The sequence below is a fragment of the Ruditapes philippinarum genome, unplaced genomic scaffold (assembly GCF_026571515.1).
Source record: "Ruditapes philippinarum isolate M1 unplaced genomic scaffold, ASM2657151v2 ctg5780_1_1_1_1, whole genome shotgun sequence".
Classification (NCBI taxonomy): domain Eukaryota; kingdom Metazoa; phylum Mollusca; class Bivalvia; order Venerida; family Veneridae; genus Ruditapes; species Ruditapes philippinarum.
In genome coordinates, this window is record NW_026858349.1 from 42,614 (window position 1) to 171,412 (window position 128,799).

The 128,799-nt window shown below is 33.6% G+C and overlaps 6 protein-coding genes across 11 annotated transcripts; 1 reads left to right on the forward strand and 5 right to left on the reverse strand.

The window, feature by feature from the left end:
• Window positions 1–9,689: 9,689 nt before the first annotated feature.
• LOC132752920 (uncharacterized) lies at window positions 9,690–16,491 on the reverse strand. Of its 3 annotated transcripts, XM_060743330.1 has the most exons (7): window positions 16,346–16,475; window positions 15,959–16,234; window positions 13,855–14,343; window positions 13,113–13,235; window positions 12,625–12,896; window positions 11,800–11,878; window positions 9,692–10,265 (listed from the first exon to the last, which is right to left on the reverse strand). In XM_060743330.1, the coding sequence occupies exons 3-7, from the start codon at window positions 14,270–14,272 to the stop codon at window positions 10,171–10,173; spliced, it is 987 nt and encodes a 328-aa protein (XP_060599313.1). In that variant the 5' UTR covers window positions 14,273–14,343; window positions 15,959–16,234; window positions 16,346–16,475; the 3' UTR covers window positions 9,692–10,170. The 3 variants fall into 3 exon arrangements, with proteins under 3 accessions (XP_060599312.1, XP_060599311.1, XP_060599313.1); XM_060743329.1 differs by lacking the exon at window positions 15,959–16,234 and having other exon boundaries at window positions 9,690–10,262; window positions 16,346–16,491; XM_060743328.1 differs by lacking the exon at window positions 15,959–16,234 and having other exon boundaries at window positions 9,691–10,265; window positions 16,346–16,490.
• A 3,553-nt stretch (window positions 16,492–20,044) lies between these two features.
• On the reverse strand, window positions 20,045–22,483 carry LOC132752925 (uncharacterized). Its single transcript, XM_060743336.1, has 3 exons — window positions 22,232–22,483; window positions 21,131–21,366; window positions 20,045–20,784 (listed from the first exon to the last, which is right to left on the reverse strand). Exons 1-3 carry the CDS (start codon window positions 22,290–22,292, stop codon window positions 20,740–20,742), a joined length of 342 nt encoding a protein of 113 aa, XP_060599319.1. The 5' UTR covers window positions 22,293–22,483; the 3' UTR covers window positions 20,045–20,739.
• Window positions 22,484–24,706: 2,223 nt separating this feature from the next.
• LOC132752926 (uncharacterized) lies at window positions 24,707–29,564 on the reverse strand. Of its 2 annotated transcripts, none has more exons than XM_060743337.1 (2): window positions 29,424–29,564; window positions 24,707–28,211 (listed from the first exon to the last, which is right to left on the reverse strand). In XM_060743337.1, the coding sequence occupies exon 2, from the start codon at window positions 28,196–28,198 to the stop codon at window positions 25,988–25,990; it is 2,211 nt and encodes a 736-aa protein (XP_060599320.1). In that variant the 5' UTR covers window positions 28,199–28,211; window positions 29,424–29,564; the 3' UTR covers window positions 24,707–25,987. The 2 variants fall into 2 exon arrangements, with proteins under 2 accessions (XP_060599320.1, XP_060599321.1); XM_060743338.1 differs by having other exon boundaries at window positions 29,436–29,534.
• A 30,522-nt stretch (window positions 29,565–60,086) lies between these two features.
• On the forward strand, window positions 60,087–66,633 carry LOC132752927 (uncharacterized). The gene is made up of 7 exons (XM_060743339.1): window positions 60,087–60,216; window positions 61,832–62,011; window positions 63,878–64,002; window positions 64,510–64,595; window positions 65,192–65,329; window positions 66,196–66,309; window positions 66,527–66,633. The coding sequence occupies exons 2-7, from the start codon at window positions 61,865–61,867 to the stop codon at window positions 66,631–66,633; spliced, it is 717 nt and encodes a 238-aa protein (XP_060599322.1). The 5' UTR covers window positions 60,087–60,216; window positions 61,832–61,864.
• Window positions 66,634–68,452: 1,819 nt separating this feature from the next.
• On the reverse strand, window positions 68,453–96,017 carry LOC132752921 (protein eyes shut homolog). Of its 3 annotated transcripts, XM_060743332.1 has the most exons (12): window positions 95,887–96,017; window positions 94,140–94,188; window positions 93,450–93,499; window positions 92,919–93,032; window positions 91,519–91,635; window positions 87,147–87,296; window positions 81,720–81,830; window positions 75,133–75,267; window positions 74,416–74,567; window positions 71,534–71,723; window positions 69,490–69,507; window positions 68,453–68,551 (listed from the first exon to the last, which is right to left on the reverse strand). In XM_060743332.1, the coding sequence occupies exons 1-12, from the start codon at window positions 95,909–95,911 to the stop codon at window positions 68,547–68,549; spliced, it is 1,116 nt and encodes a 371-aa protein (XP_060599315.1). In that variant the 5' UTR covers window positions 95,912–96,017; the 3' UTR covers window positions 68,453–68,546. The 3 variants fall into 3 exon arrangements, with proteins under 3 accessions (XP_060599315.1, XP_060599316.1, XP_060599314.1); XM_060743331.1 differs by lacking the exon at window positions 68,453–68,551 and having other exon boundaries at window positions 68,560–69,507; XM_060743333.1 differs by lacking the exons at window positions 68,453–68,551; window positions 87,147–87,296 and having other exon boundaries at window positions 68,559–69,507.
• Window positions 96,018–99,154: 3,137 nt separating this feature from the next.
• Window positions 99,155–110,684, reverse strand: LOC132752923 (sushi, nidogen and EGF-like domain-containing protein 1). Its single transcript, XM_060743334.1, has 11 exons — window positions 110,564–110,684; window positions 108,236–108,349; window positions 107,394–107,513; window positions 106,717–106,833; window positions 106,044–106,223; window positions 105,349–105,453; window positions 103,670–103,786; window positions 102,361–102,522; window positions 101,399–101,597; window positions 100,674–100,697; window positions 99,155–99,247 (listed from the first exon to the last, which is right to left on the reverse strand). The coding sequence occupies exons 3-8, from the start codon at window positions 107,440–107,442 to the stop codon at window positions 102,416–102,418; spliced, it is 675 nt and encodes a 224-aa protein (XP_060599317.1). The 5' UTR covers window positions 107,443–107,513; window positions 108,236–108,349; window positions 110,564–110,684; the 3' UTR covers window positions 99,155–99,247; window positions 100,674–100,697; window positions 101,399–101,597; window positions 102,361–102,415.
• Window positions 110,685–128,799: the final 18,115 nt, after the last annotated feature.

Below are 128,799 nucleotides of genomic sequence, written 5' to 3' on the forward strand. Positions count from 1 at the left end.
AGGGTCTTTCAAATAGTATTTGAAAGACCCTGTTTTAACTTTTACAGTTTCACGGTGCATATCCATATCGGTACCCTCTTTGCGAAATCTGCTGAAACGGTACCCTCTCTGAACATGCACAGGTTATTCTCTGCTCAAAACAAACCAGCGATGGATACCAATCCAGTAAAATTTCATTGTAATAAGGAAAGGAGGTATGTCACGTAGAAAAGATGTATACCACGGAACACTAGGATGTTTTATTTATGCGCTGATTTGTCATGTGCCCGATTTTCTGTACTGTAACTTCACAATAAGCTACAAAAAATCGACATGTCTTGCTTCGCCCATCACCTCGACATATTTTTCGGGCTGAAATGAACCTGTGGCTTGATTATATATGCATCATACATATTTAATATGTTCATTTACACATCATCTTCGGACAAATGGCAGTATAATGTCAAAAATAAATGTAAAATTCATAAAAACCCTACTTTCGGTTTTGCAGCGGCACGGGCTACCTCTCTTCATTTGAATTTTTATATCACAGATACCCTCTCATTATTTAACACATAGGTACCCTCAAAGCACGACATATGCCTTTATTTGCGTTAATCGTTAAGTGTGTATGTAGTAATACTTTTTACTTTTATGTAAATATTACATACTAAACGATTAACGCAAAAAAGCATATGTCGTGCTTTGAGGGTACCTATGTGTTAAATAATGAGAGGGTACCTGTGATATAAAAATTCAAATGAAGAGAGGTAGCCCGTGCCGCTGCAAAACCGAAAGTAGGGTGTTTTTATGAACTTTACATTTATTTTTGACAATATACTGCCATTTGTCCGAAGATGATATGTATATGAACATATTAAATATGTATGATGCATATATAATCAAGCCACAGGTTCATTTCAGCCCGAAAAATATGTCGAGGTGATGGGCGAAGCAAGACATGTCGATTTTTTGTAGCTTATTGTGAAGTTACAGTACATGAAAATCGGGCACATGACAAATCAGCGCATAAATAAAACATCCTAGTGTTCCGTGGTATACATCTTTTCTATGTGACATACATCCTTTCCTTATTACAATGAAATTTTACTGGATTGGTATCCATCGCTGGTTTGTTTTGAGCAGAGAATAACCTGTGCATGTTCAGAGAGGGTACCGTTTCAGCAGATTTCGCAAAGAGGGTACCGATATGGATATGCACCGTGAGTTTATTCTAATATAATATAAAACTGGTTAGTATTGATAACACCGGAAGGTTTATAGTGATCAGTAATAATGTTTCATGATAAAGGAACGGGGTGAATGTTGAAATTAGCGGTTGACAAAAAAATAGGTCTTGAATAAATAGATATCTTTTTATTGCATCTTTTATCAAGGTTTACTCCAAGCGAGATAACTTAATCATTATAGCTTCAGAAATTATGTTTCTTTCTAAATTCGTTGTAAGCGTGTAGTTTCATCAATATTTTCTCAAACCTCTACGCAGATTTATTTCTTTTTCTATTTCTTTTAGTATTTCCTTTTTTTTCATATAACAAATCTGTTCTGTTCTATTCTGTTCTGTTTAGATATAAAGGAAAGAAGGTAAAGAAGGAATAAGAACGTGTTCTTAATATACATAATGAAAATCTGTCCATATTTGTGATAAGACATCAATAGCGTTAGTCACGCTTTAATATAATTGTTACTGTTACCCTATATGCATTATGATACAACATAGAATAAGTTTGTACTGATAGCTTCATTTCACCTTATGCAATACACGTGGAATACCTTTAACACGTTGCTGAATGCTATGTATCTACGAAACGTTTACATATCTTGACGTAAAATATTTTTTTCAAACATAAGATGGCCCGACAGGTGTTCCGTACTTCCGTCTAGGCAAATCCCGAAATATACAATTATTGTCCGTAAAGAAATCATTGCATAACACGGAAGGGTTATAAGACAATCTTGATTTGGAGTTTGAATTCAGTTTGGGGTTGGGATGTTGGGGTGGGTACCTTTGCTTTGCCAAGATCAACATAATCCCGATCTAGTTTTAAGTGCAAACGCACCGCGTAAATCACATTCCATTATTCTTTCCGAGATTTAGCATCTTTTCGTGTGGGTATACACATATCCATCAATTATGTAGAATACTTAGCTCTGGCGAGTTAATTTAAAAAAAAATACGGAATAAGGATTCTACTTTGGCTTTAATTATTTTGTAATTTAAACATTTATATGTCAATAAATATCATAACAACAGGTATATTATAATAAAAGAAAATAATGTTTTGATACAGGTAATGAAAATAGCATATCGGATTTATGCACAGCTGGGCTAATCTGTAGTGAAGTTTTTATTTATTGGTTATTATTAAATATATATTTATTTTTATATTTTCTAGGGATTTTATTTATTGTAAGTAGAAGTACATATCCGCGGTATGCTACATAGATAAGTTAAAAAAACAAACAAGGGACATTATTTTGATCATTTGGGACATCATTTTGATAATTTAGAAATAAGTATTTGCTATAACTAAAAATGCAAAACTTTAAAGGCTAAAATGCTTCTAACGGTTTTACAGAGTGTTGGAAAATTTCATGAACAAAATATGTTACCAAATCTTTTCTGTATTTTTTTAATTTATATATGAAATTGAAGGCTTAATATTATACAAATTATATGTTTATATCATATTGTTTTTAGAAAGACAGAAACTAATGCCCTTATAACAATGATATTAACTCTTTAAATGTGAATCATTATTTACATGCTTAAAGTGAACATTGACACAAATTGTACTTTTAAAATGAGTTTGCGGTTTTCAAATATTAGGAATTCAAATAACCGTTTTTTTTTCAATACAAGTGGTCAAGTTTTTTTTTTTTTTTTTTTTTTTTTTTTTTTTTTTTTTTATGGATTCATTTATGCATTGCGGTTGAGGGAGGGTAGATTGTACCGAGCGTTCTTTGCAGATTGTCTTTAGTATAAGTAATGTAGGTGTGTGGGTGGATCCATCGTACATGTACAATAGCTGCACGGAAATTGGAGAATACACATCTAATGATTATGATTTAGAATTTGATTTGAATTCGATATATTGTTTCTTGTAAAATTAAGATTTCAACAAAATGACAAAGTAATTCAATCATTTCAAATGTGAACTTAATCGACACTTCAGATTTAAACGATGTTTGATATTTCGCTATAAAAGCATTGCTGGCAGATTCGCACCTTGTTCGTAATTTTTGGTGCGGTATTGTCTCCAAATTACCATAACAACGCCCGTTTAGACTTCTGTAGACGTTTCACTGTGAGGCAGGTGCCCGCGACAGGTGAATTGTGACCCCAGCGCGCGCGATTTGACCTCTTCAGCAGGTGCGCTTTTTAAAAATAGAGAGTTATTTAGAAATGTTGTTATACATAACATAATTACAAATACAAATGTACTTGCATCGTTACGGCTAATCATAGAAGTCTGAGAAAATATTAATAAAGGCACTTTAGAGATTTTAAAATTTTGTCATCGTATCGTCTGCTTTTAATCAGTTCACCTGCTCTATTTTTTTCATCAACAGCGTTTTCAACTTGCAGACGACTTCTGCCTTTAGGATGTATGATGACATGTTAACCACAAAGATTATTTTATATGATAATTTAAGATTCTTTTAATTGAAATTTGATTTTTTTTCTACCCATCCATATCATTATTATTACTTTTGATCTAAAATTATCTTTTAAAAGATATTTTTACGACCTCTTATGACTTGAAATTAATTTTATAGTGCATGTTTTTATATCGTTTAAATATTCCATTACGAAACATCTTTAAAGCGTCTAGCTTATAAATAATGATTTAATCGTGTGTTGATAAAAAGTGTTTACACTATTCAAGTCAAGATAAAAACACTATCTTTCAATAGAATAATAAATTTGTATTTAATTATAGTTAAACTAAGTTGTAATAATAAGTACTATTCAAATTTTGAAAACACCATCTTTGAAATTAAACTCAGACTGTATTATTGATAGTACGACCTTTTTGAGCCAGGATTGAATAATAATTTTCATAGATAAAACGTTTAATTCTTCGAAAACAAGCATTCTTTTATTATGTTCTTGAACAAAAAAGTTGGGGGATAACTGTGCAGGATGACCAATAAAGGCATTCGTTTTCGTTCTGGTTGTATTTTAGATCCAAACAATCATAAATATAAAATGAGATTACGAGTATAGAAACACAATAAAAATCTCTCAATACTCTTGTGGATGTTTCTAGCGATAATCACGGGCCTGATTCCATTATTACACAGCCAGGCAAAGCTGCAAAGGCCGTCAGTGCTCTTTACTGGTTGCATACCCCAATCTTTATCGCTCTAGTATATTACTGCCAACAAAAAACCTGTGGGGACATTTCAACTTCGTGAATTCTCATTTTCATCTTCTTAAATTCATAACTTTATTCACGTTTTTAACTTACAGAATTCACGATTTCAAGGTTTCAACTTCATGAATTCACAATTAGAACTTCAAGATTTCAGCCTCAGGAATTCACGATTTCAACTTTATGACTCAAACTTCATCAATTCATGTGTTGAACTTCAGAAAGTTGAAATCGTGAATTCACGAAGCTGAAATCGTGTAGCTCAAAAGGTGAATTCATAAAGTTGAATTCGTGAAGTTGAAATCGTGAATTCTTAAACTTGTGAATTCTATTGTCAGTGCTTATTCTTTGCTGTTGTCTGATCTATGAAATACCCGAGATCAAAGTTTGGGTTAAAATATCTTTTTAATCTCGGACCAAGATATCTTTAATGGAGCTTTACGTCGCACTCGGGGTCTAAAATACAAGAAACTGACGTCCATTTAAACTTAGCTCTCTATCTGTTGAGCTTCATTGTTTTCTTTCTTTCTTTATTTTCTTCTTTTTTTTTAAATTAGAACATAAATACGGTGTCTTGTTTGGGTCAATTAAAATGTCGCCAGTTGATAAGCGGGATTTTGACTTAATTCTCGCGAGGAAAAGTTATCCACATTTAGATAGTGGAATCACAGTTCATGTGAAAATCAAAAGAAGAAACAAACTCTATTAGATTCTTGCCACTAATTTACAAGGAACATAAAGATTAATCCTCGCAAAGGTCACGAAAAGGGGATGAATGTTAAACATGCGACAATTTATATGTTCGGCCAAATTTTGCTAGTTTCATCGCGAGAATTCAGTAAAAATCCTGCGTTATATATTCTGACATAAACAGGACACCGTACATTTAATTGCTCCAAAAAATGTAAGAAAGGTAACCTAATAAGACAAATTATATAATGATTAAGAAATATCTCCCTTGCAATAACTCTACACTTAAAGTTTCAGTTAAAGTTACATTCCGGGTAATAGAATAACGTTTAGAATATGGACGGGCAAATTTTTTATAGCATAACGGCTGCGTAATTTGAGCTGCCAAAGTCATGAATCAATGAGCAACAAGGGACCTCCATGGCTGGATGGTTAAGATCAATTGTAGATCATCACTGTGGGTTCAAATCCCGATAGGGAGTTTAGGTAATTGCATGTATGGAAGCTATTTAGCTGACTTCCTGAAGATCTGTGGTCCTTCTCGGGTACCCGCTTGTGACTGAAACAACCCACGTACGGGCATACAACGTCTTTCTCATCAAGTTTAGTTGGCAATATGACATTATCCAAATGATAATAACTTTATAACGAAGGGATATAATGTCTACAGGTCTACAATTATATAAATATGAAGAGTTATCTGCCTTGTACCACATCATGATTCTGACGGCCCGAAATGCATCCACTTTCTTGCACATTACAGCTCATTTCACAATAAAAAGCCAGTGTTGGGAGGAATAGAACTTGACTGTATTCGGTGTAAAATAAAGTATAAGAAAAACAACAACAACAGAAAACAACAAAAAGGATGATTTTTGTTTCAATAAAAAATAGTATATAAATGTATTGATAAAATATATAACAAGTAGACTAAATGCTACAAAACAGTAATCACCCCACTAAAACCGAAATCGGCAATGTATTCGGTTTGAAGTAAAAAAAAAATTATACTGTTGCGAAAGTTTTAACAGGTAAATAGTTATGCTGTTCTACTCTTGAGGGTAAACAACATTTTTGTTCTCCAGTGAATAATATTAAAAATCTTCAATAAGCAATCATTAAAGAACACACCAAAATGTAGCATTCAAGCCCATCGTAATTCATCACATTAAATAATTAAATAAAATAAGCGGCTGTATTTCCTCCATCAATAGAACAAGGTATCACGTACAACGATTCTATTTCATTCGTTTGTCACTTCTTTAAGAAAGAAAAAAAACACGCTGGTTTCACAGTTGTCCAAATCGGTTAATTGAGCAACCATTTTGAAGTAAAGTCGAATACCTCTAGTCCTGCCTTGAGATCATAAGAATTTTTTTTGAGTTATTATTTGCCAGTGTTTATTCTGTGCTGTTGTTTGACCTAAGACCTTAGATCAAAGTTTGAGTTGAAAATATCCTTTTAATCTCGGACCCAGAGATCTTAATTCGAGCCATTCTCCACACTCGGAGTCGCAAACACGTGAACCCGAGCTCCATTCAGATGTAGCTCTCTATCTGTTGAGCTTCGTGGTTATTTATTTTGTATATCAGGTGTGTAACGGTGTCTTGTTTGGGCCAGTTAAAGTGTTGCCAGTTGATATGTGAGATATTTAACGTTTAATTAGTGGCATGCTTAACTTTAATCCTTGTGAAAGTCAAAAGAAAAAGAAGGAAAACTCTAGCAAGTCTTTTCAAGATCGGCGCAAGAATTAACCCTAGTTGTTAATAGTAATTTTGATTATTGCCATTAATTTACAAGGAACATAAAGAATTCTCACGAGGGTTACAAAAAGGGGATGAATGTTAAACATGCGACTCATTAAACGTTCGGCCAAATTTCGCTAGTTTCATCGTGAGAATTTAGTAAAAATCTTGCGATTCATATAAAGTGACCAAACAGGACACCGTACATTTAATTGCCCCAAATAATGTAAGAAAGGTAACCCAGATAGATAAATTATTATAATGATTTAGAATTATCTCCCTTGCAATAACTCGACACTCGAAGTTTCAGTTTACATGATATAATTTATGTTAAGGATATGAACGGGAATTTTTTTTATAGTATAAAGGCTGTGTTCTTTGAGCGGCCAAAGTCATGATTCAATGAGCATCAAGGGCCCTTAATGGCTAAGTGGTTAAGATCAATTATTGTATTTTATTGCGGGGGGGGGGGGGTGTCAAATCCCGATAGGGAGTTTGGTTAATTGCATGCGCTATTAAGCTGACTTCCTGAAATTCTGTGGTCCTTCCCGGGTACCTGCTTGTGACTGAAACAACCCATGTACGGGCATTCAACGTCTTTCTCATCAAGTTTAGTTGGCAATATGACGTTATCCAAGTGATAATAACTTTATTACGAAGGGATATAATGCCTATAGTAACAATTATATGAATATGAAGAGTTATCAGCCTTGTAACACATCATGATTCTGACGCCTCAAAATGCATCCACTTTCTTGCAAAATACAGCTCATTTCACAATAAAAAGCCAGTGTTGGGAGGAATAGAACTTGACTGTATTCGGTGTAAAAAAAGTACAAGAAAACAACAACAAACAACAACAACAAAAATGATGATTATTTTACTATAGAAAATAGTGCATACATATATAAAATGTAATATATATTAATAAACAAAATAACAAGTAGACTAAATGCTACAAAACAGTTTTTGTTTGTTTGTTTGTTTCATTTTACGCCTTTTTCCAACAGTATTTCAGTCATATAGGCGGGTAGTTTCCTAACCATCGTTCCTGGAGAGTAACACCAGTACTAGACTACCTTCCTCCGCGCTAAACTACCAAAGCATCTCCCGGGGATCGAACCCACGCCAGAGAGGTAACTGGATTAGAAGTCATCGACTTTAACCCCTCGACCACGGAGGCGGCTTACAAAACAGTAATCATCCCAGTAATCATCCCACTAAAACTGTAATCGGCAATGCATTCGGTTTCGCGGATATATCAAAAGTAAAAATAAAAATATACTATTGCGAAAGATTTTACAGGTAATTAGCTATGTTGTTCTTCTCTTGAGGGTAAACAACATTTTTATTCTCCAGTGAATAATATTAAAAATCTTCAATAAGCACTCATTAAAGAACACACCAAAATGTAGCATTCAAGCCCATCGTAATGCATCACATTAAATAATTAAATAAAATAAGCGGCTGTATTTACTTCATCACTAGGACAATGTATCACGTGTAACCAGATTTCATTTCTTGAATTTGTATGATTCAAATGTTTGTCACTTCTTTTAGAAAGAAAAAATAACGCTGGATTCACAGTTGTCCAAATCGGTTCGCAACCATTTTGAGGTAAAGTCGAATACCTCTAGTATTGCCTTGAGATTATAAGATTTTTTTCTGAGTTATTATTTGCCATTGTTTATTCTGTGCTGTTGTCTGACTTATAAAATACCCGTGTTGAAAATATCCTTTTAATCTCGGACTCAGAGATCTTAATTGGAGTCATACTCCACACTCGGGGTCGCAAACACGTGAACCCGAGGTCCATTCAGACGTAGCTCTTTATCTGTTGAGCTTCATGGTTATTTATTTTGTAAATCAGGTGTGTAACGGTGTCTTGTTTGGGCCAGTTAAAGTGTTGTCAGTTGATATGTGAGATATTTAACGTTTAATTAGTGGAATGTTTAACTTTAATCCTTGTGATAGTCAAAAGAAAAAGAAGAAAAACTCTAGCAAGTCTTTTTAAGATCGGCGCAAGAATTAACCCTAGTTGTTAATAGTAATTTAGATTCTTGCCATTAATTTACAAGGAACATAAAGATTAATCCTCACGAGGGTTACAAAAAGGGGATGAATGTTAAACATGCGACTCATAAAACGTTCGGCCAAATTTCGCTAGTTACATCGTGAGAATTTAGTAAAAATCCTGCGATTCATATATATACATATACCAAACAGGACACCGTACATTTAATTGCCCCAAATAATGTAAGAAAGGTAACCTTATAACATAAAATATTATAGTGATTTAGAATTATCTACCTTGCAATAACTCGAGTTTACATGATATAATTTATGTTAAGAATATGAACGGGAATTTTTTTTTGTATAAAGGCTGTGTTCTTTGAGCGGCCAAAGTCATGAATCAATGAGCATCAAGGGCCCTTAATGGCTAAGTGGTTAAGATCAATTATTGTATTTTATTGCGGGGGGGGGTGTCAAATCCCGATAGGGAGTTTGGTTAATTACATGTATGGAAGCTATTAAGCTGACTTCCGGAAGATAAGTGGTCCTTGTCGGGTACCTGCTTGTGACTGAAACAACCCACGTACGGGCATTCAGCATCTTTTTCATCAAGTATAGTTGGCAATATGACGTTATCAAAGTGATAATAACTTTATTACGAAGGGATATAATGCCTTAAGTAACAATTATATAAAAATGAAGAGTTTTCTGCCCGAAATGCATTCACTTACTTGCACAATATAGTTTACATCTTAATAAAAATTCTGTGTTGGCGGGAATGGAACTTGAGTGTATTAGTTGTAAGATTAAAAAGTACAATGAAAACAACAAAAACAAAAAGCATGATTTTTGTTTAATAGAAAATAGTATATAAATGTAAAAGTAAAAGAAATAACAAGTAAACTAAATGCTACAAAACAGTAATCATCCAATCGGCAAGGTATTCGGTTTCGGAGATATTACATAAGTAAAACTATACAAAAATATACTATTGCGAACGTTCTTACACGTAAATAGTTATGCTGTTCTTCTCTTGTGGGTAAGCAATATTTTTGTTCTGCAGTGAATAATATTAAAAATCTGCAATAAGCAATCATTAAAGAATACACCAAAATGTAGCATCCAAGCCCATCGTAATTCATCAAATTAAATAACTGAATAAAATAAGCGGCTGTATTTACTCCATCACTAGGACAATGTGTCACGTGTAACCAGATTTCATTTCTTGCATTTGTATGATTAAATTGTTTGTCACTTCTTTTAGAAAGAAAAAAACGCTGGTTTCAAAGTTGTCCAAATCCGGAGTTTGACGGAAATTCCCGAAAACCTACGATGATTGGTAGTTAAACAGTTGTCTCCTCTATGCCGCATCCTGACTCAGTATGGCGAATATTGACATACCGCCCAGAGTGTCCTTGGCAACCACTTGCACAAGCTTCTGAAAATTACAACATTTTTATAGATACTGAAATATGTTGTTGGACACTTTGTTTAAAGTTAACTTTACCAAATTGTCGGAAGGCGAGGCAGACGGACAGGTTAATTCTAGCATACTAAGCTTACAACATTTTTGTGCTGAAGATGGAAAAGACAATATTCTAGAAATCATCAGGTTTACCAGCAAATATCATAATTTGTAAAAAGGTACACCTATTAGAACAAGATATGTTTGTAAAACATGTATGCCCCCTATGGGCAGCCAATTAGTCATGTGATCAGGTTATTATGACTTCTCACCCAGTGAACAAAAAATTAATAAGGGTTATCTACTGATCATGACTAGTAACAAGGTAATAATTGTTGTGACCCCATAGGTTATGTGTAGCAATTTAAGTTATTACAAATCTTACCAAATATAATATGCATACATTTTATGAATCATGTAGGCCTCATTAATGTCAGCCAAGTTGTTATATTACATAAGACCTTCAAATGTGTATACCAAAAGCATTTTAGTTTAATATAAAAATATCAACCAAGGCAACTTGACTTGTTGAGTTATTGGTCAGAAACCATCTTAAACCAACCAAGTTTGAAGTTTCAAGGCATAAGCGTTCTTTAGTTATTGATCGGAAACCGTTTTACCTACAAAGTCAAAGGGACCTTGACCTTTGCCTCCAAAATCAATAGGGGTCATCTACTCTGGTAATGACCAATCACTATACCAAGTTTGAAGTTCCAAGGCCTAAGCCTTCTTTAGTTATTGATCGGAAACGGATTTTACCTACAAGGTCAATGTGACCTTGACCTTTGACACATTGACCTAAAATCAATAGGGGTCATCTACTGGTCATGACCAATCACTATACCAAGTTTGAAGTTCCTAGGCCTAAGCGTTCTTTAGTTATTGATCGGAAATCGTTTTTACCTACAAGGTATATGTGACCTTGGCCTTTGATCTCTTGACCGAAAATCAATAGGGGTCATCTACTGGTCATGACCAATCACCATACCAAGTTTGAAGTTCCTAGGCCAAAGGGTTCTTTAGTTATTGATCGGAAACCGTTTTTACCTACAAGGTCAATGTGACCTTTGACCCCTTGACCCCAAAATCAATAGGGGTCATCTTCTGGTCATGACCAATCACCATTCCAAGTTTGAAGTTCCTAGGCCTAAGGGTTCTTTAGTTATCACTCGGAAAGCATTTGGTCTACTGACCGGCGGACCGACAAATGCAAAGCAATATACACCCTCTTCTTTGAAGTGGGGGCATTATTCATGTTATTAATTAACATTTAAAATAACATACTGCCAAATTATTGTTTTTCGTTGGGCACTTATTTTTGTGGTTTTAACTCAATCAACTTATCGAAGATTTGACAAAAATCATTTAGCCTGCTAAAGATATTTTTACATTACATTTCTTTGCAAAAAAGACAATCCACGAATTAAAAAAAACCCACATAAACTGTCCTTTGTGACAAAACCACGAAATTTAATACCTACGAATTAGTAAATTGACATTATCTTACCTTCGTCATGAAGATTTGAAGGGGACTGGGAAGGAGGTAGTAGCGGTTCATGGTTGTCTACGGGTCCTTGTGATATATTCTAGAAAAACAAATTAAAACTCGTTTTAAAACTCATAAATGAGCCGCGTCATGACAAAATCAACGTAATGCGTTTGCGACCAGCATGGATCCAGACCAGCCTGCGCATCCGCGCAGTCTGATCAGGATTCATGCTGTTTGCTTACCAACACTATAACAAGTAGAGGATCTGATAGCGAACAGCATGGATCCTGATCAGACTGCGCCGATGCGCAGGCTGGTCTGGATTCATGCTGGTCGCAAATGCACTATGTTGCTTTGGTCATGACGCGGCTCAAATGTTTTTCATACTATTACTTAAACCTTTATGGGAGATAGAGAAATAAGACACAGTGTTTCCAGTAGCACCATATAATAGCTTCATAGGGGTCTTCACTGACAAATATAACAATACGTATTTTGGTTTTTTTGGACCCTATTATAATGAGTGGATTAAACTAGTCCAGACAGAAACCCAAATCCCAAATCGTATTTCACAGCGCTCACTGTTATCTTCTCACTTATATTGTGAACCAATTTTTACAGTAAAATATCATCTTACAAAATTATTAATTTTCTTTACAATCATTTGCCAACAAAAAGAAATAACAAGCCATTTACACTGCTGTAGTTATTGTTTGTATTGATACAAACAATCAATAAATAAAAGGTATTTGTTTATTTCTTATATGTTATTATTTGATTCATTGACAAAACATCTACACTTTATAATAAACCCTTCCTGAACAAAAGCGCACGGTATCTTACCTGGTCCCCTTCTTCAAGTACTGCAATAGAGTCAGGCACGCGTTGATGCATACCTCCGATTTCTATAGATTCTCTTCCGAAACATGCAACTTTTCGGCGATAGCATGCATACGCTGACAATATAATCCCAATGACAACAGCTATCACCACCAGAGACACGATTGCTGAATCAATGAATGTATTCTTATTGTCCGTTATGTATGTTACAGGGTAACTATCATCAGTGCTTGGTCCGTGTTTTATTTCCTGTACCTTCGGTGGAAGTCGCATATCTGAGGACAAAATGGCGAGAGTTAGTTCTCGGACGATCAAATAAACTAACTATAATCGAATGAGAGTAATACAATAACGCTATGCGCGAATACAGATTTGATAGTTTTCTCTCCTAATCTCAAACTATGTGAATGGAATATTTTGCTAAGGTATGAAGGGGTTACATGTCTGGCGACAACAATTTTTATATAAAATGAAAAAAGCTTAATAATTACATGGGCAAGAAGGACAGTCTGCTTCTCGAACTCGTTTTTCGGAACATACATCAAGGCAATTAACGCACGTAGAATACTGGTAGTTATCTTTATGTTTGTCAACATCACACAAAAAGTAGGAATCTGAAAATAAAGACATTGATATAAGCATGACATCAAAAAGGTAACAGGAATACATTGTGGCATAGTAAGTGTATAAGAACGACAACAGGAAAAATGTCAATCCGTAAACTTCCGGTGACACAATTTCTGAGAGTTATAGTTACATTTTATACATTCTCATCATATAATTGCATATAAGGAGCCATAAAACACATATAAATTCCCTTCTAGTTTATTTACCCGCTCTCAGTTGGAATTAAAAGTGATTTAGCGTCTGCCACAAGTATAGAACCAGGTCAGCCTGCAATTTCAAACCACACTATTTTAGGCTATCACCCTCGATATCCTTACAATTTAAATATTCTCTTTACAACCTGCAAAAACTGTTAAGAAACCTTTTACGCTCCATATTCCTACAATTAAGATAGTCCTCTAACATGTTCTGCAAACATTATTAGGAAACCTTTTATGCACACAGAACCCCCAGATACTAGACTATATAGTTTCTATTCGCTGATAAAACTTCATACTATTGTCTGATAAACTTCATATGTCCTCTATGTTATCCCCAAGATTGATAATGGTTTCTTTAAGGAACTTCGGGAAGTCAACAATTTCATTCTTACTATCAATATCTTACCTTTACATGTCTGCTGTTGTATCTCCTTTACAACTTCTACAATGTCCTCTCCATCAGGTTTAACTAAATAAACGTGACTTGCGCTTGATGCGATGTCTATTGCACTTGATGGTATAGATGTTCCAACAACTATAACAAACGTTTTTTTCTTTAAAATAATATCTGGTATATCAATTACTGTCGTATCCGTTGTGAAAATGAAGATTATCTCTGCTTTCGTTGGATAATAGGGTACAGGGAAAGCGTCAACAATAGCTGCTTTCACTGCTGAAGCGGTAATCTTGCTACTTTGACTAGGTGACACATTCAATACACCATCTAAGTTGTCAACTTTGGTGTATTTGTCATCGACTAGGTAAATACTTGAAACACTGTGGTCAGGTAGAGAAGATGTTATCAGGTTAGCCAATGATACCATTAGCTGTCTGCCCTCCTCTTTGACATTCTTGGTCGAGTCCAGAAGAACCAAACCATATACAGCTTTGCATTCTACAATAAAGCAATCAAATCTTAAAAGAAAATAATGACACAACTTAATATATGGTCACTTGGTTTGTACTAAACCATGTTTTCATGTGACATTCCGTTTTTCAACTGATGCGGTTTTGATGTCTTTAAACAAACATTTGATTGAACCTGCGACAAGATAAGCACTCAATATGTAACATTCCTTAAGGTTTGGTGCTGATAGTTTTTTTTAGATTACGTGTTTTCTGGGGTTTTTTTTCGTTTTTTTTTTTGCTGTTGTTGTTTTTGTTGTTTGTTTATTATTACTGCTGGTTTTTTTTTTGGGGGGGGGGGGGGGGGGAGGGGGGGTTGTTTTGTTATTTGTTTGTTTGTTTTTATATCTTTTTTAAACTCCATTTTGTTGTTTTAATTTGATTTTTTTTCATGGCAAATCTTAAAATCAATAATCGGAATTTATCCAACTACTCTTCGATTCACGTGAGTAAATTGTATTTGTATTATGATTAAGCAATGATTAAGCAGTTTACATACTGTATAATCTTAAATATATATACATTGTGTATCCGAATTTTAAATATTCATTGTCTTAGATATACTCGTTTGTCAAGGGTACGACAAATGATTCTAAAAATAAACTTAAATGATTCTAATAATAAACTTCTAAAAATAAACGGTGTCTAAAAAAATAAAATGAGTAAAAATAAACTACACGTATCGGAGGTCATTTGATATATTAAATCTGTCAGTTATAGTAAATGTTTTATGTATTAATAAGAAAGACAAAACAAAGACGATAAATTGTTTTGAAAATATTGAAAATCTGTTAAAGTAGAAATTAACAATATAATAAATTATGTGTTGACATACTTAAGGTGATTCCGCTTTGTCAGCCATGTTTGTTTTCACTTAGTGGGCCCAAAGTGAAAGTAGGCCAAAATTCATATAACATTAAAGCTCACAATGTAAAATTATGAACCATTTGAAAGTACACTTCCAGGTCTATGTTTTAATGACTATTATAAACAAAAATTAAAATGACAACAATAAGAATATTTACCTTGAATGTGCTTCATTTCTGAAGACCAAGTACAATCTATTGCAAAGTTTTATGCACATTTCATGAATGGCAAAATCCAGTTTAAAGTCTGTTTTAGTGCAGACAAATGCTACTTTTTGCAGCAATTACAAAAAAACTTTCAAAACTTAATTCCAAATAAATGTCCTTCTAAGCACATGTCCTCCATTATTGTTTGTAAAAAAGTAGTGCAAGAAGTCAATCACCATTTATAGCCTTATGAACTAAAATTAAAATGAAAACACGTTCAAACTTTAAAATTTAACCTTTCTATTGTGTAACAGTGAAGTGTGTACACAAGAAATTGATAAAAGATGTTTATTGCTCTGGTACTACTTTTTTACACATGGCATGGAGGCCATGTTTTTTTCAAGGTCAGGTCAAAGTTTTTTCACTTTGGGCCCACTTAGTGAAGACAAACATGGCTGACAAAGCGAAATCACCTTAATTATGGATCTCTGTTTACAAATCTTATATCTGATTATGGATATGTAAAAAAAAAGAAATTTCTAATGATAATTCATAAATAATGAAAATGGTTATAATAAGGATAATAATGACCTTTGACTTGACTTTTTGAGTTCGAATCCCCCCAAAGACACTTTTTATTCCGCAATGAGATTAACTTTTACACATTTCAGGTCTGGAATTCACATCCCTTACATCGATTGGTTAAACAAATCACACAATATACGTTTGTTTCACTGAATAATTCCAATCAGATGCTACAAAAATTCTTTTGTTTATTTGTAATTTCATTTGATTAAATTCCATATTAAGACATAACTGGACAACTCATCATAATGGATTCTTGGACCCTTTTCTCTTAGTCTACACCTGCAAAAAAGCAAATATTTTATTATTAGATAAGTTCAGTGTTAAATTTACAATAAATTTTCATTAACAAAAAACATTTAAGTAATATTTCAAATAGTTTATTAATCTTACCAGAGAGAGTTTTCTGGCCTATAACAGGTCGCGGAAACTGCAAAAACAATAGAACAAGGCCCGCAGCTTCCAGGGTCGACATCTTGCCAATCTATACCAATACACTTTTCAATACGCGTATTTTTATAACATTTTATGTAACGGGTTTACACGTACGCGTGTACAAGTTAAATCATACAAGTTACATTGATTCTATTTTAAGATATCGTTTATAGTTCACACTTCATACCCGTATGTTTTCGTATCTTTTTAGATAAAGAAATTAGCACGGCTCAAGATTCGTGCTCAGTTTTATAGTTCTTTTAAGAGAGAGAAAAAAACAAACAAACAAACAAAAAACAAATAATAACAATAATCGAGAAGTATCATCCGTGCGTTAACAGTAAAAAAAACTGTTGCTTAATATTTGTCAGGACCAAGTATTTGCATTTCTAAAAATGCTGCGTGCGTTCGTGAGCGCGTGCGTATGTGTGTTGGTGCGTGTTGGTTTGTGTGTACGTGCGTATGTGTGTTTTGAGCCTTTTTTAGTTTCTTTTCGTGAAAGACACTCCTAGTGATCATTCTTTTAAGAGAAATATTCCGAATATTGTTAACTCCTCAGGAGCCTACACTCTATAGTGTTTCACGCTGCGGACATGAAGATAGTATTTGAGGTTTTACGCACGCATAAAATGACTGCGAAGGAATGGTCGGCTGTGTACTTTGATAACCTTACGAATGTGTCTGTTTAGATCTGCGCAGTTGAGGGGAAAACGTTACGAAAATTCCATTACGTTTTATATACTCATGCTCGTTTTCTACTGTGACAGATCTGATACGCTTAAGTCAGTGCCAAACCTAGGAAAGCAAACCAATAATTGAACCACGTGTCTTATTAATACATAGACAGTGCTGACACGTAATAAATAAACTCATTCTCAGTGATTTCTTTGTTTCTTGCTTTATTACGGTCACTTGATTGTCATTCAATATCGTTTTGTAGTCTGTTTTGACGAACAAATAATTAGTATAGGTTAGTGTTTAATAATACGTATTAACAAAAATAATTGGTCAAGCCTATTATAGGCGACCTATTATTTTTCTTAATGCGTATTATTAAACATTAACCTATTTAATGATCAACACTATTTTTTTTTCAACCAAAAATAAGGCATTTCTCTAAATCACCGATAGCTCCGCCCTTTCACTCTACAAGACGTCTACACCTTGTCATGTTTTTAAAATGTCACATTTAAATAAGCTAAATAAATTGCCCTTTCAGCCATATAATCAGGCACATGTTTTACTTAAATGTCACAGAATTTATACCGTTATCTACAATAAGACTATCATGTTTCTATAAAATATCTGGAAAAAACAGGGAGGAAAGCGATGCAATTAGGTAAAAACAATGGAGTTGATTTATTTTAAAAGGGTGTACACATTTCATTTACTCCATTGTTTTTACCTAATTGCATCGTTTTCCTTCCCCCATATATTTTATAGAAACAGGATAGTCTATCTGTAGATAAAGGTATAAATTCTGTGACATTTCAGTAAAAAATGTGCCTGATTATATGTTGAAAGGGCCATTTATTTATCTAAATGTGAAATGTTAGAAACTTGACAAAGTGTAGAAATCTTGTAGAGCGAAAGGGCGGAGCTATCGGTGAGAAATGCCTTGTTTTTGGTTGAAAAAATAGTGTTGATCATTAAATAGGTTAATGTTTTATAATACATATTAACAAAAATAATTGGTCACCTGCCTGCGGGAGGCTTGTCCAATTATTTTTGTTAATACATGTACGTATTATTAAACACTAACCTATACTTAGCTTCAAGTTATTCACTAACATTTAAAATCCCTATTGATTTGCTGATTTGAAAAAACAGTTCATTTTTTCTGTGTGTCAATTTAGGTTTACAGATGGAGGGGTCCATTTTCAATGAGTTTTTCAGCCAAAAATGTAATCATTGTATTCTTAATATCAAGGATTGTTAATGTAGTTCATTCCTATCAAGTGAAAAAAAATTGTTTTGGTTACTTTTTCTAGAAAATATAAAGTTTAAAACAATCAGCAATTTATAACAGACATTTTTCTTAGAGTTTAACGGATATAAAAAAGTTACTATGTAATAATTTGTCTCTGCATGCCCCACATGTATTATCTATGTAATAAATCAATTGATTGTATCCTCACATTTAGAAACGCCTGACCTCGCCTAATTTTTTTTAGGTTGGCATTGCTTTGCTAACCTAGATATTTTACAATTCAGAGTGCAAACCACACCTCTAACTCCTCCCTAATATAATGCATTATTGAAATTTGTTAGACTGGTTAGACGACAGATTATGTAAATTTTATTTAGTAAGTACACATTAACCAAAATTAGACTTAGCAAAAATTTGAAAAATACTACAATGTGATTTGACAAAAAATAATGTTGATCATTAAATTCATATTGCATCGATTTGTTGCTCAATTACCAGCCAGGGGATATTGGAGTACCAATAATTTTGGTATTTAGATGATGCACACCTTGTCAGTAACGTTGTAACTATATTACTTTAGTCTTCAACTTCTCTATTAGATCTTCACCAATAACTAAAATATCCGTAAGTTTTTACTGAAACTTAAAGTGTAATCAATGTTTTAACTTCCTGTTCCCTTCAGATATTCCTTAACGCGTATTACATTTACTCTACACTCCTTTAAACGAACTGGAATGTAAACATTGACCTTCATAGATAATAATCTTGAGTTATTTTAAACGGATAGACAGTCAAAACATTAGGTGTTTGTAAACATGCATGATGAGAAATATATACATGTTGTAGTGGGATTCCTAAAGTCGGAGTGCACATGATATTTTAATCATGTTCTCGATGACTAATATCAGTTTGACCGTAGTCGGTATGAGTAGATAAACCATAAAGCGGAAAGTGCCGCAATGTTACGACTGGCGAATGAAGCGTCAAGCTCAAACCAACACGTGACAAAACGAACGTTTTTTGTGTTTTCTTTCTTTAGTTTTTGTGTCATAAAAACACAAGAGCCGATTTTATCGGGTGATACTCTCCGAAAAGGTTTGACACAGAAAAGTGTAAAAATGAACAAAGGACAATAACCCCAAAATTAGGCAAGGCGGAGTTGTGGTTCTTTTGTCCTGCACATCTACCCAATGAGATCTATCTACCTACAAAGTGTCGTGTTCATATCTATTATACTGTCAGAATTATGTCCTGAACAATGTTCAGAGTGTTAAAATGAACAAAGGGCAATAACTCCAAAATTAAGCAGACAGAGTTACGATTCTTTTGCACTGCACGTTTACCCAATGAGATATATCTTCGTTGATATCTCTCATAGTTTAAAAGTTAATATATGTCCTGGACTAAGTTCAAAGTATAAAAATGAACAATGGGCAATAACTTCAAAATTAGGCAAGGCTGAGTTATGGTTCTTGTGCACTGCGCATCATCCAAATAAGATCTATCTACCTACAAAGTTTCATGCTGATACCTCTTGTTGTTTCAGAGTTATGTCCCGGACAAGAAAAGTGAACGGACGGACGGACGGACAAAGGGTCGACTATATGCTCACCCTACGGGGAGCATAAATATACACAGCTTTGCAAACAATTAGGCAATATACAAGGCATGTAAAGAGTTAAAAGATTATCTGGTAGGGGATGAAAGAAATGAGAAAATAAAAAAAAAACTTTTATTCTTGTTTATTTTATTAAGTCTATATATCACAACTTCGTTTAAACAAGCAAAAACATTCTCCTATCATTCAATTCTAAGACATTTAAACAGCCTTTCTAAATATTGACTATTCCAATAAACTTGAAACTCGTAAAATGATAAATTGATATAAATTTATGATGTGTTAACATATCTTTATCTTTCGTTAATCAATATGTTTTACTTCGCCAAACACATGTGAACACTTTTAACTGTTAAGTTCCTCTTCAGCTGGTGCTTTGTGGTGAAGGGGTGGGTGGGTCTGGACGAAAGACGACTTCATGTTAAGTGCGTGTAGCTTTGTCCATATATCGATAGTACTATGGTCATTTTGAGGCATTTAATATCTTACCGTCCATAATAAACGGGGGCCATCACTGTGAAAAATATGTCAAAAATAAGCAGACGCATTTTCAACTGACATCTTGTAAGCACATACTTTAAATATCATGGTTTCGTTGTCAGAATTGTATTTTTATTACACACAATAAGTAAAGTTGTGATAATTCGATGTTGTTTTAAACATTATATTGTGTAATGTAATGTAATACATTTTTGTATTGTGCTGTGATCAACTGCTGATCATTAGGTAATGTCGCATTTCGATTCCCCAAACCCCGAATCCCTGCACCGTCCACTCTTGATACGTATCCCATCACGTTTGGATCTAAACTGTGTCGCTCCCACCTTCAACTTCAACTTGATTTGTAATCTATAAAAGAGGACAAAATTATCACATTTTATAACCTAAGATTGTAAAGGTCAATGTCATTATTTCTAAATCTATCTAAGGACATAATCTATATCTAACGCCACCGAAATCGCCAGTCGGTAGATGAAAATTGTTGCACATAATGAAGAAGAATTGTTATTTCATTTATTAAGCCGCTTTTTAATATTTTGTTCTTTCATTGGATGGGTCACAGTATAAACCAACTGAGTACTATTTTGAAAAAGGTTCGAAACATTTGGTGTAAATATGATATTAATAAAAATATATGCGTAATGTTTCATAAAACCATATAGTAAAATTTAAATAGCTTAATTGTATAACTTACGAAAATTTCTTTTAACTCAAAATCTTGATCATCTTTGACAGCGGGGTCGTCCTTAGTGTAACATGCAATGTTTTTCCTCCCGAGTTTGAAATATACAAGTAACATTGCCAACAAGACAAAGCAAATTGTACAAATCACAGCAGCCGCAATGATATTTTTGGTGTGGGAATAGTCTTTCAGTATTGCTCCGTGGTCTTCTGTTTCGGGATAATCTTCAGAATAAGTATGGTTTGAATCTGAAAGAAAAACAAAACAAAAATAAATTGAATAAACAGTATATTTTCGATTCACCAGACAAAGGTGATTTTTGAATTCATTATCGAGCAATATTTGTTATTGTGTCAGTTTCGCATTAAATAAGAAAATATATTTCAATTCTTTTATTTGCTCTTATATTTATAATTTGGATCATTATCTTTATTATTGTACAATAGTATCCTATTTTATAACCTATATATGATCTTTTATTTTAACCTGGCTTTCCCAACTGTTAAAAATAGAAAATCGGAATTTCCAGCCAGTAATCATATATTAATGGATCTTATGTTTACTTTTACTATACGTTTACTATAAAATGATCTTGATTAAATACATATACGTACTGCATATGTAACAAAAATTTTAGACCTTTTCAATAAATTAGTCAGTTCAATATTTTATGTCCTCTCTTGCAGAACATTCATGTCTAATTCACGTTAAAAGGCCTAACCCATTGTCAAGGGGCTACTGAAATAAATCCATCGGAATTTTTTCCCCTATCTATACCCAATCACAAGTTCACCCAATGCGCTGTACTTTTTAATCAAAGTAGCCGTGTTCTTTTTCAGACTCGAACCCGGGTGACTTCGACTCAAAAGCTATTTGCCTATTACTGAACTAATAATCAATATTCTATGCTATATGGGGATGATTTTATGTGTCTGGTGAAATTTATTTAAAAATAGAGAGTGTCAAATTCACATATAATATTGGTCGGTTTACTTTCGAAACAAAAATTCATTCAGAACAGCTAAAACAACTATATTAAAAGGTCGACTTAAATATAAAAAATAAAAACATTTATTCTTTAAAAGAAATAAATGAAGTTAAATTAAATCTTACCTGCTTGCGAAAGTGTCAGTTTCGCCATGAAAAGCATAAGAATAATTGTCCAATTATTCATTATGATAAAATGTCTATATAAGTTTTATGTAATTTAAAATCCTTTCATTAATTATCTGTTCGATAAGGCAACTCTTTAATTAATGTGAATTCAACGAGTGATCTTCGCCTTTATAAGGCCATGCATTGTATTACGTGTTAACGATAATATTCCCAATTTAATATCATGTTGCATAAACTTTTTTTTACATCAGACTACCAAAAAAATAAAAAGGCGCAATAAATAGATCTATTAATAATGTATTAAAACCTTTTAGAAAGGGATTTCGATATAAATATCTAAATGAATGTACGTGACATTCATATCGTATAATAAAAAGGCGCAATAAATAGGTCTATTAATAATGTATTAAAAACCTTTTAAAAAGGGATTACGATATAGATATCTAAATGCACGTGACATTCATATTGTACTGACAACCTACAGTATCTTGTACACCAAAACAAATCATTTATGGTATATGTTAATGAATGCTAATTTGATTGATTGTTGATAGTTTGATTTTTGTTTACAGATTCTTTTTTATTGTTTGATTGATATATTGATTGATATGCCTATTAATATATTGATTGATTGATTGATTGATTGATTAGACGTGTTTAACAGATTCTACTAGGTAATAAAAAGCTATTTTTCATCAATTAATGACCATACAGATACTGGCTTGATTTATTTATTTATTCAATTAACTGATTGATTGGTCTTTTGAATGATTGATTTGTCGACTGATCGATCTTGGTTGATTGATTGATTCATTCATTGATTAGACGTCGTCTTAAACAGATTCGAACAGGTAATAAATAGCCATTATCTTGTCATCCGATACTAATTATAAATAACTGATAGCGCGATGACTTTGGGTAAGATACTCTGAATGAATGCCCACTCCTTAACTTTTTTCTTTCATAAACATTTTTTGTGCCGTATAAACCATTGTTTATAATGGGGAAGGGATTACGGAATAATCCATGTTTACATAAAAGGGCTAGGTAAGACGACGTTTATTATAAATAGATCAACGCTATTTCGAAAAAATATGATTTCACTATACAGATATATTATATTTCAATATGACTTGTTGACATTGTATATTTCAGGTGAATGGGTGAATTTTATTTAACTAAATTGATTAATTCATTCATTAAGTTCTATATAATTGGAAAGTCGTAATCTTAAAAGTGATTTTAAGTGATTTTATACTGAACGAGCTAGTGCAGTGAGATAAATGTTATTTTTTTATTTATTTGTATAAGTATACCTGTACTTTTTAATGAATCTGAATTTATATGTTATGTTAATCATTAAGTTATAATTATTTCTGTCCGTACTACAATGGCAACTGTTCGGCCCTTTCCGTCACTCTTCACATACAGTACGCGGTAAGTTAATGGTTAAATTTATTCTATCATATCGTGAAAAAGATTATCTAAATCAAGTAAATTATTAATTTTAAAAGTAAACAGTACATTAATTCTTATTACTGTGTTTATAGAAACCAATTTAATATTTTCGTTAATTCCTTCCAATGCAAAGCATATTTTTCTTTGGTTCAATTGTTAGTATTGACACTGAAAAGTACATGTTACTTGAAAATAATTATGCATATGATTATGTACTATGTACAGATATGTTCTGTTCTGTTCTAATTGACGCGGTTCATAATCATATGACAATTATCAAAAGGAAGACAACTGTGTTTGAATTATTATGCATCTTACCGTACTAGTTTCTCTCCCTTTCCTCTGCCACGTAAAGAGGTACAATTAGGATCAGTATTCATAGTTATCAATGTTATATTTTACAGTATTGTGTAGAAATGTAGTGCTAATGGTATAGACTTTTTCACCAATTCAATTCACTCCAGTGTTAGAAAGTACCGAGAAAAAATGATCGGCGATTCTTAACTTTTTCATTCATAACCGTGTGAGGAGACGAATAAGCCGTCTTAAAGTACATTTTGGCAGGTAACGCCATGTCCGGCATATACCGCAATATGGTATTTAGTTTGGTGCCCCAACATTTTTTTAGCCTCACTCGCCGAAATATATATGAGCTATAGCTACCCGGTATTTGCACGTGTACTTATTTAGTTTATATCAGAAATAAATGATGAATATTGAAATTATATTTTAATGTTTCATTTTATTTAGGTGTAAACAGAATACAACAGACAATTTTACTTTATTGTTCCAATATATAAGTTTATTGTTGATATTTCAATTAAAACTGTAAAGATAAACTGTTTTGTGTTACATGTATTCCCTTTTCCTAATCTATTACATTTAGTACTGTAATGTACTGCACTGCACGGTACTGTACTGCTCTCCACTGCACAGCAAGTACTGCACTGTACTGTACTGTAATGTACTGTACTTACTTTAATGTAATGTATTGCAATGTAAAGTTAAGTCAAGTAAAGTAAAGTTAGTATTTTATTATCTGACCATATACATATCTGTTACAATACTGATACAAATTTACGTAAACATGCACCCGGCTTAATTGGCCTAAATGTCACAAAAATATAGTTACAAAACACAAAGTGATATTGTGTGTTTTGTTTTTCATATTCCTATTTTGTTTCTATTCTGAATTGTACGAGACCAATTTCCTGCTTTTATTAGAAATAATACCAAGCAAACTGGACAGATGAACAGTTTAGTTATTGTTACTCTTGGTTTATTTTTGTTTCAGTTAGATTTAGTTGACAATTTCAGATCATCACAGTATTTTTGTTCGGGGTAATAAAACAAATAACACATGGGTACGCCTCGGATAACAGTATTTCCTCGGGATGATATTTTTACTGTTACCCACAAACCCATGTGTTATTTATATATTGTTCTTTAAAATGTTAACACGGTTACTAAAATAGGCTAATTTGACTCTTATTTACGAGTCACTCAACGTTTTTTCTGAATAATAACAACAAACTTGGCGTGGCATCACGTCATATTCTCGCATCATTCGGGGGATTTCCAGAAAATCTATTTTAAGAATATACCTTGAAAATCTATTTTTAGGGAAAAAAAAACAGTAACTATACTCTGATATTAACCTGTTATTTTTTACAAAAAGTCGCTTGTTAGCCAATCAGGGAAAGGCATTTCAAAGCTATTAATAGATTTTATAAATCGCGATATATTATATTGCCAGATAAAATAGTGCGGTATCAAATATCGCGATATATTGCACACCACTAGTAGCAGTCCTTTCGTGGAAGGCCATTAGAATGTGAAGTAAAATATAATCAGCTAAGCACCAGCATACACATCTTGCCAAATCTTTAATAAATAAATTATAAAAACACACCCAACAAAACGTATAACCTCTCTAATATTTAAGCTGTATATACCTCAAGATGAGCAAAATACCTCAAGATAATTAAACTTGAGAAATTATGCTAAAATTTAAGAAAACTATAAAGATTCAAGATTAAAGTATTATTTACATGCTGTTAGTGATTAATGAATGATTTTGCAGTATAAATCACCACATTTCTATTGCGTGACTAGCGAAGTAAGGGTTAATTTTACATGTTTTGACCTCTTTTTTGGTAAATAACGAGGATTGTTAGTGCCGTTTGCAATGCGTAAATTACTATCTTTGTATATTTCACAATGTTTTTTGCTTTTAAAAATTTTCATGTAATGAGCCGAATCTGGAGGCATGTTGCTTTAATGCCCGCTGGTACCTCACAACAAGTAACAACATCTCCCGTCGGTCGTATCCGGTTGAGAAACTTTAATCTTTCCGGACTTGCGTAGTGCACGGTATACCAATTTCGAAAGGTGCCATTTCGCTGCATTGTTGACGTCAACTAGACGTAAAGATGCGTCATAACATATCAATGCCAAGTTTTGATTGTCCTTAAATTCCCAACACTGACCTAAAAGGTTGAAAGCTGTTTCTTTATGATACAAAGGAGAATTCTGTTGTAAAAGAGACGCTAACTTGAATATGGCATCATACTGCCGATCTTCATCACCCAAGCGTTTATATACTAAAAACTGCATGAAGTAAAGAGAAGGTTGTGCGTCTATTTCGGCCATGTCCATCCATTCATGCATTCCCACTTTTTTCCGCTTAGCGTCTTCTGTAGTTGATCGAAACATTTCGTATCGGAGCGCCAAAGGGCAGCATTTATACTCCTGACGTAAAAATGTCACACAGTTTGAAATGCACGTGTACACCGTGTTATCGTCTGCGGAGTTATTCACGACATTCACAAACTTCTTGCCCGGATGTTCAATACAGTCACAATTGCCGCAAACCGGCACAACATAGTTTCCAAATTTCTTTTCAATCGTTTTTAAAATAGTCCGTGTCTTTTTGATGTCACCTTTAACGTAATACAACGTGGCAAGTTTAAGTTTGCTGGATGCTACGTCGATGCAGAATACTTTATCCATAAGCGTTAAAAGAAAGTTCACAAATGAATAAACACCCCGTGGGGTCTTTCTTCCACTACTTGCAACCAAGAGCGAAGCAATAAACGGTCTTAGATAGGCCATGATCAGTTTAGCTGATACCTTCTCGTCGGGAATTCCGTGCACAAAGTAGTCGTTTGCTTTTTTCACATAGTTGCTTAGAGTACGAATAAAATCCTGCACGGAGTGCTCAAGTTTGATTGTGTAAGACAGAATAGAAAAAATATCCCCATAAAGTGAAACATGTTTGTCATAAATAAGTTTTCCAATGATGCATTTCTCTGTTTCCATGGATACATTCGAAATACACGTGCTAAGCAACAGCAGAAAGTTGAGTGTATTTGTTAATACTGTAAGAAGCGTTCCAAGAGAATCACTTTTCATAGATAATAAATATTTTGCATGATCATTGATAAGGTTAGTGATACATTGTAACAAATTCAATCGCACACTCAGAGTTATCTTTCCTGCAAATAAGTTAACATCCGGATTGAAAATATGAGGACAGTGGCCTGATTTTAGAAACATTTGAAGCGTCTTTAAGCACATATACAGACACGATAGAAGATTCTCCCGTACCCAAAATCCGTTTGGTAATCTCTCTATTGTAAACAAAACTGTAATCTTGCAATGAAAACTTGTAAACTTGTCTCCAGCAATCGGTTTAAGTATTTCATTTTTTATGAGTTTCAGCAGAACATAGCATTTAATTTGTATATTGTTCATGTTAAACAACAACACTCTTTCCGATTTCGAAAACGATATTCGCCATTCCACATGCTCGTTTTCGCTTTTTTGATGGCCGACAGAAACGATGAAACACTCGCTGCTTAAGACATCCGATACTGCTTTACGTGACAACCAGTGGTCAGCTCGAGGACGGTCCAACCAGAGAGAAGATTTAATGGGCCATGTTTTGCATGGAAATCCGTTTACGATATCTTTATTAGGAAACGGACTCCCTGATGGACCATGTTTTTTATATTCTGAAAATCCTAGATATTCAAAAGCGGATTTTTCAACATTCAGTGAGAACTTATTTTCAAGGATCAATCTCTTCTCTTCATCAAAAATACATTCATCATGCGGGTACGTGTCCGATTCTGTGGAAAAGTCAATCTGGTGTAAGCGACAATGACCAGGGGGCGTTAAATCATTTTGAATCAAAAACATATTCTCTTTCTCCATATCCTTAAGGTTATGATCAGTTATCATGTTAAAACTTTGCTGGCAATCTAAAGTGTCTAAATCCGAGTCCATCCCAATCGTTGTCGTTCCTTCAGTTTGACTGCCAAAGTGATATGTCCTAATGTTTAATCCACTAAGCTGGTAAAATATTGACCTCATTGTTTCTCGTTTAAGGTATGCGTCCCGCCTGGTCGACACGAGGTAGTCACTCACTCCTATTGTATCCATAACAACCGACAGACGGTCAGACATCGATTTGTAAAAGACGGGGACTTGAACTTTATCCATGGTTATTACAAAACTGGAATGTAAAAATTATAAGATTATTCAAACACTTGTTTTCTTTTTTCAACGTATGTCAAATGAAAATATTTATCTCTTTATATACACCCCTATAAACGTTTGTAAATCAAAAGGAATGGAAGTTTGAAGTAAATAAAAGGAAGTGATATAACAACTTTCAACCCGTATTGTTAATGGAATGGTAATTGGTAAACGGTGTTGTAGAAAATAAAGTGTCTTATTTTGTTTTCATTAATATTTTTCTGTGTTGCTTTTTCGCATACTTAAAAATAATCTTTTCTTTTTCCTAAAGTTACGGTCGCCGACTTCAATTTTTATTTACGTCGCACCAAGACAGTATGTTTGCGTTTTTTGTTGTTGTTTTTGTTGTTTTTTATTATTATTATCATTATTATTATTATTTGTTGTTGTTTCTTTGCCGCGTAAAAAATGATATACGAAATATCGTAAGCGAAAAAGAAGGATAAATTCTGTGACGTATGTTCGCACGTATTTTTGCCATCCTTTCGGATTTTCGACCCAAAACATGTAAACATGCGGAAAACACAAACAATTTTACTGTTAATCCCTTCATTTTTCGTATTTTGTGGCGGAATAAAAGCGAATAAACGGCATGGCATAAAGCGAAAATACGACATGGCGTTTATCAGCCTCCATACAAATGTAAACCACTCGGAGGACATACACAAAGTAGGTATTATTTTTAGATATGTCCGCTGTCCGTAGTTTAACCTTTTAACCTTATCAACGAACAACAATACAGTCGCAGTGTGCCATTTCTAATATGTGATTTTAGGGTCATCACGACACACAAAACTCGATACAACGAAAACACAATTTACGATAGTAGTAAGCCATCGTACTTGGTTTCGTTATTTCGGCTTTTTACCATCGTACTTTCGACTTTTCAATGCATCAAGCACATTGTAGATACGTCAATGAGAGTCGAACGCAGATTGTTTCAATTCTTATTTATTATTTCAAAGCTCGTTCTTTATTTCAATTTTTGCTCATTTGTATTTAAAATTGCACGTTCACGTACGGATCCGTCGATGTTGTGAAGTCTGGTTAATTTAAGGATCCCCGAAAAAGATCACTTAATATAAAAGAAAATCCTATCTTCCTATATCATAACATACACTATTAAAATGCATATATCTACACTATTAAAAATGCATTTAACTAAGTCACTGAAATGAAATTTGCAAACCTGTATGCGTACCAAAGTTACAACATAATCATCCTAATCGCATAATTCTGTTTAACACATGTAATGGCAATAATGACTAGATGCTAAAAATAACTTTGTTCACCTTTCTTTACTATCACCACAGCTATTTCATGTTATGTGTAAACTCAGTGCAGACAGCGTGACGTTATTTGTTTTTGTTCGACCCCGAGGGTCCGTGCGTGTATGTTGAAATATATCATCTGAATTATAAGGTTATTACAAATACATCATGTTATAATAGACAATTTGGATAACACTGTTAAAAAGTGTCATTAAACTCCTGATCGACAGCGGTTACGTTTGAATCAAATGATTTATTATAATAATTGATAAATTATGGTTTGTTTCCCATCCCGCTACCTTTCCTCTCAATCAACGTTACCAAAATATTTTTATTGCCTTACTTTTATATATAGAAACGGAGCCTATTAATGAAAAATTCCAGCTTGGTGTTTGGTATAGCGAATTTTAAAAGCAACCTGAGATGAATTATGAAAGGAATAATTATTATGTACCTTAAACATGAAATGATTCCTACGCATTTAGAATTTCTTTTGCTTGATAGTCATGTAACCCAGATATAAATAGTATGTTCAATAAGAAAAATAGTTTTCTTATTTACGACAAAACTGTCATAAGTATCGGAGGAAAAACTGCCATGAGTATCGGGGGAAAAAAGTCGATTTTCAAATTTTGCAAAAAAAAAATAAAATCGGACAAATACTTTACAGTAGGGGAGAAATAGGCCCAATTTAAGTTATTGATTATGTTATCTGGTCTCACGGTATTTAAATAATTACGTAAAACTGATCAGGGCAAGTTGACCTGCAAACTGAATATATTCTCGACAAACTGAGGATTTATACACATTTGAAATAATTATTACGAATGTTGCAGTATTTTCCCATTATATTATCAGGTCAACCTTTTTCTAAGTTTTTAACGTTAGTCTTTTTCCAGAAAAAACGACGTTTATAAAAAAGAGAAATGACGCAACGCCTCACAATCTATAAGCTACAAGGAACGTGACGTTAAAGCAGAAATAAAAACCTAGTCAAATAAAAACAGAATGATTCAGTTAAAACAATAATTCATGTGTATAACAATATACAAAACAATATACATAGAACATGGATCTACATACGTGATACAAAATTACTCATTTTAGTTAACTACATGCTACATTGTTACAGCCCTATCCCTAGCAATATGTCCAGGAGATTTTCGCGTGACTTGGTCGTTTTTCTGGACCATCGATTTGTATTTTATTTATATAATATGTATAAATTTTCGTACATATTCTCGATTATACTGTAAAGATACAATTTGTCCGATTTCGTTGCGGATTCGATTTTGTACAGTTTTGGAGGGTCTTCTTTGCACATTATGATTTTCAAAGCCCTACCCCAAGCAATATGTCCAGGAGATTTCCGCGTGGCATGGTCGTTTTTCTGGAACTGCGAGTTATTCTTTAACTATATGAAATATATAAATTTTCAAATAAGCCATATTCTCGAGCATACTGTAAAGAAACCATTTGTCCGATGTCGTTGCCGATACGATTTTGTTCAATTTTTGAGTGACTTCTTTGCATTTAAAGATAGTTACAGCCCTAACCCAGGCAATATGTCTAGGAGATTTCGCGTGGCATGGTCGTTTTTCTGGAGCTACGAGTCGTTTTACATCTAAATTAAATGTAAAAAAAAATAGAAAAAAAGCCATATGCTCGAGCATACTACAAAGACATCATTTGTCGTTCCCGTTGCGTATTCAATTTTGTACAATTTTGGAGGGTATACTTTGCATATTGGGATTGTTGTTGATGTCCAGGAGATTTCCGCGTGGCATGTTCGTTTTTCTGGAACTGCGAGTTATTCTGACTATATGAAATATACAAATTTTCGAAAAAAGAACCATATCCTCGAACATACTGCAAAGACACCATTCGTCCGATTTCGTTGCCGATTTGATTTTGTACAATTTTGGAGGGACTTCTTTGCATGTAATGATAGTTTAAGCCCTAACCCAATCAAAATGTATAGGCGTTTTCTCGTGGCACGATCTTCTTTCCACAATATGAAGCCAAAACCCCAAACCCAAGAAATATGTCCAGGTGATTTCCGCATGGCAAGGTCATTTTTGGGACCGGAAATTTGTTCTTTTTTATATAAATTTTCAAAAATTCACAAATTTCCAGAGCCAACCGTTTAAACACCATTTGTCTAATTCCAATGTAGATTCAATTTTGTACAAGTTTGGAGGGTGTTCTTCCTACAATATAAAGCCCATAGCCCTAACCCAAGGAATATGTCCTAGAGATTTTCGCATGGCATGGCCGTTTTTTGCTCCGGCGATTAAAAAAACTCATTATATAAATTGTATAAAAACCACCATTTTTTCTGAGTCAACCCTTAAAACACCATTGGTCTGATTCCAATGCAGATTCGATTTTGTACAAGTTTTGAGGCTGTTCTATGCTTAATATGAAGCCAAAAGCCCTAACCCAAGAAATGTGTCCTAGAGATTTACGCATTGCATGGCCGTTTTTGGTTCCGGCGATTTGTCTTTTCACTATATAAATTGTACAAAAACACCATTTTCCCGAGTCAACTGTTTATACACCATTGGTTTGATTCCAATATAAATTCGATTTTGTAGAACTTTGGAGGGTCTTCTGTGCATAATATGAAGACAAATGCCCTAACCCAAGAAATGTGTCCGCATGTCATGGCCGTTTCTTGTTCCGGCGATTTGTTCTTTCTTTATATAAATTGTATAAAAAGCACCAATTTCCTGAGCCAACTATTTATACACCATTGGTTTGATTCCAATGCAGATCTTTGGAGGACGTTCTTCCCACAATATAAAGCCAAAAACCCTAACCCAAGGAATTTGTCCTAGAGATTTCCGCATGGCATGGCCGTTTTTTGTTTCAGCGATCTGTTCTTTCTCTATATAAATTGTATTGAAATAACCCTTTCCTGACCCAACCGTTGAAACAATATTGGTTTGATTCCAATGCGGATTCGATTTTGTACAATTTGGGAGGGTAATCTTCCCACAATATAAAGCCCAAAGCTTTAACCCAAGGAATATGTCATACAGATTTCCGCATGGCATGGTCGTTTTTGTTCCGGCGATTAAAAAAACTTTCACTATATAAATTGTATAAAAACCAACATTTTCCTGAGTCAACCCTTAAAACACTTTTTGTCTGATTCCAATGGAGATTCGATTTTGTACATCTTTGGAGGGTCTTCTGTGCATAATATGAAGCCAAAAGCCGTAACCCAAAAAATGTGTCCTAGAGATTTCCGCATGACATGGCCGTTTCTTGTTCCGGCGATTTGTTCTTTCTCTTTATAAATTGTACAAAAAACACAATTTTACCGAGCCAACTGTTTCTACACCATTGGTTTGATTCCAATGCAGATTCGATTTTGTACAATTTTGGAGGGTCTTCCGTGCATAATATGACGCCAAAAGCCCTACCCCAATACATATGTCCTAGAGATTTCCTCATGTAATGGCCGTTTTTTGGTTCCGGCGATTAAAAAGCTTTCACTATGTAAACTGTATAAAAACCATCATTTTCCTGAGCCAAACCTTAAAACAGCATTGTTCTTATTCCATTGCAGATTCGATTTCGTACATGTTTGGAGTCTGTTCTGTGCATAATATGAAGCCAAAAGCCCTAACCCAAGAAATGTGTCCTAGAGATTTCCGCATGGCATGGCCGTTTTTGTTTCCGGCGATTTGTTCTTTCTCTATATTAATTGTAAAAAAAGCATCATTTTCCAGAGCCAACCGTTTAAACACCATTGGTCTGATTTCAATGCAGATTCGATTTTGTACAAGGCTGGAGGGTATTCTTCCAATAATATAAAGCCAAAGGCCCTTACCCAAGAAATGTCTCCTAGAGATTTCCGCGTGGCATGGTCGTTTTTGGACCGTCGATTTTCTTTCTTTTCTCCCTATAACCGTAACTCGATTGAAAGAGCAACATCTTAGAGACAAGATCTTTCTGAACCTGAGATTTACATTTTTTCCATACTTTATAAAACTGACAGTAAGTGTCGTGCGACAAATAAACGAACTTTACAGAACATGCTAATAAGAATTAAAGGAATTTAGGTCATGCACATTTAGTTATTATGAAAAGAACGCTACATACTTAAAGAAAAAACAAAACAAAAAAAAACAATTGTTATTATCAAGTGGATTCTATCAGTTTAGATGATATTCTTCACAGCAATATAAGGCCAAACAGACATCCGCATGAGATGTAAAAAAGTAATATCCAGAGGTCCAAATAAAATTGTCGCTTTTTAAAACGGCGATATGTTCTTTCTGTATTGTCGAAAAAATACACCATTTTCTTGAGCCAACCGTTTAAAAACCCTTAGACCGATAACAATGCGGACTCGATTTTGTACAAGTTTGGAGCGTTTTCTTTCCACAATATGAAGCCAAAAGCCAAAACTCAAGAAATATGTTCGGATCGGAAATTCGTTCTTTTTTATTATAATATAAAAAACACCATATTCACGACCCAACCGTTTAATCACCATTTGTCTAATTCCAATGTGGATTCAATTTTGTACAAGTTTGGAGGGTGTTCTTCCAACAATATAAATCCCAAATCCCTAACCCAATGAATATGTCCTAGAGATTTCCGTATGACATGGCCGTTTTTTGTTCCGGCGATCTGTTCTTTCTCTATATAAATTGTATAGAAATAACCATTTGCCCGAGCACACCGTTTGAACACCATTGGTTTTATTCCAATGCGAATTCGAGTGTCTTCTTTGCACAATATGAAGCCAGAAGCTCTTACCTAAGAAATATGTCAATGTATACTCGTGCATTTTCCATTTAGTACCATTTAGACTGTGTTCCATGAGGCTATAACTGTCGGTGTTATTTTCATAAGGACTCAAAGAAAGGAGTATCGTCGTTGTTTGTGTGAGCTTGACTGTGTTCCCTGAGGCTATAAATGCCGATGTTATTGCCATAAGAACACCTAAAAAGGCCTATCATCGTGGGTTTTGTCAGTTTAATGTGTTCTCTTGGGCTATAACTGCCGGTGTTATTTCCATAAGGACCCAAAAAGGTAAATTATTTGGTTTTTTATCTTGCCTGTGTTCCCTGAGGCTATAACTGTCAGTGTTATTGCCATGTGGATCCCAAAAAGGCATATAATTGTTGGTTGTGTCAGCTTGACTGTGTTCCCTGAAGATATTACTGCAGGGGTTATTTTCATTAGGACCCCCGTAAAGGCCGTGGTGTGTGTGTTAGCTTGCCTGTGTTCCCTGAGGCTTTATTTGCTGGTGTTATTGCCATAAGGATCCCTAAAAAGCATATCATCGTGGTTTGTGTTAGTTTGACTATGTTACCTGAGGCTATAACTGCCAATGTTATTTCCATAAGGAGACACCATTTTCCTGAGCCAACCGTTGAAACCATTTTTTTCTGATTTTAATGCAATTTCAATTTTGTACATGTTTGGAGGGTTTTCTGTGCACAGTATAAAGCCCATAGTCCTTACACCAGAAACATGTTCAGAGATTTCCGTTCCGCGTGGCATGGTCGTTTTTGGTTTTTGTGATTTATTCTCTCTATATAAATTGTATAATAAATACTATGTTCCTGAGCCAACGGTTTAGACACCATTGGTCTGATTCCAATGCGAATTCGATTTTTTACAAGTTTGGAGGGTCCTCTTTACACAATATAAAGCCCGAAGCCTTTACTTAAGAAATATGAAGCCAAAGTCCTAACCCAAAAATTGACCAGGATATTTCGCATGTCATGGTCGTTTTCTGACCTGACGATTTTTTCTTTCTGTAAAAATTTTCAAAAAAGTACCACTTTGAATGTGCTCCCTGAGGCTATAATAGTTGGTTTTATTACCACAAGAACCTCCAAAAAGTAAGTTTCGTGTGACAAATAAATTCAAACAAAACAAACAAAAAAAATGTTATGATTCAGTAGTTGTAATAGTTTAGAGGATATTCTTCACAGCAATGTAAGCGGCAAGAAAAATGTTACAAGTGGCCCACAGAATATGGTTGCCTTTTGGGTCCATGATTATTTGTTTGACAAATGATTGTTAAAATATTAAATTCCTAAGAATTCCGTAAAAACGATCACTTTTCTAGACAGAACCTTTTTTAAACCGTTCGTCCGATTTCGTTGCGGGATCGATTTGGTACAATTTTTTAAGGGTTTCTTTGCAGATTTTGATTGTCAAAACCCTAGTGTAAAGTGTATAAATTTTCGTTCATAGCTCCATATTCTCGATATAAAATGTATAAATATTCGAAAAAAGCACTGTATTCTTGAGCATACTGCAAAGACACCATTTGTCCGATTTCGCTGCAGATTCGATTTTGTAGAACTTTGGCGAGTCGTCTTTGCACATTATGATTGTCAAAGGCTTATCCGAAGCAATATGTCCAGAAAATTTCCATGTGGCATGTTTGTTTCGTTTGTCTGGACCTGCGAGTGTATAAATTTTTGAAAACAAACCATCATTTTCAAGAGAATCTTTTGACTGACTCCAAGTTTTAGCTCCAGCACTATGTCCTTGATATTTCCGCGTGTCATTGTTGTTATTCATAACTATTGAGGATGATCTTTGCACATAATGATTGTTAAAGCCCTAGCCCAAGCTTTTCGTCTAGGAAATTTCCGTATGGCATGGTCGGTTTTGTTAACGACTCTTTGTCCTTTCTTTATGTAAAGTGTATAAAATTTCGTACAAAGCTCCATATTCTCCATTATACTGTAAAACACCATTTATCCGATTTCGTTGCGAATTCCATTTTGTACAACTTTGAGGAGATTTCCGCGTGGCATGGTCGTTTTTCTGGAACTGCGAGTTGTTCTTTGTCTATATAAAATGTATAAATTTTCGAAAAAAGCTCCACAATTTGGAGCATACTGCAAGAACACTGTGTCCGATTTCGCTTCGTATTCAATTTTGTACAACTTTAGGGATTCTTCTTTGCATATTATGATTGTTAAACCCCTATCCCTACCGATATGTCCAGGAGATTTCCGCGTGGCATTGTCGTTTTTCTGGACCATCGATTTGTATTTTATTTATATAAAGCGTTTAAACTTTCGTGAAATGCACCATATTGTCGTGCAAAAAAACAACAGATAAAAGTTATTAAGTAGTATGTGGCAAAAATGCGCTTTAAGGACGTTCTTATACAGTTTCACGCCATTCTCAGTTAGTCATTGTATAATGAACGCTTCGTACTTAAAAAAAACAAATGTTATGATCCAGTAGATTGTATTAGACTTTTGCAGCTTACTCCGATGCGGACAGCGGACGATGGACTACTGATTATTTTCAGGGGTTTTCTCAAAATAATAAAACTGTATATAATTTAAAGTTAAAGGGTGAGTAAATGATAATAAACCATCCAGTTTCAAATTCATGTTAATAGTTCAAACCAATTTCAAACAAGTCCGGCACATATCATTACAGTGGTACTTAACAATTTTCTTGAATGTCTCCACACCGAGCTTATAGCACGGTAAGACTTGAGATTGGAAATTGCATGTTCCACAGTCACCCTGTATAATCTTACATACCTATTATATACCGTGTATATTAAAAAACGAATTTTACAAACACAGAACAAGTGAATTAGTGAAAATGATTAATGTTCATTAAAATGGAAATTATGTTTCGGCTATAGAAATAATAAAACTCCTGACAAATAGATGCGATAAAATATCCTAATATACAGTTTTATAAGAAATACAATATTAGACAATAAAATAGTGACTGCTGTAAAAATTTTAAATCAATGAATATGTTTTAATTTTATTGTCTAATATTGTATTCTTATAAAACTGTATATTAGGATATTTTATCGCATCTATTTGTCAGGAGTTTTATTTCGTTAAAATACATTTCCCTTTGTAGCGATTGACCAACAACCCGGACCTGCTCGAGACCCGTAACCGTTGCTGCCGTTCCAAGACTGGCAACCGTGGCTGCCGCTCCAAGACCGACAGCCATCGCTGCCGTACCAGACCGGTAACCGTGCCTCCCTCTCAAAGACCGGCAACCGTGACTGCCTCTCCAAGACCGGTAACCGTGGCTGCCTCTCCAAGACCGGCAACCGTGGCTGCCGCTCCAAAACCGGCAACTGTGGCTGCCGCTCCAAGACCGACAACCATCGCTGCCATATCAGACCGGTAACCGTGCCTCCCTCTCCAAGACCGGCAACCGTGACTGCCGCTCCAAGACCGGCAATCGTGGATCAACATACCATAGAGAACAACAAGGGCAGGGGTAGAAAAAGGCCACCAGCAGCACTGATCAGAGAAAACCAGCTGGCATACAACAAGTTCATCACAAAGAAAGTTCGGAGTCAGCTCGGATGATGAATGAAACAAATAAAAAATATATAAGTGCACCATGTCAAGTACATTATGAAAATAAAATGTCATATAAATAATAACGTGTTTTTGTCTTTATCACCAGAAATTTTGTAATTCCCGATACGCTCAGGTATAGATGGGGAAATTAAATGTTCTGAATTTTGACTCTTCTCAGTTTACAGCCATTTTGAGAAATTCCCCGCAACATTTGTTCGTTATCAGATGTCCACTGTCCGCGTCAGAGTAAGCTGCAAAAGTCTATTATTAGTTTTGCGGAAATTCTTCACAGCAATAAAAGTGTCAATCTCTTAGGCAAGAAAAATGTTTGCAAGAGGCCTGCTTTATATACACATGATTATTTGTTGAAGTATTTTAAATTTTTAAATCCTAAGAAATTCCGTAAAAAGAATTTTCTAGAGAGAATCTTTAAACAACCTTGTGTCCGATTTCATTGCAGATTCAAACTTTGGAGGGTCTTCTTAGCACATTATGATCGTCAAATCCCTAACCCAAGCTACACGTCCAGTAGATCTCCGCATGGCATGGTCGTTTTTGAAAACGGCAATTTGTTCTTTCTCTATACATGTATAAAGTTTATAAATTTTCGTAAAAAGCACCATATTCTCGAGCATAGTGTAAAGATTGTCGAAAACTTCCCAAAGTATTATGTCCAGGAGATTCCGCGTGTCATCGTCGTTTTTCTGAACCTGCAAGTTGTTTTTTATCGATATAAAGTGTAATAATTTTCGATAAAGCACCATATTCACGAGCATACTGTAAAAACACCATTTGACTGATTCCGTTCAAATTGATTTTTCTACAAGTTTGGAAGTTCTTCTTAACACAACATAAAGCTCTAGCCCCAGCACTATGTCCGTGAGGTTTCCGCTTGCTATGCTTGTTATTGGTTTCGGCTATTTGGTCTTTATCTATATGAAGTATATTAACTCTGCGAAATGCAGCATATTATCGTGTAAACAACTCTGTTAAATGTATTTAAGTGGTTTTCGACGAAAGAGCAAAAAGAACTCCTTTCCTGGTGTCACGCCATTCACAGTTTCCCATTGTATAATTAACGCTACGTTGTTAGTAAAAAAGTAATATAATCCAGTAGATTGTATTAGTTTAGGGATTTTCTTCATTGCAATATAAGTGTTAAAGCTCTAAGGCAAGGAAATGTAAGCAAGAGGCCCGCATGCAATATTCGCTTTGTTGACCGGAGATTATTTGTTTAAGTGCCAAAAGCCTCCCAAAATCTGTTGTCCGATTTCGTTGCACATTCGATTTTGTACAACTTTAGAGGGTCTTCTTTGCAACAGCCCTAACCCAAGCTATACGTTCAGGAGATTTCCGCATGGTATGATCGTTTTTGTTAATGGCTATTTGTTCTTTCTCTATGTGAAGTTTATAAAATTTCGGAAAAAGCACCATATTCTCGACCATACTTTAAACACACCATTTGTACGATTTCGCTGCGGATTCGATTTTGTACATTTTTGGAGTGTCTTCATGCACATTATGATTGTCAAAGCCCTAACCCGAGCTATACGTCATGGAGATTTTTGCGTGGATTTGTTTATGATCAAGTAGATTGTATTAGTTTAGAGGACACGATATGAGTGTCAAAGCCCTTAGGCAAGGGTAATGTTAACAGGAGTCCCGCGTAATATTGTCGCTTTTTGGACCGATGATTATTTTTAAGTATATAAAACCAAAGAAATTCCGTAAAAAAGACCACTTTTCTAGTGAGAACCTTTAATAAACTTTTGTCCGATTTCGTTGCAGATTCGATATGGTACAGCTTTGTAGAATCTTCTTTGAACATAATGATCGCCAAAGTCCTCACCCCTCACCGCACAATCTCCGTTAAAGCGCCGTGGTAACCACAGCGTATATTCGACGTTCTTTCTGCGCTTTCAGTGCGCTCCTGTTGCGTTTTAGCAAACTCCTCACAGTGAGTACCTCCCTTAGCAAATGATGATGAAAGTCTGATGACGTAACGTGGAAATTCAAATGTAAATATCGACCGTAGCATTGAAAATCTAACGTCATAATTCTCTTGTTTAATTTTCAACTTTTCGTACCTACGTTCTTATATACCAAAACATATCAAAGTATACAAAATAATGAAAAATAGATCCAAAAGCTAAAACGAATAAATACCAAAATATTGATAAAAAAGTTTGTTGTGGCAGAGATCAATGTACTGATAAGGGTAGATCACTGCGTAGGAGATTGACGTTGTAGGAGATGCTCCTGAGTTTCTACCGCGTGGCCAACATGAATGTTTTATAAAATGATAAATATTTTAATATTCTTCACTCATAGTTCATTTATTATCTGTAAGCTAATACGTCATAATAATCACTCACGTCTGGTCATGCAAACTGAGCGTGTTGTATTTTTTATTTAAGTGTAACTTAGACCGTCGGAACTCATGCAAGGACATGTCCGCAACAGAATCAGACAAATGGTGTTGTAACAGTTTGCTCCAGAATAAGGACATTATTACTAAAATTCATACATATTTTATATAGAAAACGCAAATTGCCGATTAAAAATAACGTCCAAGCCACGCGGGGCTCTCGAGAATATTTGCCTTGTGTTAGAGCTTTTTCATTTATGGTGCTGCAACAGATCCCTGCTAATGCAACATATTCAGACAAATCTTGTTATAAAGATTTGTTTCAGAAATGGTTTATTTTACAAAAATATATACATAATATACATGTATGTATAAGAATAACGAAATGTCAGGAAAACAGCCATGTCAAGAAAACACCCATGTTAAGCTAGTCTGCCATTTACGTTGGATTAGAGCTTCGATTAGAGCTTCGTGCTTTACATTGCTGTCCGTTTAGAAGAGCTAATCGGAAACAGAATCAGACAGATTGTATTTTAACGGTTTGCTCTAGATATATATGTACGTATATGTATATGTTTCAAGAAACATTATAAACAGTATACTCGTATACAGAAGAACAAATCGCCAATTTATAAAACCACTATTGATAGTGGCCTCTCGTAACATTTCTCTTTGGCTAAAGCTTTAAGCCTTATCTTGCTGTATAAACGTCTAAACTTATGTTAGGCTTATCTGCAACCGAATTCAACAAATGTTGTTATAACAGTTTGCTCCAGAATTGTTTATGAAACTTCATAAACATTATATACTGATAAACAAATCGCTGATCCGAAAAAAAGTCATTTCTACGAGGTCATTTTCCTAGGGTTAGAGCTTTTAGCCTTATATTGCTATAAAAGAACAACCCTTAAACTGACACAAGTGCTTATTCACAACGGAATCAGCAGATTGTGTTTTAACGGTGGGAAGTAAGGAATGTTTTGTTTCTTTTTTAATGAAATTTATACACTGTATATACAGATAAACAAATCGTCGATCCAAAAACCGCCCTTGCCACGCGGACAACTAGAGATCATTTGCCTTTGGTTAGAGCTTGGTACCATAAATGCCTTTAAAAAAACAACCTGAAGACGGCAAATGTGCATTGTATAAAAAAATTGTGTTTAAATGGTTTTGCACGAGAAAATTGTATTTTGTTTGTGTCACGAAAACTTCTATGCTTCATTTACTATAACAAACGGGCCTATTATGGTCTATTTCCTTTCGTTAGAGCTTTCTGTTGTTAAGAAAATTCTCAAACTAAAACAGTGGCTATAGAAAAATGGTGGGTTTCTTCACGAAAATTCATAACCTTAAGAATTGAAAAACGTCGATCCAAAAGACCACCATTCCATGCATGTCTCTCGGGGCTATTGCCATTGGGTTTTAGCTTTGTGCTTAAATATCTGATTAGAAAACTCTCCAAACTCTCAAGAGCGCTAATCCGCAACCTAATCAGACAGATGTTGGTTTTACGAATGGCACCATACAATAGTGTGCCTTTTTACATTATTTTTCATTATTAAAAGCGATGACTACATAGAATAGAAAGAATCGAGCCAGGTTTCTGCATGTTACTTTTATTACCAATAAAACTGACAATAATTGTAAAACAAGAAAAATGGTAGAAAAAAAGGTACGTATTGACAGTAATTGTAAGCCATGAAAAATGGTATGCATTGACATAATGGTGGAACAGAAAATAATGGTTTTATTGACAAATATTTTAAAACAGAAAAATAATTGTTCGTATTGACAATAAATGTATAACAGGGGAAAATGGTATGTATTAACAATAATATTAAAACAGCATATAATGATTTATATTGAAAACTATTGTAAAACAAAAAAAAATAATGGTATTCATGGACAATAAAAAGTGTGGTATGTATTGACAATAATGGATTAATTGAAAAAAATAATGACATGTATTGCTAATAATTGTGAAGCAGAAAATAATGGGATGTATTGAAAAATACTGTAAAATAGAAAAATAATATTACGTTTTGACAATTATTTAGAAACTTGCCAACATGGTCCGATTGCTAATTATTGTTTAACAGAAAAATAACGGTATATATTGACGACAATTGTTAAATAAAAATAATGGCATGTATTGGCAATAACTGTAAAGCAAAAACAATAGTATGTATTGACAATAATTGTTAAACATAAAATATTGGTATGTATTGATAAAAATGGTGAAACAAAAATAATGGTATGTTTTGATAGTGTTACTCAATTATCAAAATTTCCACATGTAGTTAAATATATTATAACACAGCATTGTTTCTAATATATGTTTATTTTTTATTCCAGAAATAAAGTTTTGATGTTAAAATGTTTTAAGTAAAATCTCAAGACGAAGTGATAAAGTTTATTTAAAGCAAGTTAATTTCCAGCAAAATCTTATTCAAAGTTTTAAAGAGATGATTTAAACAAAAATATACTGTACTGTACTGTACTGTACTGTACTGTACTGTACTGTACTCTGTACTGTACTGTACTGTACTGTACTGTACTGTACTGTACTGTACTGTACTGTACTGTACTATACTATACTATACTATACTATACTATACTATACTATACTTTACTATACTCCTCTCATAAAAAGCATTACTCTCGGGTTTTACACTATCTCTAGTCGAAAGTTTTAGGCTGACCTTTAAAAGTAAATAAAGGCTACCGACAAATGTAATTAATCAGTCTGTCAAAACTAATAAAGTAATTAAACTATAGATTTTGGTACTCTACGATTTACCCACATTCTAAGGGTAACTGAAATTCTAGGTTCTTAGTAATAAATTACATACTGGCCAATTTATGATCTTGTCATGTATCTATTGAAAGTGATTAAGCTTTATATATTTAGACCAGAACAATTCTTTACAAAATACACCCATAAGTATGTTTCATTGAATAAATGAAAAAGATCTTCTTTTTTCTTTACAATGATTATCTCAACTATATTGCAAAAAATCATAACAATAAAAATTATGAAGCAGAAAAAAGTAAATGCTACATTCATTGTTAAGGAGAAAAATCTGTTATGTATTGACAATATTTTAATAACTGGAAATAATCGTATGTAATTTAAAAAAAAAATGTAAGTCAGAGGTATAGCCAAAACAAAAATAGAAAAATAGTCGTATGTATTGACAATATTTGTAAAAAAGAAAATAATCATGGCATGTTTTGACTTTAATTGTCAAACAAAAATAATTAAATGTATTGACAATATTTTTAAACCCATAATAAATGAATGTAACGATAATAATAGAAAAAAAAACAATCGTAAATTCAGGCAAAATGTACTTCACATCAACAGAATTGAATGAATGACGTTATTTATCGTTATATAAATATTCTAAATGCTATTTGGACATTCATTTCTTTACAAAGGGGCGACATTAGCTGAGCGTCTTCGGACTCTTCATACGAGATAACTTCCCAGCTATCTCACGGAACGTCTGTGGTTCTACTCAGGTACCTGTTTGTGTTTCAAGTAATGTACAGAGAGGCACCTGGTGACTTCCCCCACAGTCGCCATATGGCTGTCGGACGTCAAATCAAATGATTTTTTTACCTTACATTTTAATGTATGACCAATTCAGTTCTTGGGAATATATTGTTCATGTATATTAAAACTCATCTCTAAGTTAGGATGACAACGTATTTCTATTATTTGAATAAAATGATCAAACTAAATTGAGGAACACAAAAAAAGACAATACTGTATGTTTATTGTGTTCGAATGTGATACTTGTTTTAGAAAGTTTGTTAAATAATACAAAAACAAATACTTAAAAAGAATCTACGAATGCATAAGTCCTTTCTGGGACTATATTTACAATGTACAAATTAAATAAGATACATAAAAAACCTCAAAATTAAATGATCAAAACGGTGCTATGGTACTGGCAGTTATGTTGTTATATATAGTTTTTATAATATACCGGTAAATACAATCATGTTTATATAACATACCGGTAATTAAAAACACGTTTATATATCATAACGGTATATACAACCAAGTTTATATTATTTTACCGGTATTTACAATCAAGTTTATATATTGTACCGGTATTTACAACCAAGTTTATATTATTATACCGGTCTTTACAATGCAATTTTATATGAATACTGGTATACACAACCATGTTTATATAATATACGCGGTATAAACAACCAAGTTATATATCATACAGATATTTAACAATCAAGTTTTATATATAATACGGTATATACAACCCATGTTTATATATTATACCGGTATTTACAATCAATTTTTATATATTATACTGGTATATACAACGATGTTTATATATTATACCGGTATTTGCGATCAATTTTATATAATTATACCGGTATATACAACCAAGTTTAATAATTCACTTGACAGAAACTGTGTCTCACTGTTCAAGTTCTATTTTCCTTTTGTTTGTCAACAATTTGTCTACTTTTAATATTTCACTTGTGATGAATCACACACATACAATCCAATAAATTGTTTTTGTTATTATTCACATTTCTTGCAGCTACAAAGCAGTTGCTTTAAGTCTTGCTGAAATCTTTGGATGCCAATGAGTAGAGTAAAAAACTAAAAGCGTTATTTTTAAGTAGAGAAGAAATGTCGATACATCGACCAAGATTAAATTACTTTTAACTTCCAACTTATTTCTGTCAAAAACATGAAGTAACATATATGGGACTACACAAACACAGTGGAAGATTCCTGTTACTATACTTAAGCGCGTGAATTTTGTAAAGTGCCTTCTGCTACTGCTTACAACAGGTGCTTTCCTTTTACAAAGACTTACGATAGTTATAACATTGCATATTGTTATAAACGAAAGTGGAAGTACACATAGGACATACACAGCTGAAATATGTCTAAGTGTATTTTCATTGAAAGACAAGAAGCCGATACATTCTAAAGTTGCTTCAGACAGGTTAACTCCAGTCAGTAAAATGAAAAGTGAAATAAAGGCAAATTTTGCTCTTCTGCCAGCCCCTTTTGTATTGAATTTTAATGGAAAACAAATACTCAACGTTCTTTCAGCACAAATACAAACAATGATCCAGGCTGAGAGCTGAGGTGCAAAATTGTAAAATGTCTCTGATAATATGCACTCAAATCGCGTGATTGTGCGTAACCCATTGTTTATCCATGGAAAAAAGACAAAATTTTCACTTAATTTATATAGCATACAAAAACTGTCAGATGCTGATAAAAATATAAAGTACATTGAACATGCTAGCTTTCTTGTATTTTGTCCTTTGATCCAAACAGTAAGAGAGATTAAATTTCCTAAAAGTCCTACAGCAAACACACATACTTGAATACAGAACGACACTTTAATCACGTTTTCGTGAAATAAAATATCATCATCCGAGTATCTTTGAAAATGATAATAATCAGTGAGGTTTGAAATGTTCATTTTACAAATTTTTAGTACAAAACTGTTAAAAGAATTGAATATAGGTTCCGATGTTTAAAAATTTCTATATATGAAGTCTGAATATCAGATATTTTATCTAGCCTTTATATTAAATAAAAAAAATATTCACTTACTAAAGAGTCAAAAATATCATTAAATACTTTAAACGGTTAAGCATGATACCATGGCAAGATATTTCATCTAAAAGCTATAAATTTTCAACATTGTATTGTGTGTAAATTTTTGCTCAATTACAAATAAAAAATATCAGTATACTTTTTTTCATTTGTCGTACATATTATTAGATCTTATTAAAAACAATTCGGAAATGGAACGGAAATATTGTTTTATAAATAAATGCAGGTCTTTAAAGACTGAAGAAAAAAATGATATGATTTGAAGTACAAATAGATATCATGCTATTTATTCGTCTAGATTGGTCTGTTAAAGTAAGAAAATAGGTAAAATGATAAGATTTAAATCATTTGGTATGAAAATTTTTTGTCATAACAATTTTTTGTTTCACATTATAACTCGTTGTCTCTCTAATCAAATCAATATAATTACGATGAAATGTTGGTAAGTTGAGACTTCAAACTTACTGTTAGTTGTTTCTTTTGTCAAACAACACACTTTTTTGGTTTAAATATCTTTTGCCAGACTGCACACGTCTTGTTTTCAGTTTCTTCTGCCAGACTTCACACGTTTTGTTTTAAGTTTATTTTGCCTGACTACACACTTTTTTGTTTTTAGTTCTTTTCTCAGACTGCTAACGTCTTGTTTTTATTTCTTTTGTCAGACTGCACATGTCTTGTTTTCAGTTTCTTTTGCCACACTACACACGTCTTGTTTTCAGTTTCTTTTGCCAGGCTTCATACTTTTTGCTTTTAGTTCTTTTGCCAGACTGCACACGTCTTGTGGTCAGTTTGTGGTCATACTTCATTCGTCTTGTTTTCACCTTCTTTTGTCAGATTGTTTTTATTTCTTTTGTCAGACTGCACATGTCTTGTTTTCAGTTTCTTTTGCCACACTACACACGTCTTGTTTTCAGTTTCTTTTGCAAGACTACACACGTCTTGTTTTTAGTTTCTTTTGCCAGACTGCACACGTCTTGTGTTCAGTTTGTGGTCATACTTCATTCGTCTTGTTTTCACCTTCTTTTGTCAGATTGTGCACGTCTTGTTATAAGTTTGTTTACCAAACTGCACACGTCTTGTTTTCAGTTTATTTTGTCAGTCTATACACGTCTTGTTGTCCCGACCACTTACATTTTTTTTTGCCGGACTACACGCTTCTTATCAATTAGTGTTTCTGCCTTAATGCATCAATCCTTGTTTAACTGATTGCATGAGTATAAAATTATTTATTGCTAAAAGAAATTTTAACCAGCTAAATTTCCAAGAATTATATGCATTTCAGACAATGCTTCTTGGTTGATGCAATGAGATAGTAGATATTACATAAGTTATATATAAAAACAACTGCTTATACTGTAGGTACATAAACTTCACGCTAGTAAGACCATGTAAAATTGTCCACAGGTTTCTCAACGTTGATAGAATAGATTTTCTAAATTGATAATTCACTACTTCAGCGTGTTGTATGTTGTATGTTTTTTCCCAATTTTGAAATTGAGTCTGGTCTTATAAAATTTAATTTGGAATCCAATAACTGTATAACTTATTTTATATTAATTTACTTTTATTCTTTGAATTTTTTGATAAATATTATAATAAATCCTCACGAAAAGACAAAATATTTTTATTTTTCACAATTCCCAAGCACATTTGAGGAGAACTGTCAGGTTCTTCTGACAACAGCTAAACATTTATATATACTTTGATAATAATTATGTAACAATATGTGAGCAGCCTGCTAACATTTAAAACTGGCACCCATTTATTAAATATTTATATTTGGTATTTCCGGTCTTAAAGACACATTATGAACCATCAGAAATTAATAACATTTCCTCTTCTAAAGGAAGGGCAAACATGTGTTTTATAACATTTTGATAATGAATTTAGAGCATAATAGACGATTATCACTTGAAGAAATTAGCAATGAATGTGAAGTAACATGTCATAAAACTAGTCATATGTAAACAAAAAGGTATATTGACTTCCATACAAAATAATCAAAATCCACTGTGAAAAGTTCCTTAATGCAAAAGAAGCAAAGGATGGTTCAGGTATATGGCAAGACAAGTAACCTTTTTTGAAACTGTAACAGTACACACAATAAAAATCATATACGTATATACCTTTTGCATACTGGCTCTTTAATTTCGTATAATTGTACGTTATTACACGTAATTTCGCTGAAAGTACTAATTGATATTACTATTGATATTTGTGACGATAGTAAAAACGGATGATGAGAGAATCATTTAGGTTTTACTTTAATCCCGTCTGTTTCATTTGTACATTTTAATAATTACAACATCCTAGTAGTCTAATAAAATATTTCACATTAAAAAACAATAAAATATATTCCACTTATAAACTGAGAAACATGTGCACGTCATGCACCAATTTAGAACTATTTATATATTTTCTTAAAATGACCATATATGAGGCTTAATGCTGTTTATATGAGAGGTACATATTAATATATAACCATAAGTTCATATGCATTGATTAATATCATTGTATCAATTTGTTTGTTTTATTGTATTGTAAAGTAATTATGGAAAATTGTTTTAAACAGATAATCCTCATTTGATTGATGTGATATGTTTTTTGAGACGATTCACTTATGTTATTTGTTTTTGGTGACTTATATGCCCATTGGATTGTGCTAGTTGTTTTCTATTTAATATAATTTCATTGTTTATATACACTGTATATATTATGTTTACTGTCATATGTCACAATAATAAACGAATTACTTACTCCTTTATACATAGAACCATGTCGTGAAATAACTTAAGACAATGTCACAAATTAGCTTACGACAAAGTCTTTTGTATTGCAGTGATAAATATCCTTCAAAACATATCCTGCGGACACCAATGATTTAACAAACAATCAATGGTTAAAATGGGACATAACTCTATCAATAATAATTTAATTTCAGCAAAAAATGGAACTTGAATTGTATTTTAATATAACATACAAAAATAGCAAATATAAACTCAATTAATGAAATTCATCAAAAGTTATCATTCGGAAACTAATAGCTCCATAGAAAACTCCAGTTAAAAGGGGGCATAACTCTCAGTATAAGTTGGATGATTATTGCAAAAAATTTGACTTGTCCAGTGTTTTGGTATGACATATTAAAATGTCATATATAAACACAATCATTTATAGCCTTCAAAAGTTATGCCGCGGAAACCAATAATTTCAAAGAAAATAGCTTAATCGGGGAATAACTCTAAAAAAAGTAATCAGTTGAGTGCAGCTAAATATCAAATACAATCTGTGTTTTGATACAATATACTTACATGTTAAATTTAACACAATCATTGTGCTCATTCAAATGTAATGATGTGGAAACTATTGTCTACGGACAGGCAGATGAACGGACAACGCCATACCATAATACGCCTTCTTCGGGCGTACAATAACTGTGTTTCTGCAATGCTGATACTGCCATCCTGCCAGCCACGTCCCAATTGTTTTTCTCCAAAATAAACTGTCAAACTGTTGCTTATTCCAGCTGTGGCTTTCCGCAATGACAACCGCATTTTTCAGATTTATGCTAATTTTCGTTAAAACTTTAAACATGTATTTAAAGGTAAAATATTTTCGAAGAGCTAAGGAAATAATTTACGCAAATAACCAAATAAAAGTCGAAATATTTATTTGATAAAAACAACACTTTACTGCGTTGGTCACGCAGTATAACAATATGGTGATAAATTCTGCAAAATCAGTCATTCATTGAATGTAACATGTTAATTATTGGTTAAATTGTATTCTTAAAATTTTAAAGTACATTTTTCTAAAGGTTGATATTATTGAATTCGTTTATTATCTAGAGGCATCCAGCTTAAAACACAACAATATGAAATGATCTCTAAAAACATCAAATAAAGCATCAAAATTATCAAATGGTATGAAAATTCTAGCTGATGTATCAAAGGAGTGTTACAAAATGAACACATCCGCTTACTAACGTCGTAATTAGTTGTTTGTTATGTTTGCAAACATTTAACCTTGGCATACTAACATATTGTTTTCGTTTGTTTTATTTCTAGAAGTGGTTGGGAGAGGTTTTGGATGTCTTGGGAATAGAATAATAACACTATTACGTTAATTTCTTGAATATTTTATTAATCGGAAATATAATGATCAAAATAATTTTCCCCTTCAAATACCAACACTTTTAGAATAATTGCGTTCATAGAATGTTAATAGGTATACCACAATTTTATGTAAATATTCTATGACATTTGCATTTTATCCTTTGCATGCTGGGAAAATTGTCGCCTGCTAAAATGTCGTGAACGTCATTTATAAATATCCAATAACAACAACAAGCAAATAAAGTGAGAGATCTCTTAGTGGAGGAAAAGGGTCGCTTCTCCGATCGGTGACTTGATTTTTCTCAATTTAAAGTATATAATTGTTCGTAAAAGAAAACCTTTTTTGCTGACTATCGTTAAACCACCATCTCTCTGATTCCGTTGCGAATAAACTAATAAAAAAGCAAAGAAATAATATTAAAAATTACATGCACTTGAATCGATCTTTATCATTTATTTATGTTAATTTCATATGCCATGTTGAATCGACGCCGTTTGACAGTTTTCAGGAGAGAGAATGAGGTTCCCTGCATAAACGCGCATTTCAATAAACGAGCGGGGTAACAGTTCAGTTAATAGATCAGTTGCTTGAAAACATGGCGAGAGAGGGTGATCAATTTAATATTGGTAAGTGTGTATTTTGCACGGTTTTCCAATGTTTTATATATGTACAAAGGTATATATATTTATGTAAGTGAGTAATCTGTAAACTAGTCATTTTACAAAACAACTTCGAACAAGTTAAATCTTAACTTCAAAGTATGTGTTGTCAGTTATTTTTTTTATCTAAAGAAAAAAAAAGAAGTAAAAGAGAACAATTATCATCTTTAAAAAAGAATACAAATTTTTGAACATTCTTTTAGACTCGTTTTTCTTTATTGAATTAATCGATGGAAACTGTTTTAATATGATGTATTTGACGTCAATGTTCATTGCATTTTCCTTAGATACAAAATCTTTAATTTTTTTTACAGAAGTGTTTTTCGGTATTTTACTTTTAAAATATATATTGTTAGTAACTTCTTTGCGATAGATATTCACAATTTAATCAATAATTTAAAATTTGACATTAATAACACACATGTTTCTACATTCAGCGATCTATCATTGACAAACTGACACAGGCTTCTCAGAGAAATTTAATTAAAAGACAAGGACGAATTGTTTTGATCTACGTGTTCTTTCCTGTGCGGGACATTTCACGTCTGCGTGCCTTTTAAAATTTTCAAATTATTAAAGTAGAATATTGAGGCAAGAAAGGTATGCCTTTATTATTTGTGTGGCCAAAATTTTTATATAAAAATATGTATGATTTATGATAATAAACACGCACGTCTGGCCATGCTAACTGAGTGTGTTGAAGTTTTATTTAAAAGTAACATAGACCATTTGAACTCATGCAATGACTTGTCCGCAACAGAATCAGACAAATGGTGTTGTAACAGTTGGCTCCAGAAAATGGTAATTATTATTATAAAATTCATACATATTATATACCAAAAAAATTGCCGATTAAAAATAACTGTCAAGCCATGCTGGCCTCTCGAGAATATTTTCCTTGGATAAGAGCTTTGTCCTTAATAGTGTTGCAACGGAGAAAATCCAAGCTAATGCGAGGGTTCTTGTCGCAAGAAAACCGGTGATTATAGCCTCAGCAAACACAATAAAGCTGACACTACCCTCGCTCATAGGTCTTTTAAAGGGTTCTTTTCGCAATTATGCTGCGATTAAAGCCTTAGCGAATACAGTAAACTTGACATAATTCTCGGTAATAGGTCTTTTATAGGGTTCTTGTCTCAATAAACAACAGTTAACCTGACACTACCTACGGTGATAGGCCTTTTAGAGGAATCTTGTTGCAATGCGGGGATAGCCTCAACGAACATAGAAAAGCTGACATAATTCACGGTGATATGCCGTTTTAAACGGTTCTTGTCGCAATAAAACCGACGGTGATAGCCTCAGCGAACAAAGTTAATACAATTCGCGATGATATGCCTTTAAGAGGGTTTTTGTTGCTATGAAACCGCTTGTGATAGGCTTAGCAAACACAGTAAGCTGACACAATTCACAGTCATAGGCCTTTTAAAGGGTTTGTGTTGCAAGAAAAATCGACGGAGATATCCTCAGCAGCGAACACAGTAAAACTGACACAATTCACGGTGATAGGCCTTTTAGATGCTTCTTGTCGCAATGAAACCGGCGGTTATAGCATCAGCAAACACAGTTAACAGACACAGCCGACGATGATAGACATTTTAGAGGGTTCTACGGGCGTGAAAGCCTCGGCGAACACAGTTAAGTTGACACAACCCATGATTATAGGCCATTTATAGCGTTCCTTTTGCAATAAATCCTGCTGTGAAAGCCTCAGTGAACACACAGTACAGCTGACAAATCCACGGTTATATGCCTTTAAGAATGTAATTTTTGCAATAGAACGGGCAGTAATAGCGTCAGCGAAAACAGTTAAGCTGACATAACCCCCGGTTATATGCCATCTAGAGGGTTCTTGTCACAATAAAACGGGCGGTGATAGCCTAAGCGAACACAGTAAAGCTTATACAACCCACAGTTATATCCCTTTAAGAGGGTTCTTGTTGCAATAATACGGGCGGTGAAAGCCTCAGTGTACACAGTAAAGCTGACACAACCCACAGTCACATGCCATTAAGAGTGTTCTTGTCGCAATAAACAGGACGGTGAAAGCCTCATCAAACACAGTAAAGCAGACACAACCCAAGGCGATATGCCTTAAAGACGGTTCTTCTCGCAATAAAGCCTTCCGTGAATGCCTCAGACAACACAGAAAAGCTAAGTTAACCAAAAGTGATAGGCCTTTCAAAGGGTTTTTGTCGCAATAAAATCGGCGGTGATATTCTTCGCGAACACAGTAAAGCTGACACAACCCACGGTGAGATGCATTTTAGAGGGTTCTTATCGCAATAAAATCGGAAGTGGTACCCTCAGCGAACACAGTAAAGCTGACACAACCCACGGTGAGAGGCATTTTAGAGGGTCCTTGTCGCAATAAAATCGGGAGTGGTACCCTCAGCGAACACAGTAAAGCTGACACAACCCACGGTTAGAGGCATTTTAGAGGGTTCTTGTCGAAATAAAACCGGCTGTGAAAGCCACAGCAAACACAGTAAAGCTGACACAATTGTCGGTGAAAGGACTTAAAGAAGGTTTTTATCGAAATAATAAAAGGTATTTATAGCCTCAGAGAACACAGTAAAACTGACATAATCAACGGTGATAGGGTTTTTTGATGGTTAATGTAGCAATAAAGCCGCTGCTTTAGCCTCAGCGAGCATGATTGATATGACATAACCCACGGTGATATCCCTTTTTGAGAGTTCTAGTGGCAAAAACGCCGGCGGTGATAGTCTCAATGAACACAGTAAAGATGACACATCCCACTGTGGTAGCTATTTTATCGCAATAAAACTGGCGTTGATGGCATCAGCGAACACAGTAAAGCTGACATAAATTCGGGGTGATATGCCCTTAAGAGGGTACTTGTCGCAATTAAATCACGGTCATAGGCCTTTAAGACGGTACTCGTCGCAATAAAGCTGGCAGTGAAAGCCTCAGCAGACACAGTAAAAGTGTCATTACCTACGGTGATTGCCCTTTTAGAGGGTTCTTGTCGCAATAAAACCGTGGCCTCGGCGAACAAAGTATAACTGAGATTGCCACGGTCATACGTCTTTTAGAGGGTATTTGTCGCAATGCAAATTGGCGGTGATAGCCTCAGCGAACACAGTAAGGCTGACACAACCCATGGTGTGATAAGTCTTCTAGAGTGTCCTTGTCACAGTAAAACCGGCGGTGATAGCCTCGGCGAGTAAAGCAAATCTGACCCCACCCGCGTTTTTTAAGAGGGCTCATGCCGCAATAAATCCGGCAATGATAGCCTCAGCAAACAGATTAAACCTGACACAACCCACGGCCATTTAGAGGTTTCCTATCGCAATAAAAATGCGACGAAAGCCTCAGCCAACACAGTAAAGCTGACACAACACAAGAAGATATGCCTTTAAGAGCTCTCTTGTCGCAATTAAACCGACGATGATAGGATTCATCGAACACAGTAAATCTGACATAGCCCACTGTTTTAAGTCTTTAAGAGGGTTCTTGTCGCAAATAAAACGGGCGGGGATAGCCAAAGCAAATACAGTAAAACTAACACAATAGACGGTGATTGGTGTTTGGAGGGTTCTTGTTGCAAATAAATGCGATGAAGGCCTCAGCAAACACAGTAAAGCTTACACAACCCACGGTGATAGGCCATTTAGAGGGTTCTTGATACAATGCAACCGACGGTGATATCCTCAAAAAATATATAAGAGCTGTCACAACCAACGGTGATAGGCCTTTCGGAGGGTTCTTGTCGAAATAAAACATGCAGTGAAAGCCTTAGCAAAGACAGTAAGGCTTACACAACCCACAGTGATATGCCATCTTAAGGGTTCTTGTCGCAAAAAAAACTGGCGGTGATAGCAACAGCGCGATCACAGTAACGCTGACAAAATCTACGGAGATAGGTCTTTGAGGGCGTTCATTTCACAATAAAACCGGCTGTGAAGTCCTCAGCAAAAACAAAAAGCTGATCAATCCTCAGTGAGTTTTAGAGAGTTCTTGTTGCAAAAAAAACAGGCGGTAAAAGCTTCAGCGAACACAGTTAAACTGAAACAACCCACGGTGAATGCCATTTAGAGGGTTCTTGTCGCAATACAACCGGCGGTGATAGCTTAGCGAACAAATTAGAGCTGACACAACCCATGGTGAAAGGCCTTTAATAGGGTAATTGTCGCAATTAAACAGGCGGTGAAATTCTTAGCAAACACAGTAAAGCTTTCCTACCCACGGTGATAGGCCATCCTGGGGATTCTTTTTGCAATAAAACGGTTGGTGATAGCCTCAGCAAACAAAGTAAAGCTGACACAATCCACATTAATTCTCCTTTATGATGGTTCTTGTCACAATTAAGTCGGAGTTGATAGCGTCAGCGAACACAGTAAAGCTGACACAATCCACGGTCAATCCTTTTAGAGGGTTCTTGTTGCAATAAACCCGACTAAGATAGTCTCAGCGAACATAGTAAAGCTGACAGATTTACTGAGATAGGCCTTTTAGAGGGTTCTTGTCGCAGTAAAATCGGCGATGAAAGCCTTAGCGATCACAGTAAAGCTGACACAACCAACGGTAACCAAACACATTAAAGGTGATATTCCCACCGTGATATGCCGTTTACAGGGTTATAGGTGCAATAAAAACGCCAGTGATTGCCTCATCGTACAGAGAAAAGGTGACGCAACCCACGGTGATGGGCCGTTTAGAGAGTTCTTGTCGTAATTACCGTCGGTTATAACCTCAGCAAACACAGTAAAGCTGACACAACATAAGGTTACAAGCGAATCGTATACACCATCTCAGTAGGGGCGGAGCGTTGCATTGTTTATTCGATATTATTGAATAATACACGTCACGCGTATACTTTACTTCATTTGCATACACTAAAACGGTTTGGAAAATAGAGTTTTTTACACATTTATTTGTTGTGTTTTGATTGTTGACACTTGTGACATTACGAGGCGGCGTTCTCTAAAAACACAATTACTTGACAGGTAAAATGGTCGTTTAATGAAAAGATTTATCTCAATTAGCTGACTAATTAGCGGTCGCTGGTCGCCTTGAGCAAAAGTCGCTTAATACATTAAATATATAGAGAGAAAATGATCGGGGGAATTTAATGTGGTCGTTTAAGACAAAAGTCGCTTAATACACGTGGTCGCATTGGCAAGTTGTACAATCTTGACACACCTGATATTTTCATGTCCAGTCCTGAGACCCATGCAATTGCAATTACATGTTTTAGTCTTGAGACTCCTTTAGTCTTGAGACTCCTTTAGTCTTGCGACTCCTGCAATTACATGTTTTAGTCTTGAGCCTCCTGCAATTACATGTTTTAGTCTTGAGACTCCTGCAATTACATGTTTTAGTCTTGAGACTCATGCAATTACATGTTTTTGTCTTGAGACTCCTGCAATATCATGTAAAGTCTTGAGACTCCTGCAATTACATGTTTTAGTATTGAGACTCCTGCAATATCATGTAAAGTCTTGCGACTCCTGCAATTACATGTTTTAGTATTGAGACTCCTGCAAAATCATGTAAAGTCTTGCGACTCCTGCAATTACATGTTTTAGTCTTGAGACTCCTGCAATTACATGTTTTAGTCTTGAGACTCCTGCAATATTATGTAAAGTCTTGAGACTCCTGCAATTACATGTTTTAGTCTTGAGACTCCTGCAATATCATGTAAAGTCTTGAGACTCCTGCAATTACATGTTTTAGTCTTGAGACTCCTGCAATATCATGTAAAGTCTTGAGACTCCTGCAATATCATGTAAAGTCTTGTGACTCATGCAATTACATGTTCCTGTCTTGAGACTCCTGCAATTACATGTAAAGTCTTGAGACTCCTGCAATTACATGTAAAGTCTTGAGACTCCTGCACTTACATTTACCTGTCTTGAGACTCTTGCAATAAAATGTAAAGTATTGAAACTCCTGCAATTACATGTAAAGTCTTGCGACTCCTGCAATTGCTTGTACAGCAGGTACATTGACCAGTCTTGAGACTCATGTGTGCATATACTTGCAGGAGTCTCAAGACTGTACATGTAACTGCAGGTTCTCAAGAGTAACTAGCATATGAACATTGTATGTCGATACTAGGTTTGATTTTTATTAACATTTACCATAAGAACAACTTTTGCATACCATTTATAGGGTTTGTTTAATCCGGTTAAAATACAGACATTTTCCAAACCAAAAATAAATCCCAAATATATAAGCTTGAAATATCATATCAAAATACTTCAAATCTAGAATGCGCATATGGAACACATTAACGAGCATAACTGAACTTTCAAAGGAAACAAAAATAAAGGCATTGATCTATAATAAAAAGATAAATGAAACAACAATTATGATATTGTGTTCACTTTTCTGAAAACAATCCCAATTTTGGCATCACACCGCGTATGTTTTCCAAATTAAACCGGACCTGGGCCTGTTTCCAAAAATTAACTGAAAAATGAATTCGGTTATATAACTTACTGGGTCATCTAAGTCATCTTCACCTGAATGATTATGAATTCACACGCCATTGCATCTTATAATTAAGGCTAGTTTTGGGGCCCTTTTTATAAGTTTTTATAAGGCTGTATTACTTATAGAACAAAAATGAATCCTTTTCTTTTTTAGTCGAAATTCCCTGAAAAGTCAATCATATTGATATATCTATAATAAAATTGTTTTTATCTTTGACCAGGAATACTAGTTCAGGATATGATAAGTCAAGGGTAAAACAGAGTTCTGTTGTTTAGCAAACCAGTCTAACAATCAGATGACCATCATATTTAGCCTAACATTTTGCTCCCTTTCACCTTTGTTGTTGTTGATGATTTACGTCACACTAGTTTCCAGTTTTATTGGTAGAGAAATACTTCAGTATAACCACCGACATTCAAAAAGCAAGCTGGATAGCTTCCTCACATTAAAGATATAAAGTCCCTGTCGAAATTCAAGTCTACAGTGGTGATGGGCAAGTGGTTTGATGTCAGCGACCTTAACCACAGGACAATGGGCGTCCCGCTGCACTGATTTTCGACTAATTTGTATAGCGTTTTAAGGGGCTAACTTACATTTATACTTTTAATCCAATGACTATAAAACAATGGACATTGAAACTTACGAAAGTTCTGAGTATAACAGAGATATATTTCTTATGTATAAAATATTTGCTCGAAAATCCCGCTACACTGTGATTTAGATTGGTCCCCGGTCGTTTTTCGCACCGAGAAAAGCCAACCTAAATCACGCATTGACCGAGCTGTGCAGAGAGAGTAAAGGGAATAACGTTGCTAAATGTCAATCGCTATCCCTCATCCTACCTTGATAGTTTCGCCGAAGAAACAATCGGCTTGTGCACGATTCTGAAGTACGACCTTTGTAAATGCAATCATGTTTTGTATTTTGATTCACCTTGCGATTATTTTGTTCGACAGGTCGAAACTACTAGATTACGCTGTCTAGGGGGAAGAGAACTCCAGATTTACCTAGCAAAGGAATAATGCCAGTACATGTAAACACAAGTACATATTATGCCACGATATAATACTAACACGGTCAATCACTCTTATTTCTTTGAAAATATGCATTGCTAAAATGCACGCACCTTGCTGCCAATATAAACACATACTACTAAGGGAGGTAACTCTATAGTTATTAGATGAATATGTCTAGTATGATTTATTTCAAAATAAAACGACTTTTTACAATTGAATAGTACTGTGTTATTGTTTGTCAGTGGTGAAAACACGAGAAAGGTGACTTTTTCGTCCTCTCTCCCCTTCTACTTCTAGCACAACACATTGTATAGGCTATATCCCATTTTAATCCAACACGATCCCCCATTGTGAAAGAACAGCTGGGAATTTGACATGCGGATGACATCTTCACCCGGAAGGGAACGGTGAGATAGAGCTTAGAAAAGTTAGCTCCGTTATCCAATTTCAAAGTTCCAGTTCGTTTCCAGCTGAGACCGTTTTTTTCAAGCATATGTAACTAACTTCGAGCTAATTTTGAACTTGGAGCCAACTCTCAGAGCAAGATCGTTGTTCAAATCTTGATGAAAAAATAAACTGAGATCGACGGTTTCAGATCTTAAAGCTAAACTGTCGGAGTTCTCAAAGCCCTGTCTATTCACAACTGTTATTATTATAATAATAATAATAAGTATTATTATTCCTTGATACATGGATACATGTGTACCCCCAAAACCATCAGTGGTGGGACAGGAATAAAACGGAATATATAAACACCAATATCTTATGCGTGTCTTTTATTATTAAATAGACTGAAATACTTTCTAACCTAGAATACCTCCATAAAAACATTCAATGTTTAAAGTATTGGTTTAATTGTGAACGTGACTTTTATCTTATACAATTAAAGCATAAACGTAGTTTGCCGGCAAAAAATTAAAATGTTTATTGCAATTTATTGATTGCATTTACAATAACAACAACTGTTGCAGTTTTAAATATATCTGTAATGTATAATATTTTCTTATCATGATTTGAAAGCAATTATTTATATGGCAGTAAAATACGCATCAGTCATTTTGACCTCCCCTTATGCCGTGTTCTAATCGCATCTTCTCGACCATTTCCGTCAAACATCGGATAAGAATCTCAAACACAATATTAACAATAGCCGAGGTGTTCCAATTGGCCGTGTTCAAAATTACTTAATGTCATTACTGTATTTGACAAGGAGTGGTAAATGCTACGGGTACTTTGAGCTATGACCTGACTTTTGGCAACTTACCACAGCAAGCCAAATTGACCATTCCCTTTTACACAGATTAACAATATCATTCAAAAATATACAATAACATGACCAAACTATTCTACACGTTATACAGTCAATAAACACTATGTATCTTAACTTAACTTAACTTAACTTATCTTACCTTGTCTTATCTTACCTTAGTACCTTATCTTTTCTTATCTTTTCTTACCTTACCTTTTCTTACTTATCTTATCTTTCTTATCATAACTTACTTTTTATTTTCTTATCTTACCTTTTCTTATCTTATATTTTCTTACCTTACCTTGTCTTAATTATCTTATATTATCTTTTCTTATCATATCTTATCTGTTATTTTATTTTCGTTTCTTTTCTTATTTTATTTCTTCTTACCCTGCCTTTTCTTACTTACCTTATATAACTTATTTTTCATTTTCTTAAATTTTCTTTTCTTATCTTATCTTATCTTTCATTTTATTTTCCTATCCTATCTTATCTTGTCTTATCTTATGCAACTTGTTACACTCTCGTTTATTTAGTTTTGATTTACAAATTTCACATTCACTTGACTTGCAATTTCCCTACCATACGTTACATTATCTTGCCATGACATGTCTGTACTTAGATATACATATGAACCATTTTCAAGCCATTTGTAACATCTTTTGTTATTTTGTTATAATGAATCGTCTGCTATATCACAAAAAATATAATTTCAATAACAAGACATTTATCAAAGGTGTCATTATAAAGCGAGTTTTGCATTGGCAACATTTGGTGTTGTTTGTCACTTTGCAATTATATACAACGATTTAAATAATTGCTTTTAGATTCATCACTCCATTCTTTCACAGCGTTTGCACGGATAAAACATTTAAGGTAAGACAATTAATACTTAATTATTGTATCATTTTCTTTTTTAACAAACGTAAAATCAAATTCATTTTCAATCATACAACACGTGCTATGTTTCAAATATTTTTATGATTAGTTGGTTTAAATTAATTAATGCATAACCTGAAATTATTTTGCTGATAGAATTTTAATCTATCTGGGGTGAAAACTTCTGACAAAAAAAGACTGAACTATTCTCTGTTTCGATAATAAACTGTGTAATGTTTCCAATAGATATGCTGTGTAATGTGATTTATAATTGTAACTGCAAACTGATGAGTAAGTGCACAGACACTTGGGGTTTGGAGCTCAAAACGCCTTTAAAATCCAAATAAAATGCATATTTGTCAATCCCAGGACATGTACTGATCATATATATAAAAAAACTTAATATAAGCCGTTTTGAAAAAAAATCATATTTCAACAACTATAATAATACACAAGATAAAAATGTTCGCCGGAAAAAATCCGCACCCCTACCGTCATAATCACCATGTATTTTATTCCATTTCCAATATTTTCACATAATCCTTTGGTCCATCGGCACAGAAGATATAATTCTTCACGATGATGGTCAATTTTAAACTTCAACGGTAATATAAACAACGCAACAGCCGAAATAAACATCAATATTATCGCCGTTTTTTTCCAACTACAAAATCTTTCGATAAATTCAATGGACCAGACGGCTATGAACGAAGCTATCCGATTATGTGGTTCCCAAACTTAAAAGCGCTGCGCATTTTGCACACGGCAAAGCTGGGGCCACATAATCGGATAGCTGCGTTCATAGCCGTCTGGTCCATTGAATTTATCGAAAGGTTTTGTAGTTGGAAAAAAACGGCGATAATATTGATGTTTATTTCGGCTGTTGCGTTGTTTATATTACCGTTGAAGTTTAAAATTGACCATCATCGTGAAGAATTATATCTTCTGTGTCGATGGACCAAAGGATTATGTGAAAATATTGGAAATGGAATAAAATACATGGTGATTATGACGGTAGGGGTGCGGATTTTTTCCGGCGAACATTTTTATCTTGTGTATTATTATAGTTGTTGAAATATGATTTTTTTTCAAAACGGCTTATATTAAGTTTTTTTGATATATATGATCAGTACATGTCCTGGGATTGACAAATATGCATTTTATTTGGATTTTAAAGGCGTTTTGAGCTCCAAAGCCCAAGTGTCTGTGAGTAAGTGTACGTTGAAATTATAGCTACCATAGTAATTTTGCGTGCACAATAATCATTTTGCGTGGACAATAAATCATTATGCGTGCAGTATATTCATTTGTGTGCTATAGCCATTTTGCGTGCACTATAATCATTTTGTGTGCACTACAATCATTTTGTGCCCGCTATAATCATTATATTAATTTGATTATTATGTATACGCACTATAATCAGTTTGTGTGCAAAAAATCACTTTGTGTGTACCAGGGGTCCAATGCCTCAAGTTCTGGCTAAAAATATTTTTATTGCTTTTGACTGATAAATCTAAAAATAATTACTATAATATAATAAATTAACCAAATTTATAACAAAATAAGATCAGGCCAAATTGTAAGATTACATTAAATCATTTTATATGTACAGAACGATAATTCTCTTCATAGAAGACGAAGAAAAATGAAGTACGTTTCGTTGATTTTGATGTGTCTAGCCGTTGGAGCCAGCGCTAATCTGAAAAGTAAAAGTAAATGTGGAAAAACAAATGGCCACCCCTGTCCTTTCATAAGCGGATCTGACCTTGTCACACTTGCAGATTTCCAACAGGTAAGCTCTGTAATTTATGTTAAAATAATGTCTATGATTACCTCTGTGCACTGGTGCCTGCGTGTACGTGCATTTGCGTGCATGTGTGCGTATATGCTTATAAGTTAGTTATAAACATGAGTTTATGTATACATGTATAGCATGACTATAAGATTTGTTGAAATTTCATGAGCAGATGTCATAAGTCAGAAATTAGAATACACAAAATACGTATTTAAATTATCAAGTACATTCGTACTGAACGTATGTTACGGATGGATTCTAGTCTAAGGTACGAATGTTACTAATTGGATCTGGTCAAAGAAGCACATGTATTACGGGTGGGTCTGGTAGGACAACACGGATGTTACGGATGGAGTTTTGTCATACTGCACAGGTGTACCGATGAAACTTGGTCACGCTGCACTAATGTTTCAGATTGAGTCTAGTTAGACTGCACAGATGTTACGGATAGAGTCTTGTCATTCTTGTCATACTGCACGGATGTTACGGATGGAGTCTTGTCATACTGCACGGATGTTACGGATGGAGTCTTGTCATACTGCACGGATGTTACGGATGGAGTCTTGTCATAATGCACGGATGTTACGGATGGAGTCTTGTCATACTGCACGGATGTTACGGATGGAGTCTTGTCATAATGCACGGATGTTACGGATGGAATCTTGTCATACTCCACGGATGTTACGGATGGAATCTTGTCATACTCCACGGATGTTACGGATGGAGTTTTGTCATAATGCACGGATGTTACGGATGGAATCTTGTCATACTGCACGGATGTTACGGATGGAGTCTTGTCATACTTCACGGATGTTACGGATGGAGTCTTGTCATACTGCACGGATGTTACGGATGGAGTCTTGTCATATTGCACGGATGTTACGAATGGAATCTTGTCATACTGCACGGATGTTACGGCTGGAGTCTTGTCATAATGCACGGATGTTACGGATGGAGTCTTGTCATACTGCACGGATGTTACGGATGGAGTCTTGTCATAATGCACGAATGTTACGGATGGAATCTTGTCATACTCCACGGATGTTACGGATGGAATCTTGTCATACTCCACGGATGTTACGGATGGAGTCTTGTCATAATGCACGGATGTTACGGATGGAATCTTGTCATACTGCACGGATGTTACGGATGGAGTCTTGTCATACTGCACGGATGTTACGGATGGAGTCTTGTCATACTGCACGGATGTTACGGATGGAATATTTGTCATACTGCACGGATGTTTACGGATGGAGTCTTGTCATACTTCACGGATGTTACGGATGGAGTCTTGTCATACTGCACGGATGTTACGGATGGAGTCTTGTCATACTGCACGGATGTTACGGATGGAATATTGTCATACTGCACGGATGTTACGGATGGAGTCTTGTCATACTCCACGGATGTTACGGATGGAGTCTTGTCATACTGCACGGATGTTACGGATGGAATCTTGTCATATTGCACGGATGTTACGGATGGAGTCTTGCCATACTCAACGGATGTTACGGATGGAGTCTTGTCATACTGCACGGATGTTACGGATGGAATCTTGTCATACTCCACGAATGTTACGGATGGAGTTTGACAGTCAGCACGGATGTTTCAGATTTGGTCTAATCAGACAGTACGGGTTTACGGATGGAGTTTTGTCATACTGCGCGGATGTTACAGATGAAGTCTGATCATACTACACGGATGTTGCGTACTGATTCAGGTCAGGTTTAGGTGATTTGATACTAAATGACCATAATCCTATTCTCAATCAGTAATTACATGTAACAGTATAATATGACTTTTATCTCATTGATAATTTTCACTATCGTCATTAGAAAGTTAATTACTTTTGTATATCAACAGTACGTGGTTGGTGAACACTGGATAGGTATTTATTCCTCGTCATTCAATGCAGGTCAGACGTTTTGCAGGAAGGGAAATCAAAGGTGGAATGACTCTACAACCGGACTGGCTGAGCTGTATTGTTAGTAAGTTACGTAATACAGTGACTATATGTATTCCATATTATTTTGAGAACGTTCGTCCGTAACGCATTTATCCGGGCATTGATAATGCTAAAATTATATAAATATATGTTAACTTTTAATTTTTTCAGAATCTTTTTTTTTTTTTTTTTTGCTAGTTGTTATTTTGCGTCATAGGACATTTAGATAGTTTCCATTAATTCTATTTTTTTTTAAAAAAGGCAGAAAAGGAAACGCTATTTGTTAGATAAATTTGCTTAACATACATATGAGCCGCGTCACGACAAAATCAACAATATGTGTTTGCGACCAGCAAACATCCAGACCAGCCTGCGCATCCAGGATCCATGCTGCTCGCTTACAGACACTAGAACAAGTAAAGAAACTGATAGCGAACAGCATGAATCCTGATCAGACTGCGCGGATGCGCAGGCTGGTCTGGATCCATGATGGTCGCAAACCCATTATGTTGGTTTTGTCGTGACGTGGCTCATATATACATGTACACAGCTCATTCGAGGCTCAGGAATGCTGGAATCTTTCGTTTGTCACAACAAAAAGTGAGGATGACTGTGGGAGAGTGACAGAAAAGGGAGGTAATTCAATTTATTATTCATAATGCACATTTACCGATATTCTTTCGAACAAAAGAACCACCAGTGCTGTTTATCTCTTAAATTATCTCTAATTTATTTTATTGGGGGCATCATTTATCAAATCTTCAGCTCCGTTTTCAATATAAACTAGACTAGCTTAAAATTCAGGACTGTCTTGAATTGATAGTTACCATAGATACATATTTAAATATCAAAAAACATAATACACAACAATCACGACAAAATCTAGTCAGATTCGACGAATATGCGAGGTAGACCGCCTAAAACATGCAAGTATTGTTTAATATCGTGACAAAAATTAACACAATATGTTAGCGAATATCTTGGCTATTATTCATAATATTTAACATAATTATCAGTGATAGTTATTCTGGTTCCCTGTCCTATTATGGTTATAGAAGTACCCAGGGGACCAGTCTAATCCGAAGTTTGACGAAAGAGCCGAGAAGATTCGATTGTCACAGATAGTTCGTTTTGTCGCAATTACGGGCATACTTTTTTTATTGCAACACGTGTGCATTATCGATGTAAATTTTTTCTAAGTAAGTTGAAGGTAAACAATGATTATTTTTCAGATGCCGATGATGATATCAAATTTTACAGCCAAGATTTGTCCGAATACTTTTGGCAAGACGTATGCTACTCGAGGCTTGCAAACGGAGAGTGCTCTTTCCGCTTTCTAGGACTGTTAGTTAAGGCTTGGAGAGGAGATGGTAGGTCGTGTGTATTTGAGTTTATTTATCCTAGTAATATAAACCGGCCCCTTTACTACTTACACTCGGTTGTCCATACGGGCGAGTCCTCCGGGAGAGTACGTGTTAGTCATTTTAGGATTTGGAGGATAGTGCAAGATATACATATATATACAGAAAGATACCCCAATTCCAGAAGCTTCTCCTGGTTCTTTAGCGTGCAAAATGTTTAAGCACTCATGCACATGACCTTGATATGAAGTCTTATCCGAAAGACATTTTTGTATTTCTAGTCGGCCGGGCCGATAATCGAACCCACAATGTCAAGATTACAAGTTTTACGCTCTAACCGATAGAGCAATGCGGACTGGCTTGTGATTGTATCCTAAATATATAGTAGCTCACGTGTCTTCCCGGCATTCTTTGCCCTCCCATAAAGTCTCCTGTCTCAATTTTCACTTACAAGGTCACGGGCCTACATGGCATTCTTGGTGCTTGAATTGCATAAATAAGGTCACGTGTCTTCCCGACATTCTTTGCACTTCCTGAAAGTCTCTTATCTGACTTCTTATATTTTACGTCACATATCTTCATGACATTATTTGTGCTTCCATGCATACCTTTTCTTATATAACAGTGATTTAATCTAAATTTCACACGCCAGGTTACGTGCCTTCCCGACATTCGTTGCGCTTTTTTATACATTAAGGTATCTCATTTAATTTTTCATACATCATGTCAAATGCCTTATCGACATTCTTTGCACTGGTTCTATATATATGTGAAACGTTCTTCCAAATACGATTGTTCTGTGATTGATAGTTGCATTTATATCTACATGAATTACATGCATATAATTTGCATAATTCCATTTTCGTTTTCTCTAGGTGACCTTGACCTACAAGGGTTACCTTGGGAACTAATAACAGCTGACCTGTGGAACAACTTTGGGTTGCGGTTTTCCGGACCGATCGTTAAGTTTTCTTGGAAAGATGGACCAGGTAAATGATTCTGATTTCAAAAGTTTACAAGATTAATAAAGTATAGAAACCTCTGATCTAAAGTACAACATATAAGCTTTTCCATAGATCATTCTAATTTAGTTTCAATTTGCTGTTTAATTTGTTGCTACTTCCATTTGTACCAAAGTTTTAATTGATTTTTTTTTCAAATCACAAACTTGGGCGGTGTAACAATGTCTTTATTTTTGTCTTGCAGATTGCGGTTTCACTGGCATTAATTTCCCTTTGAAAAAACCAGATATGGGCCCTATACATGGCCCAAAAATAACCATCAAAGAAGGAACGCCTTTTTTAAAAAATTAAAATTTTAACTGAAGAAGAAACAAAAATTTTAAAAACCATTAAAGGGATATCAAAAAGTATAGTCTAAATCTGTAGTTTTTTATTTAAAAAACTAGGGCAGAAAGTGTTTTTACTTTTTCTTTACATTTTTTGCTGAAAAAACAAAGGGATGGCCCCACGAAAAAACTATTCCCGGACATGAAAAATTTTTTTTTTTTTAAAAAAAAACAATAAGGGTTTCCTTAAAAATAAATTTTTCCCGTGATAAATTTAAATTTTAAAAAATGGGTCACCCGTAATGTAAAGGACAAATTTTTCATGCGGTCAAAAGCTTGATTCCGGGTTCCCTTTTAAAACGGCCGGGAAATGACGTAAAAATTTTTTTCGCTAGTCGGGATTTTACGAGGAAAAATTTTGTTGGAAAATTTCCCTTTTCAAAAATTTTCCCAAGGGGAAGAAAAATTTCTTTGAAAGTACCAAACAAAACAACATAAGGGTACAATTTTCCGTTTCCAAATTTTTTCATTTTACAAAAAATGACCCTTTCGTTCGTTTTGGGGTCCCTTCGTCCTTTATCCCCGTCTGTCAGTAGTTTAAAATTCAATGGGTTCCCATTTAAAAAAACTCTTTAAAACCCTTTTTGTCATTGGGAAATGACGTAAAAGAATAATTTTAAGGGGATTCCCCCTTTAATGCCAAGGTTGGGAGTCCTGCAATCTTTTAATCCGCTAAATTAATTTTGAACCCCTTTTTGGGATAAACATTAAAAAAATTGCCCGAAAAAGTTATCTTTTTGGGTACGCAGGGGAAAAAATTTATGATGGGAGTCAAAGTAAGCCCCTCTTGTGGGCTATTGACCCAATGAGCTAAAAGGCCCGGGCATAAAATTTTTACTTGGGATTTAAGGAAAAAGCATTGGCAAATGCAAGTTTCATAAGTTTACAACCCGGGTAATTTTAAGTAAAAATTTAAAGAAATTTCTTAAAATTTTTAATCAGGGAAAATTCGTTGGCACTTAAAAGTCATTGTGGATACGATCCCCTTTTCCCCTAAAAAAAGGGGAAAGGGGCTTGGTCATGTCATGTTTTAGGGTTACCCCAAAAAATTAAAAAAATCCCAGTTGTAGATGTCAAAGGGCGCAATTCAAGGGGGGAGTTTTTTAACAACGTTAAATCTTTAAACAATTAAAGAGGGGGGGAGGTTCTTGGGGTTTTATTAATTTAAAAACACTTCCCTTTTTTTTTGGAACAAAAAAATTATGGGAACGCATATAAAAAAAAACCCTTTTTTTTCCGGCCCCGGGGTTGGGGGTTTTGAAAAGTTTTTAAAAATTGTTCTACGTATTACTTTCCTTGGTAAAATTTGGGCGTCTTTTACGGTGGTCTTGTCATTGTTACCGAGCAAATTTTGTTTAAGATATATAAGTAATTATCACAAAAGATTTCTTATATTTTTCATGCTTTGTCCTGTCCTTAAGTGGTTATTATTCTATTTGTAAGGGAAGTAACTGTTTAATGATTTTAAAACCAAATAAATTAAAAAACTCGGGCGGTAAGTTCCCTTAACATCCCCTTACGAATTTTACTGATTCTGGACCCATTGATTGTTCAACGTTAAATTTATTTGGATCAGAGTCGTCATTAAAATTTTTACTATCGAAAGCTATTTGAACATTGGATTATTTCATGTCCGGAAGCTCGACAAACATTTTACGGAGATTCGGCGATTTTTTTAAAAATTAGAACAACTTTACTTTTCCTTCTTTTTTCTAAGGTTTTAAGGTGGAATGCTATCGAATGGCTTTGTTACCGTCATTTTGACTTTAAAAACTTAAGCAGACTAGTTTTATATGTTTATTTTCCAAGCAATTAGTTTTACCACTAGACGTAAAATGTCAGCTTCGAACGTAATTCCAACTCAAAAAGTAATTCATCTCATCCTGAAATAAAATGACATAAGATTTTTAACTTATTTTAAAAAGAGAAAACTCTAGTGACAGATTAAATGTGTCACGAGGGAAAAATACCGATATGTATAATGTCTTATTTGCTCATATATCTTATGCTATCCCCTGTATACTGTACTTCTGTCAATAATTTATTTGTTATATTCAATGTGTGCAAGCAGGGGATATATAACGACACAATAAATAAGACATATGAACACAAGTCGGTATATAACCCTTTTAAAAAATGTAAAAAAACAACAATATAAAAATATCTTTTTATATGTCTCTAAGCACATCTCATTAATTAAGGAATGAAATCGTTTTTGCAACATTATATGTTTCAATCTTACCAATGACTGTTTTTATACTTTTTCAATTTAAAAACACGAAACTTGGCAATAGTCGGCCTTGCCCGATGGCTTCAAACCACTTGCTCCTCACCACTGAAGGTTCGTATCCCGTCAGGGAAACTAGATAATTTCATATGTGGAGGATATTCTGGATAGCTAACGGAACGTCAGTGGTTCTACTTTGGTTCCCACTCGTGCCTGAAATAATATGAGGTCCTCCAAACAACCATAACGGTGCCGGTGTAACGTCAATCCCAACCCAAAAAAAGTCGAAACAAGGCTAGTGAAGTTTAAGGTCTCTACTTTGACGTACTTAGTGATTAGACTATGTTTCTTTTAAATGACACCAGATCTGGAGGTTAAACAACTTTTTCCTGAGTGAGTTCTCGTAAAATTCATTGGTCCACATAGATTTTATGCTGGTTTCTAAGCAATCAAACACTTGAGATATGAGTTCGAGTTTTGGAAAATCTGTATTACTTCGGGCCCAGTACTGGTTAGTTCCAGGAATTGGACTCGAGAAGAGTTGAAATAATTTTCTATCTTAATCTACAAAAACATGTACGATACGATACTTACCTACAATCCCTTGGAACCCTAAAATAATTAAAATCATTCCTTATTTAAATTAAGGTAAATTAAATGACATTTTTTCTTAAAAGTTCAAAATTATATTATACATGACCTTATTGCAAGCTGACGTACAGGTAACTGTATATATTACACATGTATAAGATTTGCGAAAATATAAATCATATCAATTTTTCAAAACCATGTAGTTATTTTATTATTATTATTATTATTATTATTATTATTATTATTATTTTTAATAATATATTTTGTTGTTGATTATTGCCTTGTTTTAAGTTCGTTCTTCTGGGTATATGTTAGTGTTCATCCGTGCTGTTCTGCAGAAATTAGAAACTTCAATGGGGGCGACAGGAGAATGTTTCTAATTTCTGTAGAACAGCTACAGATGAATAATAACATACTTTGTGTCAAGCTTTATTTGGTTTCAGAATATTCACTTTATTACGTCAAGACTATTTTATGAACGCGGTTCTATGTAATAGAAAGAGCACCGAAACACGAGGTTATCTGATTTGTACGAGGGGGCCGGTAGCCCCGAGTATTAATCAGATTACGAGTGTTTTTGGTGTTCTTTCTCTTTTGTATCATAGTCAAACATAAAAACACGTTCCCTGTTGTCACACAATATGAAACCCCGGCAAAATGAACAATGAACGAACATCAATTGAATATGATATTTCTGTCGCTTTCCCCTTTCCTCTATTTCTTAACGCCAGCAAAAAATGAGCCAATCAATGGGCATGCTTTGGAGTGCGGGTAACTAATACCCGCACTCCAGTTAACGCACGGTGCATGTATATGTATACGATTTAACCCTGACACATTTTCAACAGAAAGGTCTCCGAACTATGATACAAGAATAACTAGGCGACTTTGAATTAAATTTGATATAGTAGACTTAAATTTTTCTATGAAAACTAACAAACATAATTTTTAAGAAATACAGCGTTTTCATTGGATGATAAATAAAGCTGGACACTAAATAGATATACTATGTCGAAGATGTAACTATTATCTTCTCCATAACTACAGGGCTGGGAATCAACCCAGGCAAGCAACATATACCGAACGAAGCGGAAAATAGTGTAGCGTGTTAATACATATATCTGGTTTTCAATCATTTCCAACAAAAAAAGTTATAAACAAAAACATACATTTTTCGTTCCAAGATGGCGGCGTTTGTTTACATTTTGTAGGATACGACGCAGTTTTGATTCCCAGCCCTGAACTAGGTCACAATACAGTGTTTCAAAGATAATATACATGTATATATAACGGCTATTATAACTTGCATACGGATGCAATAATTATGATAGAGTAATGTATATGCTATTAACATATTAAAAAAAAACTCTGTTTAGTGTATTGTATTGTGCACTGCACGTACAGGTTATAGGCTATATACCGAGTTTTAAGAAATTAGTTTTTTAAAACTCTGTATGTTATAACCTGTTAGAATCGAGTGAATTATGTAAACAGGCGGAGTCTATTAAATCGGCTCATTTAACGTATAAATTTAATACATATAGTTGAGTAAAAGCACTGTTTGGTAAATATTTCAGGAAAATTTAAGCAAAATAGAGTGATTCCATTTGCAGACAAATTTTGGCAAACTGTTATGCATTTTATTGCATTTATTGCAGTGTGTTGTGGAGTGGAGAGGAGTGAAGTGGTGCTGTGCTTTGCGGTGCATTTATTGTATTGTGCAGCATTTTGTTTCGTTGCACATTGTATTGAAAAATATTCTATTCACAATATCTTAAACTGGAAGTAGCTTTCGGCTTCAGCCGACAGTTTTCTTATTCATTGTCACGTGAGGGGAAACCATTGTGAAGTCATTATTGGGAGAGTAGCAAACAAAGGCGCTGCCATTAAATGGGCCATGAGGACCGAACGCTTTAAAGATATTTTTAGAGATTTTGTAAAAACCGGAAATGTGCGAAATATGCCGGATGTTGACGACTGTATGATGCAAATATAAACAGTTTTTATGATGCAAATATTACAGTTTTTAAATGTTTAAAAAACTTACCTTGACAATGTTTATTACTGAATTTTAGATCATCAATGTCGATAGAACCTAGAACTTTGCTAGCAGCAATGACAACATTGTAATCGTTCGGTACCAGGGTATTCAATATAGTAACAGCAGCTCTCACCCAATGTCCACGCCTCGTATCCGTTGCCTTAAACATCTCTGTTCTTTTATCCCGGCATTGATCCTGAAAATTGCATCGATACTTATATTATACATTGTATAGGATATCACATTGGTCAGCGACTAAACATGCCTTGATCACTTTCCTTTGAAAAGTTTAGCTGAAAGACAATTAAGGGCGGTGACAGTGAGCTGTGGTCCAGTGGTTTATTTTTCATCTCCATCCAAAAATCTAGCTTAAGATCCTAAGCGTACTTGTTGTATTTTCTAATCGCAGATCAGAAAATTCAATGCTGACATTCAATCTCTGACACAGAATTTTCACGACAAACATAACAACAAGTAGTTCTCAAAACAGCTTAAAACTAGCGATGTAAAAGAGAGAAATATTTTTATTTTGTTACAAGTATCCAACAAATTACAACGCATTCAAAGTTTAAAAGAATATTGAATTGACAATAAATGCACAATCACAAATTACGCGGATGAATAGCATTTTAATCAATGAAAATGCTATTTTTAGCGATGTCGACAGGGCGTAGTACACAAATAAATCTGACTGTCGAGTAGTGGAATATATACATGTCGGACTGTTTACTGTTTTGGCGAGAAGATTTTCGCTAAATTATTTTCATCAGTGTTAAACAACAGGTTTACCTCGAAATTAATAAGAAATGGAAATTCTCAATTTAGAATTACAATGTATTTGTTTTCATCCAGGCCAACTACGTGGTGCAGGGGTAGCGCGCTCGTTAGGGTGTGAGAGGTCTGGGGTTTAAATCCTAGTCGAGGCAACTTTTTTTTAAGTGTCATCTTTAGGGACGGAGCCACGATATGCAAGGATAAAGTGTGGCTGTCATAAAAAAATGAACATAAGTGATTTTTTGATGCAACTCTAGTCATGCAAAATTCCAAATGTATAAATCTCAAACTGTTATAGTAAAAAATATAAACGCAGTCGCTGCGTAAGATGAATTATGGTATATAAAAATAAACTTATACAGGAAAATACATACAGAAAGTCAGTATGCTTTAGATTGCAAAGATCATAAAATACCACAGAGCTTGCAGCCCTTTGATTTTTATACTGTGATAGGACGGAAAGTCCACCAATAATCCGGCAAAGAATATGGCGTGATCGTATCCTGTTATGTAGCATGCCTCTAAGTAAATTGAAAAACAATATATAATCTATTAAAAAACCAAATATCAACTTATAAACAAGAGGGCCATGATGGCCCTGAAGTCGCTCACCTGGAGCGGGCAAGTTTAAACCCCAGGGCTTTTATTTGAATAAACTTGGTAGACACCTATTAGAAGATCTTTCATGCTAAATATCTAAGGTCTAGCTTGTTGGGTTTTTTAAAAAAAGATTTCTTAAGTTTTTTTTTACACATATACTATCATTTAAAAACAATGACACTCCTGGGGCAGGGCCAGTTTTGACCCAAGGGCTTTTATTTGAACAATCTTTGTAGACACTTACTAGAAGATGTTTCATGCCTAATATCTAAACTCTAGCTATTCGGGTTATTTCCAAGAAGATTTTTAAGTTTTGCTATACACATATAAGGAAAATCAATGTCCCCCGGGGCGGGGCCAATTTTGACCCCAGGGCTCTTAGTTGAACAAACTTGGTAGACATCCATTAGAACATGTTTCATGCTAAATATCTTAGCTCTAGCTCTTTGGGTTCTTTAAAAGAAGATTTTTATGTTTTTACTATATTCATATAGGGAAAATCAATGACCCCCTGGGGCGGGGCCAATTTTGACCCAAGGGCTCTTATTTGAACAAATTTGGTAGACATCCATTAGAACATGTTTCATGCTAAATATCTTAGCTCTAGCTCTTTGGGTTCTTTAAAAGAAGATTTTTAAGTTTTTACTATATGCATTTAGGAAAAATCAATGACCCCCTGGGGCGGGGCCAATTTTAACCCAAGGGCTTTTATTTAAACAAACATGGTAGACACCCATTAGAAGATGTTTCATGCTAAATATTTAGCTCTAGCTCTTTGGGTTCTTTAAAAGAAGATTTTTAAAGTGTTTACTATATACATATAGGGAAAATCAATGACCCCCTGGGGCGGGGCCAATTTTGACCCCAGGGCTTTTATTTGAACAAACTTGGTAGACACTCACTAGAAGATGTTTCATGCCAAATATATAAGCTCTAGCTTTTTTGGTTTTTTAGAAGATGATATTTAAAGTTTTTTCTTTTGGTTGCCATGGCAACCAGAGTTCTGCATGGAATTAAATTCTTTGAAAAAATTTTAAAGGTGACCACCAAAGGAACATTCCTGTGAAGTTTGGATGAAATTGGCTCAGTGGTTTATGAGGAGATGTTATTTAAAGTAAAAGTTTACGGACGACGGACGGACGGACGCCGGACGAAAAGCGATCACAAAAGCTCACCCTGTCACAAAGTGACAGGTGAGCTAAAAACTAATTTCGAACATAGACTACCTAGTAGTTTCCGAAAGTTAAAGTTTAGCACTTCGCCGCCGTCTTGCCGAAAGATTTAATGATTTCATGCCGAGCTACGGTTTGAGTTGCACGGACGGTTAAGAAAACAATACCACGTGCTTTTGACTGTTGATTTTTACTATCAAAAATCAATAAAGGTGATTTCTATTTGTATATATTCCGTGTCTGAAAAATAATCTAGTTAAAATGTTAGCATTTTCTTGTTCAATAAAACGTGTAGAAATATATTGTAGCATGATGTTTTTTAATACAACAAAGGATATATACCTCTAATAGAGCCATCGACACTGTTCCAGATCCATTTATAGATATCCGGTACCAAAATTCAAAACAAATGGTTTGATTGGCTGGTAAAATAGGTGAATGCAGTTCAGATCTTACGCGAGTTTTTGATTGTATCGTCAGATATGTTCCATTTTCTATAAATAATTAACAACTTTTGTTAATTATAATTTGAAAGCAGAAAAGGGGATACGTAAACATAACGATGAATATTACCTTTCTCGGCTTTCACGCTTTGTGAAATGTAGCCAATGAACTTACAGCATTTGCACCACGTGATGTTCCAATGTAAATAATTATATTTAGTGATGCTTATAATGGATCACAATATTTCTATACTTTCTCTTTCATCTTAAAACAGTGCAGACTGTATAACAGCCAATGATTATCAGGCTGGTAAAAGACAATAGTATCGACGTTTCTTAATGTGCTTAAAGAAACAGATGACCTGCGAATATGTACACTGTGTTTTGATTTATTTAGGAAACAACCCTTTTTCAGAACATTGCTCCCTTTAATTTGACTTTAATGTTTATTGTTTTGTTCATCAATCACTCTGATATGGTTCAAATAAAATGAATGCATCGATGTTTTTGAATAGACTATATGTTTTTGAATAGACTAAGTGTTAACTTAAATATGATTTATGTTATTATTTGCTAAGAATTGTCCGAAATTTGTCCTAATTGTACTCATACTTACTCGTTCCTAGGGAATGATCTTCAAGTCGACCGTGCTCTAGTTTCCATGGAATATAGTCAACATGAGGGTATCCATACAACTTATTTTCCCATTGACATAAACCCTGGTTTTCAAAAGTACATATCACTGAACTCCCTTAAACAAAGTATATAAATTATTCGTTTTACAATTTATCCATTTCTTCATATAAAACAAAAACAAGAAACATGGCAATGCCATGAAACCAGGTTTTCAATTATCACCATTGTAGATAAATATGTTGTATTTGAAATACAAATACAAGCAACAAACAATGTAACTATGTGCAATGTAAAACATGAATAATGTAGGAGGAATTGCGCACAGAAGAAGTGTTCACTATATATATATTCTGTATAAGGAAAAAAAACAAAGGGCCATAATAAGGTCAAATATTATCCAATCACAAAACCCTGACAATATGCGCCAGGGCACTTGATGACAAAGCTTCTGTGAAAGTTTGGTCAAAATCCGTTGAGAAATGTAGGAGAAGTTGCGCACTGTAGAAATTGTTCACTATATATTCTATATATGGAAAAAAAAACAAAGGGCCATAATTAGGTCAAATATTATCTAATCGCAAAACCCCGACAATATGCGCCAGGGCACTTGATGACAAAGCTTCTGTGAAAGTTTGGTCAAAATCCGTTGAGAAATGTAGGAGGAGTTGCGCACAGAAGAAATTGTTCACTATATATTCAATATAATGAAAAAAAACAAAGGGCCATAATTAGGTCAAATATATACCAATTGCAAAACCCTGACAATATGTGTCAGGGCACCTGATGACAAAGCTTAGAACTGAGAAAGTTTGGTCAAAATCCGTTGAGAAATGTAGGAGGAGTTGTGCACAGAAGAAATTGTTCACTATATATTCTATATAAGGAAAAAAAACAAAGGGCCATAATTAGGTCAAATATTGCCAGGGCACTTGATGACAAAGCTTCTGTGAAAGTTTGGTCAAAATCCGTTGAGAAATGTAGGAGGAGTTGCGCACAGAAGAAATTGTTTACGCCCGCCCGCCGACATACCTCAATCTAATAACCAGTTCTTTTGAAAATAACCAGTTTTTTCCTTCGGAAAACTTGGTTAATAAAATGCTTTGATTAATGAAATAATATTATATTAAAACAAGTTAAAATCATGTAAACAGGATTTTCAATGTTAATGTCACTGTGACCTTGACCTTGGAGCCAGCCATGCGGAACATGCGTTCTGCACGTCATCTTGATGTGGTAAACATTTGTCTGAAGTTTCATCAAAATTCTTCAAAGGGTTGAAGAGTTACAGAGCGGACACAATTTCGTTTGACGCACGCCCGCCTATCCGCCCAGCCGCCCATCCGCCCAGCCGCCCATCCGCCCATCCGCCCGCCATACCCCAATCTAATAACCAGGATTTTCAAAATTGAAAACCTGGTTAATAAACAATGTTGAAACATCTGTCATATCTTGTTTACAATTCAGAAAATTGTATGTAGACATTTAAGAGTAAAATAGTACTTATAACATAAACTTAACATTTTGAAAGATAAAACTTGGCTTTATTGCAAGAAATTTATAGCTTTTGAATGTGGCATGATTGTGGCGTCCCTCAAGTACCACACGAGACAAACACCGGAAGTTCATCAATGTGTCGCGTATATCATCAAAGATCTATCAATAGCGAAAGCAGTATGCTACAGTAATATAATAACAGATTCAATTGTAAATCATTCAGAAAACAATTAACTAAATTTTGTGTCCCTATTGGGCAAAAAAACGAAAAGGTAAACATGAACAGATTTATAACAGTGTGTATATGTTGAATATTGCATACCAGTCATGATTATCTACATGTACCGCAAACTCCTCACAGTGATTACCTCCCTTGGCAGAATTGTAATCACTGCCTTCAAAGACGTCACATGATGATGAAAGTCACATGACGTAACGTCGAAATTCAAATGTAAATATTGACCGTTACAAAGAAAATCTAACGTTATTTTTCTCTTTCTGTTTTATTTTTTACTTTTAGTGCCTACGTTCCATATAGTTTATTAAAAAATTATCGAAAGTATACAAAATAACGAAATATAAATTCAAAAGCTAAAAAATATAAAATATCAAAATATCGTCTCGGTAGAAAATAATCTCATAATTTTTAAAATTATTTCTAAATATTCATATTATTTATTTATTTATTCATAAACATTGTTAAATAAATGAGAGAAAACTTATCTGATAGATAAAAGCAGTAGATAAAACAATTTTTGAAAAAATATAGTATATCAGAAATTCTGATATATTGGGACCTTGGTGGCAGAGATCTACGCCGAAGAATTAAGGGGAGATCACTGTGTGGAGATTGCATGTACCGTTTACACCGTCTCGTGCTTTAAATGACGTCATTCCCGCGCGCCTTTTATGAATGAATTGCGTCCTAAGAATGACGTCATCTACAGCTATGAATGAAGTTGTAATGTCATAAGCTACTCAAAGAAAAAAAGTGCTAAATGAAAATATCAGTTTTCGTAATTTCTTTCCGAAATATTATTATATATGATAATTATTGTAATATGTAAGAAAAAGAATCAAACACTTACTGTCGTAACAGACCGGAATATCTAGCTCTCGCCCGGGTGTTAAGCAGAAACTCGACAATGCCTCGTTACTGCCGTAAACAGTTACCCTCGAGCTAGATATTCCGGTCTTTACCGGCAGCCGATGTAAGATCCTTATACACACCGTATTACCGGCGGCAGTGATGGCAGATCACTGCAGTGATGGCAGATAGCTGCAATTTACCGCTCGGTACAGGTAGGTTATAAATTTGGTTGGTATTATTATATTACACAAATACGGCCAATTTCATTGCTATGAAACTATTGTCCATTGACTGGAGATACTATTAGGTAATTTTGGACTCGTTCTTTCCTGTTTTTAGACTATTTTGAGCAGGTTTAAAGTGACAGCTTCGGAAAAATCCGTGAAAATGTCTGTTTTTTGTTCAAAATATCTCAAGTTTTAACTAAATGGCAGGACTTTGTGTTATTAATATAGACGTTCATCAATTGGGGTCACGCAAGCCAAATATCTACCCCGTGAGTCTTTTCTTGAAAGTTTTACAGACGTTCAATCTGGTCCGGTCGAAGAAAAAATGCTGCCGTTGTGGGCAGATACTTATTTTAAATGCTGCCGTCGATGGCAGAAATACCATGAAAGTGGCTAACATTCTGACAGAAAATCAAGGTCAATCTTTTCTCAATTCCTCTATTCTTTGCGTTCTTTTAGTCGGAATTGAGACGTTAAACTATCATTTCTAATATTTTCTCAGGATAGAAAAGTTATTAATGCGGTATGTGCATCGAAAAAGCTTTTCAGCAACACGCAGATACTATACAAAATGTGATGATTCAGTACGACCAAATTGCACTATAAATAGAGCAATTAAGATGAAGAAACTCAGTTTTCTATATTCATGCATGTGTGCTTGATCTGTTGTGTCTGTCAGTTACATGCATACAATACCATATGTATCTTAAGTTTAGCAGCGCATAATTCACTGCCTTTTCAAGACATAACGCCATTTGCATATTACAACTGTAACTTCAGTAAGTGGACATTAATTTCTCGAGGTCCATCGCTTTATGACATATAAAGCCTGAAATTTACTTAGTCGGCGCCAATGCTGCATATTATAAGTAACTAAATCGAGGTAATATAGGGAAGATTATTAACATTGCAACTGACAAGATCTGTGGACATCAGTGTATCATAAAACAATGTATGTTAATGTAAAATGGAGATTAAGATAATATTATCGACACTTCAAATATTTTCCTATATTATCAAGTTCTTGAAAAACACGACAACGTGGATTCATTTCTTTAAATTTTCATGTTTGAAATCGCGTTGTAGTTTGTCTTTGAATTACGTTTACTATGCTAAAATATTAACAACAGTACTAAAATTAAGGTGGACATACAACGCGATTTCAAACATGAAAATTTAAAGAAATGAATCCACGTTGTCGTGTTTTTCAAGAACTTGATAATATAGGAAAATATTTGAAGTGTCGATAATATTATCTTAATCTCCATTTTACATTAACATACATTGTTTTATGATACACTGATGTCCACAGATCTTGTCAGTTGCAAGGTTAATAGTCTCCCCTTTATTACCTCGATTAAGTAACTTATAAAGCGATGAACATTATTACCTCGAGAAAATAATGTCATATGCAAGCAAATGAATATCCACTTACTGAAGTAACAGCTGTAATATGCAAATGGCGTTATGTCTTGAAAAGGCAGTGAATTATGCGCTGCTAAACTTAAGATACATATGGTATTGTATGCATGTAACTGACAGACACAACAGATCAAGCACACATGCATGAATATAGAAAACTGAATTTCTTCATCTTAATTGCTCTATTTATAGTGCAATTTGGTCGTACTGAATCATCACATTTTGTATTGTATCTGCGTGTTGCTAAAAAGCTTTTTCGATGCACATACCGCATTAATTACTTTTCTTTCTTGAGAAAATATTAGAAATGATAGTTTAATGTCTCAATTCCGACTAAAAGGGCGCAAAGAATAGAGGAATTGATAAAAGATTGACCTTGATTTTCTGTCAGAATGTTAGCCACTTTCATGGTATTTCTGCCATCGACGGCAGCATTTAAAATAAGTATCTGCCCACAACGGCAACATTTTTTCTTCAACCGGACCGGATTGAACGTCTGTAAAACTTTCAAGAAAAGACTCACGGGATAGATATTTGGCTTGCGTGACCCCAATGGATGAACGTCTATATTAATAACACGAAGTCCTGCCATTTACTTAAAACTTGAGATATTTTGAACAAAAAACAGACATTTTCACGGATTTTTCCGAAGCTGTCACTTTAAACCTGCTCAAAATAGTCTAAAAACAGGAAAAACGAGTCCAAAATTACCTAACAGTATCTCCAGTCAATGGACAATAGTTTCATAGCAATGAAATGGGTCGTATTTGTGTAATATAATAATACCAACCAAATTTATAACCTACCTGTACCGAGCGGTAAATTTTAGCTATCTGCCATCACTGTAGTGATCTGCCATCACTGCCGCCGGTAATACAGTGTGTTATATTTCGATGGAAACAGACACTTTGGCTGTGGAGCTCAAAATTTGTTAAAATATAATTATAGACGTTGAAATATGATTTTTTTTTCTTTCAAAACAGCTGAAATTATAGACGTTGAAAAGTGATTTATTTTTTCAAAACAGCGTAAATGCAGTTTTCTTATAGATATGCCTGTATGTGCTGGCATTGGTAAATATTCAATTATTGGGATTTTAACGCATTTTGAGATCCACACCAACGTGTCTGTGGAAAGAGAAAAAATATTGTATACATTTGTAATAAGATCTAGATAAAAAAGTAATTTAGTGACAGTCATAAAGAAGATCATTGTAAATCCTCTAACCGCTATTTAAATAGCATGTTTATGACAATAGATAGGAGGTACATATCACGTCCTTTTGTCAATAATATATGGATATAATTCTTTATTCTTAATTCGATTTTCATTCGCGCGTATTAAAGCAGATGTATCTCACTACTGTAAAATATGAAAAGTATGAAAATATCTCTTTAAAACACATTTGCCCTATTCACTGTGGATAAACGAAATCACTGCACCAAATCATTAAAGCTTATACAATTCATAGCACCTTATTCTTCCGATCACTGTACCTTTCTTGTGAGCCTTAATATGTACCTTTCTTGCGTAAATAGAAAGTAGACTCGTTTATATACAGGTAGTAGACTCGTTTTTTCACAGGAAGTAGTCTTGTTTCTACACAGGAAGCAGACTCGTTTAAACACAGGAAGTAGTCTTGTTTTAACACACTCAGGAAGTAGACCCGTTTTTACGCGGGAAATAGACTCGTTTATACACAGAAAGAAGTCTTTTTTTTACAGAGGGAGAAAATTACATTTTACAGAGACTCATTTTTACACGGTGAATTGTTATATACTATTGTTTATTAGAAAAAAAAAACAAAGTGAATGGGATTCGTATCATTCAGTCATTGTGTTTGGTGAAGGAATATCTGCACTCCCCCAAAAAGGCTAAAGAACAGAAAGTTGTTTATATTACAGATGTATTAATATGAAAGTAGGCAAAGCCTAAGAACGGGGGAGTCAGATAAAAAATCGTTCATTTTTTATTTTGCATTTTCCGTTTTAAAGTGTCATTTGGCATTCAATGAACTGCTTCCGTTTAATCTTGTTCCCTTTCCTTGTGCGCAGGGGACCAGTCTACGCAATGTCATCCGTTTTAATCAGAATCTCTCGATTTTTATTGTTACATCGTTAGTCGAAACGATGCGATTGGTCCATTACCGAAATACCCTACGGTTATCATTGCGTTAAAGCGCCCAACAAGAAAATGATACTGAAAAGTTCACTGATAGGTATATAATTCTATATATTTTTTTATTTTATTTATATTTTATTTCCTTTTAAATTAACGTATAGTCTATAGCCGGGCAGTAAAAGCCTGGTACCAGGGACCCTATCTCATACTCACATACGATTTCTACATTAAAATACTCCTCAGACTCGGATTCTGACGATTTGCAGATGTAAGTTCCGGCATCACCAATACCTGCAGTAGCCAAGTAGAATACACGTATTGTATCTGAAAACACAAGAACTTTGTTGCTGTGTATTGTTGGTAAAGGCCGAGTATTGTTATAATTATGTTCATGTAATGTATTTGCTACAGTAAGAAAGACTTATAGTAGATTAAAAATCAATATTAGACTTGCATGAGCTTAGAATAATATGAAATTAGGTGCTACATATGGCGCGGATGCTCTTATGCATAACATGTTCAGTATACGTGTAACCAGATCTTTATGACACTTCTTAAATAAGTAAATGCATGTTTTTGTACCGTTAACAGAAACGAATAAATAGGCGGTGTCAACCTATCATCGGAGTGGTAAACAAATTAACTAAAATCTACAAACTCCTTTCAGTGATTATCGCCGATTCTCGATGGCAATAAGGATTTTATGCCCACATAAAATAATTTATGTCATTGACCTTGCTCTCCTTACTGTACAAAATTTTACCCGTTAAGTGTCGGGTTTTAGCTTAGCAAGATTTATTAAATTCTAAGCCAATCAATATCAAAATCCAAGTCACGTGATGCCGATTAACCAATCATTACATTAGATCAATCACAAAGAAATAATTTTGGCGTGGAAGGTTCCTCGCCATTCTTTATTAAGAAAACCCACCTCCTCCGACTCCATCCTCCTCTTTCAATTTTTCTTAGGATGTAGATACAATCGTTTCATTTATTGTTTATGAATATAATTAATGCATTTTTATACTGTATATGGTTTATGCAAAGATTTGTCAAGTTAGTCATTGTCACACTTTTGCTTCAAATACTTGAGCAACTAATCACGATGTACATTTTTATATATTGTTATGAAAGATTTGTTAAGTAAGTATTTGTACTACGAGTTAAACCACTAACAGAAACAATATCTACATGTAGTTAGTGTGATAAATATTTATTACCCCTCACTTTTTTCGTAATGCTAATTTCCCATAGGTCTCTGGGAGTTATTTTTACTGTTAATGCAAGTGTACCACGTGACTAAGAATTTTGTACTGTTACATAGGTAACAGTATTTTAAACAGTATAAAATCTGGTCACGTGGTCTATTTTCTAAATAAAATGAAATAAAATGGCCGCCATTCTTATTCTTATTTTCGTCGGTAAACCCCGATAGGACATCAATTTCTTCTATGGAGTATCCATGACACCCATAAAATTTAGTAGTTCACACCCTGGTGTGCTTTTCGTGTTTAAAATATCTTTTTGTCGAATAGTCAAAAAGTGAACATCCGTTTTCAACGGAAGTACTTGCAACGTTAATAACAAGAAAAATGGTTTCCTGCGGGGCACATTTTTAATGATATAAAGATATTTCATTTAGCTATTTTCAACATTGTTTGGGGGGGATTAATAAACGTTTGTATCAGGAATATAGTTGACAATAATCGATCAATATAGAAGAAGGTCTTTGGAAACTGATGACCGAAGAAGGTCGAACATAAAACAATTATTTCTTTTTAAGAAAATTATTTAATAGGCCTACCATTTTATGAATAATTCCGAGCAAAAAAAAAGTAAACACACAGGTTTACGCAGAAAATATCTCTATTTATTATGACAGATGCCACTACGAATATTTTAATTTTGTAGATTTTTAGTATAAACAATTTATTGTTTGTAAAATTTGAGATACATATTAAAGAAACATTGATAAATTTCAAACACATCATTCAAGTTTTTCAACCTTTAAGGGTAAAATAATTATAGAAAATTAGAAATATCACGTAATCGTTTTTTTTGTTCTTAATTATGTCTTATTCTCACTAATTCCCTAGAGAAATCCGTTACGTACCGGCAAACGGTATTTATCCAGGTTTTCGAAAAGGTCAGTTAACCAATCATATACGGTTTACAGATCACATGCTCCTCCATGTACCGAAAACAGGTCACGTGCTCCTCCATGCCTCGAAAGTTAAACGCGTACCAATACCCTGCGGTCTCCAGACCGCAGGGAATTAATTGTCAAACTGGAACATGCAGACGATTTAAGCATGCATCAAAGGATTATTTAACACTTCTAATCAGTGAAACGTTACAGAGATGGTGGACAGACATAGGATATCATCGTTATTTTGTCAAAAACCATGCTAAGAATATTCTGGAAACAGAAGGATCAGATTTCACAGATCATAACTGTGTAAATGGGTTAGTGTTTGTTTTCTAAATAAAACCTAGCTTATTGTATGTTTATGATTTGTAGATATCATCACTTGCATAAAGAATAAAAGAAAAAGGAAACTTCTCAAGTAGGCCTAAAGTACACTTAAAACTTGAAAGGTAAGGACAGTTTAGTTATCATTGTTACTCTTGATTTTTTTGTTACAGTTAGATTTAGTTGAAAATTTCAGATCATCGCAGTATTTTTGTTCGGGGTAATAAAATAAATAACACATGGGTTTGTGAGTAACAGTAAAAATATCATCCCTCGTAAAATACTGTTACCCTCGGCTACGCCTCGGGTAACAGTATTTTCCTCGGGATGATATTTTTACTGTTACCTACAAACCCATGTGTTATTTATATACTGTTATTTATCAAGTTACAAGCTTTATGATCATGAATTCACACACAAGTATATATCATAAAGTTATTTTATCAACCTTTTAACTTTCAACTTGTAAAATGTCCCCAAATAGCCTCATTTTTTTCCAAATAAAGGTCTTTTTTTCAAATTAACTAAATTTAGGCATACACACTGACACATTCTTCAGAATTTAACTGAACAACAAGATATTTGTTCTCACTTATGAATTATTGAAAAGATTGTTTTACTTTTCTAAGGATAGGAAGCTGCTTTAGGTCTGATTTAATGTGCCACAATATAGTACTGAATGGGAAAAAGGCAATTCTTAACATTAATATTTTCATTCTATATGTACCGGTACTCAAACAGAAATACATTTTGTTTTTACAATTTCATGTCCATTTCTTTTATTATTATTATTTTGAATTAAACTGCTTTGACTCTAAAAATACTTCTTCTTTATATAATGTAAACAATGAAAGTAAATATTTATGATTGAACTCAGATGAATGAAAGCATTATTAAGTATATTTAGCATTATACCTTGGAAATGGCCATGTGGAGATATTATTCAATATCTCATCCCCATTGCTACTCTTGATATTTCTTAGAGGGGAGGGAGGGGGTTAATAAATAAGCAATAAATAGAGGGAGGGAGAGAGAGATTTAGACCATTATTCCATTGTTAAATGAGGATGTATTTTATTTATTAAATAATTTATTCAGACTTTCAATGTAGATGAGAATATTTTACAAAATAATAATAATTTAACAATAGATAGAATTCTAGAAAACATATCTGGACACTTTTTAATTTTCAACCAGTTATAGACTACATGTATACATTTATTAAAGTATATATAGGCTAACTTATTGTTTGTTGGGTAACAGTCATATACTATTCATTACATTATGTACATATATTGAAACCCTGGTTTACCTACTTCAATGACATATAATAAATATAAACATATATAAGCATTTTGTTGTTGACCAACTTGTTTTATTTACTTTATAGAAAAAAATTGGATGAGGGGGGAAGTGTCTTACTGATTTTGGGGGGTGAAGTGTCTTAAGGGGTGAAGTTTCTTCAAAATTTGAGGGGTGAAGTGTCTGGGGGTGAGGTGTCTTGCTACCTGACATATAGCCTAGCTATTCCTAAAGCTACTGGACTAGTATAATGTTGGCCAGCCTCACTGACAGGTTCCAATCATTCATTTAAGTGTCAAGTATTTTTACTAACAAGATACATGCATAAGTAGTACAGTTATTATATAAGATGTAAGAATTCCTAAACATAATATTGTAGGGTATTAAATAAAAATAATACAAAATTGAAGTAGAGGTAAATTAAAAATCATTTTTGATTGTTCATGAATTAATTATGGTAAATTTAATATGACTATTGTTTTCTTTTTCATAGTTATTGATCATTTAGTTTTTTCTCTGTTAAGTAAATTTACTGCTGGGAACCAAGTTGATTTTGCATTTCAGTGTTGTGACTAGTGAGAATTATAAAACATGTTGAATGTTTAAAATAAAGGATGTCAGTCATACAGTCACAAGAAAGCAAAGTGATTTTGGTTTTTTTTCATGTTTTTTTGTTGTTGTTGTTGTTGTTGTTGTTAAGTTAATAAGCAAGAACTAGACCTTATTCTATTATTTATTTTGCTATAATATGGTAAACTTTCAGTAAAGCTCTTCTATCATGAAACATAGCTTTGACAAATGCAACAAGATTTCCCAAAGGTGACTGATATGATATTTAGTTACTGAAACAGAAGTTTCATATATTATATAGAGAAACTACAGAGAGTAGTTTGGGGCAAAAATCATTCAAAAATTACATCTGATGTTACACAAAATATTTTGGGTTCGAACGTTTTAGGTACGAATCTGATATGAAATATATGCGTCAATACTTCTGCATCGAGTGGTTCTTGTATGAAAATATTAACATTCTAACCATTTTCTGTCCCAGTTGACGGATGATTTTGATATTTGCTCATTTGCAGTACATTTTAATTTGTAAACAAAGCCCATAGCAACCATGCGGTCTCACTAATTACCGACAAGAACCGTCAGTAAAAATGGAAAAATACGAATTAATTTCACTACTTCATCATTTTATAATCACAATTCCTAATATTTTTGCATGAAAAACATAATAAATTCGTTCTGAACCATGTTTATAGGCAAATAACTATAGCGACAATATTCGTGGTATACTTGATTTAAATTTTATTCCCGTGACATCAGTTCCGAGGTCATAAACTTAAGTTCATCCTACGTAAAAGTTATATTTTGTACATTTGTTTAATGATGATATGTAATTAGTGTGGTGACAATTAACATCTTAATTGAAAATTTGAACCGATTTTAACTCTACTATCAAAGTTTTCGATTGTAATAAAAATGGAATCGTAAGCCATGTGTTAATAAATTTTGACATATTCCGCGAAAATAACATAACCGGATATAGAATTTATTGCATGTCGGGATTAGTTTTGGTTAGTTTAACCAGCGGTTAATTTTAACCATTTTGGTTTGTTTAACCATTTTGGTTTGTTAACCTTTTGGTTATCTCGGTTTATACAAGTGACTAACCAAATTGGTTAGTTAACCAAAGTTGGTTAAATTTAACCCACGGTTAGCGTTTAACCCAGGGTTAATTTAACCAACGTTTATACAATTGGGTTAATTATATACTAAACTGTTGGAAAATATATGCCAACGTATGCACAACGAAAAAGATTTTTCTTGATGTCATTATGAATAAAAGAATATCAACATACGTCTAGCAAAGTCAGAGTTATGAAACCCATGACAGTCTGTTGGTTTTATCCAAACCCAGGTGAAATAAGGAATAGAATCACTACAAGTTAAACTCAACGAATGACCAAAAGGTATTCTGACGAACTTTAGTCCACTACTTGTAACTTTTACTGAAAATAAAAGAACAAGAACTCATTTTGTGTTCCGTAATTTAAAGATGGCAATAAAAATCAAAAGGGCCAAGATGACCCTAAATCGCTCACCTGACCCATCGAACTCATCCGAACAATTACCTAGACAAGCATTCTGTCCAAGTTTCATGACAGGTGGGTCAAAAAAGTGACCACAAGAGTGTTAACAAGGTTGTTCCATATTTGGGCAGTGTGACCTAGTTTTTTACCCAAGGTGCCCTATATTCAAACTTGACCTAGAAATCATCAAATCAAACTTTCAGATCAATTTCCAGGATATTTGGATCAAAACAGTAGCCACTAGAGTGTTAACAGGATTTTTCTATTTTTAGCTCCTTTGACATAGTTTTTCATCCGAGATAACCCATGTTCGAACTCATCTGAGCAATTACCTAGATAAGCATCCTAACCAAGTTTGTTGACAATTGAGTAAACAATGTGACCACTAGAGTGCTAACAAGGTTTTTCTACTTTTAGCTCCTGTGACCTACTTTTTCATTCGAGATGACCCATGTTCGAACTCATCCGAGCAATTTCCTAGACAATTATTCTGACAAAGTTTGATGATGATTGAGGCAAAAATGTGACCACTAGAGTTTTAACAAGGTTTTTTTTATTATTTAGCTCCTGTGACCTAGTTTTTCCAACCGAGATGACCAATGTTCGAACTCATCCGAGCTATTACATAGACAAGCATCCTGACCAACTTTGATGATAATTGAGTCAAAAATGTGACCACTAAAGTGTTTACAAGGTTTTTCTATATTGAGGCGGTGTGACCTAGATTTTCATCCAAGATGACCCATGTTCGAACCTGACTTAGAAATCATCAAAACAAACATTCAGACCAACTTACAGGCATTTTGATCAAAACAGTAGCCACTAGAGTGTTAATAAGATTTTTTTGTTTTTAGCTCCGGTGACCTTATTTTTCATCCCAGATGACCCATGTTCAAACTCATTCGAGCAATGACCTAGACAAGCATCCTGACAAAGTTTGATGATAATTGAATAAAAAATGTGACTAGAATGTTAACAATATTTTTCTATATTTGGACAGAGTGACTTAGTTTTTGACCCAAGGTGACTCATATTCAAACAAACTTTAAGACTAATTTACAGGATATTTGATCAAAACAGTAGCCACTAGAGTGTTAAGATTTTTCTATTTTTAGCTTCTTCAACCTAGGTTTTCATCCGAGATGATCCATGTTCGAACTAATCCGAGCAATTACCTAGACAATCATCCTAACCAAGTTTGATGATACTTGAGTCAAAAATGTGACCACTAGAGTGTTAAAGCAGCACGCCTCCAGATTCATCCTAATTTTCATGAAAATTATGAAAATGTATTTAATGGTAAAATATTGTGAAATGAACAGAGAAGGACGGACATTCAAATATCCTAAAAGCTCACCCTGAGCTAGCTTATGTGAGCTAAAAAAACGAAAATTCAGCGTTATGGGACCTGTGCTCATCACGTGAGAACTAACGTGAGATACAAACTTCCAAAAACTAAAATGAATTATTTCTGTAAAAACATGTAAATAATAATCAATCTTCAACATGAGTGCAAATATGCAAGGCATAAAAATGACAAAAATGCCAGTGTAGAACAGTCATGTTAGCCCAATAGGTAGAACGTTTAACTGTGAATCGGGTGACCTTGATTCGATTCCCGAAAAGTGTAGGTCACATTCGTTGTGATTGATTAAAAAATCCTTTCGCACCTAAACATTAGATACTCCTAAAGATCTGCTCTGGCATTTACAGAACTTATCAGTTCCTTGCGAAAGCGAAGAGAGTAGCACTAGTAAACTCCTTGACAGCCTATACAGGAATTATGCGGTGGCTGAACCACTGTTGTTCAGCGTTCACCGGAAATAGCTGCTCAAAAAATCGAAAACCAAAGTAAAAAGGTTGACGGAGATCATGTTTCAACTTATTTCTCCATCATAACTTTGTCTATTTTTCCAAACTAAACAATTTTATGAAGGTTAATAAGTCTGGTTTTAAAGCAGTATTTGCTTTTTCTGCAAAATGAATACTTTTACCAAACTCGCGATGAATTGCAGCGTTTCTGTTGACTTTGTAAGTCATGTTTGTATATACCACTTAATCAAGCCCAAACGCATTTTCTGTATCAAAATCCGTCTTTTGTACAAAATGTATAGAGGATATCCAAGTTTTTTTTCTAAAGATTCAGTATTTATTTTCATCGAGTGGTATGAAAAGAAATATGTCATGAGTGACGGTAACCACGAGAGAAATATGATAATTTTCATACCACAAGATGAAAATAAATCCTGTATTTGTAGAAAAAAAACTTGAATTTTCTGATTATTATATACATTTTCTCTTATTTCAGATTTTGAATGACTCTCCCTTTAATTTTGTATATTAATTTATCTGTATATAGCAGAAAGTAGTCCGGCAAGACACCAGAGAAAATACGGAAAATATGTTTCACTGCGGTAAAAAAATAATTTTTTACAGCGAAAATACGAAAAAAAAAAAACGCAATTAATTTCATCCATATTTCTCATTATTTCATTTATATAGAGGATATTTGTGAACTTTAAAACCAGTATTCTCACTCGTGGCTACGCCACTTGCGAGAATAATGTTTTTAAAGCCCACTCGATGAAATAAAATTACATCTTACACAACAAACAAATTTCTTTTTATCTTATGCTTAAAAACAAATTAAAACGAAATTTCCTTAATATTAACGTTAATATTAAAATCTGTTTTCCCCATTGAGAGCCTCATTTTGTCGAATTTTAGTCAAGAAGTCTTGGGCTGAAAAAATAAGTTCGACAATCAACTTTAAATGGCGGTGATATTATTCATTTTATTAAAAAATATGAATGATCGCTTGTTTAAATAATAAAAACAAATAATTCTAATAGAAGAAAAAGTCCAACCATCCATCCATATTTCTGTTACTTACTGCGATTTTATATTAGACCCGGCTCTGTTAAATGTAAGCGGTCGCCATTTTTTAAAAGTTGTGTATAATTGTGTTTGATTCAGAGGGATATCATTTGGAAATGTTAGTCATACACCTTTTTAAAAGAAAGAAAACTTATTTGAGGATTGTAACATGCAATAAATAAGTGTTGACGGATGTGTAAACATTCAAAAAGCGGCTAGGTAATTGGAAAACTTGAAATTGTTGAAACAGTTGAAAGGCTGCCCTACGAACGATGGGTTGTTTACGTATTCTTCGGGCTATTGGCTGTCATTGTTTTTCAAGTTTTCATAAAGCATACGGCAGTTATTGCTCGTAGGATACTTAAATATGCCCAAATGTCATCAAGAGCAAAAATAAAATTGAGGTACCACATGGGGAAAATCTTAAACATGTAGTTTCGTCATTGAAAAGTATGAAACTATATTTTGATAATTTTCACTGTGAAATTATCAAATATAATTTTCACGGATAAATCAGTAATCCACTGAAAAGCATAAAATAAAAGTATGTAATAAAGACTTCTCTCAAATTGTATTTCAGAGTTATCCATCAGCTCCAGCTGCTTTTAGGAAACATTTGCGAAAAACAACATTGCCTTGTGTACAGTCTAGCACGGTTGTGTACGAGGTGGAAAACTGTTAACGGGTGTATGTGATGTAGTAGTTAAACGAATGGTATTTTTAATTTCCTTTTTAATGTTTTTATGCGCTATTTCCGGTGAAGGATGAACACCAGTATGTACTATGCTCTAGTGAATTTCAAGTGGCTTACTGTCGTAATTCGAAGGGTAAACTACCAATTCAACCACCAAAAAGTGTCAGTGCTAAAGTTCTGAAGTATGAGTGTTATATATCTACAGTATTATTCCTTGCATAAAAGACTATTGAATCTCTCGTCGCGTGCGCTTGGGCATTAAATACGTCATCCTACTTCTACATATTTTAATGCACGAAAAAGGCGCGTAAACCCTCTATTTTCACCTGAAGAATGATGTTCTAAATATAAAATTATTTGTCGTTAAAAGTAGCAACATGGAAGCAAAGTAGTATTTTGACTTCCATTTAATATAAGAAGCTAATTACGGTTAAGATAATTGGCCAATGAGTTAATTTTTGGAAACTATAACAGGACGCAAAAAAAATAGAAAAAAAAGCCTTTAAGAAATAGAAATAAACTCATTTCTAGGGATTAATAAACATGTAAATAGAAATGATATACTGTTACCAATCTCGCAACTGGAGCCAGAGAAACCGGCTGGACACTGACAGTTATATGGGTAAGTTTCTTCTGTGCAGGTACCACCATTGTAACACACGTTGCCATATTTACATCTATTAATTTCTGCAATGTTTAGAATCGAAAAGCATAAATCCACAAACATCAAATCTTAGTAATTCAATATATAATAAATAAAAAACTATGCATAAGCTACATATCAGCCCTTATTCATTAGACAACCCACCCTCATCTTCAGACCAAGTCCTCCCTCCAGACACAGTATTTTCGAGCCAAATAACTGAAGAAGTGTAAAGAAGCTGTACAAATAAGAGTTAATTTTTTAGCCCAGCCATCAGTTGACATTTGCAAATCGAATGAACAGACTTTTTTCAAAAGGAAGCTGTTTTAAAAGAGAATTCATTGATAACAAAGAACTCGATTTTTTTTGCAAATCAAAACATAAGGCACCATAAGTACATACAGAGCTAAACAAGCTACATAGTTACAAAAGGATTACTTATTACAATTGTCTTTAACTGAAAATAAAAAAATGTTAAGGATAAAATATAACAGCTTTCATAATGCATATCTAAAAAGACTTTGACTTTTTCGATACTTTCTGAAGTGTATCTATAGAATTTACAGGTTACAAATATATATGAGACAAATATATATTAGATATAAAATTGGAAAACATTATTTGATTGCAATGGATTTCCAAGCTTGCAATATCCCAATTGTAAAGGTTAAATGTATCGGTAGGTCAAAACACCAAATTGGTTTGAGGTAAGGTCTCAAACGAGGTCAAATGTTTGCCATTGGCGTTTAGGAGAAATGTAAAAAAAAACAAGTTGGTCAGAGGTGAGGTCTAAAACGCCGTCAAATGTCTGCCATTGGCGTTGACGAAAATTATTAAAAACCATATTGGTCAGAGGTGAGGTCTAAAATGCCGTCAACTATCTGCCATTGGCGTTCAGGAGAAATATTACATATAAGAACAATATTGTTCAGAGGTAAGGTCTAAAACGCCATAAAATGTTTGCCATTGGCGTTCAGGCGAAATGTTGAAAACCATGAGAGTGTTCATGGGTAAGGTTTATTACGCTGTCAAGTGTCTGCCATCGGCGTTTATAACTTATTGTTCTCTAACCGACTGACACAGACGTTTACACATCCTATATGACTGATGGAAGATTTCATTCCATCGAGTATCGCACGTGTTTGAACAAAAGCACGCATAGACACTATTTCAACACTTTGATCAAACATTTTGATGTCATTGTCCTCAGGAATCTAAATATAATAATTTATATAGGAGTAAATTGATCAGATAAATAATCAATTCAAACTTCTTTAAATTATAAAAATATTACGATTTTCATTTGAGTTTTAATAAAACAAGTTACCTATCTCGCAAATATTCCCTGCAAAGTCTGGTCTACACAAACACGTGAAGTCTCCTGTACCATCGATACAACTTCCGCCGTTCAAACATGGCTGAGGCATACATTCGTTGCCATCTAATAAATAAAAGTTGTTGAACAATTTCCTCACAAAATTAGTTGATAGTCAGATAGTGCTGGGGGAAGGAAGGCTCAGTGGAACATGTAAGCAAGGACTCATTGGTGTTAATAATCTGATGAGTATGTGGTTAACTAGTCTGGTTCCCTGCCTACATTTATTATAACGTAGTGAAAGGGGAAGGAATTCCTGTCTAATAGTTGACCAATCTCCGCGCAGTGATCTCCCCTTAATTCTTCGGCGTAGAACTTACAAAGGGAAGCGACCGCTGCGAGTTTAGTGGTTAACGTGTTAAATAAGCCACCACTTGTCTAAAAATTTAATTTTGACAATACATGTAATTGATAAATGTTTAGGTCTGTCGTGAATTAAAGCTGATGTAAATTGTACAAATTTCAAGAAATTTTCTGATATACCTGTTGTACTTGATAAGTACACTGTTGTTGCATTTTTTATCACATTTATTCTGAAAAATTAAATAATATACTTGTATTAATATTCGTCATATATTTTGATGTATAAATAATAAACATTATGTTTCAGATTCCAATGGCATATATTTTCTTTTATTGTAGCTCATGTACTTTTCCCCGATATTCTTGCAGAAATTCTGACACATATATTCATCAAAATATTACAGCATAGAAATGAGCCGCGTCATGACAAAACCAACATAATGGGTTTGCGACCATGGTTTTGTCGTGACGCGGCTCAAATATTTCTGCGCGAAAAAAAAACACCGATGGAGCAGGTAATATTTACCTAGAACATGCTTATTTTTCGAATACTGAACGATGTAACGAAAATTTACCCAAGTAAAGTTCACGGTTACTTGTTACACGAAATTACCCACCCTGCATTAATATTGCGGCAATAAGCATTTGCTGTCATTGAAAATTAAAGACAGTCATTCACTTATTAAAATATAAATTTCGTATCGGATGATGAAAATTAAAAATAGAAATGATACGCGTCAATAGACTATTTCTTTTTTTTTCAATAGTGATTAAAGATCAACATGTTTTGAGTTTATTCACGAAATATATGCAGTTCCGTATAAAATATCATTTGTATATTAAATGTAAATTTGACTGAAAATTATTTACCCATTGCTGATCACAAAATGGACAACTATCACAGCTAAAGCAAGTATCTCTGAAATAAATTTAACATTTCAAAGTCTAAAATTAAACAATATTTTGGTGTTGCATTGAATCATTTTCGCATTCTTGCATTATCGGTGCAAAAAGCGAAACGACGACAAAATCAGGCAAAAATACGTACGACACACAATATGTTTTTTCATGTCACGTCTTTTCTCTTTTGCGACGAAAATGCAACAATACAAAGATACGACAAAAACTTTCGCATTGTTGCATTGTCTCAATTTCGGTTCGTTACACTGTCACATTTCCACGGTCCGGTTGTACAAGCACATGCACACATCAAATTAAAAAACGAGCTTTCACTATGTGATAACATTTAGTCTTCCGTGTAAATATTCTAATATTTTTGTAAATTCAGTTATTAATCAACTTACTGGTTACATAATATTGGACATATCCTGTGCATATGTGTAACGTATCTGTACATGCGGCACCGTTACACGAAAACGCGAAAAATCAACTAACAAAACAATACAAAACAAATCAACGCTGCGAAAAATCAATCGGGACACCTCGACGACATCTCATAATAATCTCGGACTTAATGCGGATTGAAAACAATTCTACTACGTGGCTTCAGATGTAAACAAAACAGAGGATGATTTTTTATGCTCCCCGAAAAATTTCGGGAGAGCATATAGTCGCCGGGTTGTCCGTCCGTCCGTCAGTCAGTCTGTCGGTCCGTCTGTCCGGGTGAACATCCAATGGTCTATGAACTTCATTCCGTCCATAATTTTAGTTAAAAAATGAGGTAAATTTTACTGGTTTATGGGGAAAAGTGCCACATAAACCAGTAAGAAAAAAAAACACATAAACCCAAAATGTTGGCAAGTCAGTCCGTCCGTAAGTCCCGAATTCGTGTCCGCTCCATACTTTCGTTATTTGAAGTCGGATTTTACAACTATTTCACAAAAATGATCATCATATTGAGATGACGCGTCGCGCGCAACATTTTGGTCGTTACCTTGAAGGTCAAGGTCACAGCATGACCTTGCAGCAAAATCGTGTCCGGCCCATAACTTTGTTATTTTACAACTATTTCACAGAAATGATCACCATATTGAGACGACGTGTCGCGCGCAAGTCGGTAGATAGATCTCATTTAGTAAAAGTGCAGTGCAAAGACCAGTAACTCTGCCTTGCCTGAGTTTGAAATTATCACACTTTGAACTTTGTCTGGGACTACAAAAGATATACTTTTCTGTGTCCAAAACCTAGTCGGGGAGCATCACCCGGTTCAACAGGCTTTTGTTTGAATTATGAGTAAGTAATTATTTTACATCCAATGGAAAATAAAGTCAGTTTCGATGACATTATGATTGAATGCATAGTATCAACAATTTTTTACCAAATCTGAAATATCATTTGTACTTTCGGTTTCTTAGACTGTGTCAGTCGGTATATAAACGCTTTAAATCTTAGTTTAGCCAATTTAATTTGGTTAATCTTTACAAATGAACACTAATGAAGTTAATGTTTAAAATATTTTTTGAGCAACGTTTTTACTAGACTGATTAAAAGTCAGCCGATTTTCTTAAGTAACATGGCAACATTTTTTTTGAAATAATGCAATCCGATGGGACAATAAATAATTTCAAACTCTAGATTAGCTTTGTAAAGTAATACTATGCAAATTAAGTGAAAGCTTATAAAATGATTAAAAAAACAAATGCATTGATCAACTTACGAATTTGCTCCGACATGTTCAGCATTTGGTTTCTTTCCTGAATTGAATGTGACAAGCGCAACAGGTACACTCTTTTGATAAGAAACCGGGCCTTATAAATGACCTCTTCTGTATTTTTGCATGGTTTACTAAATTAAATGCGTATTAAGATCGTTTATCTAATCAAAGCCATTATCTCTCCAAATAAGATTGAAAAACATCCTTGTGTGTAGGAAGATAGTCACGTAGGTTCCTGAACGTTGCCATTTTAAAGATATCCGTGTACATAAATATAAACAAGTGCAAAGAGTCAACCATTACATTCAATGTCGTACATTTTGGTGCAGTATAACATGTAAGGGAGTTAAAACTCAGTTAAGTGTTTGAAGTTATTTTTGTCCAATAGGATTGCAGTATTTCAAATATACCATGACACATTCACCATAGTAAATCGGCTTTAAAATCCCAAACTTTCATCAGTTAGTAGATATCGACTGTTTAACAAGACCCCTATTCGCATTTTTGAAGAGCAGGCGAAAGTGGTAAGAGGCGTGACTTTTTTACGCACTACAATACAATATGAACATTATTACATTTGCACTAATATGAAATAAGGCAAAGCCTCTGAACGGGAGGGTAGTTAAAAAAGTTTCTTTCATTTTTCTGTTCTAAAGGTGTCATTCGTTATTTCATGTACCGCTTCCGTTTTCACTCGGAGCACTCGACGATAATTAATCCGAAAAGTTGAGATTTGTTCCATTATCGGAATACCCCGCCTATTATCTTTGAGTTACATTGTAAATGGCGGCGACCAACTAGAACTGACACTGAAACTTTCTTTGATTGGTATAGAATTCTTTATATTTTTTTAAAAAAAAAATTTAAATTATTTCATTTTCTTTTGTCTATAACCGGGCAAGCAAAAGGCTTTGACTTCCCCGTATTACACAATGAACACTCTTTACCTTTACTGTTTACCTTGCTCTTCTTACACAACTAATACTATTTACTTAGTACTCCTTACACAATGAACACTATTTGTGAACTACTGACCTAATGAACACTTTTTACTTCGTACATCTAGCACAATGATCACTATTTACTTTACACTATCATCAACAACTATGTACTACTCACGCAATGAACACTATCAAATATGCTCGATGAACACTTTTGACTAAGCACTTCTTACACAATGAACACTTTTGACTAAGCACTACTTACACAATGAACACTTTTGACTAAGCACTACTTACACAATAAACACTTTTGACTAAGAACTACTTACACAATGAGCACTTTTGACTAAGCACTACTTACACAATGAACACTTTTGACTAAGAACTACTTACACAATGAACACTTTTGACTAAGAACTACTTACACAATGAGCACTTTTGACTAAGCACTTCTCACACAATAAACACTTTTGACTAAGCACTACTTACACAATGAACACTTTTGACTAAGAACTACTTACACAATGAGCACTTTTGACTAAGCACTACTTACACAATGAACACTTTTGACTAAGCACTTCTTACAAAATGAACACTTTTGACTAAGCACTTCTTACACAATGAACACTTTTGACTAAGCACTTCTTACACAATGAACACTTTTGACTAAGCACTTCTTAAACAATGAACACTTTTGACTAAGCACTTCTTACACAATGAACACTATTACCTTAGTACTTCTAACACAATAAAACAATTAACTTTTAAATACTAACACAATGAGCACTGTTAACTTTACACTACTTACATAGTTTATAGTTTTTAACTTTCTACTATTTACAAGCACTACTAACATAATTAATTATATTTATTTTGCATTACCAACCTAATATATACTATTTAAAGGCACATTATTCCTCGGAAATCTATATATTGCTAACTAACTTATGTACACAGAGTAAATATTAATTACTAGTTATACATTACTTACTGGCAATACTTACACAGTGTACATTCCTTACTAGTTATACTTTACAGTAGCAATATCCGCACAGGAACGTTACTCACTGAGAAATATCAATGGTTTATTTTCTAAAGAATAAAATGTCCACCTTTTTTTCTCCATTCAGACTATAATCCTTCGAAGTTCACTAGGGATCATTACTTGACAGACTTTGACAGTCACATAATTAAGCTGTTTGCAACCTAGAGTTCTTTTCTAGTCTTAAATATCGTTTGCATGAACAGTAAAAAAGAGAAACATCCCTTTTTACAATCCCCCACCCTGTGATCTCTCCGTAGTGTAGCCGGTGCGCGGAGTGTGCCATTTTCATCGGTAATCTCATCAGTGAAACATGAAATGTGTTGTAGACCTTTCTACGTTGTGTACAAGCCTTTAAGAGTCTAATGAATTAGACTAACATGCATCCTTGCTCTGTGCTTTGATATATCAGGACTATCTATACAAAATTTAAATAATAAGATTGTTTACAAAATTTGATTTATGCACTTTTAAAGACGTTTTCGGTAGTTTAATCACTATGTGTGGCTCAACGGTTTAGATTTACCACAATTACTATATATAATTAAAATAATTTATAATAACATATGCCTCGGAACGAGGTGCCTCGCCCGTTCGTGCCTGAAATAATGCACGGAAGGGCACTCCACCATTAAAGCTGGAACGTCGCCGAATGACCTATACTGTGTCGGTGCGACGTAAAACAAAAAAAAAAATCCAAGTTACCTTATCCGTGGCCATTCATGCCAGTGTTGCAGAGTCTACCCCTCGCTTTCGTAGAAATTCCTCGATATGAGACTCCATCGTGTATACCGCTTATTTCATACTAAGGGAAGTAACTATGTGTGTTATCCATTTTTGAACAAGGAAATGGCGTAATTTATACTATGGGAGATAACTATTTCTATAAGGTGTAACTGTTTTGATTGGCTTAAAAATATGTACGAAAAACTTAAATAGAATATGTACACAAAACTAAAAAAAAAAGTTTCAAAAACAAAAAAGATAAAAAATGTGCGAAAAACAAAAAAAAAAGTTTCAAAAACAAAAATAAGAAAAAATGTGCAAAAACAACAAAGAAAAGTTTCAAAAAAAAAATGTGCCAAAAACAAACAAAAAAGTTCCAAAAAAAAAAAAAAAAAAATATAAAATGTTCGAAAAACAAAAAAAAAAGTTTCAAAAACAAAAAAAAAATAATAAAAAAATTGCAAATGTCACTTTTATGCCACCGTATTTTATGATAAGATGTTGTTGTTTTTGTTTCCTTACTTTAAAGTATCTAATTTACTTATGAATCAATAAGGAACGATCTACTAAAAAGTTTATTTTTATACAAATTGATTTCAAGACATAAAATGCCAACTTCGTATGTAGTTCGCTTTCTAAAATCACCAATCTCATCCTGAAAAACAAGTACATAAACAGGTTAATTATTTTGTGATAGAGAAATTCATAGTCACTGTTTAATTGATTAGTTGGTTTGTTTGATTTTAAATCACATCAACATTGTTACCTCATTTGCACCTTTGTGCATTATTTCAGGCACGGTCAGGCACATAAGTAGATTCAGAGACATAACATAAGCTAGCAAGACAGCTTTCTCACATGAATGAATCCAAAATCACTTCAAACCCAATTTGTAAGAGGAGAGTGGTTTAAAATCGTTGACGAATACAACTCGTTCATTGTTGTGCCCACTAATCGCTGTTTAAGGTATTTATTAAAAGTTGCATGTCTTAAGATGAGCTTAAATGTTTTAAGAACATATAACTTGAGAAAATTGTACTTATATTTTAAGAAAAGTAAAACAATTTAGGATTAAAGTAATAATTTACATGTTATTTGTTATTTGCGCTAAATGACTTATTTTCCTATTTTTATCACCATATTTTTACTGCTTGACTTACGCAGTAAGGTCTATATTCTATCTGACCTTTTTTGGTATTTTCCGTAAATTTCAAGTGTTATTTTCAAGGTGTGAATTACTTTCCTTGTTCACTTGACAGTATTTTACTTTTTAATACATTTCAAAAATGTTCATGAAATTAGCTTGAACCTGGAGGCATGCTGCTTAAAAGTAGATAAAATATTATAACAAATATTCATAAACCAGAATGTCGTTCAAAATTACACAGCCCCAGACAAAAGTTGGTCACACCGGAGCCACCCAACAAGGCCTTACACACAATCACAGTAAGAAACACTCCAAGAATGTAATCTTTAAAATATCTTCTCATTGCAAATACTTTTTTTTTCAAGGATAGGGTGACGTTGAGCAACCTGATAAATGACATAATAAGTATTGTTCTTTAATTGACTACATTTTACTTTAATTTACCAACACTGTTATTACATTTGAAAAGACCAGGGAAAGCATGTCCTGTGTTTAAAGGGACTCCAGTGATGATTTTTGACATGACGTGACTGGCAATAATTTTTCGAGATTAATGATTCTTTTGATGTCGGTATAGAAGAAACATATGTGCAAAGTTTCAGATCATTCGCTCATTACGTTTTTCTAGAGTGATTATTATAATTGTGTAAAATGACCATAAAATTAATTAAAAAACCGTTGCAACTCATTTCTCTAAAATCGGACTATATAGCTAAGCATAGCACAAAAGTACGATTTTCATTTTATTTTGAGGATAGTTCTAAAATATATTTTGCATATTTGTCTGTTTTAAGTGTCCAAGCTGATATACATTACAAATTCAAATTTTATGTTTTCTGGTTTTTGGACCTCGGTGGAATTCCTCCTCAACTCACTTGTGGAGATCATAGAGAACAAAACAAAAATACAATAACATGTACGATACAATACGTACCAATAATCGGAAGTCCTTGGTCACCTACAATAAATTATATCATTCATAAGTAAAAGTAATCCGCGTTGCCTTTACTTTGTTATGTTCGGAAAAAAATTGTCCTTCTGTCCGTCAGTATGACCTAAGTACGAACATAATGAATTTTGAAAATACGAATTTAAATTTAAAAGTGTACTTTTAACAAATTAATAGCTTCTTTTACTTATTTTCAGGCTCGTAAATATATATTGATACATGTATTTAAGAAATGAAAAAAAGTACTGTAATATTCTAAAAGGAATTACATATACTAAAAACATAATCAGACGTACAAACATATATTGCTTTTATTTACGGCTGAAATACCTTTTAATAATAGGTTTGTATAGAAATAAGTTTGCTGATACAACATAATAGTTACGCGCAAACAGGGTTTTATATAATAAAACAAAATAGATTCTGAACTATGGGGAATTATTTTATAAGGATAACGAATCTTAAAGAATCGGTAAATATCGTCATATTACGGATAATATCGTTCTGCATCCGGGGGGAGATTTGTCACGAGAGCGCATGTGTACTATTATGACGTCATTATCTAAAACGATGGCCCCTAACTTAAGGCTCATCCTCAAAATGTAATAATTACCAGGACTTGTACGATACAGAAAGGTGACGAAATGTTTGCCGGCTGTTAACGACTTTATGATACAAATATTTCCTAAAACGATATTCAGTAAACTTACCTTGACAGTGAACATTGCTGAATTTAAGATCGTCTACATCAATAGAACCTTGAAATGACCGCCGTCTGTCTACAGAAAGGACAATATTATAATCATTTGGTATAAGATCACGGGAAATAGTAATATCAGCTTTAACCCATTGTCCATTTGTGTTATCCATTGCCTTAAACATCTCTGTGCTTGTGTGTAGGCATGAATCCTGGAAAGAGACATAGTGTCATTTGAAAATTTACTAAATAAGTATGACACAAATAGCTAAGCATTGATCGTTTAGATAAATTGTGAAACATGCAATGTATTTTTCTAATTTAACATTTTATCTCTTAAACGACATATTATGTCTATTATTTATTTCATATATGTATGCTAATAAGTTACAATATGAAAATGCAGTCATTTCCAACGGATGACTTACATACATCCATTACATCAATCCGGATTTATAGCTTGAGTCGATTGTGTACATTTAACGTGATAATAATTCAAAAAAGAACAAACTCATTTCGTGTGTTGTATTTAGGCGTTTTCGTGTTATAAAGACATTGCACTTGATCCCAAGTTTCGTGAATTGTTTGAGCTATTTTGGGCCTTGACCTCTGTTTCATCATTTCACACGAGTAATAGAAAGTTCAAGAGTGGTTCAAAAAAGACAATACGTTTCTTTGCCGCTAATCTAAAATGAATGTGTTTAAACTAGTATAGATTGGAATTGTAAACAGACAGGGTTAATTGTGGTCCATGTTTGTGCTTTTCAATGGGCATACTTAGTTATGGTCACTAGCCGTTTTCCATGGAGAGTTGGTAGCTAGTCAAGAAGGCATCAAGGAACTTTTCTATAACAATTATGACAGGTCGGATGTCCTCCTACATGTATGTATAATTGTTGCACACATACGACCTCACCCTCTTTCAATAAAAGCTGGAGAGTTGTATTTCAGCTAAAGATAACAAAAGAATTATACCTGAAGATACATCAACAAAGCTCCAGAACCATTAAAGGATATCCGGTGCCAAAATTCAAAACAAAATGGTTTGATTGGCTGGTAAATTGGCTGACGTCAGATTAGCGCTTGCGTCATTTGTCCCAGGAGTGTCCGATTGTACTGTCATATATGTACCACTTTCTTGAGATAAAAATGTTCGCGCCTTTTTATTGTTGGTTTGACAGCATTTTTATGCAGTTCATTTTATTTTTATCATATCTGTATTGTGTAAACAGATTAAACAATATGATGGTTCTCATATTTGCGGTTAATTGTTACTGCCTTTATATTGTTATTACAACTGGCTTTAAGAAATGAAATAAACATTAAAAATATTGTTGCTTTTAATGTTGATATGATGTTTGTTTGTTTGTCTTGTTGAATGTCAAGTCACAACGGAAAAGCCAAAAGTCTCTGACGGGATTTAAACTCACAACAGTGAGGGGCAGGTGATTTAGATCATTGACCTTAACCACTCGGTAAAGGGCGCCCCTTTTAACTTGTGGCGTGATTTGTTGACAATTGAAATTTATATGAGCTGAACGTCTTGTTGCTTAAGTAATAACATATTGATTCCACTATTTTCACATTGGTCATAGCTTTTGCAGAAGTGGTGGGCCCATCGCAGCGGCGGTGGAGTATTCGTCGCAGAATAAAATGTGGATAAAATATGGCCTTTGCTGTTGTCGGTAAGTTGATGACTGAATTTTACTTTATGTTTTACTGGAAACTCATAGTGAGACTGGATCCCACATATGTACTCTTCCAACTTATTACAAACGCACAGTGTAATTCATTGCCATTTATGCAAACACTTCTGTACCGTTGGACGAGGAGATGTCATATTAGCCAAATGTTGGTTAAATTACCACAAATGTGTGCAAAAAAACGACCACTAAATACACTGGCATCGCATTGTATGAATGAAACTTGCACACACAAAAAACATATATTGGAACATTTGGAAATTGTTATTGAATAGAGACAAAAATGATTACAACGCAGATGGCGGTGGATTCGATTGCAACGCAGTGCAGTGGGCCCGATATCATTCATGTCAATTTTAAGAGTCCAACATAGCATATAACGCACATTTCAATCGAGTACAACTATTTTCTAATTTGATTTTAGAAAAAAGTGTTTATTTGTGCGTTATATGTTTTGCGCACCGAAGCTGTGATAAACCCACCGATTTTGCGAAAGCTATGGCCAGTGTGATTTTTGTAACTAAGTATACATTTATAATAATTATTTTATATGATTAATTTTCATGCAGAGATGTACTTACTAGTTCCCAGGGAATGATCTTCAAGTCGCCCATGCTCTTCTCGCCATGAAATATAAGATCCGGTATCGTCCCATTTACATAAAGCACGATCTTCAAAAGTACATATCTCTGAACACCCTTAAATATGTAGAACAAACTAGTAAGGAAAAATCTAAAAAAGTGGGATATCTTTTGAAAGCAATGAAAATAAACAGAAAAAGTTCTTGTTTTTTTGTGTTTTTTTTTTCATGAGAAAAAAAATGGATAATATACTAATTATACATTTTGCTATTTTTAGGTCTCACTCGAAAAACATTTCCCTAAAGCAAACACCAGACTGCGTGATGTCATGTAAACTTCTCTACCAATCCCAAAAAGTGACTATGTCACGCTATGCTACTGTATTTTCAGTGGAACTAGTTTCATAGCACTGGGTAAATGGAATCATTGTACATAACATGTATTGCGATTCTTTATAATTCAGTGCGTATGGATTATTCTAAACACAAGTACCTGTTATTTACTAACACATTATCATAATTGTGTAGGGCAAGTTTATTGGTCAGTCATATTTATTACGCATACATACAATTCGATGTAGTGTTTATTATTTACTTATGAATGAAATATTGAGAAATATTGAAATAAAAATGCATATTTCAATTTTCCGTATTTTCATTGAAAAAAAAATCACTGCAGTGAAACATATTTTCCGTATTTCGCTGGTGTCTTGTCGGACTTATTTCTTCTAAATTCAGTCAAAACACAAAGTTTAGGGGAAGTCTTTCAAATTATCAGAAAAAAGAAAAATGTAGATAATAAACATAACATTCAAGGTTTTCTACAAATACAGGATTTATATTCATATTCACTTGATGAAAATAAATCTTGTATTTATAGAAAAAACTTTAATATCCTCTATTAAATTTATTGTGAAAGCAAGCACCTGGTCCCGACTTGTTCGATCAGGATCACGACAAAATCTAAAAACTCAAATATTCTGTTTATCTTCTTAGATTAAATATTTAATATTATCTTGATAAAACAAAACTTGAAATAGTTTACAGTTTAAAGTCAGTTTTACTGAATTTGCCGCGCATGACGTCACATACTTTTACGAATATGTCACATTTTTAAAATGTTGTATGATTGTGCAGATATTCATGTGATTTCTCGAAATCTAGCACATTTCACTGATTGCGGAGGGTATTTCTGACGCTATTAACACTTACATTAAGTTACAAATCAATATTGTGTATGTTTCCCTGAATAAAACGATACGATATTATTTTCATCATTCTTTTAATCCGCATTTAGATATAGTCATGCTTCTGTGAAAATTAAATTTTAATTAGTAAATTCACCGAGAAGTTAATACATGTAATTTCACTACATGTAATAAATCAATATCATAATGTGATAAAAACTCTCCTTTATCCAATCAAAATATGGTCGTTGCATCAGAAAAAAATTCACACACAAAAATATATTTGAGCCGCTCCATGACAAAACCAACATAATGGGTTTGCAACCAGCATGGATCCAGACCAACCTGCGCATCCGCGCAGTCTGATCATGATTCATGCTGTTTGCTATCGTTTTCTCTACTTGTTATAGAGTTTGTAAGCGAAACCCATTATGTTGGTTTTGTCGTGACGCGGCTCAATTATCATTTATTCAGGACTACATCTCATACTCACATGCGATGTCAACATGGAAATACTTCTCCATCTGTTCCAATGTACAAATATACGTTCCCGCTGCCCCTATATCTGCATGCGTCAACTTGTACGTGGAATAATGCCCTAAAATTAGAAAACCCACAAGTTTGTTGGCTATTGATAGGATAATTGTATTGACATATTTATTTTTAAATATGATTCAAAATGTTTACGCGATCTGATTGGACGTCCAGTTTGGCTCGTCCAAGCAGCATAATTATCCAACAAGTTAAAAAAATACCGTGAAACAGAAAAAAAGGATATTGATATTCGTTGGACTTGAATTAGGTAGGCTGTGGAATTCTAGTTCGTTTTATTGATGTTAATGAATGATGCAGCCGGAATGCGCCTTAATCGCCGAAACGACGATTTACCGTGTGCAAATGAACATTATAATAGGCTTTCCACATTTCTATAACTAAAATTTTAATTGATAGTGGAAAAATTTATTATTTATTTATAATTTTATAGGTGGTTTTGTATTTGGTATCTTATAGTAAGCCTTAGAGTGTTGAATAATTTCTTTTCATCTCTTCGGGGTTTTAGCAGGGGTCCAGGGGCAAGGGTGGGTGTCCAAACACTTATACTGCCACCTGTGAATATATATGCATATATATGCATAAAAATCTTAATGGTTATTATAAGGTCATAACTACAAAAGTAGATAAACATACGAATGTAAAAATTATTATTATTATTATTAGCATGAAGCTGGTAGCATCCTCTAGATTTACGCCATTGGAATGATGTCCTGTAACTATTAGTACTGTCAGAAAGACTGCAGTTCAAATTCAATGGATCAGCCAACGGTATTTTGATAAATTCCTCTCTGGGACCCACTATGGTTTGTTTTGCTGAAATGAGAGAAATGTAAACTCTTTTTCAGGTTATGTAATAGGCCGTTTACAACTCCGACCAAAATATAATGATTAATGCTACTGAAACATAACAAATTTTATATCAATATGTGTGCAAAAACGTTTAAACAATTATTGAAGATTCTGTATGTTGTACCTAAGGTTGTTACCACATTTAAGTGAAATTTTATATATGTATAAAATTATGATTCTTAAACAATTTTCAAACATCGAAGAATATGTAAAAAATGTATTGCAATATTCCACTGTCTGAGGACTATGTTTATGTGTTTTTGTTGTTGTTGTTGTTGTTTTTGTTGTTGTTGTTTTTTACATTTTGGTAATGATGTGGTGTTTTTAGTGTTTGTTTTGTTTGTTTGTTGTTTTTTTTTTCTTGTAATTGAACATCATTATTATAAGAAGTAGTAGTAGCATCAATATAATAATAATGTTTTGCGTTTTTAGTTTGTACTTATACCAGCAAACTTACACTGTTTAGTTTCACACAACTTTCCGTCGTACCCAGATGGACACTCGCACACAAACTGGGATTTATGTGAGAAACATGATCCACGTACGCAAGGACTATGTATGCAAGGATCCATTGCTAAAAAATAGAAACAAAAAGTGAACATTTTTTAAAGAGAACAATTTTTTTTTTTTTTTTTTTTTTCGCTTTTGTTTTTTGTTTGTTTTCTTTTCATATTATCATTAATATTATTATTATTATTATTTGCGCCATTGCATGTTGTATACTTAGTCAAAATTCATTTTACAAAAATAGGTGTCATTAAATACTTACAATTATGTAAAAACTCGTTAAAATACAGTTAGGAAATTTGGATTGTATTACATTCCAGCCCCAATGGAACTTAATTTATATGTTCTAACCCCTTAAACACGAACGCTACAATTACATAAACACATAGGCAGAATGAAATCTGTGAACGATTTTAGGATATAATAATATAAACATTTAAAGCGAAAGAAATAGGCAACGATAACCAAACTTCGATATTAGACATTAATCGCGAAGCCGTTCTTCCTTATGAGTTGTTGATTTTTAAAGAAAAGGAATGATCAATATAAGATTTAATTTTCATATATATATATAAGTTTTTACATCTGGTCATTTGCTGATAAGGTTAAAACAACTTGGTAAATTACCATCCTGGCATCTTTCGCCAACGAAACCAATAGGGCACTGACAGGACATTTTACCAATTCCATTCACACAGGTACCGCCATTGAAACATGGAGTGTTGAACCGTGAGCATTCATTGACGTCTGGTAATAATGTATGACATGTCAACAAAATAAACGTAACACACATAATATTTGAGCCGCGTCACGACAAAACCAACTTAATGCGTTTGCGACCAGCATGGATCCAGACCAGCCTGCGCATCCGCGCAGTCTGATCAGGATCCATGCTGTCCGCTTACCATCTATATTACAAGTAGAGCAACTGATAGCGAACAGCATGGATCCTGATCAGACTGCGCGGATGCTGAGCTAAGTTTCAGCCCATCCCATCCTTTTCACTACTTTATTAAGAATTCTCTCTATATTTATCATTTTTCTAAGGCTGTGTAATAAAATCAAAGATATAATTAAAAATTCTTATGAAATAGAAAAAAAAGTACACGATTTTTGTTTGTTTTGTCTTTATTTGTACCTTGACATATTTTAAATCGGATATCTACCTATCCCAAAAATCAAATTAATTCCAAGAATTCGCTTCCAGAAGTGAGATATACGCACTCGCGCATGGATATATAATTATTTTTATGCAGTCGCATCTTCTCGGCCCATTCGGATAAGGTTATTACATGAATAATAGCCGAGTTGTTTCGGTTGTAACGTTAACATTTTGACGTCATTGATGACAGTTACTTCAAAGCATTATGGTTAAATCAAACTTTGATAAATTATCCAATCAGATTTGTTTTAAATATAATGAAAATATTTTTTTTTTTCATTTGAGTTTTAATTTAAAAAAAGACTACCTCTCTGGCATAACTCTCCCGTAAATCCTGGTCTACACTGACACAAGAAGGTTCCGACACCATCGATACAACTTCCGCCGTTCTGACATGGCTCTGAGATACACTCATTGTCATCTATATAATGATCAAAAGGTGTTTAAATACAGAAAGTTAATGTTTACTGTTAACATGGTTAACACTGAACGACAATCTCCTCCGTGGTCAGAGATAGGTCGAGAGGGCTCGGTTGTCGAGTGGTTAATGTAGCTCACTTGCCCTCTCACTGCCATGAATCCGAATCCCAATTGTTTTATTGTTTTTTCTTTCGAGGAAGATTTCAGGTAGCAATCTAAAATTCGATGGTGGCTGATTATTTTTACGCAATGTCGTATTTTCGCTCCGCGGGGGCGCCATAGGAAAACATGAAAAATACGACAATCAAATCAGCCCCACCATAGAAATTCGATATTTATTGTTACACTTCATAAATCGTGACATGAAATTTTCCACGTAAGACGTCATCAGTAAATGAATGTCGGGTTGGACTTTACTTTACATACAACAACAATCAAAGCACAGAAAGGCGCTGAATTTGTTTTGGGTCTCAGAAAGTAAAAGAAATGTGCAGGTGTGAGATTATAATGTATAGTGCCACAATGCTTTCCAGCGTGTTTAATTTTAGTAAATTGACTATAAGACTTATTGCAACACTGATTATGCAAAATCCAATGTTTATTTGACTTAAACAATTTGAAAAAAAAAAATGAGTTCGCCTTTACTGGGATTTGAACTCAAGAACTTTCATAGAGGCGAGGCGCGAAAAACCTTTAGCCACGGTGTGAATTTATATGTGAACGGCCTGAAGAAAACCATATTATTTCTAAAAATTTAGGGCTTGTAACGACTATAAAACTGTTGTTTAACACAGATGTAATAATCCTGGAGCTTACTATAAGCATGTATATATTTATAAAGAATCAAAAGGGATTGCAAGTTCTGTGGTATTTTCTGATCTTTGCAATCTTAATCGTACTGTATATCTGTATGCATTTTCCTGTATAAGTTTATATTTTTTTTATGTACTATAATTCATTTTGAAGGCACCAGAGTTTGATACATACGGAACTCCGCATAACTAGTAGATGCATCGAAAAATCAAAATTTATGTTTCATTTTTTTTACGACAGTCACACTTTATCCTTGCATATCATGGCTACTTCCTTAACAAAGACACTTAAAAAAAAATTAAAAAAAATTTCCTCGACTTGGATTTGAACCTCCAGACCTCTCACTCCTGAAGCGAGCCGCGTTACCCCTGCCCGCACCACGGAGAAGTTATACAAAATAATGTCTTGAATAACATCAGGTCATTCTAGATTTTAGAACTTCCATTGCATTTCGGGTTTCTTATCCTTATTAATTTCGAGGTATTTTGTTTCAGGATAAAACCGGTTGTTTAAAATTGAAGTAAATAATTTAGCGAAAATCTTCTCGCACAAACAGTCCGACATGTAGAATTCTATATATATTTTCCACTACTTTCGCGTTTGTGTAAGTTTCGGTAATCAACATCGCTAAAAATAGTATTTTTTTTTCATTGAAATTTAAAATCATAATTCATGCCGCGCGTAATTTGTGATTGTGCATTTATTGACAATTCTATTAGCCAACGCTATTTTTAAACTTTGAATGCGTTGTTATTTGTTAAATATTTGTAACAAAATAAAAATATTTCTTTCTTTTAAATCGCTAGTTTTAAGCTGTTTTGAGAACTACTTGTTGTTAGGTTTGTTGTGAACTTCTGTGTCAGAGGTTGAATGTCCGCTTTGTATTTACTTAATTTCGATCAGAAAATACAATAAAAACAATATTAGAAATCTTCGACCATTCGGGAATTATTTTGCTTGAAAATTAATTCACCTGTCTTTGGCCATCTTTACGCAGTGATCTCCCCTGAATTTTTCGTTGTTAGTGTACATATAAAGGGAAGTAACCGCTTCAAGAAAGTGGACTACTTTCGGCGTTTGCAATTAACAACATTAGACTCTGAAATTTCGCTACCATTATTTGTTTGGTCTGACGACCCAAACAAATAAAAACTATTATGTATATAAGGGAAGTAGCCAAACTTTGAAATGGCTTATTAGCATTGCTTAATCCGATTCGGTTGAATGCATTTTAATATAGAAAAAAAAACATGTTTCACAATTCATACTTAGCATTCACACATGAATTAAAATGACTTTAATGAATTAAATCTTATTGGTCATATTCAATGGTAAAAGAACATGAAAGTAACTGTAAATGTTCAAGAACATATATTATCAAATATGAGTAATTACTTCTCACCTATTTCACAATTTTTTCCAAAGTACCCTTTAGGACATTCACAATGATATTGTGTTGTGTGCGAGTGGTAGCAGATACCTCTAACGCATGGGTTTGAACTGCATGCATTTATCGCTGAAATGTAAAGTCAAATAATAGTTTTTTACCCCTTATTTTCCTGTTGTCGTCCGTGAATAGTGTCCCTTTATCTTGAGTTCAACCTGCAAGCTTACATAAACATGATAATCTTGATTTGTTTTTTGTTATTTCGTGTAGGTGGGAGTGGCAAATGTGCCCACTACCTTTGTGCGAATGAAAAACCAAGCCGCTTTTCTACTTTCTGCCCGGCTTCATTGAACTCGTCCCATGCATTTTCTTGACATGAAAATACCCTTTACTGTAATATTTTGCCATTTTTAGGTAGATAAAAAGTCATTTTTTGATGAACTTGTATGATTTTATTATTTTTATTGGTTTTGAATTCATAGAATTACAGGGCTAAAATGCTCCGTTAGTGAACCTTGTCCTTTCAAATGAGTAAAAAAACAAAAATGTTTACTGTACCCAAAGCGATATGTCCTGACGGCCAAATATATGTTTAAAGATGAGAAAATACCTAAATATCTTAAAAATAGCGGTTAAATATTTTGTAACCCCGTTATGAACACACAGCTAAATTTAACTGTAATGCATACTGTCGAAAAATTATCCCATTCATTTCCAAAAGAAAAATCCAAATTCTTTTTTAATAAAGAAAAAGTAATAGATAAATTCCTTCAAAATTAACTTTAAAAGTAAATAGATAAAAGATACTCCGTCGAAGTTAAACTTATAAATACTTGATTAATACACAAAATATTTAAAAAAAATATTATAAACATATCAATTGGGCAACTACAAAGTTAAAGAACTATCTAATTAGAATGACAAAAAACTATTCTTTACATTTTATTTTAGAATGGCCAATGAGATTGCCAAATTTCATTTGTAATTTTAAAATGACCAATGAAAATTCTTCTTATATTCATTTCTTCGCTGTAAATTTCTACAGGAAGTCAAAGTGAAATCAGTTGTTTTACGACAATGCAATGGAACAGGTCTTTCACCCATTAAATACGCATGATACAGTGCCCCTTTAGATAGAGAAGTGTTTTATTGCGTGTGTGTGTGGGGGGGGGGGTCAAATTCTTTTATAAATGTGAAGGAAACCAATATCTGAAAGATTGAATATGATAGAATTGTGAAAGATTTTCATCTTCTCATATGAATATTTTTGGAACACCCCCGCAAAAAGCAGTCAGGGGAAGTAGTATATGGTATGTGGAAAAGCATCTATATGTATTATTTCGGGCAACAAATCAACCAATGCTATTTGCTTTACAGATATTTTTGTTAATTTAAAGGCACATTAAATAAATATGCCTACAAATGAATAAATATCAACTTTAAAAAGGACAAAAATAAGTTTTATAACGTTCAAATACTAGTTTTAGAGCACGTATATATGCTTGTTCCCTGAAGAAAGTAGCCTTAAAAGTTAAATGAGTTGTCATACAATTAGAAAAATGTAAACGAAGAAGTATTTTGACCCCCATACAAAAAATAAATCATATATAACTGCACAAAATGAAGAAAAAAAACGCAACTGGTCCTAAATTTGGCCAAAGTGTGCCTTCCTGGAAAGTATTCAAAGGTAAACCAAAAAATAAAAAGCTTTGGAGAATTAAAAGTAAAAGCATTCCAATGACATAATAGGTCTTTAAGACAATATTTGAAAAGGAAATTTCTTTTTTAAAAAAATCTTAATTTTTGATCTTTAAAATTTTTGTCTTACAGGAACAACCATTTAGCTTTCATTTAGATAGTTTTAAGAAAAAACACACCTGATATTCTGTTTTTACCTTTTGTGTTTCCCATTTAGTTGTTGGTGTTGGCTGCTTTTTGTGCTGTTTTGGGGTTTTTGCGTTAAAATATATGCCGTATTCGTACTAAATAAATAAGAATGTAGTTATTACTACGCTTTATCCTTAACCTTCTTGGACCGAGGATAATTAGGTTAACTTAAAGGAACTCCACTGATGTCCAAAAGCTTAAAAACATAACATAAGAATTTCATATATAGATCAGCTGGGGCACTTTAAACCGAAATATATGCAAAAAATGATTAAGAAGTATACGCATGAATAAATTGAAAATCGTATTTAAGAATTATGATATTCTTGATCCGTTTTGTGAGAAAATGTGTGAAAGGCGTTCCAGCGCTTTTCAATTTTAAATCATTTTTTCTGGAAAAACGTAGCGAGCGAATGATCTGAAATTTTGCACATAAGTTATTGGTCTAGACATTAATCTTGAAAAAAAAATAAAAAATTTCTTTCAGTCCTTTTATATAAAAAGGAAATCTTCAGTGAAGTCCATTTAACTGAATCAATTTCATTTTAACTTCTTTAACTTTTAAGTATAGCAAGTCCAAAAGAAAAATTCAGCAGTTCAAAAAAACATAATACCAAAATATTAGAATATTGTTTCAAACTAACTTTTCTTTCTCAAAGAAACAACGTTCGAGTCTTTTGAAAATGGTGAATGAATTATATGTGTTCATTTACAAAAAATGCCGGGCATTGTATTAAATTTTATATTTCTCTGAAAAAAATGTTTACCTAAAGCTGTCTACACAATGAACAATTACCACAGCTAAAACAAGTCTCCCTGAAAGCAAAAACCTCAATATAATTAAATAGAGGATATTGAATGGTATTGCACGGCCGTGATACAAACATAGCTAGAAGCTCGTCTAATATGATCTGATATCTTATAATCTTGCGCTCATTCAATAGCCTCTATATATTAAATACTATATTGTAAAATACTAAATACAGTCGTAAAATTGGAATATTGCTAATTTCAAAGATAATGGTAACGAACCCTTATAATTTGCTTATTATCGACTTATATTTATGTAGGTTAACGTTGTGATAAACCAAAATTTACCCACGTCTTTATTCAATGTTTTTCGTAATGCTTCCCTCATTCAGACTCAAAAAAGTTTTGTCCATTTGTACCCCACTATTTGAAATCATAACAACATGACGGCCCGTAATTAATTCTGTCTCACAAAACTTTATAAGCAGTGTCTTTGAACATTTGGCCTTAATACATATACCTGTCCTGTCACAGTATAAAGATTGGTTCAAGCCAGCTCACTATATGATAATTAGGGTCGGTATCCCCTTTAAAGGTATTGAAATAGAAAATATTTTCAGGCCCGTCGTCACGATTTTGTGATTGGTGCGGCCAATTTGGTATGTTTTAGCCAGAATCTAGGGGGGTACGGGGGCATGCTCCCCCGGAAATTTTTTTATTCTAGGATGCTCTCAGGGGCGTTTTCCCGTATATTTGGCACAGTTTACAGCCTGTCGCTAGTACAAGTTATAGTAATATGTCAACGATTTTTTTACAGATTTTCGTGCGTCATATGTTTTAAGGGTGTAAGGTTTGCATAACGGACGGGCAGGTGTACTTAAAAGATGAATACATGTAATTGATATTTGGCAAATGAAAAATAAACAATAACTAATGTTGTTATAATTCTTTAGATGCATTTTTATCTGATACTTATAAATAAACAAATACAAGAAATATTACAGTACGTGGATTATTGTTTAACATATATCACACAATGGTATAAGCTTAAATAGCAATCGATGCCATGATGGAAGAATAGTACATTACGAGTAAACAATAACCGCTTTTTGTTTAGCAGTAACTTGTATTTTGCTCACAAATCTCATTTTATGTAAATTTTCCAAAAACACATCGCCGTTCTCTGGTGGTAATGAACTCATCGGCAATTACACGCCAGTTGAGTGAATCTGTCCTGTACTTATGAATATGTAACACCATTAGATTGTTCAAACGTACTTGAGACATTGTCGATCTCAGGTATGTCTTTATTCTTCTGAGCGCCGAAATGTCCTTTCACTGGTACCATTAGTAGCAGGCATTACTAACAAAATCTTTAACAACACAACGACCTTAGAGAACAGTGCTCCTTTTAGCACCGACTGTACTGAAACAAATTTCAAAGCGTCAGGTAGAGTAACAGTACTATTTCCTGTTTTTGTCAAAATGTGAACGTAGCAGCTGAAGCTGCACCTCTAAGAGGTCTCGTTTAATATCGTTGCCATAGAAATCACAAACAAAACCAAGTTTTCTAGTGTACTCGGTCTTCAAAGGTTGTGCGGCCTTAATGAGTAAATCCTCCACGTTCTGAAGTACGCGATATCCCGGTTGGTCAAATCTCTCTTTTACATTGGCCATTGCAAGATCGAGTGCTTCAAAGTACTTAGGCCGGAACACGTCCTGCACTGTAATTATGTAATAGAGTAAATTGAATGAGTTTACTACTGAATTTATTTCCAAGAGCTGAATGAAAATATATTACACGAGCCTCTGGCGAGTATAATATTTATTCAAAGAGTTCAATACATTCAGTATGAACTTACACGAATTTAATATTCTGTTTATTACATACCAAAATTAAGGACCTTTTAAAGTGAAAAAATAACCGTTTTTCATTGACGCCCATAGAAAAACGATAACATTCAGTGTGTATAACGCAAATGACGTCAAAATATATGCACGGCCGTGCAATACCATTTTCACGGAGACTGATCAATATGACTGTGATAAAAATATGACTTTTGAACGGTTGCCGTGTAAAATCAATAAAATGTTATCAAGTTCTCGGAGAATTCACGCATACTAGTTTAAGATATTCATAATGCATATTGCAAATCTCATGCACTGTTTTTTGTTTTGTTTTTTATATCATAATATATATAACATTGACGAAAAATTGTACTCACCAAATGTTCGTTTTGGTTGATTTGGTTCCGATAGAATTGTGTCACACATCATGGTATTTAACTATCTTAAACTATTCATATTAAGATACTTGTATGTGAAAAGATGTAATTAATTTAAAGAATTGTAAACATATATATATGTGTATTCAGGATTACTCCTATTATATACGGTGAACTGTCCGAAAATATGAAAAACAAGATCAACAAGGAAAGGCGGCGTTCAATGAATAATAAAATTTTTATATTATTATTATAACTTTTACGCAAATTATTATAATTATATTCTTCTGAAAAAGAAATACATTTTGACAATAAAATGACGAAAACATATGAAATAAAAAAAATAACTTACGAGTTTGCTCAAACATGTTATTCATTTATATCAAATACAAATAAGCAAGTTTGAGGACATGGCACTGATAACGAATTGGCAAGATATGACGTTATCTCTTCTTTATATTTCACAAGATCTAACACGTAAACCGTTATCTCAACTTTCATGTCAGCTAATGACGTTTGCAAGACAAAATTGTCACCATAGGAATATCTCACAAATTGTAATCTTATTACTTATTACTCATACGACGTCATTATATTTTAGTATAAAAATGGTCTAGTATAAAAATGATATAAAAATGATTTAGTATAAAAATGATACTTCATTTCTGATCAGGATAATTAATCTGTGACTTTAAAAAGACAACAAAACTTTTTAGTGTGAAATCTGTACTTTTATAATATTTATTTCATTATGTAAAGAAAGTTGAAAAAAGATATATTTTTTATCTAATTTCAGGTCATTTATCTCTGCACAGTGTTACGTTGCAGGTTTCTGAAAGAACAAAAAAAAAAGAAATCCCCTCTAAACGTTGGCTCTTTCACATGAAAGTGGTCTCCTTTGACACTTCAGTTGTAGAGCCCTCAACTAAAATAAAACTGAAAAAGGTAAACACAGTTTCTAAAAATATCCGTTTTTTTAATAAATAGAGGATATTGAATGAGTGTAAGTTTAATACTGAATTTATTGCACGAGTTTGATAAAATTATATAATGCGAGCCTCTGGCGAGCATAATATTATTTTATTCAACGAGTGTAATAAATTCAGTAATTAACTTACACGAATTTAATATTCTATTTATCACATACCCAAAATAAAGAGAGTTTAAAGTGAAATAAGAGTCATTTTTCATTGACGCGCCTATTGTATAACGCTTACATTTTGCGCTTCTTTACACTATGTTTGTATAACGCTAATGACGTCACGTCAAAATATATGCACGGCCGTGCAATACCATATTTACGGAGTCGCCAAATCGGCACGGGTGTGTGATAAACATGTACTTGTATTTCAAAAATCGAAGAATGACATGCCACTTAGAACATTTTTTTTCTTGTCATTTTGGATACAATTTCAATACGAAATAACCAAAACTGACTTTGCTAGAACTTTAACCAAATATCAACTCGCGTGTTTTCTTTCACGAGGAGACGCATCTGAAATTAAAGGTGATCCACCTTTTCGTACTGTAACACTGTGGTAACCTTACCTTTGGCCCAAAACAAAAAAATACTTGTTCAATACTTATAAATTAAAGACTTACACTTATTCAAAAGTCATCATACCATCGACGGAGTACTGACAAGTTCAGAAACCAGTGTCGATTAGTGTGGATATTGTGGAATATTGGCAGTAAATATTCATAAATAGACACAATTGCATGAGTTGTAAGGACTTACTTTTATGAATGAGCCAGCCGTGTCACGACAAAACCAACATAATGGGTTTGCGACCAGCATGGATCCAGACCAGCCTGCGCATCCGCGCAGTCTGATCAGGATCCATGCTGTTCGCTATCAGTTTCTCAACTTGTAATAGGGTTTGTAAGCGAACAGCATGGATCCGGATGGTCAATGTCATTTATGAATCAAAGTAAGGGTCAGTTTGTTTTTCTTGAATGTTTTGTCCAAACTGTTGTATCCAGTTATGGCAAGAATCAATCCAAACTCCATTATTTGACATTAAACATCAATATCATTTTAAATAAAGGTCAAGTTCTGTACAATTTTCTTTTTAATTGTCTTTTTCAAAGGATTGGTGTATTCAATTTTGTAGGCAATCCATTGTTTGTTTGTTTGTTTGTTTTGGGTTTTACGTCACATCGACACAGTTTAGGTCATATCGCGACATTCCAGCTTTACTGGTGGAGGAAGACCTCAGGTGCCCTTCCGTGCATTATTTCAGGCACGAACGGGCACCTGAGTAGAACCACCGACGTTCCGTAAGCCAGCTGGATAGCTTCCTCACATGAAAGAATCCAAAGTCCCTGTCGGGATTCGAACCCACAGCGGTGAGGCAATCCATTGAGAAATAAAATAAAAAAAAAAAAACAATTTTAGTTTTTGGAAAGCAAACACTACAGCTTCGACAATGTCAACGACTTCATGCCTGCTGCATTAGCTTAAAATTCTTCTTTGAATAGGTTTGGTTGAGCTAAAAATGAGTTGCCAACGCTCAGAGTTTGGTCTAAGTACATGGATGTACAGGATGGCCTGAATCTGTGGCCAAGGTAATACCTGCAGGGTAAGTGTTTATTATTGCGCAGCACATTACAATCTCATAATTTGTGAATTTTAACAAAAAATGACAGACACAGTCTTTGAAATATCTTTTTTTACTAGTAAATTAAGCAAATTATCAAAAGTTTACAAATTGATGGATATGAATATATACATAAGCTAAAAAATATAATGCAACATGCACAAAAAAGATATAAAATATCAAAAGCACTAGAGTGGAGCAAGATTTCTTTCATGGCACTTACATCATGGCACTTAAATCATTATTAACAGTAACTAACACAAATATATTTTTTTCTATTTCAACAATGATTGAACATATATGTATGCATACTCTGACTCAATCCCATGTATCACACTATTACAGTAGGCCAATATATCACACCATACAGAAAGTCAATATATCACACCAGTAAAATAAGCCAATATATCACATCAGTACAATAAGTCCATATATCACACCAGTAAAAGAAGCACATATATCACATCAGTACAATAACCCCATATAACACGCCAATACAGTAAGCCCATATAACACAACAGTACAATAACCCCATATATCACAATAGTACAATAAGCCCATAAATCACATCAGAACAACCATATAACACAATAGTACAGTAATGCCATATATCACAATAGTACAGTAAGGCCATATATCACATCAGTACAATATAACATGTCAACACAATAAGCCCATATAACACACCCGTACAATAAGCCCATACATCACACCAGTACAATAAGCCTATACATCACACCAGTACAATAACCCCATATAAACACACACATACACAAGGACATACATGTATATCAGTACAATAAGCTCATATATCACGTCAGCGGCAATTAGCCAATACAATCACACCAGTACAATTAGCCCATAAGTCACACCAGTACAATAAGCCCATACATCACAAGAGTACAATAAGCCCATATATCACACCAGAACAATCAGTCCATACATCACTAACAGTACAATTAGCCCATATATCACACACCAGTACAATAAGCCCATACATCACAACAGTACAATAAGCCTATACATCACACCAGTACAATTAGCCCATAAGTCACACCAGTACAATAACCCCATATAACACACACATACAACAAGCACATACATGTATATCACACCAGTACAATTAGCTCATATATCACATCAGCACAATTAGCCCATATATTGCACCAGTACAATAAGCCAATATATTACATCAGAACAATCAGCCAATATATCAATATATCACAGTGACACTAGTACAATAAGCTTATATCACAACAGTACAGAAGAATGAATGTTGGCAAAAATACAAAACAAACAAAAACACATTACACGCTTTAATACATATATAAGCATTTTAAATCACATCATACTATTATATTGATGAATCCTATTCCCTCATAGCAAGAAAAGTTGGAATAAGTCATATTTAAGATGGCAAAAATCAAAAACATAATTTGTGACACATGCTGTTAAACAGTTTGATCTTTATCCAAGTATTGAGACATCTAAATTTCCTATAAGAAGATAAACAGGGTCACAAGCTTTATATAATTGCAGAATTCTACTTGTTTTTCTGATTATTTTGATACTTTCCAGTTAATGTTGATTTCTTTACTTTTTATTTCTTTATAACTTTATTCAAATGTTTTTGTTTTTTTTATAAAAATATGCAATTCAGATATTTAATATAATTATATAAAATTATCACTGATAGTTAAATACTTTCAACGTTAAATAATCAGTGAAATATGATTAATATCATATCATTTCTTTTTAATAAACAAACAAATGTGAAAATTATAAAAAAAATACATTATAAGCTTTATTCTAAAAAAAAAAATTTGTATTGAAAAAAAAATTTGTATTGAAATTCTGAATTTCATCAGTGAAATATATATCATATCACTCGCCGTTTATCAGAGTGACTGTGAAAATATTTATGATAATTCATCATTAAGCATTACATGTATTAATACAGTATGAATATGTTCAGATATAAGGAGTCACGAATTCAAATTTTATATAAAAATTAAATTCATGAAATCTTTATAAAAGAACCAATATTCACAAACTAGCTCATTTTAAGATTAGAAATATTTGTTCTCAAAGCATCAAGATTTCTTACATGCTATGCATTTACTTTACTTTAGTAAACCATAATATTTTTCTCTTCCTATAAAAAAAACTCTCTGCATTAGAATTGATGTTTCGATCACTGGCAAAAAAAAAAAAAGACTTCGAAATTTATGAAATACAAACAATTTTCTTTTAACTTCTCATACATCTATGTGTGAAAAATATATTACTGTAAAGCATGTGACTGCGGTCTCTTTTCATTCGGAAAATATTAATTGGTCTCAATACATGAATAATTTCAAATTTGATTAAAAACGTGTGTCAAGAACTACATTTGGATTAATGCCTCTTGAACATAGCGTATTCCTGATACAAATATCCCAAATTTGCTTGTTAGATGGACACCCTCTCATTCGTCATCATTCACTCATCATTTTCTCCCTTTTACTTAAATGTCTTGCTACACGTTCACATTAACTATTACACTCGAAATCCCCACAATGTACTTTCACTCAACACACAGCTCCTTCAATCAACACAACACATTCTAAGTCCATCTGGAAAAAAAACTGAAAGCCCCCATGAATCTCCTACTTACACACAAACATGATAAAAAAACACCAATATTCCTAATATATGTGTAAAGAATATAGATAGCAGTTATAGAAAAAGAGAAAAGTGAAGAAGAAATAAGCATACCAATAAACTTTAAAATGCTATGAGAAGATGGGCTTATCAGTAATATCCTAGTATATAAATAAATCAATAACGTACTACCAAAAATGTACATAAAACTAAAACATATTATAATTAAAACTATCATTCATTCCAGATACCTTACTAAATTGTATTTACTTCTTTTATTAAATAATACTAGATACCTTACTGAAGTGTATTTACTTTTTTAAAAAAATACTTATTTATTTCCATATTCAAAAAGACATAATATTCACACAAAAATACTCAGTTAAGGTAAAAATCATATGTCTAATTATAACTTTACTTAAACTTTGTAAAAGAAAAATGTAAATTTTAATATATATATTTATTTGATTTATTTGGTTTCATGTAAAAAGTTACTATGATTTATAAACTTTAAATCTGAGTATTTGTCAAAATCAAGTTTTTGAAACAAAAATATCTTAAATATCGTGGACGCTTAAGTTGTAACATGTTACCTCAAACAAACAATCTAAAAATATTTTAAAAAACCTTCATTTTTTCTCTGATCTGACAGTAAAGACAGTAACAATACATAAAGCCATATGTACATCACAAACAAACATCACACATTAAATGTTATAATTATACACATATCTGCAAAATACTCTGTTTAATATAAAAGCAAATTACAAAATGATGATCTTAAAGCAGCACACCTTAAGACTAAAAAAACATGTTTTTTTTTTAATTTACTTTAAAGGGAGTCTTACTGTTCAAAAGAAAACAAAACATGAAATTTTGAAAATTTTACATAAACAAGTGGGACACTTCAAGCAAAAACTATTCAAAAGATAATAAAGAAATTACTCAAAATAAAATTGAAAATCATAAATGTGTGCGATTCTTAACTCAATTTAATTTTTTTTTAAATTGAACACTTTAAAGTTTATGTCTTTTTGCACAATACTATAGAAAAACTAAGGGAGTAAATGATATGAAAATTTGCTCATATAAATTATAGGTATAGACCTACGTACATCAAATGGTTTAAAAATCTCTACATTAACAAGAAATGTTGAACGACATATATGCGCCCCCCCCCCCCCTTCTAGCCCTTGACTCAAATTATTGGTAATTTTGTTATATTTATATATGTATATATTGGTTGATGTTAATGTGTTGTATATGCATAAGACTGAATAAATTTTCTGTTCTGTTCTGTTATATAAAAACTTGCCATAAATGGGTTCATGGACGTGGAAGTGTTCAGTTATGGAAAAAAGAAAAATAATGAAGACTTTGTGATAAATAATTTTCAAGGTAATGAGCAGAAACCATTCTGACAATTCAGGCCTTTGTGACCTTGACCTCTGAACTAGTGACCAAAAATCAATAGGGCTCATATACTAGTTATGACCAATCAATATTAGAAATATAAAGACTTTGTGATAAATAGCTTTCATGGTAATGAGCGGAAACCATACTTACATTCAAGGACCCTGTGACCTTGACCTTTGACCTAGTGACCCCAAAATCAATAGGGTTCACTTACTAGTTATTACCAATCTGTATGTGAAATATGAAGACTTTGTGATAAATAGTAACCAAGATAATGAGCGGAAATCATACTACCATTCAAGGCCCCTGTGACCTTGACCTTTGACCTACTGACCCCAAAATATATGGGTCATCTACTAGTTATGACCAATCAATATGTGAAAGATAAATAGTAACCAAGATAATGAGCGGAAACAATTCTGACATTTAAAGCTTCTGTGACCTTGACGTTTGACCTAGTGACACCAAAATCAATAGGGGACATCTACTAGTTATGACCAATTACTATGTGAAATATGAAGACTTTGTGATGAATACTTTTCAAGATAATCAGCGGAAACTATTCTGACATTTAAGGTGCCTGTGACCTTGACCTTTGACCTAGTGACATAAAAACAATAGGGGTTATCTACTAGTTATGACCAATTACTATGTGAAATATGAAGAATTTGCAATTAAAAGTTTCAAGATAATTTCATATATAAAATTAGAGCATGATACATCTTTAAATTTAATGGACTTATAATCATTCATCAAATTAAGAAAAAAATTATTATCTTCAAATTAAATAACAAACAGTGAAGACCTTGTTCATATGGCAAATTTGATCATTATAATGAGTATATGTAAGCTAAACTTCACCTTTACCTGTGACAAAATTTGTATAAAACTAGAACAGTCTCAACAATTTTTGTTAAAAATAATATAATAAATATGGAGTGCAGGTGTGCTGCTTTAAAGACAGAATAAAATGAAAGTCTTAACAATCAAGTAAAAACATGCTCGTGCAAATTAAGTGTTAACTATTATCTACACTATTATCTAAAATTTATTTACAGGAGAATTTTTTTTTGTAATTTTCATTGTTTTGGTCTCTTTTTTTTTCTTTTACTGTATTAATGGTTTTTTTTTTTGTTTTTTTTTTTTTGTTGTTTTTTTCATTTTTTTTTTTTGCATTTTATTACTGAATATAATATGCTCACAAATATACATCAAAATGTAAAAAAACAACTAAAAAAAATGCAGAATTGCAATTTTTCTTACAAAAAATTTATCTTCATACTCATACAACATATTTTAACAATACTTCCTTTTGTAATAAAAAAATATTTCCAAGTAAACCTGCAAAATTAAATAACTCAAACAAGAGTTAATGGTAGAGAACAAAGAATGAACCGACTTCTGAGTGACTTAAAGAAGCAAAAAAGTACCAACAAGAAATGCCAAATGACACATATTACCCCCTTTCTAGCCATTGACTCACATCACTGGTAATTTTGTAATGAAAACTTGCCATAATTGGGTAAATATCAGTAAATGGCAGTGTTCAGTTATGGAAAATAGAAAAATAATGGCCTACTAGTTGTAACAAATCAATATGTGAAATATAAAGACCTTGAAATATGAAGACTGTGGTAAAGAATTTTCAAGGTTATAAGTGTAAACCATATTTACATTTAAGGCCCCTGTGATCTTGACCTTAAAACTAGTGATCCCAAAATCATAAGGGGTCGTCTACTATGTATGGCTATTCAATATGTGAAATTTTAAGACTTTAAGATAAACAGTTTTCAAGATAATCAGCGGAAACCATTCTGACATTTAAGGTCACTGTGACCTTGACCTTTAACCTAGTTACCAGAAATCAATAGGGGTCATCTACTAGTTATGACCAATCAATATGTGAAAAATGAAAACTTTGTGATAAAAAGTTTCAAGATAATGAGGGGAAACCATTCTGACTTTTAAAGCCCCTGTGACCTTGACCTTTGACCTAGTGACATAAAAAAGCAATAGGGGTTATCTACTAGTTATGACCAATCACTATGTGAAATATGAAGACTTTGTGATGAATAGTTTTCAAGATAATCAGCGGAAACCATTCTGACATTTAAGGCCCCTGTGACCTTGATCTTTGACCTTGTGACATAAAAAACTATAGGGGTTATCTACTAGTTATGACCAATCACTATCTGAAATATGAAGACTTTGTGATGAATAGTTTTCAAGATAATTACATATATAAAATTAGAGCATAATACATCTTTAAATTTAATGGACTTGTAATCATTCATCAAATTTAGAAAAAAAAATTATCTTTGAACAGCAAACAGTGGAGTACTTGATCATATGGCAAATTTGATCATTATAATGAGTATTTGTAAGCTAAACTTCACCTTTACATGTGACAAAATTTGTATAAAACTAGAACAGTCTAAAAAAATTTTGTTAAAAATAAAATAACAAATATGGAGTGCAGGTGTGCTGCTTTAAAGACAGAATAAAATGAATCAAGTAAAAACATGCTCGTGAACATTAAGTGAACATTAAGTGTTAACTATTATCTACACTATTATCTAAAATTTATTTACAGGAGAATTTTTTTTTTTTTGTTATTTTCATTGTTTTGTTCTCTTTTTTTTCTTTTACTGTATTTATGTTTTTTTTTGTTGTTGTTTTATTCATTTTTTTTTTTGTATTTTATTACTGAATATAATATGCTCACAAATATATATGAAAATGTAAAAAAAAAACTTAAAAAAATGCAGAATTGCAAGTTTTCATACAACTATTGTATCTTCATAATCAAACATAATATTTTAACAATGCTTAACATAAATATACCTAATCAGCCAGATTCACACAAACTATGGAACAACTGAAGTACATGTATTATCTTTACAAAGTATAAATGATTATAGTACATATAATCATAGTAACAAGGAAACCAAGTTCAATATAAACTGTTTTCCATCATCTTTATAAGTCCATTGACAAAGGTACCTTACACGGTCACATGACAAAGGACGAATCCTCCATGGTAGAAATGTGCTATCATTAAATGATTAAATAAAACAAGTTCACACATTTCTATGAGCATAATGCTCTTCCCTCCGTCGATTTTCAATGCATATAATTACATAGCATCTATATGGTGAGGTGCAGAGTAGACTGCTTTGATACTGATCCCTGGCGGCCATGAAAATCTGAAGAAATAAAAGAGAAATATTAAGCATGGCTATATTTAAGGATCTAAACCAGCTGCTCTAGAGATCAGAATATGTTTAGCAGAAAGGGTTTAAACTCACAGTTTAGTGAGAGTTTCTGCAAACAGTTACAAGGAACTGGGGTGACAGCTTATTTGTTTGACACTTTTATTTAATCTGGCTTTTTAATATTTGATATAATTAGAGAAAGAATACGGAAACTAATATTGTTTAATTCGCACAATTTCACAACAGCAGTGTATGAGAGTAACTTCATTCATACAGAAAAAACTAAGAACTATCCTGAAAGCGATTCATACCCCCACCAATGTCCTTGACAGAAGACGACTTGGAAAGGTGGTTAGGGAATAACTTAAGTGACAACAAAATACATAAAAAGAAATTATCTCTGGTGAAAAAAAGACTAATTGTACAGGTAATAGTATGAATATATATTATCAAATCATGTTCGAGAACAGTTACAAAATTATAAACCTTTCATTTTCCCAATGTACTAAACATTTTATTTATAAGTCAATTTTTGACCTTCAAATGTGGCCTTGACCTTAATCTGGCACAAGGGTAAGATGGGTTTTGCACATCGCCCAGTTGGGTGAACATTTGAGTAAAGTTTGAAGAAATCCTTCACATTAGTATAGAATTTATAGAGCGGACACAAATATATTGTCTAAGTATTGACTGTATGTAAATTTAAGACTTAAAATGGGGCATAAGCTTTGTCAAAATTGCAATACGGAGTAAATGAAACTGACCTGCGATATCTTATTTGCGACACGTCATATATTTTAAGGTTTCACGCAAATGCCTGTTGTCTAGTTTCAGAAATATTTCAATGTACATGTTAAAATTTAAGAACATTTTCCTAAGTCAATTTTTGACCTTCAACCGTGTGACCTTGAACCTTTAGTCCGGCAAAAGGTAGACATAAGGACTTCTGCAGCATAACCTTGTTGAGGTGAAACATTTGAGTTAAGTTTTGAAGAAAATTCTTTCAATTAGTTAGTATAATCTGGATTTTAGAGCGGACACGACATATTGTCTAGATAATTTGATGTGCATGTTAAATTTTAACACTTAAAAAGGGGCAGTAACTTTGTTTAAATGGGAAATACTGGTTATGAAATTGACCAGCATATCTTAATCTGTAACACTTCGAATATATATTTCAAGTTTCAAGCAAATACCTTCTCTAGATTCTGGAAATATTCAAATAAATGTTAAAATTTAAAGAATATTTTCTAAGTCAATTTTTGACCTTTCAAGTGTGACCTTGACCTGAGCTGAACACATGGGTAACATGGGTTCTGCACATCCCTGGTGTTGAGGTGAAACATTTGAGCCAAGTTTGAAAGAAAATCTTTCAATTGGTATAGGAGTTATATGAGCGGACACGAAAATGGAGACGGACCGGCGGACGAACCGACCTACTGACCGACCCGACAAAGCAAAATCCATTATAGCCCCCCACCCCCGACACATTTGGGTGGTGGGTATATAATAAATTTATGAAAGCAATGCCTCAAGGTTGTTAAATTGACAAAATTGTAAGACTTGTGGCATGAGAAACACAAACCTGTGAACTATCAATCACTTGAACTGGGGTGAAAAATCATGAAGTAAAAGTTATTTTTTGTGATTTTAAACAATTAGTTTTTGTTTTCCTTGCTGTGTCACTTACTTTCTTTCTTCTTTCCAAAATTGTTTACATTTTAATTCAAGAACCTTTTCATGTTTTATGGAGGTGATTTTTAAGGCCCTGGCGCAAAATTTTGGGGGAAAATATTCAGCATTTTGGAAAAATTTAAAAATTATGGAAAAATTTGTATGTTTTTTTTTCATTTATATTATCATACAATAAATCTTTTAGGAAACAGAGTCAAAAGGAATTCAATGTCTGACAAAATTTGAAACAGGTTTTTTTTTTTTTTTTTTTTTTTTTTACAGGATTTTTACCTGAATTCAGAAAAAAAGTAATTATGGATTGGGAATAAGGACCTTGTAAATGCTCCTGGTGACAAGGAGAAATATCCTAAAAATATTAATTCAACCACATTTTTATATAATCTATAAACTGCTACAGAAAAAGTATTCACACACGATCATTTTCGATGATAGGCATGATCTCCTTAGATTTACAACTATAATTGCTTCCAGCTGATGTAAATTGCAATTGCTTAATAACACAGACACATCAAAAGCAAACAAAAGAACTGCATGCAGTAGTAATACTACTCTGTTTAAGGGCAATTACTATCATTTATGAAAGTTTAACAATATTTTTTTATATTCCAAGTTATAAATTTAAGGGGCATAACTCATTCAAACAATGTTTACAGAACAATGCTCCTTATCTTGCAAGTCCTTGTTGTCATGTGATAACTAAGTGTTCCAAATTCCATGTCGATACCTTTTATAGTTTTGTAATCATCCTACTTCATAAACAATTTCAACAAAAATTTGAAGTTTCAAGGAGACATTACTTCAAAAATATAACTTTCAGAATGATGCCTCTTGCCTTACTGTTGCAGCATGCAATGATAAGCAAGTACTCCAAGTTTGGCATTCATAGATTTCAAAATGTTTGTTAAATTTTGCACAATGACAACTACGACGACAACAATCACAATAACACAACCATCATAACATCTCAACTTTATTTTGCTAAAGCCATAGGGATAATATTATACTAGTACATGTATATAAATAGAGGCAATATTCTTTATGACTTACTTAAATTCCATTCGTGGTCATTCTTCAAGTCCACAGGAATTCCATTTGATGCAATGGTCTCAGCAGGAGTTTGGTCACTCTCAGCTGCCTGTCCTTGACCTTCAATGAATGGTTGACACTCATCCTGTAACAAGAACATGACAAACAGTCATTTTGCACCAGTCATTTGCAACTTAACACAAATGTACCTTACTTATTACTCACCTTCCAACCATTACCCACAAAAAAAAAACACCTTGCAAAAACATTAAGATGGTTAAATCAGTGCTAAATGCCACCACACTGCATGTTATTTTATTTTCTGCCAACCCCCCTTTACCCAACTCAAATGTGTAAATGAATCTACCAACTGACACTAGGAGACTATTATAAAACTCAGGTTGTGTCATTCATTTTTAAGGTAACTGGTTTGTGTCACATACACATATATTCTACATACTGAAAACATTCCGTTTTAATCACTGCTATTCTTTCATATATGACCTGCGCCATGACAAAACCAACATAATGGGTTTGCTACCAGCATGGATCCAGACCAGCCTGCGCATCTGCGCAGTCTGATCAGGATCCATGCTGTTCGCTTTCCAACTCTATTACAAGTAGAGAAACTGATAGCGAACAGCATGGATCCTGATCAGACTGCGCGGATGCGCAGGCTGGTCTGGATCCATGCTGGTCGCAAACCCATTATGTTTGTTTTGTTGTGACGCGGCATATATTATATCTGAAATCAATTGCTAAGTCATAAAGTATTCATGCAGCCTGGCCTTTAT

Bases quoted from the DNA above. Each gene is read 5' to 3' on its own strand.
- LOC132752920 (XM_060743328.1), bottom strand. From the start codon at position 16,427: ATGTCGACCCTGGAAGCTGCGGGCCTTGTTCTATTGTTTTTGCAGTTT. The intron at 14,344-16,345 runs GTAAGATTAATA...GCTTTATTGTAG, and splicing joins AGGCCAGAAAACTCTCTCTG to AATGCAAAGCTGTATATGGT. The intron at 10,266-11,799 runs GTAAGATAATGT...TGTAATTTTCAG, and splicing joins TTCAAATCTTCATGACGAAG to AAGCTTGTGCAAGTGGTTGC.
- LOC132752925 (XM_060743336.1), bottom strand. From the start codon at position 22,292: ATGAATAATTGGACAATTATTCTTATGCTTTTCATGGCGAAACTGACA. The intron at 21,367-22,231 runs GTAAGATTTAAT...TTTTTCTTTCAG, and splicing joins ACTGACACTTTCGCAAGCAG to ATTCAAACCATACTTATTCT. The intron at 20,785-21,130 runs GTAAGTTATACA...CCTCTTTTATAG, and splicing joins TTGAGTTAAAAGAAATTTTC to ATTACAAATCAAGTTGAAGT.
- LOC132752926 (XM_060743337.1), bottom strand. From the start codon at position 28,198: ATGGATAAAGTTCAAGTCCCCGTCTTTTACAAATCGATGTCTGACCGT.
- LOC132752927 (XM_060743339.1), top strand. From the start codon at position 61,865: ATGAAGTACGTTTCGTTGATTTTGATGTGTCTAGCCGTTGGAGCCAGC. The intron at 64,596-65,191 runs GTAATTCAATTT...ATTATTTTTCAG, and splicing joins GAGAGTGACAGAAAAGGGAG to ATGCCGATGATGATATCAAA. The intron at 66,310-66,526 runs GTAAATGATTCT...TTTGTCTTGCAG, and splicing joins TTCTTGGAAAGATGGACCAG to ATTGCGGTTTCACTGGCATT.
- LOC132752921 (XM_060743331.1), bottom strand. From the start codon at position 95,911: ATGCTGAACATGTCGGAGCAAATTC. The intron at 93,500-94,139 runs GTAAATAATTTT...TTAATTTTTCAG, and splicing joins CATTTTGTGATCAGCAATGG to AATAAATGTGATAAAAAATG. The intron at 75,268-81,719 runs GTGAGTATGAGA...ACTTTGTTTAAG, and splicing joins TTTTAATGTAGAAATCGTAT to GGAGTTCAGTGATATGTACT.
- LOC132752923 (XM_060743334.1), bottom strand. From the start codon at position 107,442: ATGTCCTGTCAGTGCCCTATTGGTTTCGTTGGCGAAAGATGCCAGGAT. The intron at 106,224-106,716 runs GTAAGTTTGCTG...CTCTCATTTCAG, and splicing joins GTTGTGTGAAACTAAACAGT to CAAAACAAACCATAGTGGGT. The intron at 103,787-105,348 runs GTGAGTATGAGA...TACATATTTAAG, and splicing joins TTTCCATGTTGACATCGCAT to GGTGTTCAGAGATATGTACT.